Raw genomic sequence first — 144,179 nt, 5'->3', positions numbered from 1 at the left:
TTACAATAGCCAAGAATTGGAAACAACCTAAATGTCCATCGATAGATGAATGGATAAAGAAGATGTGGTACATATACACAATGGAATACTACTCAGCCATAAGAAAAGGGCAAATCCTACCATTTGCAGCAACATGGATGGAGCTGGAGGGTATTATGCTCAGTGAAACAAGCCAAGCGGAGAAAGAGAAATACCAAATGATTTGACTTATCTGTGGAATATAAGAACAAAGGAAAAACTGAAGGAACAAAACAGCAGCAGAATCACAGAACTCAAGAATGGACTAACAGGTACCAAAGGGAAAGGGACTGGGGAGGATGGGTGGGTAGGGAGGGATAAGGGGTGGGGGAGAAGTAGGGGGTTATTAAGATTAGCATGCATGGGGGGGTGGGAGAAAAGGGAGGGCTGTACAACACAGAGAAGGCAAGTAGTGATTCTACAACATTTTGCTATGCTGATGGACAGTGACAGTAAAGGGGTTTATAGGGGAGACCTGGTATAGGGGAGAGCCTAGTAAACATAATATTCATCATGTAAGTGTAGATTAGTGATACCAAAAACAAAACAAAACAAAACAAAAAGGGCAGTTCCTGTGTGGTAACCTCCAATAAGTTCTACACAAGGGTATAAAGGGCATATAAAAGTGTAGGCAAAGGGTCTGTTTGTGTTTATACAGAGGATCAAAGCCTAATTGGGCTACCCCGAAAATGAACTAAGATACGATATGAAAAAGAACTTCCAACATCAGCACTCTCTGGAAGACTCATCCCAGAAGATGATCATAAAAAAACCCCAACAAAGATCCACGCACTGCTACAGCTGTAGATGCACTCATCCCACCAGTTCCTGGACTTGCCATGGGAATGAGGAAGGAGATATCTAAGCTGGCCTGTGCATACAGTAAAACAACAAATTTGACTGGATCTATACTGTTGGAACTCAATCAAGAATTAGGAGAAGTGCAAATTGTAGTGCTCTAAAATCTTACAACTACAGACTATTTACTGTTAAAAGAACATAAGGGATGTGAACATTCCCCAGGAATGGGTTGTTTTAATTTGTCTGATTTCTCTCAGACTGTTCAAGTTCAGTTGGACAATATCCACCATATCATAGATAAGTTTTCACAAATGCCTTAGGTGCCTAACTGGTTTTCTTGGTTTCACTGGAGATGGCTGGTAATTACAGGTATGCTTTGGTTATGTAACTATACTCCTATTATGTTAATGTGTGTGCGCAATTTAAGTAGTAGCTTAAAACCTATTCATGCTGAAGTTACTCTACAAGAAGATATGCCAAAGAAATAATCAATCTTCCCATGTTTTCTGCTGCCTGCTACTTCTATAGCTTTTCTTCTTCCTTCCTAATTACAACCCTTAAATAGAATTCGTGCCTCATATCAAATTTACCGAGTATCATAATTCTTCCAAGTGGTAAAGATACCTCAAAACAAATGCTGGGCATAGAAGCTACAGGGCATAAATATGCAAAGAAATAAAAAGCTAACCATTTCAAACAATAAGGCTTCTCTCTCACTTACCAACTTTACATTTCCCTGTATGGCCCCAGAAGATGACTGGTTAGCCAGAGACGGGTACGATTCCTCAAGGGAGGAACAACCTAAGACAGGCACAGTCGCAGGGGGGCCATCAGGTGAGAAATTGGGGATCAACAGAGGTGAGGCTTAGAACCTCACCCCCCCGTTCTGAGAGAAATCTTCTGCATCCGTGGATGTTTTATTGCCCTTGTCTAGCTTGGATTAACACATAGTCTACAGGCACACACCTGATCATCTACATTTGCTCTCTTACAACACTAAACTATGTTTTCTACCTTTATATTGTATCTATCTACCACTTCAGCATTTTATTAAAAATAATAATAATAAAGAGAGAAATGTGGTATCCACATATAAATCAAGTATAAAAATCAAATGAGTATTCATATTTGAACTGTTTATAGTTCATAGTTCATAATGCATGAGCAAAACCGAAAGTTTCTGTGATGACTGCCCTTGTACTGTTCACTATGTAACTTATTCACTATGTAAGAAATTGTTCTCCATGTAAGAACTTGTTTGTTATGCCTCAGAAGATTGGAGACTGACGAAAATTAGGCTTGGGGTAGATTAATGATTGTGCATTGAGCATTGACTCCCCTATTAAAATTTTATTGTTGTTAAGCATTTGATCAATAAATATGAGAGATGCCCTCACAAAAAAAAAAAAAAAGTACACACTTCCAATGGTAAAATAAATAAGTAACCGGGATGTAATGTATAGCATAAGGAATATAGTCAAGATATTGTAACAGCTTGGTATGGTGATAGCTGGAACCTAGAATTGTCATGTATATAAATGTTGAATCACTATGTTGTACACCTGAAACTAATGTAATGTAATACTGTGTGTCAACTACCCTTCAATAAAAAATAATTATCTACAAAAAAAAAATTGTAAAAGGAGAGTTGAATGTGAAAAATTATCATTATCATTGAAATTACCACAAGTTTCAAGTTTTCTAAAATTTTATTATATAAATTTTTATTACATGTATTACAAACCTCACATCTCTTAAAGAAATATCTGGACCTGTACAATATTCTTATTTTGTTAATAATTTCGTTTTGATTTTATCATTCTAGATAAATTTTGTTCTATTGTTTTTATATTATCTGACATATTCAGACATTCTACCCTCAAATTTCAAAATAATTTCCTCCATATGTAAAATCTATTATTTTCAATAAATATTAGACATTAATGATTAATGTTGAAAAATGAAGTATCATTATGTTTGGCTAAATTGAATATTTTCATTTTCAGAACATCATGCCAATGTGTTATATTAGCTATTACTTCTCTTAAATACTACTAATTTTTTTTTATTTCTTCAGAATTTTTTTTTCAATTCTAGTAATCATTGCATGAATAAATACTTTTCTCTGTAATAATGATTTTTTACATTCTTTTCATAAGGAACCTACGCTCTTCAATCACAAATAACTTCACTGTGAAAAGCTGGCCTTGAAGATTGACTATAAAACATGCAACAGCAGTAACAAAGTATGCATTATCTTTAAATTTAAAATAAAGTTTAATTTCCATATATTTCTTCATCCAATGAAAAATTGCATCATTAACCTGAATCAGATTGTTTTCTAGAAGCAACCCTCCAGACAAGGAGTGAAAGCCATTCTCCAGGACCTGCTTCCAGAAGACGGTAGAGAACTCTGCACATCTTATTTCTCAACCAATCCACCAATTCTGGGAAGGCATTTTTTCCATCATCTCATAGCTGACAGAATTCCATTTGTTGCTCCTGGCTTAGAATTTGATATGAATACCTTTGTCACTATGCTCATTATTTTCATCAGTAATTCAATTTCATTTTTCATGGAATTTATCAGACCTGATAAAAGGGTGGATTTGATGAGAATAATTTCCTTGCATACTTTCATTATTTTCATCAGTAGTAAAAAGCTACACAATTTGCAGTGTTCAATTGGCTTGTTTTAATTTTCTGATTCACAATTAAGTCTGAAAAACGTTAATATATCCTGCAAATTTTACATGGGTATTGCTTAACAGAGACTACTTTTTCATTATTTTGGGATTTAAAATAATTAAGCAGACTGCTTCTAAAATTTTCCATCTTCTGCTGTTTTTTTCTTTTCTCTGCTTCATTTTTGTGTCTTCTTTTCTAGCCCTATCTTCACATGTATTTCTTCTTAGTGATCTAAAGAATTTTTTAAAACAGGATAATAAAATTTGAATATATATTCATAAAAATACAAATTAAGTGTAAAATATGGAATTAATAATTTTTCACATGTATTTTGATAAAAATTTTTCAAAATAACCTAAACTGTGCAAGATTGTACAGTAGGAGATACCAGCCTTTATCTCCCATCAAGCAACAATTAGACAGCTATTAATGAATAAAAATAATCTCAGAAGGGCTCAATTAAGAATCTACAATGACACAGTGGAGCAAAATAGGACAATAATTGCATGGAGAAGACTGCTGGAGAGATCAGTTCAGTGAAGTCCTGAGGAAGCTAGGAACGAAGAAGAAGGTGGGAGCTAACCATTTCATCCACACAGCAGGTGCCACTGTGGCCCCCCCACTGGCCTATTCTGTAGATGGCCCAGGTAACCTTTGCCACTGAGGGCCTCAACAGGCCCTATGGCCGTTTCAGACTTCCCATAACTTTTGTAATGGAGGACCCCTTAGTGATTGTTTGCACAGACCTCTTGACAGAGAGACATTACTGTGCCCCATGCCAAAGGAACCTGTTGCGCTGCCCCAGGACCATTGCTGTCAACAGTCCCCGCAACCCACTGCACATCCCAGATCCTAGAGCTATGACTGATCTGTTTGCACCCTGCTTCAGAATCTTCCTCTGTGCTTACCTGCACTTCAGACAACAGCTCCACACCCATGTCTTCAGCACTAAGTCCAGCACTAATACCATCTAGCCAGCAACCCAGATGCTAGAACTGCTGTCTTTAGGTGTACAACACACTCTGGACCCAGGCTCCATAGCTGCTTGGCATGCACCCACTTCTCAAGCACCAGAGCCACTACCCCAGTTAGCTAGCCAACACTCTGGACACCAGAGCTGCTGTTGGTCTACAAGTGCCAGTGCTCCAGCCCCTGGCTTTGTGGCTACTACATTGACACAGAGAATCAAACATCAGTGTCATTACCACCAGGAGGGCAACCACAAGCTGGACCAAGCACCAAGAGGGAGCCCCTCTGCCACAATACCCCCAATGAAGGGAAAAGATACTGGGTGGTCCCAGCAAACTTTGCCACCAAGGACCACAATAGCTATCACCACCACTGTGGACACCCACAGCCTTGGTCCTTAAGGACCCAACACTGACCTAAGCTGATTGCGCTGCATAGAGACTACACCATGAGCTTTCTCCAGAGCCAGAACCACTACTACCAACCCAGCCAGCAACCTCTCACCCATGCACAAGTGAAGGGCTTTCTGACCAAAAGTAATTTGTAAAGTCTGAAAGATGTGACTGTACCATCAAATATGCAGACATCAATGCAAGGCAAGAAGACACAAAAATCAAGTAAATGTGACACACCAAGGAACAGAATAATTTTCCAATAACTGACCCCAAAGAAATGGAGATATATGAATTGCTATACAATATTTCAAGATAATTGAGGCAGCTCAACAAGCTACAAGAGAACATAGAACTCAGTGAAATTATGCAAAAAAGATACAAGCAAAATGACAAGTACAACATGAATACAGGAATCACAAAAGAAGAACTAAACACAAATTCTGGACCTGAAGAATAAAAAGAATGATATGAAAAATGCAATACAGAACATCAATAATAGACATGATCAAGCAGAAGAAATAGTCTGTGAACTTAAACAATTCCTTTGAAATTATCCAGTCAGAGGAGAAAAAAAGAAAGAATGGAAAACTGTAGAAAGCCTGCATGAGTTATGGAATACCACCAAATGAAACAATACTTGCATTATGGAAGTCTTAGAAGAACAGAAAGAAGGGGCAGAAAGCTTTTTAAAGAAGCAACAACTGAAAACTTCCCAGACTTGTGCAGAGATGTGGACATCCAGGTACATGAACTCATAAATCCCCAGACAGATTCAACCAAGAAATACACTGTAATAAATTCAAAATCAAAGATAAAGAATTTTTGAAGCAGCAAGAGAAAAGAAACCTGTGTCATCCAAGGGAACCCACAGAAGGCTAAAGGAAGATTTCTCAGCAGAAAACTTCCAGGCCAGGAGAGAGTAGGGTAATGTATTCCAAGTGCTGAAAGAAAAACACTGCCAAACAAGTTTTTTTACCTACAAAGCTGAACTTTATCTACAAACTTTATTTACTTTATCTACAAAGCTGAACTTCACAAGTGAATAAGAGAGAAAGGTTCTTCCAGACAACAAAAGTTGAAGGAGTTCATCACTACTAGACTTGCCTTACAAGAAATGCTAAAAATTCTTCACAGTGAAATGGAAGATACTAATTAGTAACAGGAAAAGTTATGAAATATAAAACTCACTGGTAAATATATAGTCAAATTCAGAATACTCTAATACTATAATAGTAGTGACTAAATCACTTAACTCTAATATAAAGGTTCAAAACCAAAAGTATTAAAAATAATTTCTCAATGAAGTTGTAAAAAAATTAAAATAATATAAAGTAATAAAATGAAAAGGCAAATGCAAATTATAATCAATATCAAACTAAGTCAAATTCATTAAATTCAGCTAAAATATTTACTTATTAAATTTTAAATATCATTAAATATTTAAAAATTAATCTATTTGTAATTAATATTCCATATCTATACAGTTACCAGTGTAAAGAATCTGTATAATCCTTCCCATATTATATGGCTAGACATATCTGTATATAAATGTGGAGTACTGTGAGTTTAAGAAAAAGATGAATTGTCTGAGATTTGCTGCCATTTGCTACTATTGCAAATACCATACTAAATTATGAGTATTTCTAGACCATGGGTGGGTTCATGAAGAGAACCAAGGAAATTGGTTTTCAACAATATAAAGAAATGATACTTGATTATATAAGAGTTAGGATGGTTTTCATGCCATTTTGAGTGGAGGGATTTGATGAGTTAATGCATTTGTGTTTTCTCTTAACTATATATTTCCACAGCTCACATCCTCTCTGTGTCCAAAGCAGTGGCTTTCTCAAGTGTTAATACTGATATAAACCACAAATCTTGGGGGCATGCAGAGAGGTAACATCAGCTTTTGTTTTGAGGAATTAGGACAAGATATATGGAGAAACATTTTCCTGGATCAGAGTAGTGTCGGCCGTGAGGGTGGATGTTAGGACTCCAGGTGCTGTGCCAGCACTGAGCGCCAGGTCCTACCACAGAGGCAGCCATGGCTTGGTGTTTGTCCTGGGCTGGTTTAAGGGGGTTCTCCATCCACTCACCTCATCTACTCAATGTCTGGTGATACTCTCCTCTCACCTACTAAGCCCTGCTGTCCTTCTTCCACTTTCTCTTAAGTGCCCAGATCTTCTCTGCCTGAGACTCACACCTTTGCTATGAAGTTCTTCAAATGGCTGCCTCCTCATTGTGTAGGTCTAACTTAAATGCCCCTTTCTCAGGCAGGGCAGCCCCAGTGTTTCTAAATAATCTTCTCCCCACCACTTGTCAATGTTTGATCATCACCCTGTTTTCTATACAGGACATCTCAAAATTTGCATTCTATATATTTAGGTTTTCTTCTTCATTATTTTTGTCCCTGTTTTGAGTATAAGAGCCTCAGAGAAAGGCCATGAAGTGCTCTGAATTGTACAAAATAGGCACCCCATGAATATGGGTGGAAAGCAGAAAGGGAAAGAGACTAGAAAATTCTCCATAGACAAGAATTATTAATAGATCAATTCTCCATTTAAAAATACTTCTAGAAATGCCTATTCATTTGTCATGGTTCATAACTGCAAAAACTAAAAGTGAGAAAAACTAAGCAATAATGCAGAACAAAACTATGTTGTTCTTAAACAAGCCTGAACACTGGACAATCGAACAGCTAAGTTACTTACTCTATAATTTCCTAGCCAGATGTTGGGCATTCAATTTAACTTGGGTTTCCAATTGGACGCACTGTGAAATACCCCGCTTGGTGACAGTGCTGTGACACAGATGACTTGGTTAAAGTACAAGCACTTGTGGGGCCACCTGTGCTTAGTAAATCCTGCTAATTTAGCCTCCTCCAAACACGCCTTGGGTGCTACTTGACAGTCAATTAAGATTCTGTGCGCGTCTTAAATTTCTCTTGCAATTCAGGCTAATTTTTTCCAGAAAAAAGAAAAAAGCTCAGATTTATTAACAATTAGTTTGGAACTCCAACGGCCCTATAGTAATTCATAATTTACAAACGTGTGCTTAAATATATCATTAAAATTAATAAGTCCATCAAACTGACTCCTTGTCAAGACTAATTAAGAAATCTCTCATCCTTAACACGCATAATGCAAGTTAACTTTTCAATTTGATTTTTTAACTCCACATTGTAGCATTGTAGCGGTGGCTTAGTTTAACAAGACGGTAGACCAGTAGGAGGGAGTAAGACAGTGAAATAACTATATAGCTCACATAGTTATGCCGTTTACTGAGCTGCTAACAACAAAAAATACTACTTACAGTAAAGGTTCAATAAAAAGCATTTTGTTCTAAATGTAAATATTCTTTAACTCATACTTCAGTGCACAGAAATATAATGAATCCTCCTTTAAAAATCTGTCACAAAGTACAAGACAAACATATACAATAACATAGACCCAAATGAGATTTTTGCATATAATGAAGTGCTCGAACTTTCCAATTCAATGTACTATTACTGTATGGCAATAAAATTTGAACACCTAGGATTAGAATCACATACCATTTATAAAGTAGTTTTTTATAAAGAGGATACACACATTTGAAAACTTCAGTATGAATAGCTGTGACCTACAGTGTGTGGGTGCAGAGAGCCCTGGGACAGAGCAAGCCAGCTCTAACCAGACAGAGGTCCCAGAGTGGCTTTGAAAGTCTCTTTTCCTCTTAAAATAACAGAAATACTTACGTGTTATAGTTCACTGGGAACCCCTGTCCTCAACCAACTTCCACTGTGATCCTGAAGGAAATCATTTAAACTTTCAGGAGCTCCTGACTATGTAATATGAGAGACGTTGCATGATATTTACAAATGCCAGGGTTCCCAGAGGCCTCAGGACATTTGCTGAGATTATATTATGAAGAACATTTCTAGAAGCGTAAAGCCTATTTATGCCACTTATTAGCTGATGACTTTGGTTGGCCTAAACTGTAAGTGGGGGAGCAACAATCCACATCACAAGGGCTACTCGCTTAGTTCATGTCTAATGCTCAATAAATGCAAGCATCATCTTATTTTTACCTCTGATAAATATTAGCGGTATACTGTACAGTTATTTTATATATTCATATACACACACATATTTTTTTGTATCATTAATGTACAATTACATGAGCAACATTATGGTTACTAGACTTCCCCCATTATCAAATCCCCACCACATACCCCATTACAGTCACTGTCCATCAGCATAGTAAGATGCTATATATAGAATCACTACTTGTCTTCTCTGCACACACACACATACCTACACATAAATGTTTATTTATTATGTATATTTTAAAATAAAAGACTAGGTTTAAAGTACTTAATAGACTTGCCCATTTCAGAGTTAAAATTCAAACTAACATTTTCTGATGTGCCTTTATTAATGCTCATGCTATTATATACAATGATTGTATCTATTTCACCTAAAATATTTTCACCTACTTCCAGTGCTTCCTGAGTTTATTGTTTGATAAGAGGTATTCCAAATATGCTTATTGAAAAAATGATGTTACAGAAAATCTCAATTTAAATTGCTTCTCTTGCTAGACTAAAATGACTTATTTTACGAACATTCATAATGTACTACATGCACACACATACACATTCTATTTTTAAAACCTGCATTCCTAGAGAGCCATGAAATCTTTGCATTTTCTACAGAGCAACTGGGGTGAGAGAATCTGAGAGTACAGGATTAACAAGGAACATGGGAAATAAATTAAAGCATCTCTGAGAATGAAACAATCAGTAAATAGGTTTTTGCTTTAAAAAGTTAAGTTTCCATGTAACTTCCTAGGCATACATGTTTTGAGTAAAATGAGCTGGAAAAAGCTATGTAGATGTAATCACCCAACTCTCTCATTTCTCAAATGAGAAACTGAAGGACAAAAGAAAAAAATTACAATAGCTCTATTGAGATGTAATTTGTGTAGCAAAAAATTTACCTATTTAAAGTGTACAATTCAGTGGTTTTTAGTATACTGACAGAGCTGTACAGCCATCACCACTACCTGATTTTAGAATGTTTCCACCATTTCCAAAAGATCAACCTGTATCATTATTCCCCACTCTCCGTCTCACCATGCCATATGCATTAGCAGTAACTCCCCAGTGATTCTCACCTTCCAGCCCCTGACAATCACTCATCTATGTTTCTGTCTCTATGGATATGTCTATTCTGGACATGTATACAAATAAAATCATACATATGGCAATTTGTAACTGTCTTCTTTCACTTTGCAAAATGTTCTCAAATATCATCCATATTGTAGCATTCCCTTTTATTACTGAATAATATTCCACAGTATGGATGGACCACATTTTCTTTATCCATTCATCAGTTGATGGACACTGGGATTGTTTCCTAATGAATAATGCTACTGTGAACATTTGTGTACAACCTTTAGTATGGAAATGTGTTTTCATTTTTCTTGATTAATTCTAGGATTAGAGTTTCTGAGTTGTATGGTAATTCTTTGTTGAACATTTTTAGGGATTACTAATCTGTTCTAAGAGGCTGTTCCATTTCACAGTTCTATAAGCAATCAATAAGGGTTCCAGTTTCTTCACATGCTTGCTAAAAGTTATATTTTTTATTTCAGCCATGCTAGTATCCATAAAGTTGTATCTCATTGCATTTCCTTGAATACTAATTATGTTGAACATCACTTCATGTTCTTTATTGGCCATTTGTGTATCTTCCTTCAAGAAACAGCTAATATACACTGCCTAATTTTAATCAGGTCGTTTGTCTTTCTGTTGTTGATATGGAAGAGCTCTTTACATATTCTGGATACCAGACCCTTGTTCATATATATGATTTGAAAATATTTCTTCCATTCTTTGAATTGTCTTTCATTTTCTTGATGATGCACTTCCTTTTATTGCAGTGTAAAAGTTGTTAATTTTGATAAGAACAGTTCATCAGTTCATCTTTTTTTGTCATTCTGCTTTGGTGTTGTATCTAAGACTCCACTGTCTAACCCAAGACCATGAATATTTACTCCTATGATTTATTCTACAAGTTTATAGTTTTCATATTTACATTTCTGTCAATGACTTATGTTGAGTTAATTTTATTTGAAACACAGGTTCAGACCTTCATTTATTTTCATGTGAATGTACAGTTATCCATTCCAGCACCATTTGTTGAAGAGTGTTTTATCCACATTGAATTGTCATGGCACCCTTGTCAGAATTCAATTGATCATAAATGTAAGAATTTACTTATAGATTAAATCTATTCCATTCATCTGTATGACTATCTTTATACCATTGCCAGACTGTCTTGATTACTACACCTTTGTACTAAGGTTTGAAATTGAGGGACATGTGTTCTCCAACCCTTTTTCTATTTCAGGATTGCTTATTCAGGGTCTCTTGCATTTCTGTATAAACTTTGGCATCAACTGGTCAATTTCTGAAAAACGAGAAAAGGCAGCTGGTATTTGGATAGGTATTGGTTTGAATGTGTAGACCAATATGGGGAATACTGCCATCTTAACAAACTGTCTTCCAGTGCATGAGCATGGGTATCTTTCCATTTAATTCTTTAATTTCTTTCAAAAATGTTTTAAAGTTTCAGTGTGCTACACACTGAATGTTTGTGTACTCAAACATACAAAATGTTTGTAGGCTTTTGAGAGGTGATTAGTTTATAAGGGTTGAGACCTCATGAATGTCATTAATGCCCTTATAAAAACCCCAAAGAGATCTCTCATTCCCTTCTACCTTCTGAAGGGTAGCTGTCTGTGAGCCAGGAGCACGATTTCACCAGACATCAAATCTGTCCCCCAAACTGTGAGGCATAAACATTTGTTATTTATAAGCCACCTAGTCTATGGCATTTTGTTACAGCAGCCTGAATGGAGTAAGATACAGTGTAAAAGTCTTGTGCTTCTTTTATTAAATTATTCTTGAATACTTTATTCTTTTTGATTCTAGTGTAAAGAGAATGACTTTCTTAATTTCGTTTACAGAATCATTGCTAATGAATTTTTTAAATTGAATTTTTATATTGATAATGCATCCTGCCACCCTGCTGAACTTACTAGTTTTAATTGTGTGTGTGTGTTTGTATTCCTTAGAATTTTGTATTTTTTGTAGATGTCCTTTAGTGGGTGAAGGAAGTCCTTTTTATTCCTAGTTTGTTGGATGTTTCTCACAAGAAAAGGTGTTGGATTTTGTCAGCTGCTTTTTCTGCATATATTGAGATGATCATGGGTGGTTGTCCTTTATTCTTGATATGGTGTGTAAACATTGATTGATTTTAGATGTGAAAACAACCTTGTATTCTTAGGTGAATTCTCACATGCTCACAGTGTATAATCCTTTTGTAAGTTGCTGGGTTTGCTAATATTTTGTTAAGGATAATTGCTTCTCTCATCATAAAAGATGTTCATCTATAGTTTTCTTGTAATCCCTTTGTTTGGTTTTGGTATCAGTAATAGAGACCTCATAAAATGAACTGGAAAGGGTTCCCTCCTCTTTGATTTCTTGGCAAACGTCATGGAGAATTTTTATTAATTATTCTTTAAATGTGTGGTAGAATTCACCAGTGCAGCCACTGGATTCTGAGGCAGAGCTATGAGAATTTTTAAAAATTACTGATTCAATCTTTTTACTTGTTACAGGTCTACTCAGATTTGCTTGGATTCTTCTTGAGTCAATGTTGAGTTTGATTCTTTCCAAGAATTTGTCTATTTCATCAAGATTATCTAATTTGTTCATAGTCTTCCATTATAATTCTTTTTATTTCTATAATTCAGAAGTAATATCCCCTCTTTCATTATGGACTTTAGTAATTTGAAGCTTCTCCCTTTTTTTCTTGCTCAAGCTAGCTAAAGGTTTGTCAATTTTTTGACCATCTTTAAGAATCAATTTTTGATTTTGTTGCTTTCTCTTTTCTTATATTTTCTATTTCATGTGTTTCTGCTCTAAGCTTCATTATTTCTCTCCTTCTGTTCACTTTGGGTTTAGTTTGCTCTTTATGTAGTTTTTTTAAGGTGGAAAATTAGGTTACTCATTTGAAATCTCTATTCTTTTTAATAAAGACATTAAGAACTCCAAATACCCCTCTAAGCTTGGTTGTAGCTGTATCCCATAAGTGTTGCTATGTTGAATTTTCACTTTCATTCACCTCAGTGTATTCTTAATTTCCATTATGATTTCTTCTTTGATTCATTGGTTATTAGGTGTGTTTTGCTTAATTTCCACATATTTGTGGATTTCCCAAATTTCTGTCTTTTATTGATTTCAAATTCCATTCCAGAGAGTTAATGCTTTTTATTATTTGGATTGCTTTATGAAAAGTATTGAAGTATTGAACTATTATTATTAAATTGTCTGTTTTTCACTTCAAAATAGACGATTTTGTTAGTTTTTCTTCATCTATTTTTGGGGCTAAGTTGGTTTATAATTATCATTCTTTATGATGGATTAAAACTTTCATCATTTTTTAAAATCCTCCTTTGTTTCTAGCAAAAATTTGTTTTAAAGTCTATTGTGTCTGCTATTTGTAAGGCTACTATTCTTTTGCTACTGTTTACATATTACATTTTCCATTCTTTTCCTTTTCACCTATTCATGTCTTTGAATCAAAAGAGTGTTTCTTATAGATACTATGTAATTGCATTATCCCTTTTTTTTTCCCATTCACTTTGCCAATCTGCCTTTTGATTAGTTTTTATATTACTTGTAATATAACTATTGATAAGTCAGGACTTCTGCCATTTCACTTTTTGTTTTCTATATGTCTTATGTCTTTTTTGTTCCTTTATTCCTCCATTACTGCCTTTTTGGTTAAATCAAATTTCTGTAGTGTGCCATTTTAATTCCCTTGTTTCTTTTTACATTACTTTTTGGAGCTGTTTTCTTAGTGGTTACCCTGGGTAGTACAGTGAACATCTTAAAGCAATCTAGTTTGCACGACTACTATATTATTGCAAAAATATTTGCTCCTAGAGCTCTGTTCTCTTCCCCATTCTTTGTGCTATTATTGTCATGAAAATTATATCTCTATTACAAGCCCATCAACATTTTTTAAAGTCTTATTTAGCTGTTTTTTTAATAGAATAGAGTCACAAACAAAAATATACTTATACTGTTACTTATGTCATAACCTTTACAGTACTTTTATTTCTTTGTATGTATTTGAGTTAGTGTTCTTTCAATTCAGCCTGAAAAAAACCTCTTTAGTATGTCTGGTAGAGCAGTTCTACTAGTAATGAATCCTCTCAGTATTTGTTGATCTACTAACGTGTTGATTTTTTTCATTTTTAGAGGATTCTTTTGTGGCTTATAGAACTATTGGTTGACAGCCTTCCCCATACTTTGGCTAAGTCATACCACTGCCTTCTAGTTTCATGGTATTTGATGAGAAATTGGCTATTAATCTAATTGACAACCCCTTGTATGTGATAATTCTTTTTTTTTTTACCCTGCTCTTAAGAGTCTTTGTCTGTGACTTTCAGCAATTTTGAGTGTGATGTGTCTAGGTGTGACTTTTTGAATTTATCCTGATTGTAGTTTGCTGAAATTGTTTGATGTATATGTTAGCTATTTTTTAAATCTTGGGAGCTGTCAGCCATTATTTCCTCGGTATTCTTTCTGTTCCTTTTTCCCCGTCCTCTACACATTTAGTACTCCCATTGTGTATATGTCGGCACATTTTACTGTAAGTCAGTTGTGTGTGGGAAGCTTAAAAGACCCATAGTCTTTCATTTTTCTTCATGCTTTTCCCTGTTTCTCAGATTAGATAATTTAGATAATTTCCTTCAACATGCTGCTTTGCCTTACTACTTTGCCTTAGTCTTCACTTCCTGTTCTGCAGGGTCTCAAGTCTACCCAAAGGTAAAATATTAGGGCCTTTTCAAATCTTTCCTGCACATATGGATGACCTTCTAGATCCCCTGGAATATGTCAGAATATTTTGAAGTTTTCTACAGACATCGCATTTCCTAGATCTTCTTTTTAAGTTTCTGTGGTCAGTCTCATTTGCTCTAACTGCCATCACTGCCTAGGGCAACTGTGATATGAAATAATTGTCACTGATTTTTTTCAACCAATGCCCAGAGGACAGGCTTTCCTCACAAAAACAGGTCTGAATCAGATCAAATAAAGACAGGACTGTGAGTATGAGTTCTTCAGGGAGTTTCCATGTAAGTCAAATAGTGATAATTCTCTGGGGACTGGTCTTTTTAAGGAATCTTTAAAATTGTTCTTCCTTCTTAGTTACTTCTAGACAGCTTGTTTTCATGGTTACCTGTGAGTCTATTGGTTTTCAAGGTTACTGTGGTGCTGGAGAGAAAGAGAAGAGAATAGAGCAAGTAAAAATCATCACAAAGCTCACTGTTCTTGCTGAGAGTTACTTATTTTTCTTGCATAAATGTTCCTTGGATTGTTGCAAGACTTTGGTTCATTTCCAGCATTCTGGAAAAAAAAAATTGATTTTGTCAGTTTTTGCCAGTGCTCTTGTGTTTTTATGGAGAAGTGGATTTCGTGACCTTTCTGCCATATTAGGAGTAACTGAATTATAAGAAGCTAATTTTGTTATACTCAAGCTAAAATATGAGTACAACTTCTGGGAAAAAGAGAACTTGTGAGGAAATTAATGATGTCAATAAAAAGTTAGTTCTAAATTTTCAGATAGTTCTGCTTATACGGAACCGAAAGAGCTTTCTCAGCATCTAAAACAAGGCATGAAAAATTTAGAGGAGGTAAGAAAAAGGACTTCTGAGTGGCAAACTGGGTTCAAACTTCCACAAGTGAATATGTACAAACACACTCACATGATAACCTAAAGCACATGAGTGTCCAGCAACCACCATTCTGTATATTATAAATCAGGCCCAAACACAGAATAAACTGTAAAGCACATCTTTGGCAACAAATAAATTATGAAATTAACTGAACATTTCCTAGTTGAGTCACAATGAAGTTCGATTATTATTACCATTCCACCTTTCATTCATCCCACAAACATTTGCTAATGCTTTACTATGTGCCTAACAGATCATACAGGAAGATACATCACTGCTCCTCAGAATTTGTACTTGAGGACAGAAGCAGATGAGGACTCGTAGCCAACCTTACATTCTCTCTGACGAAGCTGGTTAAATATTTGTCTCTCCAAAAAGCAGCTCCAGTACCAGAAAAGCCTGATGACCTCATGCTCTGAGCCAGCTTTGGGCTCCTGCTGACCTTGACTGTCATTCCTACTGAGCAGTGTAGCTACAGATCTGGATTACCTTCAACTAACTCTCCATCCCTGCCTTTGTTACTGAGCGGACTTTATCCAGGTTCAGGGTATTTGATATTTGGTGCTGACCTCACATATCTCAACCATTCTCTTGGTAATCTTAAATAGCCAGATGCGAAAACGTTGCTCCTTCTCATCTCCAGCTATTTAAGAACCACATGTTTTTAAGAATCTAATGATATTCTACTTCTCCAGTCATGTTTCCCTTCTCCTGTGATACACACTCACACTTAATAGTAGAAATTATGTAGAAATTTAGAACCACCATACTTTCATCCTATCAACAAGTTTTAAGTGAATAGCTATTATCAAGGTGAAAACAAAGAGTATCTCCCTCCATGGAGCTAATATTACAAAAGGGAAAACACAGGCTCCAAAAACACTGGCTTACCTGGAGGGGCTCAGCACAGGGGCCCAGGTGTCCTGACTCCTGCTCTGAAGATATTTTTTCCTCTCATTGTTTGCTTTTTGCAAAACATGCATGGCTTTTTTCCTCACTGCTCCCTGAATTTGAGAGGCAGCAACCTCATTATAATCCTCTCTCTTTTTTGTCTCTAGATCAGGATATAGTGGGCCTTCAACGGGCTCTGAAATGCAAACTACATAATCAATTTAACATCGAGGTGGCTACGCTACATCTCCAAACCAGACAAAACACTTCAGTGAGATGCATATTTTCTTAGCAAAAGTAAAGTGGAGCAAATGAAAATGTTAAAGTCAGAAGATGTACTTCAGTTCTCAATGGCAGATGGAGCCACTTAGGCAGCTCTGAGAGAGGGTGGCTCTTCGCATGTAAGTCATAAAACCTCTCTGACAGTGACCACCCCTGCACGCCTGGCCATCTTCCAATAAGGCAAGTACACACTCCCCGGGAACCTTCACAGACATGGGGACGGTGGCAGAAGCAATCTGGGGACCCTAAAGAGGACACCCCCGTGTAGCCTGTACCACCAGTCTCATCTCTAGAGTCCAGAAACAACACCAGAACTAAGAGTGTTTTACAATCATGGGCTTACATGTTGGTTTTCAAAAACACATCTAGCCACATCCATCAACTGACACAGGCACACTCCACCCCGATAAATCTCAGTTCCACTGAGAATGTTAAGGAGAGTTTTAAAACAAACGAAGCCCGTGCACAGCAGTACAGTATGACAGATTCTGGTAAACGCAGGCTACAATAACCCACTCTTCCACAAAGAGTTAAGGGGTTAACATAGTTATAAACAGTACTTTACTAATTACAGTAAGAGCTTATAATCTAATGAGAAAATAAACATGTAAGCAGTGAATAATGAAACCACGTACCTTATCTATGGTAAGCCTTACCGCAAGGCCTGCAGCGGGGACATATGCAAAGGGCTCTAAGACAGCCAGGCCCCAGGAGCTGTCCCCTGGATGCCAAAGGCTATCACTGGGGACATGTACAGGAAGAGAGATCCTGCCAGCATGTCACCTGCCTCAGGACAGTCCTAGAGCACAGAGTAGTGGGGCAAGGGAGAGAAGCAACAGCCCCAGAGTTAGAGAGACTGGAGAAACGGTTGCAGAGGTGAGAAATGGGGGGATCAACAGTGAGAGCAACTGAGCAGGGGGGCAGTCGCAGAATGTGGGGTGGGTTGTGAACACCGAAAGTGCCTCAGGGTCCCCCCTCTGCAGGAGCTACACCCTCTTTTCTGGCTGGATGGTAACCAGCTGGCACCTCGTCTTATTGGGGGAAATCATGCAGTGTCAGGCAACCTAAAGGTTTCTGGGGATCAGATTTGCTTGCTCAGGAAGAAAATTCTGATTTCCACTAGGAGGTGGAGTGGGGGAGCCTGAAGCAAGGTAGCATCAGCGGACCAGGGCAAAACCCAGCAGAGCTGCCCTGTGCACCAGCAAATTGAGGCAGAAGAGGCAAACGGTAGATGCACCTGCCAGAAGCTCAGCCCCTGGGCAAGGAACTCTCCCAGAGGGACTGAGCAGTGGGTGGGAGCTGAGGGGGCAATGGTGCCAACAATCTCATTTCATCTCCAGGCTGAGGCAGCCTGGTGGTGAGACAGGGACCATGGGTGTGGTCAGAGTAGGGAGAGGGCCTCCAGAAAAACCAAGGCAAGATACAGTCAAAGCAATGTATATCTACACACAAGGAAACCCCCTACCAAAATTCTGTGTTAAAATACTAAGCTCTAGAGTAATCCTTCAGTAAGATCAGTTAAAAATCCCTAGATATCTGTACAGCAAAATACACCATCAATAGAACAAAAAGGAACCCTACAGTATGGGAGAATATATTTGAAAATGACACATCCAATAAAGGCTTGACGTCCAGAATATATAAAGAGCTCACACGCCTCAACAAACAAAAAACAAATAACCCAATTAAAAAATGGGCAGAGGAACTGAACAGACAGTTCTCCAAAAAAGAAATACAGATGGCCAACAGACACATGAAAAGATGCTCCACATCGCTAATTATCAGAGAAATGCAAATTAAAACTACAATGAGGTATCACCTCACACCAGTAAGGATGGCTGCCATCCAAAAGACAAACAACAACAAATGTTGGCGAGGCAGTGGAGAAAGGGGAACCCTCCTACACCGCTGGTGGGAATTAGTTCAACCATTAGTGGAAAGCAGTATGGAGGTACATCAAAATGCTCAAAACAGACTTACCATTTGACCCAGGAATTGCACTCCTAGGAATTTACCGTAAGAATGCAGCAATCAAGTATGAGAAAGACCAATGTACCCCTATGTTTATCGCAGCACTATTTACAATAGCCAAGAATTGGAAACAACCTAAATGTCCATCGATAGATGAATGGATAAAGAAGATGTGGTACATATACACAATGGAATACTACTCAGCCATAAGAGAAGGGCAAATCCTACCATTTGCAGCAACATGGATGGAGCTGGAGGGTATTATGCTCAGTGAAACAAGCCAAGCGGAGAAAGAGAAATACCAAATGATTTGACTTATCTGTGGAATATAAGAACAAAGGAAAAACTGAAGGAACAAAACAGCAGCAGAATCACAGAACTCAAGAATGGACTAACAGGTACCAAAGGGAAAGGGACTGGGGAGGATGGGTGGGTAGGGAGGGATAAGGGGTGGGGGAGAAGTAGGGGGTTATTAAGATTAGCATGCATGGGGGGTGGGAGAAAAGGGAGGGCTGTACAAAACAGAGAAGGCAAGTAGTGATTCTACAACATTTGCTATGCTGAAGGACAGTGACTGTAAAGGGGTTTATAGGGGGGACCTGGTATAGGGGAGAGCCTAGTAAACATAATATTCGTCATGTAAGTGTAGATTAATGATAACAAAAAAAAAAAAAAAAGGCAGTTCCTGTGTGGAGACCTTCAATGAGTCCTACACAAGGGTATAAAGGGCATATAAAAGTGTAGGCAAAGAGTCTGTTTGTGTTTATACAGAGGATCAAAGCCTAATTGGGCTACCCCGAAAATGAACTAAGATACGATATGAAAAAGAACTTCCAACATCAGCACTCTCTGGAAGACTCATGCCAGAAGATGATCATCAAAAAACCCCAACAAAGATCCACGCACTGCTACAGCTGTAAATGCACTCATCCCACCAGTTCCTGGACTTGCCATGGGAATGAGGAAGGAGATAGCTAAGCTGGCTTGTGCATACAGTAAGACAACAAATTTGACTGGATCTATACTGTTGAAACTCAAACAAGAATTAGGAGAAGTGCAAAATGTAGTGCTCCAAAATCTTACAACTACAGACTATTTACTGTTAAAAGAACATAAGGGATGTGAACATTCCCCAGGAATGGGTTGTTTTAATTTGTCTGATTTCTCTCAGACTGTTCAAGTTCAGTTGGACAATATCCACCATATCATAGATAAGTTTTCACAAATGCCTAAAGTGCCTAACTGGTTTTCTTGGTTTCACTGGAGATGGCTGGTAATTACAGGTATGCTTTGGTTATGTAACTATACTCCTATTATGTTAATGTGTGTGCGCAATTTAAGTAGTAGCTTAAAACCTATACATGCTGAAGTTACTTTACAAGAAGATATGTCAAAGAAATAATCAATCTTCCCATGTTTTCTTCCGCCTTGTTACTTCCATAGCTTTTCTTCTTCCTTCCTAATTACAACCCTTAAATAGAATTCATGCCTCATATCAAATTTACCGAGTATCGTAATTCTTCCAAGTGGTAAAGATACCTCAAGACAAATGCTGGGGATAGAAGCCACAGGGCATAAATATGCAAAGAAATAAAAAGCTAACCTTTTCAAACAATAAGGCTTCTCTCTCACTTACCAACTTTACATTTCCCTGTATGGCCCCGGAAGATGACTGGTTAGCCAGAGACAGGTAAGATTCCTCAAGGGAGGAACAACCTAAGACAGGCACAGTCGCAGGGGGGCCATCAGGTGAGAAATTGGGGATCAACAGAGGTGAGGCTTAGAACCTCACCCCCCTGTTCTGAGAGAAATCTTCTGCATCCGTGGATGTTTTGTTGCCCTTGTCTAGCTTGGATTAACACATAGTCTACAGGCACACACTTGATCATCTACATTTGCTCTCTTACAACACTAAACTATGTTTTCGACCTTTATCTTGTATCTACCTACCACTTCAGCATTTTATTAAAAATAATAATAATAAAGAGAGAAATGTGGTATCCACATATAAATCAAGTATAAAAATCAAATGAGTATTCATATTTGAACTGACTGTTTATAGTTCATAATGCATGAGCAAAACTGAAAGTTTCTGTGATGAGTGCCCTTGTACTGTTCACCATGTAACTTATTCACTATGTAAGAATTTGTTCTCCATGTAAGAACTTGTTCATTGTGCTTCAGAAGATTGGAGACTGACAAAAATTAGGCTTGGGGTAGATTAATGATTGTGCATTGAGCATTGACTCCCCTATACAGAATTTTATTGTTGTTAACAACCATTTGATCAATAAATATGAGAGATGCCCTCACAACAACAACAAAAAAAGTACACACTTCCAATTGTAAAATAAATAAGTCACCGGGATGTAATGTATAGCATAAGGAATATAGTCAAAATATTGTAACAACTTGGTATGGTGATAGCTGGTACCTAGAATTATCATGTATATAAATGTTGAATCACTGTGTTGTACACCTGAAACTAATGTAATGTAATACTGTGTGTCAACTACCCTTCAATAAAAAATAATTATCTACAAAAAAATAAATCCCTAGATAAAGCAAAGTAGCCCATGTTTTTATTATGCTAATCTTTTGTAATCATGTGTAAGATTCACTTTAGCATGCTAAAAGGCCCAGGCCTATGTGCTGTTTTTCCTCCTTCACACCTGATGAGGTGATTTGCAATCTGGGCAATTAATGGCAAGCAAGCCCAGCCATAAACAACATAGTAAAAGGCAGGAAGGAGTCCATCTTAAAAATAAGATTGCATTTTAATACCCAGGAAGTTAAGAAGTAAGATTCTTAACTTACTCATTAGCAAACAGACAAAAATTCAGCCCACCTTGGGGGCTGGGCAGGTGGTGTTGTTTGATATGCTCCCAGACCAAGACCAGGTATCTCAGGAAGAAATCAGAGCAGGAAGTTCTTTGTGTTAAGTTAATTCTAAATATTCAGGGACAACTTAACAAGTCCATACCCCTAAGCCCTTTATCATGTTCCCAAAATACTCAACTGCCTACAAATCCCCTAGACAATGCACAACTACAGGCTCTCTTGTCCCCTCCTGGCAAGAGTCAGGAGCTCTGTCCTCTCACTTTATTTCTAAATAAAAGCCTCTCCCTGGCTCTCCTCCCTTGAGTGTTTGCTAAACTCATTCTTCGACTCCACAAACAAGAACCCTGGCATTAATGGGAGTCTAAGGAGATGACTCTGGGATCCCTGTGGAGGTGGGGAGCTGAAGGCTGGGGGACTGTGACATGCTGGGGTGGCTCTCTGTCCTGAGAAGAGCAGGGGCCAAGTCAACGAGTTTAGAGCAGGTTATGTGAGGTCACCAGAGGGAACCATGAGTGGCAGGAAGGGTTCCAGCTTGGAAGACTGAGGGGACACTGGCCCCATGAATAGAGACAGTGAACAAAGATGTGACACTGTGTTTAGGCTGTGCTAATGAGCCAGCCATGGTTCTGGGTAAGTCACATATGGAGTGTCTTCTTTACCCCTACCACTCAGCAATGCTCTAGAAAGCCTAAGACAAGAGGAAAACTGGCTATTTAAAAAGAGTGGCCTAAACTGGCCTGGGATAAGGAGGGGCCGAAACAGCAGCATGATGGTAAGTCGGCTGTCCACATAAGCAAACTGGCATATTTCAGAACAAGCAAGAGCCAGCGTTTGGCTCTTCACTCTGTGAGCCTGGTATTAAGCCCTTTATACATGCTCATACCATGGTGAGGTAAGTACTTCTATTGCCCCTTTTCTTTCATATTCAAGGTCAGGGCTGGGATGCAACTGGGACTCGAGCCCTCACATCTGGCTCTAGAGCTGTGGTAGAAGCACACTGCCCTCATCCTTCTGGTGTTGTGTCACCCTGGCCCTGCAGCCCCCTAGGACCTCCTGAGAGGAGGGAGCCTGGCTGGGATTCAGCCTCCATGGGGCCAGTCAGCAGAGAGGCTGCAAAGGAAGGCAGAGAAGCAGACTCGCCAGGCAAACTGGACACCCACAAGGCTGACCAGCTGCCACAGCATTCCATGCGCACGTTCCGGTTTGCTCCCAAGTTCCCATCACAGAAGAGGACACAGACTGCACCGTGCCCTGGGGCCACTCTTGGACATCAGCTTCAACCATGTTACTTCGCTATCGTCTCACAAGATGAGTTACTTTTATTTATCACTTACCAAGGTCAACGTTCTGCTCAGAAATGGAGTATTTGAAACTTTTGAGTTCACTCCATTGAAGCATGTGCGATTTAAGCCATTTTCAGTAACGGTCCATTTTTTATTACTGGTTATTCAAGGTAGCTCCACTGAACTGAATATTTATGTGTAACATGTGAAAAGTGGTTTTCAGTTACCTTTAACAAGTTCTTTTCTTTTTTTATGAAATAGTCACTTAAAAAATAATCATTGCTCTCAGGATTAATATTCAGAAAAATATTAGGGAATGTGTAAATTGGTATATGAAAAGATGGATACTATGTAGAAGATAATTTTAAAAGAGCAACAAATACTAATTGGCATTGTAATTTCAATACAGCACTTTAAATGAATGTCTTCTCTAATCCACTGTAGTATAATTTATAGGAAAATAATTTATAATCTCTGCAACCTATTGTTTAATAGTAATTGAACTAGCAGGATTCTTTCATTTCATACCATTCAAAACAAATTCTCAAACCTGTAGTCTATATTAGCCTACCTAACTGCTACTTTGTTTCAGAAGAATATCAGAATATTCTCCCCACTTAGCAGCAATAATACTGGACCTTATAAAAGGAGCTACATGTCCAATGGTGCACACAAGTTAATTAATAAAAATGTTTTATTAACTATCATTTTTAAAGGTTATTTTTTATTAGCCTTCAGAGAAGTAGCATCAAGGGTACTTTTTCTAAATTATCCACGGTAGAAAGATTAAAATATTAACTTTAGATTGATTAGACTTTGAAAAGAACCATGTAAACCTTCTTGCTACATAAGCTCACAGAAGAGTTTTAAGAAGATAAATTAATACCAAAAAAAAAAAAAAAAAGGGCAGTTCCTGTGTGGTAACCTCCAATGAGTTCTACACAAGAGTATAAAGGGCATATAAAAGTGTAGGCAAAGGGTCTGTTTGTGTTTATACAGAGGATCAAAGCCTAATTGGGCTACCCCGAAAATGAACTAAGATACGATATGAAAAAGAACTTCCAACATCAGCACTCTCTGGAAGACTCATGCCAGAAGATGATCATCAAAAAACCCCAACAAAGATCCACGCACTGCTACAGCTGTAGATGCACTCATCCCACCCGTTCCTGGACTTGCCATGGGAATGAAGAAGGAGATATCTAAGCTGGCCTGTGCATACAGTAAAACAACAAATTTGACTGGATCTATACTGTTGGAACTCAATCAAGAATTAGGAGAAGTGCAAATTGTAGCGCTCCAAAATCTTACAACTACAGACTATTTACTGTTAAAAGAACATAAGGGATGTGAACATTCCCCAGGAATGGGTTGTTTTAATTTGTCTGATTTCTCTCAGACTGTTCAAGTTCAGTTGGACAATATCCACCATATCATAGATAAGTTTTCACAAATACCTAAGGTGCCTAACTGGTTTTCTTGGTTTCACTGGAGATGGCTGGTAATTACAGGTATGCTTTGGTTTTGTAACTATACTCCTATTATGTTAATGTGTGTGCGCAATTTAAGTAGTAGCTTAAAACCTATACATGCTGAAGTTACTCTACAAGAAGATATGTCAAAGAAATAATCAATCTTCCCATGTTTTCTGCCGCCTGCTACTTCTATAACTTTTCTTCTTCTTTCCTAATTACAACCCTTAAATAGAATTCATGCCTCATATCAAATTTACCGAGTATCATAATTCTTCCAAGTGGTAAAGATACCTCAAGACAAATGCTGGGCATAGAAGCTACAGGGCATAAATATGCAAAGAAATAAAAAGCTAACTTTTTCAAACAATAAGGCTTCTCTCTCACTTACCAACTTCACATTTCCCTGTATGGCCCCGGAAGATGACTGGTTAGTCAGAGACGGGTAAGATTCCTCAAGGGAGGAACAACCCAAGACAGGCACAGTCGCAGGGGGGCCATCAGGTGAGAAATTGGGGATCAACAGAGGTGAGGCTTAGAACCTCACCCCCCCCGTTCTGAGAGAAATCTTCTGCATCCCTGGATTTTTTATTGCCCTTGTCTAGCTTGGATTAACACATAGTCTACAGGCACACACCTGATCATCTACATTGGCTCTCTTACAACACTAAACTATGTTTTCTACCTTTATCTTGTATCTACCTACCACTTCAGCATTTTATTAAAAATAATAATAATAAAGAGAGAAATGTGGTATCCACATATAAATCAAGTATAAAAATCAAATGAGTATTCATATGTGAACTGACTGTTTATAGTTCATAATGCATGAGCAAAACCGAAGGTTTCTGTGATGGCTGCCCTTGTACTGTTCACCATGTAAGAACTTATTCACTATGTAAGAATTTGTTCTCCATGTAAGAACTTGTTTGTTATGCCTCAGAAGATTGGAGACTGACAAAAATTAGGCTTGGGGTAGATTAATGATTGTGCATTGAGCATTGACTCCCCTATACAGAATTTTATTGTTGTTAACAACCATTTGATCAATAAATATGAGAGATGCCCTCACAAAAAAAAAAAAAAAAAAAGTATACACTTCCAATGGTAAAATAATAAGTAACCGGGATGTAATGAATATAGTCAAGATATTGTAACAGCTTGGTATGGTGATAGCTGGTACCTAGAATTGTCATGTATATAAATGTTGAATCACTATGTTGTACACCTGAAACTAATGTAATGTAATACTGTGTGTCAACTACCCTTCAATAAAAAAATAATTATCTACAGAAAAAAAAAAAAAAAAAGATAAATTAAGTCTGTGAATAAGATAGATGCAAAAGAATTGACCTTGGTTATTCTTATTAGAACATCATTTTAGCGTTTGATGATTTGGTCTCATTGTTAGGTAGAAACATAGACATGAGCAGCCAGGGAGGGGAAAGATAAGGTTCAAGGAAAAAACTGCCCAAACTCTGCCCAGGTAGGGGTCCCATGTGAAGACAGCAAAGGCTTTGCAGGGAGATACCTTCTTTGTCTATCGGTCCCAACCAGATACCAACATGGGCACAATCAAACAGAACTAAGAACTGCCCAAACCACACCTCATCATAGGAAAGGACATGCGCACTAGAGGGATGACTGTATAGATGAATCTGCCAATCAAATAACCCCCACCTTGTCAGTCAAAGAGGCGCCTCCCAGACAGAAGGTAAGATAAAGGCCTCCCACCTAATGGATCAAGGCCTTTGTCTACCTTGACTCTGGCCTGCTTCTCCCTTGGAGTGCATTCAAGTAAAACTTACACTCTGCTTCACTATTATGTCTCTGTCTTTCAATTCTTTGTTATGGTGGGAACAAGAACTGCGGAGAACATACTCAGCTGGTAACATCATGATTTGGCAAAAATAAAGGCAAATAAACCAAAAAATTACAATATGAAGTAGAAAATATATGCAAGTAATTTCCCGTATTGTTTTATTAGGATTACATAAAAGGTCAAGAGAAATGCACTTAATATCATCATACACGAATAGACTTTCATACCTGAGAATAAGATGTACTCGTAGGTTCAAGTCATTGTGAAATTGTGCTTTGCATGTAATTCAGCTAAGAAGTGCCTAAATGTCTGTGGTTTTAGAGTGATTCATTTGCTTCCAAACTTAAATATGCACATAAGAATAATAGAGCTTTTTATGGGTTTTGTTCTGCTAGTTACGTTGAGAAACAGATATTTACTTAGGTAGCTCACTTACAATTAGTATCTATCCATCCACAAAGGCCATTAGTGCAAATTTACAGGCTGTTTTGATTCCCAAAAAGACAACACTCAGCAATTAGAAAGTAAAATTGAAACTCAGGAAATTTTGTACCCTCAGAAGAGAAGTATGTGAAGGAAAGGTAGAAATCAATGGTTCTGATAATTGTTAACTTTGTCACAAAGTTAATCAATCAAGTAAAATACCAAAGCCAACCTACCCCACTGCTCCACTCAGTGACATTCAGATGGATAGTGGAGTCCTGTTTTCAAGTCGGTGGGTAATACATTTCTCTGATTCTGTAGAGGCCCCTCAGTGTGATCCAGCTCCCTGTGGACCATACTTTAGTCAGGCTCCTCTGAGCCCTCTTCTCCGCTCAGCCTCATCCTCAGTCTGTCCTCTGTCCTCCAACTGTCTAGTCCACTGGATGCAAGAATACTGCTAAGTCAGTTTTGAGAGAATCTCCTACCCTTGCTGTATGATCGTCCTGTTCTGCCTTCAGCAAGAATCCCTTTAAGCTGGTATAGCAGGAATCCCCTTCTCCTCCTGACCCCACCTTGTTCTGCAACCTGGATGTAAGTCCCCAGCTGTCTCTACTATATTCAGAGTTGAACCCAATCTCTCTCCCCTATCATGACAGCCTTAACCTATCACAAGAGTCCTGAACAAAGTCTTTCTTACCTTTTTCACATGTGACAAAATAGTCTTTTCTTTCACCACCCCCTCTTCTCTTTCATGCTGGCTTTAATATTGTTTATTAGCCTGCTAACAAATCCAGGTGTAAATAGTCAACAACATATGGCTATTCCACACCAACCGGTTAGCACCTTATAGTATTTCACTACAGGTTGACACAGGTCCTGATTCAAGCCTTTAATATTTTCCCATTAATGTAAAAGTAAAGTAAATATCTGAGTAAAATGTGTTCATCACTCATATCCTATATGATGTCCTGCAGCCACATGCCCATTATATACATATATATATATGAAGTAATCACCTCTAACACCTGTTAAATATCACTACTTCCTCCCAAGGCAGGAAAATGAGTCCCAATTTTCTACCTGACCTTCTACCCAGGAGGGAGACTGAGCATCATCTAGCCTCTCTCAGCCTGTTTCCACATTCCTAAAACAAGAAGAATATCACTATCTACCAAGTGGAATTTTTGTGAGAATTAGAAGTGTTAATATGAATCAAGTGCTTGGGAGGCGCTTGGAATGCAATGATTCTCAAAAATGTAAACTGCATAAAAATAATTAGAAGGAGAAAACAAATCCATGGCTGCCAAAGAGTACCTTGTGCCAGATAAAATATCAACCATTAACAGAAAAAGAGGGTCAATTTATTTTCCAACTTAATGTTCCATTCTCAAGTTTCTGCTAATTGACTTTGTGACCACAAGTTGAGTCAGTACCACCCACACAGGCTTCCTAAAGTGAGACAGATGCAGTGAATTATTCCTCGGTGTGCACTGGGAAAATGCAAAGGGAACGGAGATAACCAGAAATGAGAGCTGTGGGTATTAGTAAATGTTCACAAACTCAAGACCTGAATTGAACACTCACAATTAATTAACAAATAAATGAATCCAGTGTGGGCTTGCATTCCTTCACAAGAACTGTTTGCTAACCTGAATGGTCCTGGGGTGGGAACTTCAGGAGGGTGGCTGCAGGCCAGTGCCTTGTGCAGATGATAGAACTGTGCCCCGCAATTCTATGTCAACCACACGGCATCATCCATCTAGTCCTGAGTCTCCTGATCAGTCCTCTACACCCAAGGGTTTGCTGCTTGAGTGTTCCTCTGGACCAGGCACTCTGCTCATTTTTGTTTCATACTCACAGTTGTTCCAGTGAGAGATTATTACAGAGGAAGAACAGGCTCCACAAGATGGAACTGTTTGCCCTGGGTCATAGGGCTGGAAATTGGCAGAACCAACATTCCAACTCAAGCTGTTAGACTTCAAAACCCAGTTCTTTTTTTCTGCAGTACAGCCTCCTGAGATTTCACTTTTAAATGAAAGATAATGATAATGCTCAAAATAATTCTTATGTCTTCTTTTTGGCATTCTAATTGCTGCCACAAGCTATACTTCATTCATGATTCAGTTTTTGCAAGTATTCTTTTTTTCCAAAAGTACACTGTCTTGCCAATGGATTTCAGCCCTGGACAAGTTCACTATGGATTCAATGGGACCAAAGAAATGACAGTACAACGTTCTTGGGGTGAAAGGGTTATACCCAACTTTACTTCTACAGTGGCAGGTCAAGCACTAGAATCCCATCCACTCAGAGTGAGTCTGCGTGCAGCAAGCCGGTCTCTGCCTCTGGGACTCTCTGCCCTTGCAGTCATCTCAGTTTCTGTCCTCATCTCTGCTCTCCTGCAGCCTTGCAGCCATGCCACCATGTCACCCAGAGCACTGAGTAGAGCTCTTTATATAGAGTCAGTAACAACATATTGCCCACACTGGGTAGAGCTCTTTATATAGAGTCAGTAACAACATACTGCCCACATGTGTGTAGTGAGCTAGCCAATCAGGACCAGGTGAGAATCCTGGCCATAGGAACCTTCACTTTATCCACATATGCTCTTTGATTTTTAAAGAACATGCAGAATTTTGCTCTTTGCAGTTCTGAGATTTTAAGTTCATGTTGTGGACTAGATTTCATGGAATCCCTACTTTATTCCTATATCAGGGGTATCACCCAGACCTGGCTCTGATATGATTCTAAAATACTAAATCAACTCACAATTGAAAAACAAGGAAATTTTAAAAATAAACTAGCACTAATTTTTAAAAGGGTACAGTAGAAAGAGAAACCTGCAGACGATGAGCATTAATATTTTATGTTTACAGGCTTATAGTTTCTCACTAGCACACAATCTCTATGTAATCAACCATTCCCATATCCTCTCACACACACACACACCATAAACCAAGTGTCCTCTAGGCCAGGCTGAGGAGCAGCTTTGTGAGTTTCTACGGTGTGTGACATGGACCTGCCTATCTAACTCAAACAGCTTATTACAAAATCCCAGGTATATGGAACACTGGATAGTAATGGATAGTAAAAGTGAGGAAAGGAATCAGTCAGTTCCGAGAGAGATGGTACAGTCAGTAATGGGGCTGTAGGGAATCTTAGACTGCCAGGGGCAGCTGCCTCATTACCAGGAGACTGTACCCAGGAAGTCAGGCTGAGTCTGTGGACATGAGACAGGAGCAGAGATGGAGAGTTCTGATGGTGTGAGCCCTCCAGTTCTGTTTCCCCTGGAGCCAGGACCTGTCCTGTATATGTGTACCCATAAATTCCACTTCATTGCTTCTGCTCTGACAAGGGAGCTTGTCAATGGCAAGGAGAGGCTGTTGAATAATAGTTGCCCATCTTAATTCTTGTTTCAGCTGTGACAATTTGAGAGGTGAAACATAGGGCCTGTATGATCACTCTCATAGACACAAGGCAGGCAGTGACATCACTTGGAAGGTGGCATCTCAATCCTTGCCACTCAAAGTGTTGTCCCTGGGCTCATACCACTGTCATTACTGGAGAACTTGCTAGAAATGCAAAAACCCAGGCCCTCCTCCAGCCTCCTGATTCAGAACATGCTTTGTAACAAGATTGCCAGTGACTTGCATGAACAGTGAACTAGGAGGAGCACTAATGTGGGTGGATTCGAATGAAATAAATGCAGCCTTTCTCAAAGGAAGTCTGAGACATCCAAGAATATATGCATAAATCCCCATGATTCCAAGGACCTCAGGTCAAAAAATGTGCCTATGCCCATTTATCCTAAACAAGTATAGCTTTAAAAATTATGTATGTATATTTTAATAAAATATTTATACTATATACATACAGAGTGGAAAGATGATCTCTACAAATCAAAAGGGTATTTCCTTTTGTGGCAAATGTTTTACAATTGAGAAAAGGAGAAAAAGATGGACTTCTTTTATTGTCTTATTTTGTGTAAATGTTTGGGGCACATACATACATGTGACATTGAATTGCTACTTTCACCCACATTTTCTAAATATAACCTGATTGAGCCTCTTCTGATAATGGTTCACTTCAAATTTCTCCTAGTTTTCACTTATTTTCTTGCACCCATCCTTTCCTCTGAGTGGAATCTCTCACTTCCATTAGTGGCAAATAGGCATCTTCACATAAAATGTGTTTCTTAGTATCCTCTCTCCCTCCACAGAAAGGAAAGGTCTGAGGACAGCCTGTCACTGGAGGGAAGAACAGGGTGGTCCTCCAGGCGACATGACAAGGAAACCTGTCATACTCTATTAGATCTCCATTTTCAGATGTCATGCTCTGATATCATCTATTCCAGAGCAAAAACAAAACAAAAAACCATGCCCCTGAACAGAGGTGCCTGCTGTGAGACCGCCCTGCAGTGTGGGCCTTTGATGCTGCTCCGGCCACAGCAGCCTCCCTCACTCCTAGCTTGGGCTTCCAGGGTGTCCTCAGCATCACTGACTCGGAAGACGGGTCTGCTACAAAATCTACCACCACAGAATGCAGTGTTTTAACATCATGATGTTGAGGCTTGAAATTTGGGCAAGACACAGTAGGTTGGCCTATCACTTCATGCTGGTGTCTGGGGCCCAGTGCAAGACAGAAAGCCTGACCCGGTGGGATGACTGCCTGGGGTGCAACACACCTGGGGCAGCTGATTTCAGGAGGGCCCAGCCTTCACAAGGGAGTGTCCAGGCAGCCTGGTGACAGGGCGGGTGTCTTGCCAATGTGTTTCAGCCCTGAGCAAATTCACTATGGATTCAATGTGACCGAAGAAATGACAGTAGAACATTCTTGGGGTGAAAGGGTTTTACCCAACTTTATTTCCAGGTGGCAGGTCAGTCACTAAAATCCTTTTCACTCAGAGTGAGTCTGCATGCAGCAAGCCAGTCTGCCTCTGGGCCTCTGCCTGCACAGCCGTCCCAGTCTCTGTCCTCGGTGCTGCCACCACTCCAGCCTCTGCTCTCCTGCAGCCTTGCAGCCATGCCACTGTGTCACCCAGAGCACTGGGCAGGACTCTTTATATAGAGTCGATAACAATATATTGCCCATATCTGTGCAGTGAGCTAGCCAACCAGGGCCAGGTGAGAATCCTGGCCACGGGTACTTTCATTTTATCCACAGCAGGTGACAGCACACACTCAGAGTCACAGTTTCAGGGAGGCAAAAGCTCCACCTCTCCAGGGCATGAAAGTCAAGATTTAACCATGTGTTTTCAAGCCAGCCCAGGAGAAGAGGGCTGCGACCACAGGCCACCCCGGGCTTTGCACAGCTTTACTTTCATTCTCTCCAGATGCCCAGTTCCTTAAAGAATGTATTCATGTCTTCCTCCCTTCTTCTTATTCTTACTACAGTGCTGGGTCACTCACCCACAATCTGTAGGATAAACCATCACACCTGAGAATATTGATGGGCACTTCTCAATCACTTCTCATATTTATTGAATTAGGCTGACTAATGTATCTAGCATATGCCAATCCTTTACAGAATGTTAAATAAAAGGAAGAATTTCCGCCTATGAGATGGCACATCTAGCCAATAATACAACAAGATTACACAATGATCACCCCAAAGTTAACATAACCTTATACCCTTTAAATCTTCCACACAGGCAGAAAATTCGTTTTAGTGGTTTATGAATGTCCTGAATACATCAAACAGTTTCCCTACCGAGCAGTCCCTCTAACTCTCCATTTAAGAAACAGGACAGTCTCAGATTTTAAGGTCAATAAGGCAAATTGACCTTTAAAAAAGATACAGATTGCATCAAAAAGAATAAAATACCTAGGAATAAACCTAACCAAGGAGGTGAAAGACATATACCCTGAAAACTAAAAGACACTCATGAGAGAAATTAAAGAAGACACAATAAATGGAAATACATCCCATGCTCATGTAAAGGAAGAATTAATATTGTGAAAATGGCCATCCTGCCAAAAGCAATCTACAGATTCAATACAATCCCTATCAAAATACCAACAGCATTCTTCAACAAACTAGAGCAAATCGTTCTAAAATTCATATGGAACCACAAAAGACCCCAAAGAGCCAAAGCAATCCTGAGAAGAAGGTAAAGCTGGGGGGAACTATGCTCCCTGACTTCAAGCTACTACAAAGACACAGTAATCAAGACAATTTGGTACTGGCACAAGAACAGATCCATAGACCAATGGAACAGAACAGAGAGCCCAGATATAAACCCAAGCATATATGGTTGATCAATATATGATAAAGGAGCCATAGATATACAATGGAGAAATGGCAGTCTCTCCAACACTGGTGTTGGCAAAACTGGGCAGCTACATGTAAGAGAATGAAACTGGATTATTGTCTAACTCCATACACAAAAGTAAACTCAAAATGGATCATTTTGACCAAAAAGACCTGGATGTTAGTCATGAAACCATAAACCTCTTAGAAGAAAACATAGGAGAAAATCTCTTGAATACTAACATGAGCAACATTTTCCTGAATCCATCTCCTCCGGCAAGGGAAACAAAAGCAAAAACAAGCAAATGGTGCTACATCAAGCCTAAAGCTTCTGTACAGCAAAGGACACCATCAGTAGAACAAAAACATCCTACAGTATGGGAGAATTTATTTGTAAATGACATATCCAACAAGGGGTTAACATCCAAAAATATATAAAGAACTCACACGCCTCAACACCCAAAAAGCAAATAACCTGGTTAAAAAATGGGCAGAGGATATGAACAGACAATTCTCCAAAGAAGAAATTCAGATGGCCAACAGGCACATGAAAAGATGCTCCACATTGTTAATTATCAGGGAAATGCAAATTAAAACCACAATGAGATATCACCTCACCCCAGTTAGGAATGGCCAACATCCAAAAGACAAGAAACAACAAATGCTGGTGAGGATGCAGAGAATGGGGAATGATCCTATACACTATTGGTGGGAATGTAAATAAATTAGTTCAACCATTGTTGAAAGCAATAAAGAGGTTCCTCAGAAAACTAAAAATAGAAATACCATTTGACCCAGGAACTCCACGCCCAGGAATTTACCCAAAGAAAACAACTTCTCAGATTCAAAAAGACATATGCACCCATATGTTTATCACAGCACTATTTACAATAGCCAGGATATGTAAGCAACCTAAATGTTCATCAGTAGATGAATGGGTAAAGAAGATGTGATACATATACACAATGGAATATTATTCAGCCGTAAGAAGAAAACAAACCCTACCATTTGCAACAACATGGATGGAGCTAGAGGGTATTATGCTCAGTGAAATAAGCCAGGCAAAGAAAGACAAGTACCAAATGATTTCCCTCATTTGTGGAGTATAACAACAAAGCAAAACTGAAGGAAACAAAATAGCAGCAGACTCCCAGACTACAGAAGGGACTAGCAGTTAGCAAAGGGGAGAAGGGTGGGTGGGGAGGCAGGGAGAAGGGGTATTATGATTGGTACACATGATGTGTGTGGGGTCATGGGGAAGACAGTGTAGCACAGAGATGACAAGTAGTGACTCTGTGGCATCTTACTACACTGATGAACGGTGACTGCAATGGGGTATGTGGGGGAATTGATAATATGGGTGAATGTAGTAACCAGAATGTTTTTCATATGAAACCTTCATACGAGTGTATATCAAAACCTTAATAAAAATAAATAAATAAAAGAATCAATATCAATATTGTTCAAATATTTTCACATATTAGGAAAAAGAATATTTTTGACTAGTTTTATGATGCAAGATAATCCTGATGTCTAAAAGGAAAAATTACATCACATTACAAAAAAAGAAAACTATTATACAATATCTTTAATGAACCTAGATATAAATAACCCAACAAACATATTAGCAAATCAAATCCAGCAATACACAAAAAATGTATTACATTAAAAAAATACAGAATATCAGAAGGTCTAGCAACTGCAGTGGCTGACAGCTCAGGCAATGGGCAAGATCCCAACATGTGTGAAGTCTTATAAAATTTGAGTTTAAAAATTCAGTATTGCATACTTATGGGTATAGTCTTCCTTTTGGGGAGAAAGTATCAAGATAGATTTAAAATTAATACAGTTTTAGTTGAAGACCATTTCACTCAGGTTTTTTTTGCCAAAAGAGAGAGTTCTTGGGCCATAAGTAATTGGTGCCCCAGAACTCTTGGGTAGGTGGCCTGTACATTCCCAGCATCTCAATGGGAAGAGCTTGATTATCTTCACTGTGATTTATGCACAACTTGAAATTCCAGTAACTCCTGGCCATGGCAGAAAACCTCTTTGTGTTGTTGAGCCCAATTACACTTAATGCGTTTAGTAATAGAGAACAAAGTGGTTCATAATAGTTGCCCTGAGGTAAGAAATATAGAACAAGAATTGAATAACTTACCCTGGCTAGATGTTTTCACTTGCCTTTCTAGAGTGTTCACATCCCTTTAAAACTAAAGAGTTCACACTGGGAGTCAGTAGTTAAAAAGATCACACAGGATACTCTGAATTTCAATGTTTTCTGGCTCATACATTATGGTAATTAAACCGCATAGAAATAATACTCTATCTCCAATATGGGATGAGCAGAAGATAAATATGGGGGAAAGGCAATCCCATATCTTTTCTCAACAGAGAGAAATTCCATAGGGAACAGGAATTCTGAATTGTGAGGGTTTCTTCAGTCAGATGGTGGGGCCCCTACCCTACCATCACCACAGAACAGATGTTGTATGCTTAATGAGGCTCAGAAGGAGCTTCCTTGGAAAGGAACTGGTCAAGTGGATTTGAGACATTTTAAATCAATAGTGCTAATTACATTTCTTAGATAGATTTGTAGGTTCAAGCTTGAAATTCCAAAGTAGTGACTGTCCATCTCTTCTGGGAGATACATAGTCTGTGATTAAGTATTTTCTCTTTCAAAAAAATAATAAATTTGCGAAAAAACTAATAGGCATTTGTTGATAGAATTGATAATGGCATATTACAACTGCTTGGAAATCTCTGCTAAAGATACTTAGTTTAGCAAACTGTAAAGTCTTATTATACCAAAACCTTTAAAAGTCTTTTTTTGTAGAAAGTGGACATATTTGATAAAACAATTTCCCTTTTCTCTGTTAGCTCTTGAGAAAACATATTGATGAGACATTGCTTTCTGATTTGTTAATGTGTGAAAGGTCCATGTAAAACTGCCAATGCATGAAACAGCATATGATGCCAGTCAAAAACTGAAGATTTCTTCTTGATAAACTATGCTTTTAAAAATTATGTTTGTGGATTATTAATCAAATCAGCACAATGCTCTTATACTATAATCTCATTCATGGATTTTAATGCTTTGTTCACATTTGTTAGAAGTGCATCATAACATCACTTTAAGTAAGAAAGTGACTTAGAGCCTTTAGACAGTTCACATTCTATTAAATAGAAAATAGAACAGTTGGACAGCCTGATGGATGTACTCCTTTTATTTTGTGCAACCTCCATCTTTTTACATGAGCATCACTCCTAATTGCATATTACATGGAAACAAATACAATTAGTTTCTAATAATAAAAGATAGAGGATACCTGAACACACAATAAACAGTGAGCTGGTGCATTGGAGGAACACTTATTAGGCAGCACAGAATTTCTTCCTGCAGTTAAAAACCATGATTCAGCATTACTTTCCTTTATGATGTTGCTGTAAATTTATAGCACAGAATGTAGAAAAAAATTCTATTTCAATGGTGAAACAATTGAAAAACAAAGAGATCCATTTCACCATTCTTTTTAATATGAAAAATTATATTACTATTCAAATTAAAATATTTTCATTTGTATCTTTCACTTACTGAAATAATTGAAATGTTCCAGATGAAAATGTTTCTGTGGTGTGTAAAATCATGAACATCAGGACACATTTCTCTGGACAAATGTTCTCCAGTGGAAGTTCTGGGGACTCTATCAAAATTTTGAGCGGTATTAAATATTTCACTGGAGAAGAACAAGTTTTTCTAATATGCTTTGATCACTGCATGTCACACTCCATAATGTCCTCGCTCTAAGTCCGGGGTTCACTGCTTTGTTTTCATCACAAACAATATGATGCTGGTTATTTCTACCAGTCCAAAGACTTGAATGAACTAACGAGCATGGCTCATTAGATAATACTTGAGGACATGCACACTTAAAGTGTAGTTCAAGGGAACACAATGGGATTTTATAGCTATTTTGATGAATACAATAGCTGTTAGTAATAAATCTATGTACAATGGTTAATCGTTTTTGCAATTCATGGACCTATTGCCCCTCTGGAGCTGGGAATGAAATTATTCTCACCCAAAATGCATGGTTGAGAATGCAGGCATGGGCAAATTCTCCAAAGGGAAGGCCCTGGTTAGGAAAGTGGAGGGACACAGAGGCCACCACTCAATCATTCACAAACAGCCTTTAGAGTGGGAGAGATGACGGAATGGACATGAAATGGAACCAGAAGTAGCAACGTCACAGAGAAGGATGCATTTGCTCCCCATGTCCTTTAGAGTATAACTAGTGCAAACTGTCTTATGAATTTAGTGTATAAAAACAGACCTCAGATGTCTTAATCATAAGGAGTATGGTATCTCTCTCTTGGGGCCCCCTCCCTTCCCTAACACTGTCAAAAATCTGGACCCCAGGAGTTAGTACAACCAGCTTCCCCAAGCCCACCAAGTCACTCCCTGCTGTAGTCCCCCTACCGCTCATGGCTGAGGTGAAGTTGCATTCAGGCCCTCTGCTCAGGAGCTCTCTACAAGTGGCCTCAGTTCTTGGGATTTTCTGCCAAAGATGATCCCATGACCCCATTCTCACATTGCTGGCCCAGCTAAGGGCTTGCCAAGCTCAGGCTCCCAAGGCTGCAGGTTGGGTGCCTTGAGCTTTTACAACACCCTTCAAGGACACCAAACACTCCCGGAGGGCCAGGTCAAGTGAACAACGCTCTCTGCCTTGCAGCCCTAGAATCAGTCTCCCTGTTTTCTCTGTGCAGCGCGCATCACTAGTGCATTTCCTCTTCCTTTTTTATACTCTTATTTCCTTGCACATGATGTTATCTGCCATCCTTTTTAGGGAGCCACACTTAGACCTTCCTACCTTCCCTGTCCTGTAGGACAAATTCCAGGTTCAAAGTAGTCACTGCCCAATGGTATGAAGTTTGGCTTATGGTTTTTCCTGTATGTTCTACGCCCCCACCTTTTTGTGCTGTGTTTTTATGTCACTCATATGGTGATGTGCTGGTTCATCCAAAATCAAACATTTATCCTTGACTGATATATATGTTGATAATTCTAGAAAACATTTATGCTTCAAATAATGCCTGAGCAGAGAGAAAATTTTGAAGAGAAAATTTTCTCTTCCTCAGAAAGGATAAGCATTGAGTTCAGCAAATATAAGTGGTGAACAAAGGTGAGATTGGGCACAACATATGAGCCCTCAGGGATGAGAAATGATCAGTGTCCAATGCAGTTACTGTTTATAGTTTTCATTTTATAGATTGAGCAAAAAGAAAAACCCAGAGGCACGGGCCTTAAATGATGTACCCAAGATCATATACCTTCTTGGGGTCAGACACTGGTATGTGGTTCACAGCCTTCCATGATGTCAGACCAGTGTAATGTAAAGTGCCACGTCAAAATACATAATATCAAAGAAACTATGAGCATTAACTTCTCCTGTTTTGCACTCTTTGTCTTCCATGTTTACCCACAAAACACATGCCCATCTTGAATAGAAAAAGGCTCATCTTTACAAGATAAATGTACCCAAGGAGTATCTTTCAGGAGAAAAAAGCACATAAATAAAGGAGTTTAGACTTTAGAGGTAAGGACAAATATTTGTCTTCAGATTCAGTCATTTTTGAAAAATGAGTTATTGTGTCCATTACTATTGCCCTAAACATAATATACTTACAAAACATTTTTCTAGTAAATGTTTTCCCTATTTTTCAATTCTGGAAAATTTATAGCATTAATCAAAAACGCAACAAGACTCATAATGAACAATGCGATGCTTATTTCTTGCACAGTGCTTCTAGTGTATGGAAATCTACGAGATTATTCAAGGATAATTAAATGTAGTATTTTTTTTTTAAGGTAGGGGGAGAAGGCTGGTGTAACTTTGGACAAAGAAAACAAAATGATTAAATTAGACTCAGGGATAGGAGTTTACTCACAAGGTAAATTTTCTTTCATGTCAATTTTCATTAATAGATTTTTGCACATACCCCAATTTGAAAGAAAAATTAGAGTATCATGTATAGATCCTTCTAGAAGCAAGAGTAAGAGAAAGGATTATCAACCACACTTGCATTCAAATAGCAAGTATGGTACTTTGTCACTCACTGAGTGATTTTTGAGGTGCAACTTGCCTTAGATGCCAAAGAATTACTATTCAAAAAAATTAAATTACTTTTAAATTTGTCTTACATTTTTACCTCATTTGTCATTATTTTGGTGGAAGGCTCCACAACTTTTTTAAGATAAGGGAGAAAGCCTTTCCTAAGGTTATGTATGTCCTTTTCTTATTTTCTCTCCTCGCATCCAGGAGCAACTGAGTGGCACCATTCTTTTTGGCTCTGAGGCAAAGCCTCTGGAGTGCTCTAGTCCTTTATGTGAACAAGGCCTGAGATTCTGCCCTGGCAGCCCTGGGCTCCCAGGTGTGGTGCGGAGGACAACACAGGAGGCTTGGAGACAGGTCCAGAGATGGGGAAAGTCTTGGCTGAAAACAAAACAAAATAAAAACCAGAAGCAAAGCCCCACAAGGACAAAGATGAGAAGCATGCCACCTGGATGCATGGAGGGAGTGCGCAGTGGGTGCTGGGCCAGGACCACCTCTGGGATCCCACAGAGAACATTCTGGAAGGGTACCCTTTCTGCTCTGCTGTGGAGCAGGGCTTCCCAGGGCAGAGGACGGAGCAGCAGGTCAGGAAAGCCCTACATGGTGCCCAGGACTGCTCGCTGCCCTCAAAATCCTCTGTGGTCCGCCTATGTGTGCACTCTCCCCAACCTCGGACACCACCACAGACCATTTCATTGTCTCTGTCCTCTTTCATTTTAAGAACTCTGAAGCTCCAGGCTCCCACAGGTGTGTCTGCATGGGCACACAAACACACACACACACACATACACATTCACACAATAGTCTCCTTCTTCCCCACACCCCTCTCGAGGGAAAGATGAGGACAGCATTTTCCCACAGAATAAATGTCAGAATCCTTATTAATGCACACACTACAATCTAGGAAAAACCTACTGCTTAAAATCTATGGGTTAATTTGGTATAAAGCTTTGTTCAAAGCTTTGAGGTTCACAGCCAGAAAGTAGGAGCTGTGTCTGTCTTATAATCAGCCGGGGCTCTGAAGAGTTTCCACCTTTCTATGGCACAAAGCTGCTTGTTAAAATGGAGTGGTGGCTTCAGGACCAGGAAAAGATCTGGGCAGGATGACCACAAGAGCAAAACAAGGGAGACTACACTGGAACCAAATCTACAAATTCTCGCAAAAGTCTGCATCTACTAAGGCTGCCCTCCAAGCTAATGGTTTGACTGCCTTATGTTTCTTACACCCTGTAAAGACTTTTGTTTCTGGAACAAAGAATATTCTGTGAATATTAAATCTTCATTTCAGACACAACCTTAGTAAAGTTCATGCCTAAGGGTGTTTCTAATTCTTTCTCCACAAAAGTAACACTTCAGTTTCAGAAGACACTAGTTCATCATTTTCGTAATCATTGAGAATAATATTTGTACTCTGCTTTATTTTTATTAAAAGAGACAGAACCTTTTAGAGTTGGCATTTGCACTGGGCTTCAATGGCTATAATAACATTATTGCTAATTACAGCAAGTAACATTTAAATAGTTCCTGGCACAGGACAAGCACCATTTTAGAAAGGAGGAGAATGAAGGCAAAGAACTTGAGTTACTTGCCCAGGGACATACAGCTAATAAATTGCAAAAGGAGAATTGAAGTGCAGGCAGCCTGGCTCAGAAGTCTGTGATCCCAAGTACTGAGCACACACTGCCTCTCAACTACATCTTCATACTTAAACTTACTAAAGTTCTTCCTCTTACACAAAAATACTCAGGTATATCATGCAGCCATATGCCCTCAATGGGATTTTATTCCAAGTGTGACTGGGATCATCTCACAAGAATGCAGTCCAAGTTGGCCAGAACTGGTGCACAAAAGGACTGTGCAAAATCATCGTTCATTATGGCACCCTTTTAGGAACAACTGAACAGGACTTGAAGGTCATAAAAACAAAAAGCCATTCTGCAACAGTAAGAGACTGCCCAAGGACTGGGGTCACCTATACAGCCGTAACAACCCCAGCCAGGTGACTTTCTGCTGCCCTGGCCAGGGGCTTGTTCAAATCTGCAGGAGGAAGAAAAGTACAGAATGGTACTATGGATAAAATGACAGTTCCTGTGGCCAGGATTCTCATCTGGCCCTGGTTAGCTGGCTCACTGTGCACGTGTGGGCAATACATTGCTATTGACTCTATATAAGGAGCTCCACCCAGTGCTCTGGGCTACATGGTGGCACAGCTGCAAGACTGCAGGAGAGCAGAGCAGAGGCTGGAGTGGTGGCAGTGCCAAGAATAGAGGCCCAGAGGACGGCTGTGCGGGACAACTGTGTGGGCAGAGAGGCCCAGAGGCAGAGACTGGCTTGCTACATGCAGAACAGGATTTTAGTGATTGACCTGCCACTTTGGAAATAAAGTTGGGTATAACCCTTTCACCCCAAGAACGTTCTACTGTCATTTCTTTGGTCACATTGAATCCATAGTGAACTTGCCCAGGGCTGTAACCCATTGGCAAGACAGGTACACAGGAAGTTTTGCATAACTTGTTCACCTCTGCCAGTTGGGGCAGTTCTTCAAAAGTTAAGAGCACTAACATAGGCTCCCCTTAGTAAAGTTAGTTAGCTTCCTGCTGTTTTCTAGAAGGTTAATACTGAACTCATCCTACTGTCCTGGATAATGGTAAATGGAAATTCAATATGAATATAAAACCTTTTACATGTTTCATAATGACACAGGGTGTTATTAGATAGGAGGTTTTTTCCATAGGTTCCACTGCCAACATAAGCTGGAGGCCCAGGTGCCTGAGATTCAGCAATAGATTATAACTCTGCAAATGCCACACTTGGGAAAAAAGGGATTCTGATCTTCTGATAGAATCCCACTTTCTCTAATTTTGCATTCAGTAAGTTCAAAGAGATTAATATTAAAAGAAAAACATAACCAGAAATGAAGTACAAAATAAGTACAAAAAGGAATAAGATTTAGAAAAAGTAGATAGGAAACATAGGTTTCTGTCTTCTCCCTTAACTAAAAATACAATTAGCTACTTAAAACCATTTCTGGATAAGTATGAGATATAAGTAAACAAAATAATTATTACTACAACTAATACTGGAAAGTTTTCAAAGTATAATGGATGTCCGTTTTCTGGGGATGGTACTATGGGAGCTGTCAAGGATTCCCATGGGGACTGAGTTAAGCCCTCCTTGGTGGCTGCTTTTAGCTGATTTGGAACATTTTAAAAGTAAATTCTCAACATCACCCCCATTTTCATTTATGCTTGTCCTTAGAGACGGCCAAAGCCCATGGCAGAGTCTGGCTTTCTCCAACAGAGCGGGCAAGCCAGGAAGGGAACAGGAGCCCCAGGGGGGAGGCTCTCTGGAGCAGGGAGTGAGGGGGGCCACCAGCCATTTTTTCTGTGCGCCGACACCCTGTTTAAACCAAGGACACCAACTGCAGAGGTAGAGATCTGCAAATCCCCTGCATATAGCAGTCAGCACTCAGACACACCTGCGGGAATTTGGGGCTTCTCATTCTCTTTCTGCCTTACCTCGTTTCCCCTAGAGACTTCTGTTCAGCTCCAGGTCTGCTGAACACAGAGCAGCCTGAAGCCTGCTCAGAACATGGGGCCTGCATAACATTAAACCACCATGTGGCAATATTTTCGGCGCCCCTCAAGTTTCATTTTACCATTTGGTTCATTCATGCACTCAATGTATTCCATGTTGGCAAGTCCTAAGAATTCTTAGGGAAAAGCTGTCATCTATTTTCTCTGCCCCAGAGGCACTCAGGCTGTCAGGAAGACAAGCTAACAATCCTAACCCTACATGGCATGTTCCCAGTTCACAGACAGAAAAAGCATGTACGCAGACTGGGAGTAAGGGAAAGGAGTTGGAGAAGGCTCCTTCAGGGGAGCTCCCAGCTGACCACTGAAGATTAATAGGAGCAGGCCAAGACAGGAGCAACAGGCCTGAGCATATCCAGGCGGAAAGCCTATCTGGCTTCCTGCGTCTCTGGCCTCTCTGCTGACCCTTCCATGAAACACAGTCCACTCTGTTCTATGGTAGCAGAGGATAGACTTGGGTCAGGTTATGATTTAAAGGACTGATTCAGTGGTTCTATTAAATGGATAAGGGCACAACATCCCGGGAAGGTGCAAAGGACATCTTTCCAGACTCTTAGGGGACCTAAGCCAATGGCAGATTTTAGCAAATGCCAGGAGCTTATAAACTGTTGGGGATTCTATCTGGAAAACCTGTAGGTTTTTTTCGAATCATGTGTGGAGGCAGCTGTCTCATTTGATTACCCATGAATCTCACCCTCCAGGTAACTGCTGGATGAATCTTGAGATCTATGCCCTCATTCCTGGAAATGATTTACCTAAAATATTATGGATATCTATCACATTATATCCAGCCATTAGCACTCTACAGCATTTGAGTTTAAATGAGGGCTGTTTGGTTCTGTTTGTTAAAAACTGAAGTCAGTAGACAGGAAATTTTTTAAAGTATTTTTAGCTGAAATCATGTTCATTCTTTTCTTCATTTTAAAATTCAAACATAAACTAGTCAGAATTGCCCAGATTTTTTTTTCTTTGCTTCCTACTGGATGAAGACTCACTGGAGAAGACTGGTGAAGTCATCCCAAGTGATCAGGAGCAGGAAAACCAGATGATTTACCACAACTCGGTGTTTGACTGCACTGTTTGCAGCTGGACAATGAAACTGGACAATGAAACATGCTGTGGCTACTCTGCTGCCTGAAGGAAAAGCAGGTTTGTTTACACAATGCGAATGGAGAATTACTGCCGTGGACAGCAGGCCGGAGCCCCAGGCATTCCTGTCGGGAGCCACCGTGATGAGATGAGAGCCCTTCTAGGGAGAGATGGGCAGAGAGGCCTTCTCTGTGCCCTGTGGATGCAGTGAGAAGTGCCCAGCCCCTGGACCAGGTGTGGGCTCTCGCCGGACACCAGAAGAACCGGCACCTTGACCTCAGACCCCCCAGCCTCCAGAACTATGAGAAATAAATGTTGTTGAAACAACTCAGTCTACAGCAGCCTGAGCTAACACAGTCGCCTTAAGTCCATTTACCACTTCATTGAATACAAAAATATTTCATCAAAATTATTTGTGAAAGATGCCATGGATACAATGGAAAAAATTAACAGAAATATCTAGTTGCTCAGCATCCATGTCGTCCTTTTAACTGAATTTCTGTTATTTTCAACATTCTGTTATTTTCAACATTCATAATGTTTTTTTCTCCCTTTGGAGCCAGAACCATCCATGTGGGACTCGTGAGCCTGGGTTGGGACACCTCCTGTCACGGTGCTGGCCTCCAGAAAAAAATCAAGGAAATTACCACAGTACTATTAACTGGCATTCGCTAAGCACTTTGACCATTTATAGTGTTAACTATGTTGTTTACATTGTTTCCACTGTTAGGATGACAATACGTATGTTTCAGTGTGGTTTAACAATATTTAAGTGTGGCTGACTCTGCTGTTAGGGAGAAATTTAGCTAGGCCTCTTTGCCTTAGCTGGTGATCAGCCTTTTTCTTTTTCAGAACTTTTTATCTTAATACAGTTAGTTGTGGACCTTCATAATATTGCTTATGTGAAAATGTACATCAAAGTCAAGGACTGTGGGCCCAAAAGAAGTAGAGGACCAGTCTTTATAAATCTGATATATTTCTCAACTTTCATACCATTTCTCCAATAGAGGTCACAACATGAAGGTCCTGGGATGAAAGTAACTTGCACACATGTGTTGTTGAGCCTGTATATTTGCGCTTTTCACTTAAAAAAGAAATGTAGCGATCTGCTGATATTTAAGAGAGAATTTCATTTTTGACTTTCATATTTTCTTGAAAATGTGGCTAGCTTATTAACAACAGGCCCAAATTCCCACAGGGCAGTAATCAGCTCAACAGCCTGCTAGCCCAGGGGCCAAGGCCTCTCAACGACCTGGAGCTCCAGGGCAGGTGCTGTCCATCATTCTGCTCACACCAGAGTTTGTCTTTCATCAGGCCCACTTCCCTCAACTTACCTGACTGGCCTGGTTCCTCTAGGCATTTGAGTGTGCAGCTCCTGTCCTTTACTGCAAACATAATAATAAGAGCAACACCTCCACTGTGATTAGTAGAGCCAGACACTTGCAGTGTCAGGAAAAGCATTATTTCATTTAACCTTCAGAATAACCCCATAAGGTGAACATGACTAGCATCCCCACTGTTTGGAATTCTATTTAAGTCCATGGTACTTGATTAGATAAGCTGCCCCTTCTCTAAGGCTTTGTTGCTATCTGCCAGAAACTGTCGTCACCAAATGACAATAGCATTATTACAAGTCTGGAGCAATCCTGCCCTCTGATTGCCTGCACAATGGAACTGTCCCAGGTCAAGAATCTGTCAGTTTCTAGAGCAAGACTTATTTTGATATTTGCAAGCATATAAAATTAATGAAATGTTTAATAAAAGATTAAGATACATATACCATATATATGTTGTTTTCTATGCAATCACCAACTTCAACATTTCATTGCCAAGCTAAATCCTCATTTCATGATGGTGACCAAAACATATACAGTGGTGCTCTACTTCGCTCATACCTCAAAACTCCAGGAGTCTTGGGCATTTTCCATCTGCCCAAGAATGTACTTGCAACAGGGAAAGCAATTCTTTCCTCCATGGATGTGACATAAGGCACAAAAACTATATCAGAGCAGGGAACCCTTCAAATCAGCAATATGTTTTCAGCATTTTTCCCTTTCTTCTCTTGTGAGACAAAATCAGAAAATTAGGCTAAAATTTTCACTTCACACTTATTATTTAATTTAATCTAAATGTCAATTCAGTGATATGGGTTCATTGTCCCCCATACTGAAGACAAGGAAGTAGAATTTGAACCCAGGCCGGCTGATGCCTAAATTCTGGTTTATACTACCTTCCCATAACGCCTCTGCCGCGCTGGGTAGTTAGTTGCTGCTTGGTAAGGCTTGTAAGCACCCAGGGTTCTACTGGACCATCGGGGGGTCTGCTTTGGAAGCCAGATAGTCCTTCAAGGGCCTGAGGCCCGAAGTTCACCCACCTGGGAGGCACACGCAATACAAGGCCCAATAATGAACAGAAAAAATGCAATTTGCCAGAGCATAATAAATGCAACCACATTCTGAAGCTAAATTAGTTCTTTCCAAATGGGACAGACATATGCTGACTCAGTTAAGAGACCGAAGGATTTGGGAGGGGAGGATGAAAGGCAACAAATTAAGAAACTATTCAGGAAAATTCTTGAAGAATAAAGATGGGATCATGATAAGTTCCGGAAGATGCTGGAGAAGAGAACCGCACCTAGAGCAAACACATTTATTTCACCTCTGAGCTCACATGCTAGTCTAACAAAGCAGAGCCAGGAAGTTGTTTGAAAAGTGAAAACTTCTCCCAGTTACATTAGCGCAGAGGGCACAGGGAATCCTAAATTCACGGGGCGCCCGAGGGCCCTACAGGATCGGGTGGGCGGCGACGCCAGCGTCTCGGGCACAGGAGGGCGCGGGGACGGAACGCAGGCAGGTGGCGAGACTGCTGAGCGGCGGGGAGCTGAGCCGGGCCGGGGGCGGCCCCGTCCGCGCCAGTGCCTCGAGGAGCCGCAGGCGGCGCTAAGGCTGCTTTGAAACAAACGTCCTCTTGAGGCGCAAAGGCAAACTTTGCCAACATCGTCTCCACCGCAGGTCTCATGTAAGCCCCAGCTTCTTAGCCCCTGTTCTTTTGAAGTTCAAGCTGATTAAAATTTATCGAATCCATGCAGAACAGCTTTTCTTTTTACCCGGTATCTCATCTGCCCGGATCCTCGAGGGCAGCAGTTCTAATTAGTTGATCAAGGCGCACATTATTCTTCCCTACTCTGAACTATGTTCTCTATTCTTCCTCCATACATTCTAGTCCGGAAACTCAAGCACGTCACTAATAGGACTCAAACCAGCTACTTATTTCTTCCTTGAATATTTAATGTTTAAAACAAAGGCAATTAACTCATACGCCTACTTGGAGATGGGGCTGATAGGCCATATGGTGACTCTGTCACAGACCACCTCTGGACGCGGGGGCAGTGCCATCGCTGGAGGCGCTCTTTTTTCGTGAGTTTTAACTGGCCGCGTTTCACTGCGTTGAGTGGTCTCTCTTTGGAGACACTCATAACAGCAGGCTTTTCCAATAAATATGCCCTGCAGTTAAACATGTACTTCGGGGTCACTCTGTACTTAGGTGTTTAGGTTTTTGGTTTTATCTTTAAGAATAAAATTTCAAACAAATCTCATCCTTAAACTAACACTTTAAAAAATGTAATAGGAAAACAAAATAAAACTAGGATGGCCCAATTTAGGCAACAATCCCAAATGACCAGACTGGGAGACGAATCTAATGACTCACCAGCTAGTTTTGTCCAATTTTACCAGCCTTATGAGAAAAAATTCATTCACCTGCCTTCTTTCCAGTAATTTTTCAGCCCCTTTACATTTTACTGTAGGTGAAGACTGCCCTCTTTTGGCAAAATGTTCAAACTTAAACATGTGAGGGTTTTATTAAAATAACAAAGATCAGAAGGGAAAAAATCTCTATGAAAAAATTTTAAAGTAAATGAAACTTGAAGTAGGCTTGACATTGTTCATGTGTCTCTCATTGTCCAAGTACAGAAATAAACCAGAAAAGCCAATTTCTTCCTTCAACTCTTCTTATAATTACTGTGCTCTTTCCAGTATTGGTCTGTGATTTGAAGGACCTGTTTGTGCATTGTGTTTTCAGTTCAAAATGTAATGAATATAAGCCTGTGTTCAGAGCATTTTTCCAGAAGGGAAGCCTAAAACCTTTCTATTTTAGAAACCTAAACTGACTATGAATGAGAAAGAGAATCTACTGATTAAACACTGAGTATAGGACAAAGAAATGCGAGCACAGAGAAGAATCACATGAATGACACAGCTGCTGTAGACTGTAGGTTCGTTCCAATAATGCTTTAGGACAGCTCTCTTAGGACACCAGCACACTACTACATATGCTAGATAAAATACATTTTTTAATGCATCAATGTGTTGAGTAAGGAAGTTCCTCAGACATATCCAAGAGTCCATAAATGAAGTGAAAATGAGAAGCCAGCAAGTAAGCACAAAGTAGGTTCAGCTTGGGAGTATTTGCTTATAACAAAGTGAAACCTGACTTTGGGGCCACAGCAGTACAGAGGAAAAGGCCCTTTCCCAAGAGGAGGCAGTCTTAACTGGAAAATCTGCATTTCCATCATATTAAGGATGAAGTAGAAATAATCCATCTTACCCTCTCTCTACATCCACCCAGAGTGAAAGAAAAATTGACTATTTGAAAACATGCTATGCAAAGAGAGTAAAATCTCCCTAGAGATGTAATATCCCCAAATTAGCCTTCACATGAATTTCCAGGCCACCCTACCTAAGTGGTCTGAAACCCTTAATAGAGGATTTAAAGAGGTCACGAGCTAGCAGTACCTCTGGCGAAACAATCCAGGCCTCTAGTGATTCTCACAGATTCTACAAGTCAAGCTCAGTCAAAATCCACAAAATAAACAGTAGGAAAGCTAGCAATCAGAAGCATCATGAGAAGAGCAGCCCACCTTAGAGCCCAGATATTGGAATTAGATATTGAATATAAAATAATTAAGTTCAGTATAACTAGAGAATGGAACACATCAATAAAAAGCAGAAAATTACAAAAACACCCAAGTAGACTTGAAAAGCACAACTAGAAATGAAAATTTAAGACATTAAAACTCAGTATAAGGGCTTATCAGCAGATTTAAAGCATCTGAAGGGAGAACTAGTGATTGGAAGATATGTTTGAATTATTAAGGATTCAAGACTCAGAGGTATAATGAACTAAAGAAAATTCATATAGGCACATTAGGTGAATTCACAGAGATTAAGAAGCCTAGACAAAAATATTAACAATGTCAAGACAACGTCTTTAAAGCAGAGATAAAAGACAGACAATACTCAAAGCAATGGCTATCAGTTGACTTCTCAATAGCTATAATGAAAGACAGAATGAAGAGAAGTTAGCTCCATTGACCTAGAGAAAAATACTCCCAATCTAAAACTGTATGGACTTACTTTTCAAGAACAGAGACAAACTTTTTTCAGACAGACAAAACTAAGTTAGCTACCTACAATCTTCCACTAAAAGAAATGCAGAAGGATGTACTTTAGGCAAAAGGAAATCAGGATGATTTAAAATTCAACAAGTTATAATGGGCAAAAAAGAAAAACTTGGGGAACAAAGCTAATCAGACATTGATTAGAGAACAGCAGTGGTGTAGTAGAGGGGCTTAAAAATTTAGAAATAAAACACATGGTACACTAGCATGTAATTTTGAGGTGAAGACTTCACAGTTAAAATGCTCAAAAGTACCTTGCAACACACAGGAGGAAGACAGTGTAGTAAATAACTTAAGACTTTGGTAAGTTTGGGAAGTGTATTAGATGTCAAGAGTAACAATTAAAAAGAGCGGGAAAAAAAGAGCAATGGGCAAAAAATAGGGAAACAATAATCCTTAAAAAAGGAAAAACAGAAAAATGAGAAAACAAAAACACTAAAAAAAAAGATGTATAGCACAAAATATGTTAAATACCGAATACCTAAAATGAACCTAAGTGGATAGATGCTTCAAGTAAAATTCAAACATTATCAAAATATTTTTAAAGAAACTCAGCTATATGCTGTTGTTAAAAAGCAGCATTAAGGACATATAAAAGATTAAAGTAAAAATTATAAAGATATACTTAACAAGAAGGAAACTGCTATATAAGTATCAAACCAAGTAGACTTTGAAGCAAAGAATATAAAGAGGGTTCATAAAGAATGTTAGAGGTTCAAATCAGCAGATACAGCAAACCTAAAGTGTAGTATCACAAAGTATATCAAAATCTACAAAGCAAAAATTGAAGGAACTACAAGAAGGAACTGACATTTCATCATCAAAGTGACAGATTTTGCCAAAAATTGATACATGGTATGGGCACAAAATTTAGACTATCTTAGATTGGGACAATTAAAAACTTGATTCAACTGACTTTTATAGAACACTACACTGACCTGCAGAATACAGATTCTTTATAAGCACACCAAGCCATTTATTACATTAAAGCTCAACAGAAGGGCTTAACGGCAATAGAGGGGAAATAATGCAAGAGGGCTGCTCTTGTTCATTACTTCTGTTCAGCACTACACTGGAAGCCCAGTCAGGACATCTAGCAAAATAAAAAAAATAAAACCCAAAGGAAAAAACAAGCTGTTTCTAATTTAATGATGTGTCTAAATTTAAAAGAATCATAATAGTGTTAGATTCAAATCATGTACAAAAACCAATAAAGAGCAAGATAAGATTTAACTTTAATAAATACACCAGCATGGAAAAATATGATATGTAAAAGTAAATCTAACAAAAGTACCACATTCATGGATTGGAGGACTCCATATCATACATGCTAATTCTCACCCAAATTAATCTATAAATTCAATGTGATCCCAAAGAAAATCCCAAAAGGACATGTATGTGTGTGTGTAGTCTGAGCTCACTCTAAGATGTATATCACGTCTAATGGTCCAAGAATAGCCAAGAAACTCCTGAAATACAAGTTGGAGGGACTTAACCTTACTAGATCAAGAATTATCATAAATCTATAGTTGTTAGTACAGGGATCTGTAAGTTGACAAATAAAAAAGAAAGCCTAGACACAGAGGACAACATATGAAAGCTTAATTATGACTAAGTTAACACTGCAGATCAGAGGAGGAAAAAGGGATTTTTCAAAAAGTGATGCTGAAACAACTGACAAACTAAGTAAAAAGAAAGAGGAACTAGACTCTTGTATCTCTCACTTTACACAAATATTAAGAGCAGGAGTACTATAGACTAAAGTGTGAAAGACAAAAACCATAGAACTGATAAAAAAAATACAGGCTAATATTGTCTAGATCTTGGGATTAAGGATGTGGGAAGACAAATCTGACACAATTAGAACTGAACATGTCAATTCATCAAAAAACACCATAAATAGAATGAGAACAGAAAACTCAAACTTAGAAAAGATATTTGCAGTACATCATATGATCTACTGACAACGCATCATATCCAGACTAAATAAAGAACTCCTACAAGCAGATTTTTAAAAAGCTACCCATTAAAAAGTTTACAGAAGACTAGTATGGGAACTTCACAAAAAGGAAACCTACAACTGAGAAATACTAGAAAAGACAAAAGACCTTCTTAATAAGTAACAAAGTCACTATATCATTTCACACGACCAAACAGACAAAAATCATTATCAAATGTAGGTGAGGATATGGGTGATTGGAACATTTAAACACTGTTGGAAGGAACATACATTGTTACACTATTTTGGGAAAGAAATTTGCACCGTCTAGTACAAGTGACTATAAACATATTCTATGACCCAGTAATTCTACTCCTCGATGTACACATTAAGGGGACTGGCACACATACAGCCAGAAGACATTTTGAAAAATGTTTACAACTGAACTATCGGGGGGAACAAATGTCCACCAACAGTAGAATGAATAATTAAACCTGTTGTGAATGTAACATAACTGTTTGCCATATGACCCAATCACAGAAAGGTCATGTGGAGTGAAAAGGAGAGCTGGAGAAGAATGTAGGCAGTATGGTTCCCTTTATACAAAGTCAAGCATGTATGAAACAAAATAATGTACTGTTTGGAGATACAAGCATGTGTGGTAAAAGTACAGCCAAATACAAGTTCCCTGTTAAACACACAAGGGTTACCTGAGAAGGGAGGACTGAGATGAGATGGGGAAGGGGCACACAGGAGGAACACCGGACACATGGTCGGTGCGCACACGGTCGGTGTGCACACGTACTTCGCTGTATCCTGAACTGTTATTCCCTATACTTTACACATACCTTACAAATATCCTTCATATTTACTGAGCATTTTATAAAAGTAAATTTTTAAAAAGCTCTTCTCTCGTCAGAGGTGGCAATAGTCAACAGGAACTGAGATGTCCAAATACAGACAGTTGTATACTATAATTCAGCATATATTCCTAGGTAAATGGAGAGTTTCTAAAATAAAAAAGAAGAGGAAAAGAAGCCAGGCCACTGGAGAATGATGCTTAATTATATGCAAGTTTATTTAAAATAATTTTCCAAGTCTTCACATAATTAACAGCTTTTGCTTCATTTTTATCCTCCTGAACAGCTAGAAACCAACATTTACATTTTTTTATTTTAACCATTATGTATACTATTTTAATGACATCTTTCTTTAACACTACAACCAAATATGTTGACCAATAAGCAGTACAGATTTAAAGTATCTTCTTAGTAATTAACGGTGTTAACAGTTTCTTGGGATTTATCATATGCTGGATGCTATTCAAGCTGTCTTCAACTAGCTGACTTATGAAAATCATGCCACCTTCCTAGGCCTATTGTCTCTCTGCAAAATAAAAAGGCTAGATTATTAGATTATTTCTATTTGTTTTATCTGGCTGTAAGACCCCATGAATATATTCCTCATATCAATTTTACCTCATCTTTGTTACTTCTCTACCTATAAATTATGCATACTCAAGTAAACATGAAGCCATTAAATAAAAATACAAACCCAAATATTCTTAATCATTCTAATATACTCCCATTAACAGATGAAAGGGCTTTCACTTGAATTTTCATTTTTATTTCTACTTCATTATTTAAAGTCAATAATAAAGTCACAACTGTAAAATGTATGCATTTAAAAACATAAAAGATACACTTCAATGACAAAAAATATGTAATGATGATGAAAATACACACTTTGCCAAGGTCAACAGCGTGAGTGACAGTATATAAAAGTGAAACTTCAAATATATCCTTAACCAAAACTTATTCCTGATTAGTAAAATTATCATTCAAGAGTATGTATGTGTACACATCTGGACACCAGCTCCAAAACGACAAAGTGTGTGTATAGGGGGAGGGTTAGATAAAAAATATGTAGGTACCAGGAATCCAAGACTAAACTTCTGAAACTAACATTTAATTCAAAATAAAATGAACATTTCTAATAGATGACAACTATATGAAACTTTTTTTTCCTTGATAGAAATTAGATGGGCCATTTCTTAACACCTTAGTACTCATCTAGAAAAATTGTGGAGCTACCCCCCAGCTCCTAACCCTTTGCCATAGCCACTGCTATAAAACAACTACCGTCCATGAAATTACCTTTCACATTACTAAAATATCCTCATTTACTTGGTATGATTCATGCTTAGAATATTTCAAACACTTGTTTTTAGAGGTGTGGAATTTACCAGAGCTTTTTGAAACCATCTATATATTAACAATAATTGAATCTGTGCAGAGAGATAATAATCCTTTCACTATATAGCCACTGGGTTTCCTTAAGCATATCTGATCAGCTATTTTAACAGTGTTGCTGGTGGTAATAAGTAATATCTCAAATTTTTCCTTTTAAAAAATATATAATCCATGTAACACTAAGTAGTAAATATGTCACACTGTATACTTTCTTAATAAGGAATGACTGTTTTCAGGCCCTACTAGGAAGAAACAAAACTAATAATGGCATTTACTACCTGTCTTATCATTGTTAAGCTATGACCTTTCAAATGATGAACAGTTTTAACTATGTGGTATTAAACAAAAAATGAAAATGAAAATGATTTTACAAAAAAAAAAGTACGTTAAATGAGCACAACATAGGTCCCAAGGATTACACTATGATTCTGAACCAGATTTTCAAAGCATAAAGCACCTACATACAATTTTTATGAATGTCTAGCTCAGCTCTACGTTGTCAAAGATGAATATTCAGATGAGCTGAAAGTTCCATTTGCTAAAGTGCGCCTGCTGACCTCATCTGCTCTGGCCCTGCTGCAGCCCCAGAAAGGAGCCGTCACTCACTCACTCACTCACTCACACTGCCTGTGCCATGGACAGTCATATGGGACAATGGATTTTTAAACTGAATACTTTATAGACTATAGGAAAAAAAAAATCCTAAATATACTATCTTCTAAAACTCCAGAGAGTAAGATAACCTCATTATTTTTAAATACTGAAAATGTAAAGGGTCCATACAAATTAAAAATTGTATTAAGTATGTACTTTTAACTTTAATATTCACTGACGTGCTCTTAAAATCTCTATGAGAGAAGCAGATATTTTCCCCATGTCTTTTGGCAATAGAGTCAAAAGCAAAAAATAGCAGTGCTGTTGAATTCCATGAAAAATTCTTTGTTTTCTTTTAAAGCTAAATTATTCAGTATCTGTATTGTTATTGCACTCATATATTGCCCGGAATACATCTATCGCAACTCAGCAACAGTGATTGCAACAAAAGTAAGGTTACTGGGTCTACAAAGTATTCGATTTCCTTATTAGGTAAGAAAGTTTTCAAAGGAAATGCAAACAACAGCAATTCAAATTAGTATATGCTTAACATTATTTAACCGTATATAAAATTAAATCTAACCCTCACCACTACAAATCTGTAAGGAGTCAGAAAAGGATTTACAGTACACAAAGTCTTGACTATTGTTGCATTCCACTCTTGAAGTCACTCTGAGTTAAAACAGCAACTTTTCCAAGATTTAAAGAAAATATATTTTATAAAAGGTTTTAATCACTGAATAATCATTTTTATTACTAAAACAGAAACAAATTATATTTTCCATTATAATTTGTTCTGATGAAAGAAAGAATTCTCTCTCCTTTATCTCCTAGCAAATGCTACATTTTCAAGACTAAAGGAATTATCAGTAGGCATTCTTTCTTGATCTAAGTTATTTTTCTCTAAAATATGTCAAGTAAGCTTTTAAAGATTCGGGGAGAGGGAGCTTCATGATTTTTTCTCTCAGTAAATTCTGAGGGGGCTCCTCTGCTTTCATGGCTTCACTATGGTCTTTCTCCTCCTCTTCTTTGTTATCCTCTTCCATTTTTTCATCCTCTTCACTGTCTAGAGGCTGAGGAATAAGCTGATTACCCACAAATACGTAGGTGTTAATTCTCTGCTTAACTCGCTTTCTTTTCCTTTTGGGTGGAGCCCTCTGAGGAATCCCCTTGGCCTGCATCTCATCATTTATGAAATTTCTAAGTGTGCGTCGAATGTAAATGCGAGCCAAGTCCTGCAGATTCCTGACAGCACAGGGGGCTAAAAAACAAACAAAAAAACACACACATACACATGAAATATAAAAAGTAAAATGTTATATATTATTCATTTCTTCCTAGAACAAAACATGTATTCTTAGTGAATGTTTGGTAACACAAACAGTATAGTATAAAAACTCTAACTTTCATCTTACAAAGTTTCCGGGTGCTTACTCTATATCAAGCACCACTGTAAATGCTGAGGACAGTGGACAGTGGAGAGGTTTTTATGTATAAATGTGTATGTGTGTGTGTGTGTGTGCCCTTGTATATGCATGAAAAGTCTTTGGAAGGATAAATCACAACTTAAAAGCAGAGTATGTGAGAATTAAGCACTAAGGGGACAAAAAATTGCAAGAGATTTTACTCTACATTTTTGTTTATACTTTTTGATATTAAAAACCATTGAAAGACCTATTCAAAAAACTCAAAGGCAACATTTGGAGCTGCCTCAGTGTGAGCTTTTCCATACACATGCACACATGCACACGCATGAACACACACACGTACATGCAGTTTCTTTCTGTAAGTCAACAAGTAGAATTGGTTCACAGGCAAAGGGCCACCAGAAATCATGCTGTAAACAAACTCTTTAATAGCCCAAAGAAACACCACAGATTCCTTTAAGTTACTGATGTTTACTTCTATCAATTAGAGCTGTCACATACCCTGTCAGCCTTCATTCCCAGCTCTCAGATATGTAAATACATAATCCCTAGAACCACATACCTTCCTTCCTAGCCCATCCCAATACTTTACACAGAAACAAATTCTCTAGTCTCCACCTGGAATTCATTTATCCTAGTTTCTATCCCTATCAAAATAAAGCTATTATTAATAATCTTTCTCCAATTCCTAAAGAAAACAAAGCCTAACCCTCTTTAGTTAAACAACATTCAATTTTTTTTAAATTTCATTTCTATTTTATTTTACCCATATTATTGATTTTATTTATGTTTACTTATTTAATACCATTTGTTTTTTATTTCTTTACTTTTGGTATTTTTTTCTGGATACCTCCCTCCAAACTTCTTTCTGTAACATTTAAAATCCTGCCTTCTTATTCATTCATACATGGTGTCTTTGCCCCCAGACTGAGCCTAGGAGGGGAGGGGCTGTGGCACCCAGTCCTTTGCTCCCCATGGGACCCTCAGGCACCTGCCTTGTGCGCAGCACCGTCCAAGTTCACGGCCTTCTGTGGTCTTCCCACCTCCCCTAGTGCCTTGGCTTTGCCCAATCTTAAGCTGGATACACCCTGCAGCAGCAGAATGATTTTTTATATAACCTCAGAGTGGAGACATTTTAGATTGATTCAAAGATCCCTTAGCACATACCTATGAGCTCTACTGAAACCTGAAAAGGAAAACAATTCCAAGAGCCATCCTGGGCAGGTTCAGCTAGAACCTGTTGCACTGTCTGGGCCTGTCCCCAGTGATGCAGAGAGAAACCCAAACAACCTGAGTTTGAGTCCTGCTTCTGCCAGTGAAGCACTTTGTGAACACAGGTAGGAAGAAACATATGTGAGATGTCATCCCTTATATGTTAAAACATATAAAATACCACCTGTTCTGCTACTCCCACAACTGTTCATTAAGTTAACATTTACTCTACAACTGTGTGTTAACTATATGCCAGGTACTGTTTAATAACTCATTTAGATACAGCAGATGATTTAGACCAAGGAAATCCCTACTCCCAGAGCCTGTATGGTTCAGGGAGGGGATAGATTAAACAATAATTATGGAAAAAGAAAACCAGGGGATATGGAAACACCACCAACAGCCCAGAAAGTAACATGAGGCAATGGCTACTTCCAACTGAGTAGTTCACAGGCCTCCCTGAAGAAGTCCTGTCTGAGATGGGATTCACATGACATGAGGAAACAGTCGTGTTAAGTGTCTTGGTGCAGAGGGAATACCAGGGCGTTAAGAAGCAAATGAGCTTAGCTTGCTCAGACTGCTGAAAGGCGACTAACAGAGATGAGTTTGGGACAGGAGGAGAACTGGAAGACAGCTATTGCGCCTGGTCTTGCAGGCCTTGGTAAAGAATGCACATTTTATTTGCCACGCAGCTACTCAAAGGCTTTAAGATGGCAAGGGTTATAATACAACAAAGATGACACTCCAGCTCCTCTGTGGAGCAAAGGTTATAAAGAGAGGGAGCAAGTGGCTGCTGGAACACTCCAGTGAGCCATCTGAGATGTGGCCACACTTTGAGGGAGATGGGAGTAGGGAAGAGTGGCAGTAAAGATGTAGAGAAGTGGACATATTTGAAATGTATTTTGAAGATAAGATGGACAGGGACTGGATGGGAAGTTTTGGCTCAAGCAACCAGATAAATGCTAATGTCAATTTGCTGGAATGGCAAAGAGGAAGAATAGTTTGGGGAGAAGAAAAATAAAAAATTTGCTTTGTGTTAAGTCAAAATGCCAATTACATATCCAAATGGAGATTCTAGGAATAACAACATACCAGTCACGATTTCAATGTTTCTATGAAGTAACTCACAGCTAAACAGGAAGAGTGAGCAGAGAGGTTAAATAACTCACTCAGGTCACAAGAGGCCATAGGTGACATGAGTTGGGACCTGAATGCTAGCCTCTGACTGTGGAGTCTATGCTCCTTTCCCACCACAAGCAGTTAAACCATGATTCTGGGACTCAGGTGAGGATGAGAGCTGGAGACAGAAACCTGGGAGTCATCAGCCTATGTAAGATGCAAAGACCCAGGAGTGCCCAAGAGGGAGTGGAGACGGAGGAGAAGAAAGGTCTAGGCTGAATGAGCTCTGCAAAAGGGGAGGGTGGACAACACATCTGTAAAAGAGTTTAGGAAGTTATAAGGAGCTCAGACACAGAAGCCATAATTAGTCTGCAGCTGGTCTTGGCTTGAGTCGTCACATTACTGATACTCTTTTAACACCTGAACTATGTTCTTCCTCTGCCAACACTGTCTGCTACCCCAGGGACAGACAGAATGAGAGTCAGAAACCTTACAATCCTACACTGTCAGAATATCAGAACTTCATAGAACCAAGAAGACCCGGAGCAGAAAAGGATTCAGACTTGACTTTAGTAGCTTCTCACTCTGAAGTCCTCAAATAGCATCCACATGAGCTTCATCTAAAAGTTCTTCTAAAGGACACAAAAATTTTGAGATAATTCTCAGCTCTACCTATTCAAAAATCCCAATGCCTTCTTTTCTTTAACACTCTTGTTTCCTATTTTTTCAGTTATGAGATAAGGACTAAATAAACCAGACAATACTAATCCTGACTGCTATCAAACCTTACTTTGAATTGAAGTTTTCACTCCAAAATTACAATTAAGGTCATCTCCAGGACATGCATAAGCTCTATTTGTCTCCCACAAGGCAGTCTTGATATAGACTTTACAGGACCCTAGCTGTCAGCACTCTCATTTTTATTTGTTAACGAGATTGAAAAGGTCATTTAGGTCATTTACTTGGGTGTGGATGAAATGAAAGTTCCTGTGGCCAGGATTCTCACCTGGCCCTGGCGGGCTAGCTCACTACACATGTGTGGGCAACACATTGCTACTGACTCTATATAAAGAGTTCTGCCCAGTACTCTGCGCGAGCCAGTGGCACAGCTGCAAGGCTGGAGGAGAGCAGAGCAGAGGATGGAGTGGTGCCAGTGCTGAAGACAGAGGTGCAGAGGACAGCTGTGCAGGTAGAGAGACCCAGAGGCACAGACCAGCTTGCTGCATGCAGACTCGCTCTGAATGAACAGGATTTTAGTGACTGACCTGTCACCTGGAAATAAAGTTGGGTATAAACCTTTCACCCCAAGATCGTTCTACTGCCATGTCTTTGGTCATACTGAATCCATAGTGAACTTGCCCAGAGCTGAAACCCATTAGCAAGACACGGTCAAACCCACAAAACCAATATTTTTTGACAATTTTTAACCTACAAAAACAGTTTCATATAGTTCAGTGTGGTGCAGTGCCAGTTTATGAAGTCTTTTTTGTCCCTTATGATACTGTGACTTGTAATAAGAAACATTTGGCTTCCAGTTCCTGACAGAGCTCCTACACTTGGAATTCCCTAAGCAGGAAGAGCACACAGGTGAAAGGAGTGCCTTTTATTATTCCTAAGAAGTTCCTTTCAACCACTCCTGAGTTTATGTGAATATTGTTGAGGTGTCTTTTTGCTAAGCCCCAGAAGATGCTGGGCTGGCTTCCAAGGACACCACCAGGTGATTAGTGGGCTGGAACTTTCCTACCCACCCCTGTCCAGGTAGAGAGGGTATGGAGGGTGAGCTAACCACCAATGGCCAAAGATTTAATCAATCAAGCCTACATAGAAAACCCTAATCCACGGGTTCTGAGAGGATCTGGAGCAGCAAACCTGTGGTGATGATGGGAGGGTGATGCACCCTGACAGACATGGAGGCCCTGAGTTCTTCCCACAGCCTTGCCCTAAGCATCAACTCCATCTTGGATGTTCCCTAAGTTGGATTCTTTATAATAAACGTTGATCTAGTAAGTAAACTTTTTCTGGGTTCTGTGAGCCTCTGACAACATCAAGTTTTTAAGAGGCTGTCTTGCCAATGGGTTTCAGCCCCAACCAGGTTCGCTATGGATTCAATGTGACCAAAGAAATTGACAGCAAAACGTTCTTTGGGGTGAAAGGGTTTATTACCCAGCTTGTTCTCCCAGCGGTAGGTCGAGCACTACCATCTGTGCCTCTGCCCAGCGCCCTGGGCCAAGCTCTCTATATAGCGCAATAATAGCTTATTGCCTAAAGGTGTGGAAGCGGTAGCCTAGCAAAAGGCCAGTTACATCATCAGGTGGTTTAAGTTCAGTGAGGAATCCTGGCCATAGGAACCCCAACTTCCCCACAGAGGAGGTCACAGGAACCTCTGGTTTATAGCAGGCTGTCAGAAACCCAGGTGACAACCTCACCTTGTGAGTGGTGGCTGAAGCTAGAAGAGGAAGGAGCAGTTACAGGATAGTTACTTAGCCTGTGGGGTCTGTGCTAATATAGGTTAGTGTTAGAACTGAGTCAGATCTTAGGGGACACCCAGTTGGTGTCTACAACAACTGAAGAAGTGCTGGGAGTGGACACCCCACACATCTGCACGACAGGGGTGCTTAGTGGGCAGTATATAGAGCAAACTTTTCTTTAAGATGTGATAATTTTTTCTTCACCCCTTATAAAGGGCCTGCCCTCAACTTTTAAGCAGTTTTTGGAATATCTTACACCAAAAAAAAAGAACTATGATTTTAAGTTGAATAAAAATTAGTGATGAACTTGAGGAAAAGTTACAAATACAATTTAGTAACTATTTATATTAGCAATTTCATAACTACAAAATGTATTTGCTTTTTAGGGTTTTTGTGGTATTAACATTATTTCATATTTTAACTCCCTAGAATTAATGAAATGTTCTCTGAACAGAAAGAACAGAAAAGTTTTATTTTAACAGAAAAGGTAACTTGTTCTTATTCTCCACACACTATTAAATTTTGACCAATAAAACTTTATTCATTCTGTGAACATTACTCTATTAAACTCTTATTACTTTTTAAAAAATCATTATTTCTGACTTGTTTTTACAAATTGCCATTGGTAGCTGATGACTTTTTTCTTTTTATTATAGAAATTTTCAAATCTATGCATACAAAAAGAGTCAATAGTATAATGAACCCAAATAGACACTCAGGTTCAATTATTCCTTATAGCTAATCTTACACTTCATCAACATTCCCATTTCCTCCCCACACCCCACCCCAGATAATTTTGATGGAAAATTTACAAAAGACCATTTCACCTGTAAATATTTCAGAGCTATGATGGGGCATTTTTAAATTTAGACTCTTCCCCCCCATTTTAACCTTTTCCACCAAATTTATTCCTTCTTTACAGTCACAGTTATGTCAATCAATCTAACCAATGATGGTCTTATTAACTACCTGTATCTATTCGTGTTGACAGAAAGTGAGGAAGAACAAAAATTGCTCTTTTTAGCATATCACCATCCATGCCATTCATAGCTCTGTTAGTATAAAATCACATTCACAACTAATACTCTCAAAAGGCAACTACAGGAAAAGTGTCAGATAAAAAGAGGAATGCTGAAGGTTCTAACAGTGGAAGCTACAAAGTAAAATACTTAAATAGCTACTGACCAGAAATGTACAGGGGGCATTATCAGCACCCTTACATTATGGTTTAGGCCACTGCCAAAACCAAACTATACCAGGGAACTTTTTCATGACTTCTTTATGACTCTCCAACCAAAACTGTCATTAATAAATTATAATTCTTGTATTTGGAGAATAGGAGGGAGAAAACAGCTTTAATTTGTTACTCTTATGCTTTTAGCAAGGAGTTTAAAAGTATTCAATAACTGCAAAATACTAGAGTGTCCTATATCATAGAGCATATATAGTTATATATAGAATACATCTCCACATATACACATACACACATGTATATATGTGACGGTGTGTGCACAGTCTCCTAAAAAACAGTTCACTGAAATAACTGTGTAATGCTTATGAGGACAAGTGACAATTACTTAATTCTGGTGCTAGAAAGAAACAAGTCCCATTTGGTCCCAGAGCACACCCAGCATGTGTCTGTCTCTCTTTGACTAGGCTGGAAGGAAATTTAATTAAACATTCCAGCAGAGTAACTTCACATTTCTAAGAGAATGAATGTTTTTTGATATTCCTCTGTATTTTTAACCATTCTTATTTTATTTTTCATTGTCCTTATACTCAAGTTTCCTTACATCATAGTTTTATGTGGATTTGATGTGTACATTGACTCAACTCATTTTTGTAAATAGCATACATTAGTAATAATTATATTTGAAAAAAATGGTCAATAACACTTCCTGATTTATGGAAGTTTCAAATTTTTTTTTTAATTGAATGCCTAATTTCTAAGTGAGACCAAAGTAAGAGCACTGTGTCAGAATGTATGAATCTTACAAATTCGGAAAAGAGGGAGAACAGGCCTCCTGTAGAGAAGGGTGCTAGTTAAGTAAGCCCTTCTCCCGGGGACTGGGGCAGAGACTTCCATACCATGGACCCTCCAAGTGAACCCTATGGCAGAGCCACATGGCTCTCAGTGTCACTACACGCATTCCTACCACAGCAGCAGGAATGGCTTGGAAGGTTTGTGGGTGTGAAAGGAGCAGCTGGCCATGTGGCTCCATCCTTTCCTTCTCTGTTCCTCCAGGATATGTCCACTAACTAACAAGCACTCACATTATGCTCTGCTCACTCATGTACTTTCAGGCAAACTCACATGGTGGAGGGACGGCCAGGAGTTGCCTGCGGATGTATAAGTCTGTCTGACTTAGGGGTGCTGACCTAAAACATATTCTCCTACCTACTTGGTTGGTAAGAAGAGCTCACATGTCAATTACTAACTCTTTGACACCCAAGTCCATCTCTCCATTGATAAGAATATGAGAAAGGAAAAAACAGGTGTAATTTACTATAATTTACTCTCAAAGTCCCAACACTACTCTTTATTAAGCAACTATTATTTGCTAGGCACTTTATAAATAGTGCTTCATATAATTCTCAAAACCACCCTAAGAGACCAAAAATCACATAGCTCAAAAGAGAGTAAAATGAACACTGAAAATAAAATATCTCATAAAGCCAGGATCTCATGAAATAAGTTCATTTAAAATGCAAACTAAAGTATGATACTTCCTAAAGCATGAGTTCATTTTTGGTAAATAACTCCACTTATTAGTATCAAAAGTCATTTAATACCACTCTCATCTCTTTTCCTCGAGGTCTCAGTAGTTCTCTGTAAGCTGACCACGCCCTTCTTCTTGAAATATTTTCTTTCTTGGTTTTCAACACACTGCACACACTGCTGTCCTCCAATGTCTCTTGCCCTTCCTTTGCTTACATGTCTTTGTGCTTTACCTCCGAATTTGGGGGACCCCAGATCCAACCTTGATACCTTGCTCTTTCTCCACCCTCCCCTAAGCGTTCTCATCTATTCTTAGTTCACAATGCATCTCTGTGCAGATGCTTCTCAATTTGCACCTCCCTTGTGCAGCAGGTTCTGACTACCTGACATTTGAATGCTAACAAAACACTCAAATATGGCCAAAATAAAGTATCTGATTGTCCTCTACACTTATTTCCAAACTCTTCCACCCCAATCTTCCACATAGCAGTCAACAGCACTAGCTGCTGTTAGCTAGCTGCTCAAAGCAAAACTTTAGATCTCTCATTTTCCTTTACCACCATCTCCTATGTAGTCCACTATTTTTCTACCTTCCAACAACTCTATCCACATCCACACTGACTCGCTCGCTCAAGTGTAAGAAAGGTCTTGTATGATCTATCCTTATAGTATACCCAGTGAGCTTCAACTACCTTGAAACTTACTCCTGGTCTTGGAATGACCAAGTTCTTTTCAGTCTAAATAAAGGCTTGTGTTTGCTCTCTCCCTATGTATTGAAAATGTTGCCAAATTTACTCTAAGGAATAAATTCACAACTATAATTAATTCAGTTTTTGATTGACATGCCCTTTCTTTTCACATTTCCGTGAAGGCAGCTAACAGGGTTTGGAGCAAGGTAGGGGCTTTATAAGAAAAAAAACAATGTTTTAAAATAGATCCACTGAATAAATTATGGCATATCTATTTAACTCTTCATAATAATATAATCTGTTAAATCCCACACACAAGAGTTGAACAACATTAAGTCACAGCTCAGTCAGAAAGGGCCAGTGGTTACTTACGGAGTCCCACTGAATCAGGTTTGCCATTATCATTCTTACTTGGTTGCACAAGTGGAGCAAATGAAACAGCAAGGATATTCTTACTTTCCCAAGTGTTTTGTCCAGTTCGCATAATTTGTGTTAACTATTTAGAGGGAAAAAAGAAATACAATAGCTTAATCCCAGGAATATGGTCACCTTATAGTCCCAATTTTGTTTTAATGGAATAATTGCCAGTGATTGCTATATAATCACTTGTATTTGAATTCAACCAAATTACTCTCATTTAAATGTTTGACACAAAATAATACAAAAGCCATCACAAATATCCGCAGCTCATGATAGTATTTCAAGGCAAATGGAATATCCAAACATGGCTAGCTGACTCTGCTTGTCTTAAGTGGGCTTTGGTAGCATCCAGGGGTATAATTCCAATTGATACCTGCCCTTGACTCCCAAAATGTCTCACAGAGGTTCAGTTGTTTAATTAAAGCATTACACTAATAAAACCATGTTTTGATCATGTACCAATGAGTCAACTTCATGATTTTCCATGATCATAGTAAAATATAACTTCTGATTCTAATCCCACCTTGATATTTCACAAATAAATGTAATTGGCCACAAATGGATGAGAAGTTTTACCTACTCAGCAAACACCCACTTGGAAAAAGATACCAGTCCAATGCATGGCATGATCAAGTTGAATTAGTATCTTCAATTCATATTATAAAAAACCAGCCCATTATATATTTTGGTAGTATAATAGTATATAATAAATATTTAATAAAATACCAATGGGAAGCCATATCTTTTCTTTTTTTGATATTGTTAATGTACAATTACTTGAACATTATGGTTACTAGACTCCCCCTATTATCAAGTCCCCCCCACATACCCCATTACAGTCACGGTCCATCAGCATAGTAAGATGCTGTAGAATCACTACTTGTCTTCTCTGTGTATACTGCCTTTCCCATGTCCCTGCCCACTACATTATGTGTGTTAATCGTAATGCCCCTTTTTCCCCTTAACCCTTCCTTCCCACCAATCCTCCCCAGTCCCTTTCCCTTTGATAACTTTAGTCCATTCTTCGGTTCTGTGAGTTTCCTGCTCTTTTGTTCCTTCAGTTTTTGCTGTTCTTATACTCCACAGATGAGTGAAATCATTTGATACTTGACTTTCTCTGCCTGGCTTATTTCACTGAGCATAATACCCTCTAGCTCCATCCATGTTGCTGCAAATGGTAGGATTTGTTTGGCCTAATAATCTTCTTACGGCCTAATAATAATTCCATTGTGTATATGCACCACATCTTCTTTATCTATTCATCTATTAATGGACACTTAGGTTGCTTCCATTTCTTGGCTATTGTAAATAGTGCTGTGATAAACACAGGGGTGCATATGTCTTTTTCAAAATGGGCTCCTGCATTCTTAGGGAAAATTCCTAAGAGTGGAATTCCTGGGTCAAATGGTATTTCTATTTTTAGTTTTTTGAGGAACCTCCATACTGCTTTCCACAATGGTTGAACAAGTTTACATTCCCACCAGCAATGTAAGAGTTCGCCTTTCTCCACATCCTTGTCAACATTTGTTGTTGTCTGTCTTTTGGATGTTGGCCATCCTAACTGGTGTGAGGTGATAGCTCATTGTGGTTTTAATTTGCATTTCTCTGATGATTAGCAATGTGGAGCATCTTTTCATGTGCCTGTTGGCCACCTGAATTTCTTCTTTGACGAACTGTCTGTTCAGCTCCTCTGCCCATTTTTTAATTCACTTATTTGCTTTTTGTTTGTTGAGGTGCATGAGCTCTTTATATAATTTGGATGTCAACCCCTTATAGGATATGTCATTTATGAATATATTCTCCCATACTGTAGGATGTCTTTTTGTTCTACTGATGGTGTCCTTTGCTGTACATAAGTTTTTTAGTTTGATATAGTCCCACTTGTTCATTTTTGCTTTTCTTTCCCTTGCCTGGGGAGATATGTTCACGAAGAAGTCACTCATGTTTATGTCCAAGAGATTTTTGCCTATGTTTTTTTCTAAGAGTTTTTGTGGTTCTATGACTTACATTCAGGTCTTTGATCCATTTTGAGTTTACTTTGGTGTATGGAGTTAGACAATGATCCAGTTTCATTCTCTTACATGTAGCTGTCCAGTTTTGCCAACATCAGCTGTTGAAGAGGCTGTCATTTCCCCATTGTACATCCATGGATCCTTTACTGTATATTAATTGACTATATGCTTGGGTTTATGTCTTGGCTCTCTATTCTGTTCCACTGGTCTATGGGTCTGTTCTTGTGCCAGTATCAAACTGTCTTGATTACTGTGGCTTTGTAGTAGATCTTGAAGTCAGGGAGCATAATTCCCCCTGCTTTATTCTTCCTTCCAGGATTGCTTTGGCTATTCAAGGTCTTTTGTCATTCCATATGAATTTTAGAACTATTTGCTCTAATTCATTGAAGAACGCTGTAGGTATTTTGATAGGGATTGCATTGAATCTGCAGATTGCTTTAGGCAGGATGGCCATTTTGACAATATTAATTCTTCCTAGCCAAGAGCATGGGATGAATTTCCGTTTATTAGTGTCCTCTTTCTCTTAAGAGTGTCTTATAGTTTTCAGGGCATAGGTCTTTCACTTCCTTGGTTAGGTTTACTCTTAGGTATTTTATTCTTTTTGATGTAATTGTGAATGGAATTGTTTTCCTGATTTCTCTCTCTGCTAGTTCACCGTTAGTGTATAGGAATGCAACAGATTTCTGTGTATTGATTTTGTATCCTGTAACTTTGCTGAATTCAGATATTATATCTAGTAGCTTTGGAGTGGAGTCTTTAGGGTTTTTTATGTACAATATCATGTCATCTGCAAACAGGGACAGGTTAACTTCTTCCTGGCCAATCTGGATGCCTTTTATTTCTTTGTGTTGTCTGATTGCCGTGGCTAGGACCTCCAGAACTATGTTGGATTAAAGTGGGGAGAGTGGACATTGTTCCCAATCTTAAAGGAAAAGCTTTCAGCTTCCCACTGTTAAGTATAATGTTGGCTGTGGGTTTATCATATATGGCCTTTATTATGTTGAGGTACTTGCCCTCTATACTCATTTTGTTGAGAGTTTTTATCATGAATGCATGTTGAATTTTGTTGAATGCTTTTTCAGCATCTATGGAGATGAGGGGAAGCCATATCTTAAATGTTTGAAAATGTATCATTAAAGGAAAACAGAAAAAGATTGTTTATCTGGGAATCTCAACTCTGGGAAGCATTCAAGTAATATTTTTTTTTTCAATATCATTTTTTAATTAATGTTTTTATATTATGTCTCTTTAATAACTGGCAAAGAATGTGCTACAGAGCACAGTGCATAATAATGGTGAACCACTGGGCTGCAAATAACATGTTTTGAAGTTAAGGGACCCCCTCCTACAAAATACATAAACTCCAAAATGATCATGCCAGGTGCCAGTCATCTTAGACAACAGATTTCCTACAGTACAAACCACAAGGTGTTATAAACATTCTCAGATTTAGGCTAATATTAATATTAAAGATAGTTTTTTAAATGCATTTTTATGAATTTGCAATTTGTGTTTGAAAAAGGTCCACCCATTTTCTGAATAGATTAGTATTTCATACTTTTATTATACCTAATAATTCCAAACAAAAGGCAGGAAAATAGCTGAAAAGTATTTACAAATGAGTCTACGTAGCACTAGATGAAAATTTTTAAATTTACTCATTTCTTTAATGGAATTAAACCGTTCAAACACAACCCCAAATAGCATTTCTTTTGTATATGGTCAAAGAATTAATGAATGGTAGAAACTGCACAGCTAGCAGAGACTATCACACTCAGCTAAGTATCCCAGGTGAGGAAAAGGCAGACAGGAGCAGCTTGGAAACTACCCTACAGGTCATAGCTAAACTCAGGTGAAACCAGCCTCTTAAAATCCTAGTACAGGGCTCTTTCCTCTATCTACTTTGGTTAAATAATTAAAAGTCCATTTCAAGTTGTTTCTATATAAATAGACCTGTGAAGAATTTTTTCTTCATTTAAAAATTACACTGTACCTTTCACTGATGTAACATTTCCCATTTTACACTGACATGTTTTGTGTGTGTGTCACTGCACCAAAGGACAGTAGAAGTTACCTGATCTTCTATAGGCATGACTAGAATGCCTCCAACTTTTAGTAATATTTTCATGTAGTTTTCATGGTCTTTCTGGACTCCAGCTCCACAATAAATTCGATCGTACTGATGACTGTCTGATGCTATCTGGAGGCAATTACCAACCACAAATGCAGGTTCACAGAACTCAAATCTACATGGAAAAAAACAAATGTATTTTAATTCATTTAAACAAAAGATTACATCTAAAAAAATTAATATAATCCAGTTCTTTGAAATACTGAAGTTACCAAAATTAATTATAAGGATAAAATATCGTTATGAAATTTAAGTATCATATTTATAAAGTTTAGCACTGATCAAATGTACTGATTTATTATCAATGATACAATACAGGTTTTGAAAATATTAACCTATTTTTTTGCCACACTTAAACTTAAGGCTTAAAAAATGAATGTAATGAAAAGCCCATCACAACACCAAACTTGTGATACCCCACAAATGATCTATCATAAGGATGAGAATCACAAGGTCAAACAAATGAGAAAGGCTTCACTTTCCACTGCCTTTTCCAAAAAAGTGGAAGGACCAGTAGACATGAGAAGGGATCATGCAGTATTCCTCTGTTTGACATTTCTGCTGTGATTAACAGTGGCAAAGCTTTGTCAGGAAATGACGCCAGTGCCCTGCCCGTACCCTTACAACCACTAAGATTAGGAAGATTTCCCTAATGAGTTTTAGCAGAGTTTTGTTACAGGATTGGGACAGAATAGTGTTTTTCTTTCTCATGCTTTGGCCCTTGTGATCTCCCTATGCAACAAGCGATATGGTTTCAAAGCTAAGACATTTTATCCAGGCCCCCTGTTCCTGGTTACAGTGTTGGTTCATGGTATATATATATAGTTATGCTGTCACAAATTAATCTATTTAGACTTCTACTTTATTCCTACATTCTGAGAAATCTGAAAATAATCTCTAACATATATAATTAAAACCCCAATGCACTAATAAAACATGTAATCCTTTTTAAAATTAATTTAGGGAATATCCTTTCACATTTAAATTGATTAAAGTTAATATGGCACAGTAAAATCAAGGTATCATTTGAGGATGAAATAATTTACATTAAAAGTTTTGGCATGCAGTGAAAAATGACACTGATTGAATCACTTTTACTTTGTAAAACATATTCTCCCCTTTGGTCATTAATAGACTTACTACATGACAAGTTTACATTGAAATTCGCTAAATCACAGACACACTATGATCACTGATATTTAAAGAAGAGTTCTCAATCTCCTAACTTCTCCACAGAGGGGCAGATGGGGTGGGTGAACAGGGTACCCACTGTGCATACCTCCCCACCCCCACCACTAAGCCGTCATGATAAATGTCTACGAACGCTTCAAGCTACAGTTCAAATATTGGCTTTGCAATGAAATTTTATTCAACTTAATAATATCCCATTCTTTCTACTTGCGTAGTACATACAAAATTGTAAACGTACATAGGCACCATTTATAACTTCTCTTTTATCAAGACAACTTAAATATGGCCAAAATATAGTTATAGTTTCTTGGCTTTTAAATAATCTGATATTATGGATCACATGGTTTAATCATTTTATCAAACTCACTGTAAGCATTCTTTAAAAAAGACTATTATTTTCAAGGAAGTCTAAGTCTTCATTCTTCTAAAATATATTTTAAATAATTCAATTTTATAACAATTTAAGTCAGTCTTGTAAATGTCAGTGTAAATGTGAGCAGGGAATTTAAATTAAAAAATCTGAACTGTTAAACCTCTTATCAAGTCTATTAAATCAACTCAAAACTATGTTTATGGTTTTATAAGCTTCCTATTCATTAAAAAAACGTGACAGCTTAGAGAACTATTACCCAGGAAAATACTATTACAAGGAAACAACTTAAAATAAAACCATTTATCGTATTAGTGGTACTTTATACGTTCTCATCCCAGCAAAATAAATTAAAAAGAAGTTAGTGCCTGATTCTAAAATCAAAAGTGTGACTCTAGTCAAGTTACCTAATACTAATAATTAGTACAGTACAGTAAGTCAGACACTATTTATTGAGCACCAGTTGCATGTAGACTGTAAATGCAATGGGAAACACTCCTGCCAACATATAGCAGAAGGAACAAACATCAATCTCACTAATTAACGATTAATTTACAACTCTAATAAATGTTCTAAAGGGAAGGAACACAAATCTGTAAATCTAAGAACGAAAGGAAACTGAACCTGGGGACTCAGGGAAAATTTCCCTGAGAAATGACAAACTGTGGTCTAAAAGGAGACAGGGCAATCAAGAGCCACACTATCTAGGATAATAGCAACTAGCCACATGTGGACATTGGGCCCTAAAAGCGTTGCCAGTCCAAACTGAGATGTACTGTAAAGATAAAATTAACATGGGAATTCAAAGATTTAGTACAGAAAAAAAAGTATTTTTTGTATTTCTGTGTGTGTATATTTCAACAGCCACACAAACTGAAAATAATAACTATCCTTGTACTTATCACCTATAAACAGGAGCTTCAAATATTTTAACACAACCTTCCTTTTGAAACACTCTCCTGGTTTTTCTGTTATCTCTTTGAATATTTTTCCTGAGTTTTAACTGTATCTCCATCACCTACTGTACTTACTAAATAATTGAGTCATATAAGGAAGGAATATAAATGTTTGTCAACTTTTCCACCTACCAACTTTGAATATAAGCTCAGATTTGATAAATATGCTAATCACAAAAATATCAGGACTAGGAGAGAATCTTGCCCAGAAATAGCACATAAAAACATGTACCTATGTATGGCACTCTCTGTATCAGTACAACTGTTCATGTTTTACATTAGGCTACTGTAAAAAAAACTGTAGTATCCTGCTACAAAACACGTGATTTTTTTCTCCCAAAATGCCAAATTCAAATGAAGTAAAAAATAGAACAAACCTTTGGCTTTAATGAATAAATCAACTGTCCTATGACTGAAAGGCATTTTTTGGGGGTCTTTCTGAAGATCTTAAATAAGCCACCCTTATTCTTGGGGAAAAAAACTTACTGTTTTCCCTTCAATGTAAACTGAACAAATATATTTGCTTTTACTTAAGGAATATTACAAAGCATTAGAGAGTAAATAATTTCTACTAATGCAAATGAAACATACGTCTAACAAATGCACATAGGGTCTTTACACTTTCATTTAACATGTTTACATTAATTTCCTTTACAACAAGAATCAGATTTGAAAGTTTAGTTGAACTTGAGACAATATCCCAAGAGAATGAGACTATTTTTAGACAGAAATAGTAAAACTTCAAGAATGTAAGTAAAATCGAGGAGAAAAGTATATTTTTAAATATTGGCATTAAGACATCTAGAACAGTAGAAAATTCATATGTCAAATACATTACAAAAACATTGTAACACCACCAATTTAGTACTTTTAAGAAAAATGTCTACCAGAGATAGTGTCCCATCTGGGAATTATTTACTATAACTATGGCTTGATCTTTTCTACCTATAGTACATGGAGCCTTCATATTAATAAATGAAACAATTCTCAAATTGCATATACTTAAAATATTTTTTAAAAATACATAAATAGGTTATAGGTTATCTTTCCTAATAAAGGACTTTTTGGATGAGCTTTAGTATATCTGACTAGGTACATAGTTAAGGCTTTATACATTTATACTCTAATACTAAAATTATGGTATGATTTTATAATAGTATTTCATGTAAATAAATTCATACAAATTCTACTGCTATCATTTTTTTCAGAAAGCTATCATTAAAATTTTTCAGGCAAATGTTTATGGATATGCTCACGGCCGTTACCACATCAGGCTCAACTCATATATATGAAGAATTCAGTGACTGATAGAAGGCACAGATGACAGCTACCATGTTATTATCAGAATAAATTACAACTCCTATAAATTCCTTCAATGTAGAAAAGAAAATAGAACATATTCTTCCTTAGGCTTTTATTGTCTAAAAGCCGCATCTTATCTAGGTTTCCACAAATCTCTATAGGCAAAGGACATATTTCAATTTTTAATTTTGAAAATGACAAATACAATTTCTATCTAATCTGGAAGACTTCAGCAATAAACTAACCAGAAGTTTTCAGTTTGTTACAAAATAGTACTGTACTATTTATAGATTTACACATAAAATCTAGGTTAAAATTAGTGAAAGAAAAAATAACAATTTTACCTTTTCACATCAACCAAATACTGAATGAAACTTGGGAAGGGGAAAACAACAAAAAACAGCAAGAGGTGTACAACATGATACCTCCTATGTGATTGTAACTGTAGTTATAAAAGTATAGTTTATTGTTCTTTTCCTAATTTTTATAGTTGGCTTAAGGGAGTTCATTAAAATTTCACAGTAGTAAAATGAAAAGTAGGATTCATTTTTATTCTTTGAAGAAAATTTCCAAAACAGAATTTCCTAGAAATAACTCGAACTCCTAATAACACTAAATTATACCTCCTAACAGTATGTTAAACAGTTTTGAAATGTGTGTAATAACTACAAAGTCATTCACTTTAGACTTATAATCATTTATTGATTTGAACCTGAAAAATCTAATGACTGTTTTTAGGCTCTCTTACACAGGGCAGGAAAAATATGTGACACTCTTACTAAAATGTACACTGAAACTCATCTGTGGGAAAATATGGAGCACATATGTATCTTGCTTTACAACATGAATACTTGTCCAAAATAACACCAGGATTCTAAACACTTACCTTAGCAGTGGTTTTCTTTGTAGGTGCATGTTGGAATATCTTCATCTTGAGATGGACAGATGATTTCGTTCACAGCAGGGACCTTGCCAACTTGCCCATATAATTCTTTTGATAAGCTGCTAGGAGATCAGGGTGACCTAGCCTTGCCCTGCAGCTTCCCTCTTAGACGGATAGTCTAGGTCTAGGAGCTGACTGAGAGTAGAAAAAACAATATTCCCCTTCAATACACTGTTGAAGTGGGGGCTGACAATTTGCACACCTAGTTTATCATGTGCCACAGGATGCTGTCATTGAAATTTTAGACAATTATTCCAATGGAATAAAGGATTTCAAGGGCATAGGAAAGAATCCTACCTTGTTCTCCATACCTCATCCAAAACAACTTGCCAAATTAATCAAAGAAACTTATTTTTCTTAAAATACTTTGTCAAATATACATTTTGAGTTTTACAAGCTATGACTGCTTGGTTAAAACAAGATAAAACTTCAGAACTATTCACTGGGAAGAAAACCTAGGGAAATGTTAATCTTTTGATCTCCAAATGAAGTTACACCATTCAAAAACTCTTACAGTCAGTAATTGAAGTATTAAATACAAAAAAAAAAAGATTTTACCTTTTCAAGTGTTTTCCCTTCCAACTGCATCAAACTTATCTCAGAATAATTCAAGCATTATTTAAAGCAAAGTGTTAAGAGAATAAACAGAGTGAGTGGTGTTTCAATAAATGAAGCTCTAAGAAAATCCAAAGGATCAAAAGCCAATCTCTAACCATTTTATAGGCAACATGACAGGTACATCACATAAAAGTGAAACTCCATGTATTTCAACAATTTCTTCTCCTAATCATCTGTTTGAAGCCATCAAACTTTTTGCCATGCTATTTCTAACTGAGGTTAAAATATATAACCAATAGCCCTGATGACTATTTTTAAGCATTTCTCCGTCCCACCATTTGGTATTTGTGCATGATTAAAAGCTGTGTTTACAACCTGTAACAAGTGTTATAAAACTGCCATCTGAACATTAGTGTATCAAAATGTTTAAATATCTGAGAAGTATTCTGAAATGTTGACTATATATTTATACATAGCAAAACTACATCGAGGATGCCATAATTCTTAGATGAAGCAGAACTACTCTAGTGATAAAGCTGACAGAAGACAGAAGTTTAATTCTTCCAATACTTATCATGTGACAAATGAACCTATAAAAATAAAATTAATACTACATCTCGCCATGAATCAATTAAATATTCTAAAATAAACACCACTATACTAACTCTGAATGTAATTTAAAACTGTACTTCAACGAAATTTGAAGAACGCATTGCATCTACTTCTCATCTCTGCTCCAACAGTAATTCACACCCTAGGTATGTCTCATTAAAAAACACGGTAGGTGTGCTCTGTAATAACAATGCTATGATACATTCAACCATGCTAACAGCAGTCTTTAGAATCACCTGAAGGAAACAGATTATGAAAATAAAAGTGTTGCTTCAACTTTTATGTCTGGAGCTAAATTGTGAGTCTGTAATTCATTGGTAGCAGCTTACTGCTAAGAAGGGTATTAGAATAAATCAGTATTTCTATCATCACAGCTAAATCAGACTTAAGAAAAACTGGCCTAGCTGAAGTTACAGCCTATCTAATCCTCAGTTTTCCCATCTGGGAAATGTGGAGAGCAATATTGACTCTAGGACTGTTTGGATAATGAATTTAGAATGGTATGTGGTACTTAATGAATAGATAAAAATTAAGTGCTATTATTTTTTATTAGTTCATTACTGTTTTTAGTACTTACATGATGACTGATATATATATATATAACAAACTGTATAGAAACAATGGTCCTTCATTCAAACAGAATGAAAATTTTCCAATAAATCAGATTACGTTGCACTCATGTGGCTACTAGTATTAGAATATTTCCAAAATCAGCTATAGTACCTTTGTAGAGAAGAGGAGATAGGATCTGTTGATCTGTTATTGTCTTACAAGGAAATGGCACACTGCAAAGCATGCATTCTAGAGAGCCAAGTCAATTACATGCACATGTATACCTATTATACAAATGCATAACTGTAATTATAACAAATGCTACACCAATTACCAACTCATTTGCAAAGTATTTAAAGTGTAAAGGTTTCCCATTCACGCTCCCTTTCACTGACTTTCTCTCCCAGGTAACTACAGCTGGAGAGATTATTTTGCTTACTGTACTGTACATGCACAAATACTGATTCATATAATTTGACTTTCTTCCCCAGCCTTCTCTAGACATTAAGTCAGACACTAAGGGCCTTTAAAGGCTAGGCCCAAAGACTTATCTAGATTGAGTGGGCTAAAATAAAGGTGTTAGGGAGTGTGTGAAGAGCAGCACAGGGATCAGCAAACTGATCAAGACAAATCCAGCCGACCACCTGTTTTTTAAATGGAGGGTGACGCATGCTCCTTTTCATAGTGTCTGTGGCTGCTTTTACACTACGCCGGCAGTCGGCAGTGGCAACAGAAACCACTTAGCTCAGGAAGCCTGGAAAAGTTTTCTAATGTTTTAAAGGACCCTTGAAATCAAATGCCAGTTTTATAATATCAGGGAATTTATGGGAATCTAGGAATATCATAGGGAAAGCAAAGGAATAAAAGAGAACTAGCTCTCTCTTCCCTCCCATCTCCAGGAACAGTAAATTCAGAGCAGCCTCTCCAAATTATTTCATTTGCTGATATAAGACACAGAGAAAAAAGTTTAAAAGTATACACATCATAATAAAGGATACTTTTTTCTAAAAGAAGGAACCTTATTTTCGAGACTCAGGAACCCAGCTTGTTTTATAAAGTACACACAGAAAAACACACAGTTACACAATTTTTTGAAGTTATCTTACATTGTATCTATTCTAATGTTTAGTAGCAGTTTACAAATTTATTCCCACCTACTACACTTGGGAATTCACTATGATCTTCAGTAGATGTACTTAAGAAAACTTTAAGATGCAATTTAAACCATAACAAGACAATGCTTTTGAAAAAGGAATTGATAAAAAAGGTTCTAAACCAACAGGATTAATAAGGTTGCATTCTCTCCATGTTACACCGAAGTATAATCTTGTACACTAAGAAATATATGAATAGCAATTAATTTTCCTGAATTATTTTATATCTTGTGATTAAAATATGTATTTTGATGACTTGTACACAATTCAATAGAGGGAAACTGCTTGGAAATGGAATTTAAGAAATCACTCTGTAGGCAAGTTTCTCAAATTAAAAAAATTGAAAATAAGTAAATGTTATTCACAAACCAGAAAAGTTACAAAGAAAGCATCAAAACACAAGATAGGAAGAAAACTACATCTTTATAAGTTCTGTCACGCAAACCAAATGATATAAAGACCAGAAAAGGAGCCCACTAAATGACTTACCAACTTTGATTACTAACTTCCAACCATTTACAACTTAATGCAAAAAGAAACATATATCCAGTACCTACTATTCTTTGTGTGCAAGATACTTTTATAACCTGAAATACAGAATATTTTAGAAAGCTACTTTAAAATCAGAATAGATAACATTTCCAGAGCTGATTTTTCAGACTAATTTAATTTGAGAATGTTTTAAAAATAAGTTGCAACACTTCAGAATCAACTACATTATAAAGTCTGATTATTTTAACTAAAATAACAAGACCATTAAAAATTACAAAGAAATGTTTAGATCAGTCATATCACCATATTGTGAATCATCATTTTATGAGTAAAAAATATGTATAACACATTAACAAAACTCAAAAATGCAAGCCAAGGAAATGTGATCATTTTACAATTACATGAAAACAATTTTAGAAAATTTTATAAATTTTAGAAAAATTTATAAAACTGAGACAAATATACAAGGTCTTCGAATTTACATGTTAGTAGATATTTAAGACTTACATTACATCAACATAGAAATGCTTCAAAGAATGTTGTATTTTACTATTTCCCAGGATCACGCACCCACCTGTCAGCAAAACACTTGAGCACAATAGATACAAGTGTAGAGATGCTTCAGTGATTCAAGGTTCTTGAGTTCATTCTGCCTGAATAACCCTAAACTGGATTATCTGAGCCTTCATGTAATAATACATGAAATGCATTACCATCTAATATGTAACAGACCTTAAACATCTGCTTCTACTAACATGATTTTTATATTTTCTAAGTTCCACTTTATTCAAAAGTCCTTATGTGTATATTAAATTTCAACCTCAAACAAGTGCGTAAAAGGAGTTCAATAAATTCACCAAAATTCTATCGTTTTTTTATAAATAATATTCATATCCACATCTTGAGTAGCTTCCATGCTATTAATCGTAAGACAGACAGAAATGATGTGAGATAAAAGGAGCTAAAATTCAATCCCAATTTCTTGTAACATAACTTGGGCTAAAAACTATTTTATTTCTGTTATTTTTAGAATATGAACCAACACGGTAAGCACTTGAAAAATGATTCAAAATGAGAATTAAATGGCAATTTTTAAATAAAGACAAGTTATAAATAAGATAAAGGATGGTATTCAGCAAATTGATGCTGAAAATTCAAGCGGCTTATTAAAATCCATTGAGTTAGTAGTAGAACAGAGTAAAACCTGAGCATTACCCAACTTGCTCAAGCTCACCTCAGGTCTTTAATAACCCATAATGCTCTCACCTAGACAGACACAAGACCTCCCCTTCCCTCTACAACTGAGGATTCTGCTGCAGTTCATCAGTTTTCTCTTGTTCAACCAATCAGGTCTCACAAGCAAGAGGTTAGATACAAACTAGCAATTGCAAAGGAGAATGTACACAAAGGTCAAAGTGCATGGAAGCAGTGAAGGAAGGGACATTCACAAGGCCCTCTGGGCCTCCTTGTTGGCAATTCCCCCTAGCCTAAACTCCAGACAGAAGCCCTCAGCTCTGATCCAGACTCCCCCAAGTTTCTCAACTCCAAGGTCATGGACAGGACAGAGCAGTGAGTTAGGAAAGCCCACTGCCAACAAGCCCAGATGGAAATCTGAATGATTTTACACTGTAACTTTTTTATAGAAAGTAACTAAGTAGTAAGCTTGTGATTCCTATCCTTTTTCTGTTTGAAAATATGACTAGGTGAAAGATATAAATGCCCTCTAAATTCTATATAGTTTCACAGAGTTCCTGAACTTTAGCAGAAGGAGCCCTTGGTCCTTAACACTACTGAACTTTAGGTACATTACACACCAAGCAGATTCCCTGCCAGCTAAAGGACCAAAGCCATGCAGTATTTCTTCTAAGAGAAAATATGAGTTCAAAACAATGGTTTTATTTAAAAAATCTCTCAAACACAACCCTACCACAAGTTACATCAATATTTCTATGCTTATTTCCTTTAAATGTATTACAAAATAATTCACTGTTTTTATTAAATCATTCCTATATGCTAACAGGTATCTTATGTAACCCTTATGTCACAGATAAAGAGGGCAGAACTATTAAATTACTATCCCAAAGGTATAAAACCAGCACTAGAAAAGCATTCGAATGCCAAACATCTTTACCTTGTATCTTCAGAAATAGTATTTGTACAATGTTTAATGAATGGAACATTACCCTATTAATAAAGTGGTAACATAATATGTAAAAGTAAGTTATTTATAATTACAGACTTATACAGAGTAACAATTATAGCATAGAATAATTTCTCTGGCTTAATTTTTCTCTCATTTTATATGATTTTTGCTTCATTCAATTGAGAAATTCAGTATCAATAAACTAATAGTTTTGAGGGTCAGACACATTACACATCTATTTGTCAAGTGCTCTCAAACCAGAACTATAGATATAAATACTTACTTATCAAAGCTATCACTATTTTTGATGAAGCTCTCCAGTTTTTCCTTGGCATATTCCACCACATCTGAATGAAGCTCAATCCCATGATTTATTCCAAAAGGACCTGCAATTGTAGCAGCAGCATTTTTGTAAAAAAATATTAATAATGCCTTTATAGAGCTCTTTTCTGTTCACTTATTATCAGGAGAATTTAAAGAGCTTGAAATATGCAAATATATGCTAGCCCCAGATTTTAAAAACTGAATGGAAATACCACTATTTACATTGCTTTAATTAAAAAGAAAAAAGCTATATAAAAATCCTCTCAAGGGAGTAGCTTATCTTTCAGTATAATGCTGCCAAAGAAGTAACTGTATTTCTATACAAAATTTAAGTTCTTTACCATTATATTTTCATTTATCATTTGTTTAAAAATTAGCAGTTCTAAGCTGCCTGAAGCCATGGGCTGACAAAGGTATTATATAACTCTCTCACACCACCCAGTAAAACCTAAATTCCTTGAAGGCTAAGACCACATTCTCTGCCTTTTGGAGCTCCCATCAGACACATTCACTGCAGAGTCGACTTTACTTTCCCATCCAGCATACTTCACTTCTCAGTTGGTATTTCTTTTTTTACAGCCAAGGATGAGTGACATTCCAGAAATGAGGAATAGAGGAAAGGTTTCTCAGCCCCACATGATGATCTTGGGATGACTTCTTTCCCCACGATGGTACCAACTCACTGAGAATATGACAAACATGTACACTGAATATGACTACTGAGTATACTGCTTGCCTTGTGACCCATATGAAAGGAACACACAATCTCATGTAGTTATAATTCCTTATGAACTTTGGAATTGGGGCAACCACATTTTCCATTCCACATTTTGTTATATTAGTGAGATTGGTCTCCTTGGAAAAAGTGTTGTGTATGTGTATTCATTTTCTGTATCTTACAATACTTATTTTCCATATCTTGTATGTATTTAGGAACTACTTAATTGGATGCACCCCTACTGAAATATTATTGAAAGTACAGTATATACTGGAGTTCTATCAACCTCTAGGAATTTTTAAATAACAAAAAATTTAGTCACCAGTTATTCTGTTTGAAAGTTCAGAGGGCACATGAAAAAAAACGGTTTGTGATGCAGGAACGACCTAAACTATAAAAACTAAACCAAAATGCTCAGATACTATCTTCAAGCCAAAATCAGATAAATACTTTAACCTACTATATTTCTACATATTGCACTTGATTAGTATAATTTAAGAAACTGATTCTACTTGAAAAATGTATTCAGATAAAAAGATTAAATAAAAAGGTACTTGATCCATCAAACTACCACAGATAGAATTAGCTTCCTTTGCAATGTTTTCATACTTTTAAAATAAATTTTTCCAACTGATGCAGTCTTAAATGCTGTGCTTCTCTTATTTTGTTTCCTTACTGTTGAATTGTAGGTCTTCATCTGAAAACTGGAACCTATGAAATATCATTTAAGAACTCTTATAATTCTTTAATATCACCATAGATAAATCAACTAAAACGAAAATTTCTTTTCAAAAAATGAAAGGCAAAACAATTAAACTTAGAAATGCACATCACTTTTTAATACTGAATCTGAATATTTTGAAAACTTCAACTTCCATAAGGAAACAAAGAATGTTAAGAAACACTAGTTTTCCTCATTTAAAAAACTCAAACTACAGTTACTTAACATTATTTACATACTAAGGAAAATATTGTTCTATGAAATGAATCTAATTTTCCTTTTTACCTTTTTAAAGTGATCCACTGAGGGTAAAATAGATTTTCATGGCTTCCATTCAATATTTCAAACTGCCTTACTAGCAGAGGGAGTTTGGACTTTAGAGTTCTAGGCCAAAAGGGAACACCTAGGATATTTGTCATTTAAAGACACCATTGATCTCTTTTTCCTTTTCTTTCTGCTTGTTGTCTAAAAGCAAAGTGGCAACTTTTGGAAATAAAGTTTAAAGTTTGTTAAGAAAATTTCACAAGAATGTTTTTTCACATAACTTGTTTTTCCTCATACCTTGACACAAGATAAAGACAATTTAACATACAAAGAATCTATTTGACAGTATCATAAACACACATGTAGAATATACTACGCATTGCTTTCTTGCACAAACACCATTTTTTTTCTAAGGGATGGAATTAACTTTAAAACAACATATTTTTAATTATCACCGATAAACTGCACAGTAATTAACACTGAAAATAAGGAATTTAAAAGAATGCATTAATAAAAGGCATAATTTAAATAGCCATGTCACCAACATTGCATTTATTTAGAATGTGATAATACAACTAGAACACATCAAGTGTGTGATGCTCTTTATTACAACTCTTATTTGTCATCTGGATTAAACAGACAGAAAAAATAAAAATAGAAAACTAAAAATGTTTACATAGCTGCTTCCAAGGAAGTGGACTAAGAGGGCTGGATTGGGAAGGTGATATTTCCATCATCACACTCTTCTGTCTAATGTGTGTTTATCTATATGCATGTATAGCTTTTTCAATGAAAAAATAATGGGCTAATCAAAGAGAAGACAAAATAATAATGGTCTGGGAAGAAAAAATAATAATGGTCTGAGATTTTCAGATAAGTAAAATGAACAGTATAAAACAATTCTAATAGAAAGGTACAAGCTGTCAAAGGTATAGCAGTATCCAGAAGAAAGTGTTAACACTTTGTAACACCATCTAACAGATGATGAAATGTAAATTTGACTTTGTATTCAATAAACCCAATGGTATTTTGTGTTTGCCAGTGTGAAAAGATTTTTCTATAAAATAATAAAGGCTTAATTTTTGTAATACCTTTAAAAAAAAAGGAAGTACTCTCAGTTGACCACTATTTTTAACAGCAAAACATAAAAGAGAAAATAGAAACATATACAGAAGTCAAAGTTTATTAGGACAAATGCAGTTATTAGAAAAACCTAGGTATCTTGTATATTAGAAATGATTTTTAAGGCTGGCAAAAGCCCATTTATTAAGAGTAATAACAAGTAAAATAAAGTTCCAATGTAACAAAATTTAGAGACTGTTTTTCTTTTGTAGTAGTTGGACCTAATCTGGTTCAATTATTGTCTACCAATTAATCAATAATCAAAGCTTATATACAATGTTCAGTAATTACTAGGTTTAGATAGCTAGGTCTCTGCAATATCTACATTTCTTATTAATGTCTATGATGACCCGCATGTGACACCCAACACTCCAGCCACCCTCCTCTGAAGTACCCTAGAAGACCACCCGAGTGTGGCATGTAGGCTAGAAGCCTGCCTGAGGCTGGCCAGGGAAATCAAGGCCTTAACACCATGTACGAACAGAGTTCTCAATGCCTTAGTATTTCCTGTAAAGCTAATTTTATGGAGCCCAGCCACAAACAAACAGTACTTAATAATACATAACCAGAAGACCTCTGAAAATGAACCAATTCAAGATCCATCATCACAACAGAGGACTGTGATCTACTGAGTTGAGAGAGTGAGGACTTAAGGTCGATATCTTCATTTCCCATCCTGGCTCCCTCTCTTAACAGCTGTATAATCTGAGACCAGTTTTTCCTACTGTATAAAATGGGTCCCTGGGAAAATCATGTAAATTATGTAAAAGTGCATCACATACTACAAAGTACAGAATGGGTACAAATTGTTAGAAATTTACAGCATGCCCTCTCCTTGTATACAGAACTAGTTATAGAAGTTTTATAGTGGTCATAACCTATATAAGCGGTTCTCAAACTTGACTTCATATTATTATAACCCATGAATTTTTTTGATTAAATTAAATTAAACTGTAAATGATGAGTGCCACTCCAAACTGGAGGAGGGAACTCAAGGTGCGGCCCAGGCTCTGCAGGTAACCCTAAAGGCAGCTCAGCTGGAGTGCACTAGCCACATGCTCCTAATTGTTACAAAACCTAATCTAAATGATTTTTAAAATCTTGTTGGCCTATCCCAATTGCTGTTCTCATTGGTAAAGTGATATCCACAGTAACTGTAAATAAAAGCACTTTGGATAAAACTACCTTTTTACCACAAGAGGGAGTAGGTGAATCAGTTATTTGGTTTCTATGAAAACTAGTATCAAGTTTCTTAATGAGAACTAGAATGTATATTAAAAACATCTTTCAGTAACTTACAATGCTATTTTATTACTAATTTTAATTGTATGAAATAATACATCTTTGGAAAGATTCGTAAGTAGCTTTGTAAGAATTCAGAGACAAGAAAACAAACTCCAAATAAACGTTTACCCTTTTGTTTAAAAAAAAGAAAGAATTCAGAGACAGTAAAAGGTGAAAAGTACTGACAAGTACAGGTTTCCTTCTCCCTTTCTGTGAACACCCTGGGGTGAATAATACAGACTTAAAATAGTGCAAAGGTAGATAAAGGAAAGGGGAGAAGGAATCAGCAAAAGATTAATTAAGTACTCATTAACTTGATAAAAAGAAAATGATGTTATGTATTGCCCCTTTTTAAGATGTAAGTAATTTCTTACGGTTTCTCCATCCTACTGTATCACACTAAAAAGGCATACTGAAGCAAGACAGTATCAAAAATCTTGCCATGCTAGTTTAACCATTCTGAAGCTAACTGGATATATCTAAGATTACAGACTTGTTCTCTGCTCCCTAGGTTTAGGAAAGACCTCATGAAGCAAGTCTTGGAATTCACCAGAAAGTTCCAGTTCCAGTCTCTCAGCCTCCTCTCAGCCTGTGGGTATCAAAATGCTGCTTTCTCTTATTACAACTGAATCTCAGAAAAATGTTTACACAAAATCTCAAAGTGTTGGTTTAAACAGTTACAAAGAATGGACCCAAGTCCCTAAGTAAACTACACGTCTAAAATGTCAAAATATCAAGGACATCACAATCAATTCACTTACACATTTCTACCTAGTGGGTTGATAATACTCGTCTAATATGTCCAGAGCAACTTATGACTGTATCTCACACATCTATAGCAGAGATTAAGTTTCTACCAAAGCAAATTCAATAAACGGAGAAAAAATATGTTCAATTACAGCAGAGAGTAGTTTAAAAAGGTAATGTCAACACCTTTAGATCTTGATCCAAATTCTTTTTAATGTAATCATTTTCCCTGAAAGTCATTTTCAGCAGCTCTTTCATTTCACTGTATATTTATTTGTGACAATACTCTGAAGATATTCTGGTGCCAGTGTAGTGATCAAGTCACATAAATACTCAGTAAATATTTACTGAACTAAATTAAGAACGCCTAATAAAACTGAAACAATGCTTCTACTGCTTTCAGAAATGACATGCACAATCTCAAGGCTATAAGATGCATCTTGTGCACTGTTGTGTCCTCAGCAGCTGACACAGTATCATTAAGTAAATACTTTTTGAAAGAATAATAAAGTACATACACGCAGCTATGGTCCCAAATTTAAAAGGTGTACAACTAACACTGAGGTAGGTATGTACAAAGCATAAAAATGTGTATTTTTCATATTTTGATTTAAAAATAAAGTATACTGGCAAAAATTCATGCCGAATATATTTTATCTGATAGTGATCACAATGAGGTAGTCCACAGAAGTCTTACAGATAAGTACATTCAAAATAAATTTCTTACTCATTTTAAAAAGCTGTTTGATATAACATTTTTAAAATACAATACATATTTTCTTTTACAGACCTAAGAAAATTCTGACTTCAAGTCAACTACCATCCCTGTGCAATCATGTGGGTTATTATGCAAAAAAATGGAGGTGTCCTCAGGACTATATTCTTGAAGTGGCTCTAAAAAGTATTCTTAAGGCAACCAGTTAAAATGCAGAAGGAATATCTTTCAGAGCATGCTTTTAATTCTTTTGGGTTTTCTAACCCTATGAATAGATTACCAATTCTGGACAATATAATTAAGCAGACAAAAGAGGCTGATATTCAGGATTCTGCCTTGGGTAATTTTTGACAGACGAAAGTACCTTTCATCAAAATGGGAAGCATGGAAGAAGAAAATCTGAACTACTTCGTGTTGTGTGAGACAGAGTCAAAAAGGATAACTTGAGTTGGTGACAGGTTGAATTCTGGAATCTTGTGTATCCTGAAGAAGATATACAAACACAGTCTACACACATATTTAAATCTCCAGTCTATCAGCACAGCTTGGGAGATGAAGAGCATCTACAGCTCACCAGACAGACCTCCCCACTGGGAACCTGCAGGTGCTCCACACATGGGTGTTACAGAAGACCGACCCACCATTTACCTCAGACTAAAACCAAATAAGCTCCCATAAAAGGACAGGGAATCTGTTTATCAAAGCAAAGCAGTTTTAAAATCCAAGGAAAGAATCTTTGAAGGCCAAGGTGTGAGGAGATGGATGGACTGACACTATTAGAGCCACTTCAGCAAGAATATGCAGGTGGCTCCAGAAGGGACCAAAAGCATCAGCAGGACAAGCAGCTCTGCTGACTCTAGTCAACCTCTGGCTAGCTGAGATGCTCAGTCCAACATCCAACTCAGCCTAGGGAAGACTGTATGAAAGACAATTCCATAGGCACTGGCACCTACACGTAGAGATTGATATTCACAAGCTTTTTTACATATAAAGAGACAAATTCAGAAAGGTTTAGTAATTTTCTTAAATATATAGTCGAAACTCATTATTTGTAGTATGTTATATGCATAAAGTCCAGCAAACAATTAACAAATGCTGAACCACTGCTACTGGGGAGGTATGTATATACACACTTCAAGTAGACCATAATCTTAAATCCTGAGAACTCATCCTGGTAGAGTCTACAAGAGAAAATGAGCTTCAAAGTATTAAGTGAAATTTTCCCAAGGCTGCCCCACTGAAGGGGCCAGCAATGGGAGAGACGCTTGGTTCTCTGAACAACTCTGTATGACAGCTGACATAAGAACACAGCTTCACTTTGTTCCACCCCAGCTCAGAATGACCTCACAGAGCAACTCAAACTGTTCACTCCTATGTATGTGTGCATGAATGACCTTGAAAGCTCTCTGAGTATTTGATGGTTACAAATAAATTTTAGCAAGTAGGAAAATTTGCAAATAATACAGACTGACTGTATTTGGTATACAGACAATCTAACGAGGTTGGGGAGAGTTAATCCTGAAGGCAAAATCTCAAGGTGCACAGAGATCTTAGGTGCACCTAAGACTTTTAATGCAGAAAATGTAATCTCCCTTAAGAGAAAACCTTGAAAACCTGCAGACTGTGTTTTGTCTTACCAAGAAGAAGGGGTGGGAGCATAAGACCACTGGATCTCCCTGGCTCTCTGGCCTGAAGTGAACCAGGCAAGTTTTCTAAGAGATGCTTAAAGGAGCATGAAAAAATATTCGAAAATCTTATTTCTGATAAAGGGCTTATATCCAAAATATATTAAAAATATTTACAACTCAATAATAAACACCAACAACTTAAATAAAAAATTGGAGACATATTTGAATAAACATTTTACCAAAGAAGATATAGAAATGAGCAAAAAGCATATAGATGCCCCACATCATTGGACATCAGGGAAGTACAGGTTCAAATCACAAGATACCCTTATATATCAACTAACACGGTTATTAAAAAAAAGCAACAGTGAGGACGTGGAGAAACTGGAACCTCATACATTGTTGGAGGGAATATAAAATGGTGAGGCCACTTTAGAAAATAATTTGGCAACTGCTGAAAAAGTTAAACTTACCATACAGTTTAGCAATCCTCGTCCTAGGAATCCACCCAAGAGAAATGAAAAGAGGTGTACACCCAAAGATTTGTATGTGAATATTCATACAGCATCACTTCTAATAGCCAAAGAGTGGGTAACCCAAATGTCCATTAAGTGGTGAATGGACAAACAAAATGTGGTATGCCCATGTGATGGAATACTATTCAGCCATAAAAAGAAATGAGGTACTAATACATGCTACAACATGGGCAAACTTTGAAAACATCATGCTAAGTGAAAGAAACCATAAACAAAACCATACATTGTATGATTCCATTTTTATGCGCCATACAGAAAAGGCAAATCTAAAGAAACATAAAGTAACAGTTGCTAGGGGCTGGGGGTAGGGACAGGAAGTGCATACAACTGGGCATGGGGGATCTTTTTGGGGTGACAGAGGTGTTCTTGAAGTGGATTATGGCCCAATATGAATAATGTTTGCACTATTCTGCAAATTTACTACACCCCACTGAATTGTACACTTAAAATGGGTGAACTTTATGGTATGTGAATTACACCTCATTAAAGGGCAGAGGGGAGCTAAAATGAAAGAGAAAACATGACTATCTGAGGTCAAAGGCAATGTAAGTAAGGGTAACTGAATGAGAACCACTTAATGTCCTGCAATGAAGAAAGTAAAAAAACCAAACATGATGGCAACATGAAGCTTAACTAATCATCCTTTCTGGACAATACAGCAGTTGTAGGTATTTACCTATGTCGGTAGTAAGTTTCTAAGCACACAAGCTTCCTTTAGGAACTAATGTTGTAGTGCTGGAATGATTCTGGCAGTCTCTCCACAACCACTCCTATTAACTGAGGAACTAGACAAGAGACTAAGAAAGTCATTAAATTGGATGAATCTTGATATTATAGGTTTTATAAGAAACCTGTAATTTTTATATTATGAGCTATATAAGAAAATGGGAGTGAATCCTTTAGCAAAAAGGATGAATCAAAAAATGTATCAGAGTAACTTGCCCTTGTAGTTTTGATGTTTTACTCAACTCTGGGAAATCAAGGATTTGGTAGGCCTCTTTTCTTGCCCCATACTTTTCAATGGGATTCCCTAGCTATGAGAAGACAGTACTGGGAGGAGAATCAATAAAGTACTAGATTCTTTGTGAAACTCCTTAGTTCCAGGAAGACTGATGGAGAATCAAGTGAACAAGAGTTTATCTTAAATTTGAAGCAAAACAAATTGTCTAAATGGGGCATATGAGGAGTTAGAGTAATCCATTCTCCAGGGGCAAAAACAAATTCCACTTATGAGCAACTCTTTCCAGTGTACTTTAATCAAAAGAAACTTCCTGCAGTTAAGATAACTTCCTCTCACTGAATAACAAAAGCTCTCAAGATTGCAGCCTATGTTTGTCAGGCATTTCTGAATTGTGGAAAATCCTCAAGGGGCACTTTCCATTACCAAACCACAGATGCCCTGTTCTCCCTGCTGCAGCCGGGGTTCCTCTAAACTATGCTGAGCATGTCCTCAGCTGAGAATTACTGCCAATGGTGAACACACGTCCTCCCATCTTGTGACCAGGAAAGAAACATGGCTAACAGCCATGGTGTTATAGAGAACTTCTGTTAACAAGGTCACTGTGAAGCAATGGAGCCCAACTGGATTCACTAAACTCAGGTAATTAGGGAGCATGTAAGTATCCAACCTTCTTTGGATCTGTATCTAAGTGATTTTTATGGATGTACTCTCCCCTCCTTCACTTAAATGCTCATGAAACACAAACAAAAAAGGAGGGCAAGGGGAAAAAAGACTAAGCTTCCTCAGAAGCTGGACAGATCCAAGATTTATTAGCTACAATCACAGTTTTATAGACTCTTTCTGCCTTTCCTTTTTTAAGGTGTTTTTATTTTCTTTCTCATCCAGTAAGTATTTCCCATCAAAAAAAAAAGGAACTCTATCTTGGTCTTGACCACAAGACCACAAACAGATAAATCCTGGAATAATGTCCAGATACCATAGTCCTACATGTAACTAAAGATCCACAGCTCCCTGGAGCTTCTAACAGGAGGAAATGTCTAGTGCATTGTGTGATCATTTATATGAGGGTCTGTTTCCCTACACTGCCCTCTGATGTGGATTAAAAGACATTTAAGATACAGTGATGTTTGAGGCCGGCCTACAAATGCATCTGGCCACAGGAATCTAATCTCTTGGAGACTATGACTAAGGAACTGAGTTTAAAGAAGGCAAACTCACTGCAACCAAGGTTGTTAATTATGACCCCTCTCTCCTCACACTAGGCCATTGGCCAGGCTGACCTCCCTCAACAGGAGCCAGCTGATGAGGCTGGAGAAGGAGATGTTATCCTGTGCTGAGGCTAGCCAGACATGATGTGATGCCTGGGCTCCAGGCTAAAGCTACCAGAGATGGTCAAGAAATGTACTGTTCATTTTTGAAAAGAAGCTTCCCCTACTCTCCCAATTAAGTTTGTTTGATTTGGAAAATGTATCTAACTCTGGAGATTCCTTTCCAAAGAGGCTCTAGTGAAGAAGTCTGGGGTTCCCAAACTGCTGAGAAATTCCTATTTCAGGATGACCAGGAGCACCAAATTTGTGTGTAAGCTGCTAAACTTGTTTCTTGGTAAAAAATAATTTGCTACCATTTTTGAGCACATGTTATATACCAAGAAATGGCTCAGTTATTTTTATGAAATCAACTGCAGAACCATAACTAGGAAAGAAAGTAAGGAGCTGGCCAGTATGTAGGAAAGGGGGACTTAGGGCCTAAAAATGCTTTCAGTCATATAATGTGACTACATGATATTGCTCAAACTGTGACATTTTGTGAAATAAAGTATATTATTAATACTGATGCTAGGACAAACAAGGACTGTTCAAGCATACTGGGACACAGCCACTCTAATATGGTTGAGTCATTTTTCTATTTAAAATCCTTCAGTGATTCCCTGACACTTCAGAGTGAATTTTAAACCACACAGTGTCATCCATTACTTGGGCATACACCTCAACCCTAGCACATATCACACTGGATCAACACTTGATTTTAAGGCTCCCCACCCCCACCTATCTGTGAACTCGAGTGCAGGAGTGTGTTATGTTGTGGGCGTTAATGCTTGTCACCAAAGGTAGTCAGAAAATATGAAATGGCTTAGTAAAACTCATGGTTATTCATCTTCCATTCATAACATCCTAAAGCAGATTTGCCTCCACTCATCTTCTTGCCACCCACACTCCACATTCCCCGGCTGTCACTTCCTAACTACATGACTTCAGGAAAGTTAAAGTTATTTAGCCCCTCTGTACCTCAGTTTACTACCCATACATACAGGTATCGCAATAGTATATACTTGACAGGATTGCTAGGAACATCAAATAGGTTACTGTATGTGAAGTGCAATGCCTACTCCTCATAGTAAGCACCCAGGAAGCTTCTCAAAGCAGATATTTGTCACTTTTGGTCACTGCTGTATTCTCACACCAGGAGTAACACCTGGCAGAACAGACAGTAAGTGTACTGAAAGCTTAATGAAATATATTTCTCTCATATTTTTCTCCAATCCCCTACTTTGTTCCACCAGGGCCACACCCTCTATATACTGTATATGCCCATATCTCTCACAAAACCTGGTACTATTCCCTTTAAAATGGAACACCAATAACTTTACACCAGGAGTCAGAATGCTTTACCTGAAACAGAGTATATGATACTCCTGAGCCCCCTGCCTACCAGCTGTGCAGTTTTAAGTACAATGACTGAGAATTGGAAAATAGTTCCAAGAGCTTTTCAAGTCCAGGGCTGAACACAGAAGCTAACAATCGGGGTTAGGGCTACGAACAAGAAAGGATTACTATTACCTTGTGTTTCCATATTCAAGAAGATAACTATTTTGAGTATATATATTCCAGCATATAATAGGCACAAAGTTACAAACTCTGTATTTACACATAAACAGTGATGAAAACTCAGTTTACTTTTTAAAATAAAATTTTACAAAAATAAAATTACCTAAAATTAAGCCCACCATTGTACTTAAATATCCGGTTCCACTTCCCAGGTTAAGAAAAGACAATCCTGGTTGAAGTTTCAATGCTTCCATAACTTCAGAGTAAATGCAAGGTGCTGACAAGTGTATGTTCCCATGCTTCCAGGCTAAGTCTTTGTAAGCATTGTCTCGGTAGCCTTCCAAATAGTAATCTCCACGATCAATAGCTCTGAAGGCTTGCTCCACTTTTTCAGTGCGGATATACTGAGCTTCTTTTAAGTTATCAATTAAGTCATCATTATCTTCCCCAGCACTCACAGCTCCTCCCATGACAGTATTCAAATCAAATCATAAATTTTAAAAAATAATAAAATTAGCAGAAATGGCTTCCAATAATGTAATGTGGTTTGTTTTCCTTTTAATATTGCACTTGATTTCCAAAAATAAATTAATCCTGAAAGGGAAGAATAAAAATAAATAGGTTTAAATTAATGCTCAAAAGGAGAATTATTCCAGTTTATTAAATACATAAAAATAATTATAACTATCATTTCTCAAGGACATACTCTGTTCCACACATAGTGTTATGCTCCTTTAATGTATTTATTTATTCTTATAACCACCACAAAAGGTAGCTTAAGTATGCTCTCATCTGTAGAGATGGGAAACTGGGACACAGAAAAGTTAAGTCATCTTACACTGTGAGGCCCAATATGGTAGCCACTAGTCACATGTGGCTGGAACTAAATTAACCAAAATTAAATACAACTTAAAAGTCAGTCAGTCACTCACACTAGCAACATTTCTTCATGTGCTTAACAGCTATACATGACCAGGAGCTGCCACAGTGGCCAGTGTCGCTCTAGAAAGTGACAGTGATGGGTCACAGTCAAAGGTCTTTCAGACTCCAGAAACCATGCTCTTTATCATTAAGTCATGTGGCCTTCTTTAGAGCATGGAAAGTTTGTTTAATATGCCTGAATTACGTGAGTGATTTAAAATTCCAAAAATTAAAAATCTGCTAACAATTCCTGAATGCACCACACAAATCCAAAATGTTAAATGCATTTAGAACGAAAAACATATTACCCAAACACTGAATACAAAATGTACAAAAGAACAGACCAGACCCACATGCTTAATCCACTTATGTATCTACATGGAGACTGTTTTGTTTGGTAACCTTTGCTATAATAAATAAGATGACCATAAATTTTATTAACAACTTTAATAGCTTAAGCACTAGAACATGTGTAACATACATACGTACAATGAACTGCTTTAACAAATCAAACTCAGTATCTTTGAATGGGAACGTAAGTGCATCTTGATAAACTAAAAAATTCCAATACATAATACTAACACACAAGCTTTAATTATAGTTAATAAGTAACTCATATAGCAATTAATTTCTGAATAAATCAGGAGAGAGGGAAGCAAGAAATGAAATACCCAGGGCCAAAAACAAATAGAGTTTTGAAAGCCATCTCTGATAAGGCTGTAGCCTCACTCTTGTAGAGAAGAAAAGCAATCAGGGCCTCGAGTTTCCTCAGGATCCTCAGAGCCCTGGCACCAAGCTGCTCCAGCACTACTGGGGCAGCTTCCTCACCAGAGTCTGTTGTACTGTTTGTCTGTATCCATTTGTCTTTTCCTATGATCTCCTTTAACTTTTCTGAGTAGAGGAAATACTGGGAACTCATGTCATACTACTTAACTTATTCAAGCCACTTACACAAACCTGGCTGGCTCCAATACCCAACAGCCCAGAAAAGTAATTTAGAAAGTGCTAGGCTTACAGCACCATTCCCCTCAAAGAGGGTATTCTGCAGCTTGTAGCACAATGGGAGATGTCAACCTGCTGTTCCTCTGACAGGTCCTAGTTTGCGCATCAGTTTACAGCTCAAGCTTCTCAACTTGCTGAGTGCAAGTCCAGCATTTAAACATTTTTCTTCAATGACAAGGCCTCCAAGTACAGACTAAATTTTCATCTGCCAGTCAAAGACAGACTGTCTTCCTAAAATGAAAAAGTAGCAGCTACCCTAGGAGATAGTTTCTGCTAGTCTCCAGCGTGGCACCTGCCTAAGGACTGCAGAAGAGTAACTCTAACCAAGCAGACATTTAATAAACGGCTCTATTTGGAAGGCCACAGTTCATTAGTTTGAAATATTATTCCCCTTCTGCTTGTTTGTAGGGCTGAAGAATGACCCAACCCTTCTCAGGTCCTTCTCAACTTTAACCTACCCAAAGTTACCACAGCAAAACAAATGTTGACTTTACTACACAGACATTCACATTCTTGGTAAGTAAGGCAAAAGGAAAAATCAAGCCACCAAGAACTATTACCATTTTCTGACAGACACTATATGAAGCATCATCTGTATATTACCTCATTAGAAACTACAATAAGCCTCTGAGGAAGACATTTACATGCCCACTCTCCAATGAGAGGCCTCTGTAAAGGGATGGAGGGCGAGTATTCACATGACCATTCTAGAGGAGCCCAGAGGTGACCAAAGAGCGAACTGTATTCAGGCATCAAAAAAAAAACTTTCCTAAAGGTATAAGCTGTGTAATATGATTAAATCTATTATAGGCTGAGGCAACAGCTGTTATCAAAGTAAGACAGCACATGATACTTTTGAGAAATCACATGCATTTAGGTACTTTTGAGCACCATAAGACCTTTATACTGAAGGCCAGTGATTTTTTTTTTTTAAGTCTGGACCCTTTTGAGAGTCTGATCATACTTATGGGCCCTCCCTTTATTAGAAATTAACAAATCAAAAGTTTCACATATAATTTCACAAGGCTCCTGAGTTCCTTGAGATCCTGAGTCCACTCTAATTTAAGAACATCAACTATAGGTAATAGAATAAGTCACAGATAATTAACAAAGGAAAAACAATTACATTTCCTATTTAGAAAGTGCACTGCAACAAACCTGAGATCATGTACTCAGAAGTATGGAAAAAACATCACCTTGTCAACAAGATGCAGTGCAAAACTGTGAAACCAGATTTCCCAGACTCCTTTCTCTGTGGTCTGGTAGGAAAGACAAGCAGATCTGAACCGAAAGCTGTAAGGGATCCAGAAGGGAGCTGTCAGGAAAGGCATCCTGGAATAGGAGGTACAATATGCTACAGCGCATGTTACTTTAACACAAATTAGCTCATACATTTCGTATACAGGGTAATAAGATAATGAGGACGTTGTGGCACTTCGCAATAACTGATCATGTTTTGGAATGATACAAGCTTCCACATATTAAAAAGATAACTTGGCAGCTTATGAAGACTTTAAGCAAAAGCTGAAAATAAAGAGTACCTCCCTCCAAAGCAATTAGATTCTGTCACAGTGTCTTCAAGTGATCTGGGAAGCTGGAAATGCAAATGAAACAAGGCTAAAACACTTTCTTTGAATTAAAACAGATTAATGAAAACCATATAAGGTTCAGGTTTGTAATTTTGATAAAATGATATTGATATGCAAATAAAATTAAAGCCACAAGTAAATTATCTTCCAGAGCCTTAATCTCAAAGGAGGAAGATGAACCCTAGGGTTTAAGGCTGGGAAGGATTAAATGACCAGGATGCTAGATGGTGCACATCCCAATTGAGATTTAGCTGTGCTAGAAATCTCTTAAGAATTGTTATTGTTTTTGTTGGTAAACTGGTTACACAGTTGCACAGGTGTTCAATGGTATGCCCCAAGGCTATTTTTTCCAACAAGCCCTAATGTTTTAAAAATATTAGGGGTTTTCAGATGCTGCAGGAGAAAAGCCCAGTACTTGACCTCTCAGACCCCTTGAAAGGATCTTAGGAGACCTCAGGGACTCCAAATCACATGTGGAGAACAGCTGGCATAAACAATTTCAGAACTAGATGAACAGAGTCGTGGCAGAGCAACATGTTGGGGGCACGTGGCCCAGGCATGCTGGGTGTGGGACAAGGGTCAGAGTGAGAATGGAAAGATCTTCCTAGAGAAGGTGAAGGCTTGCTAATAAGCACAGAAGGCTCAAGGAAGGGTTCAGAGATGTAGAAAAAGGAGGCAAGAGGAAGAAACTCTCTAAAGGTACTCTATACTGTCTAGCATACAAGTAGTGCTGTAAAAACTGTAATGCAGTACAGTAACTAGTGCTGCAGAGGTGAAGCACATGGACAGAAACGTGAGGATAGAGGATGAAGATCAGCTGGATAAGCTTGCAGGACACACACACACACTGAGGGTGGACCTCCTCCTGAAGACAATAGGAGCCAGGGAAGGCTTTCAGAGAATGAGAGGCATACTATATAACTAATTTTAAAATAAGATGAAGAAAAAACAAAACTGTTAAGAAAAGGGAGTATAATTACATTATTTGGCCTGCAGAGGACAATGTTTACGTAGCTGTAAAAGTGAACACACAGTTGCTGACTTAATTTGGGTAGTAAGTGAGCCACACTGGGGAGGATGAGAGGAAAGAGGAGTATGGGAGTTAACACTCCATCTATTGGTGACACAAAGTAAATGTCTAAAATTAATGAGTGAAAAAAGAACAGTAGAGGCATCTAGTTAGTAATGTGGAGGTAACTTCCGTACTAAAGAGTTAGACTTTGTATAAAGTTCCCTCTAGAGTGTGAGCCTGGGTGGAAATGGGCGAAGCCAGGAACCGCTATGCTTTGTCTCCAAGCTTGTGCTTTCACTTGACTTTGTAAACTATGTTACACGCATTATTTGAACAAAACTGACGAATAAAGGGAAAATAAAGGGTGTGTGTGTGTGTGTGTGTGTATAACTATTTAGACCAGATTTTAAAAAGACACATGGAGAATAATTTTCTAAGGAATAAAAACACATTTAACAAATAAAATATAGTAGAATAAGCAAGGAATAAAAGGATCATAACATAATAATTGACACTACATAACTTCAAAGATATTATTGCTTTACAATATATATTGTTTCTGCTGTTGGGTGGAATGAATTATTATAAGTTGAATTACATCAGGTTTTATAATATTCACTGATTATGTATGTACCTTTGCAGAAAATTTGAAAACCAAGTGAAATAAAAATTCACAAACCTACCATTCAAAGAGCCACTGTTATTATTTGCTTTCTAAGCATCTATGCTTTTTTAAACATGATATTGGAATAAATATTGTATATATGATTTCAGATGTTCATTTAATATGTCTTAAGTATGTCTTCATGCCATCAAAATTCTTCTACGATCCAGAATCCACCACATGGATGCCCCAAGATGTAACCAGTCTCTTGACTGCTAGACAACAGGATTTTGCATTGATTATGATCAATGTACATATGAGCAGTTTGCAAGCTAACATTTGTAGTGAATATTTTGATAATTCAATAATAATATTCTAACTTGAAATACACCTTATTTTGTATGAGAGTAAAGACAACAGTATTTAAAAAGCCATCACAGCGTTAGGTATGGAGGTGTTGGTAATCTGTTAATTTTGAGAAAATTCCATCTCAATCATGAAAAAGGGCCAAATACAAGTTAAGAAGCCAAGGTCTAGCCTTGTTCCCACTGATAACTTCACTGTTTGGCCGGGGCAACTCTCTAGAATTTAATTTCCTCACCTGTGAAATGAAGAGACAAAATTCTAGATGCCTCAGTTTCCCCAGAGACCTAATTTCCCTGCTATTACAGCATTAAGTCAAAGCTGCATTGAATACAGCTGCGTTTTAGTTCTCTAGGACGTGCTGGCCATGCCTCAGCATTTGTTACTTCAGTCAAAAATTTTTTGGCCCACTCCTGCCATTTTCTCTAACAGAAAAGAAAAAGACTTTAATAGTGTTCAAGTCCTGCATTAAACAATAAAAGCAAAATAAGAAAGCTGAGAAAAAGAAGAAAAGGTTAACAGAATAAAGGACTGAACAGTTTGAGCAGTTATATCTGCTTAAAAAGGAAGTCTTCATGTTTACTCACAGAACACAATTTCCACTCCTTATCATCATCTCTCTACAATATGTTTGGGGTTGGAGGCGACCCAAAGGGCACATTCACATAGGCTCACCTGAAATGATTTGCAAAGCGTTCTGTAAGTTGCTTACTACTCTTTGAGGAGATGTATGGCTTGAATGTACCAGGTTTAAGGGGAGAACCACGGAGGGCCCAGTTCAATATTATGGTGTCTTTCAGGCAGCTTAGGGATGTCTCATGCAAGGTTAAAGACAAGTCAAAGGAGGTGGGAAGCAAACAGATGGCAGACAGATGTCACAGAGTGGGAGAACAGAATGCATGCGGACTCACTTTCCTTCCCTCCTAGCAACCGGTGGCAGGCGGCCAATTGCTCCTTGCTGTTCCTTCTTCTAAGAAGGTGAGGGCAGAACTCACAGCTTTGGGGGTAAGGAGACTAGTGATCCAAAGGAGAACACTCTATCTGAGGGCATGAACAAAGGATCTTTCTTTCTCATGTCTTCAAAGATTGTGTCATGGGAGTTACAGACCACAGCTGCTTTGAGTGTAGAGGCAACTACCCAGGGGAAAATTTCTTCTCAATGATGACAACTGATATGATGAAATATAAAGAGAGAATTATCAAAGAAAGAAATGAAAGGCACAGGCTAATGAAGGGATTAGAACAAATCTTTCCAAAATGTGCCACTTTGGCATGTACACTATTCTGAGGTGAAAGCAGGAAGACCCAGCTAACAGAAAAAAATCTTGCCTCTCCCTTAAGTACCTGAAGAAGTTTAGATAAGGGGCCTGGCCCAGAAAGAGAGCTACTAGCGGAGAATGTTTTTACCTAGATGACCTATTTACTGCAGGACAAACATCTATTCCCAAACATCTGCTCTTCTTATCTTCCTTTGGCTCACCCTGCTGCCCTCTGAAGCCTGCACCCCTTCCTCATTCCTTAGATCAAGGTGACGTGAGCCTCAACTGCCCTACTTGTTCTTGGGGTCTCATTATCTTTGTGGGGCTCCAATACATATGTTACTAAATTTTTCTCCTATTAACCTGTCTTATGTGAATTTTATTATTATAACTGCCAAAGAACCCAGAAGGGTAGAAGGAATTTCTTTTCCTCCCCAACACGAAGCTATTCACATTCCAAAAGCTACTAAGAACATATAATTAACTCTATATCCAAAGATAAACACAGACCTTTTTTTTTCTGTAGTGGTAACATATATGCGATTTCCTGTGTACCCACCACCTACCGGTAGGCCGTGCTCTACTTCTTCACCACACCCCTAAAAACAGGTACTAACCTCATTTTACTGATGAGATCAAAGTTCAAAAAGACCGTTAGACTAGCTCACAGCCCGAGTAGCTGAGCCACACCTCAAATCCAGTCTGTCAAGCCATGAAACCCTTCCAAAGCAACAATTTGCACAGAAGCTCCTGACCCCATAATTTTAAGTAAACTTTTCATCCTCTTAGCTGAAAAGATGTTCAATTCAATCTCTCAACCTCTCAATTCCTCCCTCTCATTTCCTTTTTTTCCCTTCTTAGTACTCAGTTCCAAAAGAAAAACAGAACAGTAGGGAAATAAAGCACCTGATGTCATTTACTGACTCTGTAGCCTCAGGCAAATTATTTAACCTGTGATCTTCAGTTTCCTTGTCTATAAAATGGAAAAAGTAACAACCATGCCATAAATTTGTGAAGAGTAAATAGTGTACTGCATATAAAGCTCCTAACATACATACATCCAATAAATACTGCACTTAATTTTTCTATGACAAAAAAGGCACATTCAAAAACTTCCATTTTTAAACACAAAAGATCAAAAAGGGAAAACAAAAGACTGCCAGTTCTTAAGTCTAGTGAAGCTATTACCTAGTGACCTAAGACAGAACTACAGAGTGAAAATGAAAATCCTGAAGTTTGAGATGGCAAGAGAAGCCAAGGAACAGATACATACATATACAGAAGCAAAAGGATACACACACTTATATGAGTTGACTGAAAAAGAGAGATGAATGTTTAAAAAAAAAAAAAAAAGAACAATGCAGTGCCTTCTGTCATGCTCTTGGCTACAGACTGGACAGAGAGGCCTAATTTGGGCCCAGCTGTCCTGCTGTGCTCAGGCAACAGACAGCCACTCAACCTCTGTTTGGTAGCTGACTAGCTAACTTTCACTGTGCTTATTTTCTTTAATGGAGCACTTGCTGTATAATTTAGCAAAAATTACCTGTCTTGTCCTAGTTTACATTGGTTCAACACACATCTTTCTGTCCAGATTGTAAACTCAATAACAACAAAGATAAAATAGTAAAGATAAAATGTCCTATATTTAAAATATTTATCAAAGTTGTAAACATCTTTAGCAAGCATTTTTTAAAGGTTGGCTAAACATAAAACAACATGAGGGTAACTTCTAGCTTTCTACTTTAGAAAATCCTTCTAATTTAAACACACCTAATCTAGTGGCTACAGCAAAGTGAAGGTACTATTTTTTCCTCTATATTCCCTTGAACTCTAGAATCTTCATCTGATCAGACAACTATAAGCCACTGTCTCAAAATACTTAAAGAGTGTCTCCTCCCCAACCCTTAACTACTACAAATAGTTTAAAACAACAAAAAGTTTTGTTGCAAGTGTCCACATTATATATTTTGATATTTGGCAAGTTTTAAGATTCTTATATTCATGGGCTAGACTCTTCAGTTATATTCTCAATTCCACTATTCCAATGTTGCTTTCTATGTTTTGTTTTCTCCCTCTCAACTTCCCCCTCATCCTTTTACCTTTCCTATTCTCCTCGCCTGAGGCAGTGAAGAGCAACATGAACTCAAAGATGGTGAAACAGAGAAGGTGGTAGCTCTGTGAGAGTTCAAGGTATAGGAAACAAGGTGATAAAGGAATATAAAAAAAACTTTAAAGGACAAAATATGAAGCACCTCAGTCTGAAATTTTATTATTTTGAAAGTTACAGGATTTCATTTACCTCCAAAAAGTCTCTCCTCCTCTCCTATAACCTCTTCAAATCTCTATCCCTATGCAATGCCAAACGTGCAAATTTCTGAACACAACCCTGATCACATTTTATAAACATCGTTAGTAAACAAAGTTCCCTACATGTAGAGCTAACAAAAACAATCCTCAGAGAATAAATGCTTCAGATTTGGGATTATTGCTTAACATTTTTCAATTTGTCAGGAATTTAATAGGTGCTATACGAGCCACACTTAACACTTTTTAAAAAAATCCTTATAGGAGCCACAACATAGAAAACCTTTCCAAGAGAAAAGTTGTTTAGGTCCTTTAACTCTGCAAATGTCTGAACCAGAACACTGAAATGGTGCTGAACTTTCTGATTTCAGTCTGTTAAGTGATAATGTTCTCACCATATAATGAGATCAACAGGAATAGGAAGCAGGGGAGTAAAGTATATACATTTTCAGTTCCCCTTGAGTCAGGCTTTCAAAGTAGGCTTATTCTATTTGAAAAATAATGAATTCACACAGAACATTCAAATTTTTTTAACAAGCATATTCCAAAGCAAAATTATACAATTTGGGAGCTACTCATCAGTTCAGATGATCTGTATCTGTTCCTTTCTAATAGTATGTCATAAAACCAAAACGTGAGCTTGCACCAAAGATATTATTTTCATGTATTATCATACTGTAGAATGCAAAAACTGGCCTTGTCATACTACATGATTTTGGGCAAGTCATTATAGTTTCAGGCTTGTTTTTTTTCACCTGGAAGATAGTCACTAAATCAAATAACCTATATGGAACTTCCAAAAACTTTTTAAGAAGTCTATTCACTATACATAGATAAAAAATTTAAGTAAGCTAACTAAAAAGTTTTTGGCCTTATAAAATAGCATCTTTCTGAAGTCCAAGGTGATTATTTTATCTATGAACAGACACTGGAAAAACTGCATAAAACAAAATACCTAGTTTCACGTCAATCTAAATTTTTCAAAGTGTTTCAATATTAACTCACATAATTCCATAACTACCCAAGGATATTTACACAGGATTGGTGATATTATCTGTACCATGCAAATGAAGAAAACTGATTAAGAGTAAATTATTTGTTCTTGATTTCCCATATAATACAGAGATACTTTGGTCTTATTCATAGATCTTATGTCATGCACTACTAACATTATTAGAAGAAAACACAACTAGAAATGTAGGTCTGAAACCCTTGAGAAATGTTTATACATACACACACCCCACATTGATACTAAAGCTTCATTTCATTTACTGGGATAACTAATTCTTGTCTGTATTTTTACCAATGACCCAGACAAAAGTTTCAGAAATTTTTTTAAATGAACTGTCATCATAAGATCATCATAATAATGCTATAAGCTCTAAAGTAAGTACTAGGAGGCTCACCTTAAGTTTAAGTGATTAATTTGTCACATCAGTGGTTCCCTGAGTCAAGAAACCCATTTGGAGAAAACTGTCCAAACTGAACCAAAATGCTTGTGAAAGCTTTTTGAACTATAGCTCAGTATGTCCCTCTCAGGCTGCATTTAGCAATTTCACCACTGGTTCAGCAGTTGAGTAGGATTCAGGGACACTGAGGAGAAGGTCAAAGAATGGCTTCAGTTCACACAGTCTTAGTTAAGGAAATCAGTCTCCTAAATGGATAGTGTACTTTCAGGAAAATGTTTAAAAATTACTTTCAACTTGGCTAAAATGAATTCTTACAAATAAAGATCTTTAATAACATAAGGAATTATTTCATATTAATTAGATTGGTCTTCAAACTATAAATAAGAGTCAAACTGTATGAGTAAAATTATGCTTAATAGTATATTTTAAAACATTAAATGTTCTCTCAACAAAAAGTTACTCAAAGCATTTAATATTACCTTACATTTGGATATTTTAATTGTTAAGTGTTTTGCACAAGACTTCATTTCATGGTTTCCTCACTCAATAAACAAAAACTGATCACTTGTTATGCCTCAGAAACTATGACAGGCATGGAAGATTCAAAGACCATACTCCAGAAGCTGAACTCAACTGAAAAAGCTTTTTTAGAAGGTAAGAATTGCAGAAGAGCTCCCTCCATTTCACGGATAAGGAGCTGAACCCCTGCAGCTGCCCTATCTGAGATCACACAAGGTAAAAGAAAATCCCAAGTTTTGCAAGTTATTAAATAATAACAACAGAAAATCTATTCAAATACTGGAACATATGAATGTAAAGTCAAAAATACTTTTTTAAAAATTTCTTTTTGGAAAAGGTGTAGGAAGACATCTTTTGCATTTTTATTTATTAGATTTTCCTATCAATTGTTAATAACCTCCCCACTCCCCATACTGAGGGCACTGAAGTACCAACTCTTCATCTTGAGTGGGGACTCTAGCATCTCAACTGCCATCTGCTCTGCTCAATCCCCAACCCTGACAGCCATCCTGAGCATCCTCAGCAACTATTCAAGCTCCAAAGATAACAACAACCGCAACTCCTTAAACTCTGGGGACCTACTCACCCAACAGTCTAACCTCTGACCCCGTACTTTTCTCTGTAACATCTTACATTTAGTTTGCACATTCTTTTCCTAGCACTACCTAATTTACTCCTCTGTTTAGATTTCTTAAAACTAAATGAGCATAACCCTTCTTTCATAAGTAACTGAAATTTTTCTTTATTTAATTTGGGTATTTTAGTTATTGATAGTAAATAAGATTGCTGAAACCTGACTTATGGCAGCTTATTGGAGATTTTAAGGAAAAAAAATCCCAAAAAATGAACTATTACAGACACACAGTAATAAGTCAGATAGCTAAAATTACTGTTTTCCTACTTAACTGTTTTATTTTTATTCTTGTTAAGTTGTTCATGTTCACAGGCAAGTTCTTTAATTATCACCAATCTCCAGACAAAAATTATATAACAATATATTAAATACATCTAAACTGAATCTACACAGGTTATGGTGAGTCTCAACACTCAGCAATGTAATGTTTTGGTCAGATTTATATCAATAGGAATATAACAATTTTATTTTATTCATTTCCTACCCTTATAAGGATCATCTGTAACAAATTAGTATATCAAATATCATATATCAAAAGCTTCATATCAAACTGCATGTCACTGAGTCATATTCTAAAAAAGTGCTCTTTTCAACATAAATAAAAAACTGAAAGGATCATATAATACAGTGTGAGTGTGGGTTCTAGATTGAACCCTAATTCTACCACTTCCTAGCTATGTGACCTCAGGAAACATAATTCACCTCTCTAGGCCTCAGCTGCTACATGGTAAAAATAATTTAGCAACAATAATTACTTCACAGGATTAGTGTGAGACACATATGAGATAATCTGTGTAAACTGTCTATAACAGTCCCTCATATATATCTGACACATACTCAACAGACTTGCCTGTTTTTATTAACACAAACCTACTTCTTCCTCTCACAAAATAACATGTCCCCAGTTCAAGAAACATTTATGAAATGTATATATCTAGTAATAATAAATAATATATATCAAACACTTTGGATTTTAGATGCCAATTTTCATAAGATCTCAATAGCTCTATGGTGTTTTCAAGGGAAACCAAAGCATGGAAAGACTGGGGAAAGACCTTGGGGATATACCTTGTGATGTTAGATGGACTGGAGGAATCAGTGTGAACCCATATGTGTTAAACAATATAATGTGTATCTATACATACATGCACATAAATACACATACACATATGAACATACATATAAAATAGAAAGCTATAGAAAACATACATACTTTTCCTTGTTTATGAAAGCCTAAAAGATTGATAATGATTTTTTTTTATTTCTTTTTGGAAAAGATGTAGGAAGACATCTTTTGCATTTTTATTTATTAGATTTTCCTATCAACTGTTAATAACCTCCCCACTCCCCATACTGAGGGCACTGAAGTACCAACTCTTCATCTTGAGTGGGGACTCTAGCATCTCAACTGCCATCTGCTCTGCTCAATCCCCAACCCTGACAGCCATCCTGAGCATCCTCAGCAACTATTCAAGCTCCAAAGATAACAACAACCGCAACTCCTTAAACTCTGGGGACCTACTCACCCAACAGTCTAATCCTTACTTTACTGTATAACATCTTACATATAGTTTGCACATTCTTTTCCTAGCACTACATTTAACCTTCAGTGTCACTAGTCCTCTAGCAACTTGTTCCACAGAAGGCCAGAAGGTAAATATTTTAGGATCTTCAGGCCCTAGTGTCTGTTGTAACTGCTGAATTCTGGGCTTATAGAACAAAAACAGCTACAAACATGTAAATTAAAGAGTACAGCCGTGTTCCCCAATTTTTTTTTGTTTATGGACACTGAAACCTGAATTACATATAATTTTCATATCATAGTATTACTTTTTTTTTTCCAACCATTTAAACTGTGAACACCATTCTCAGTTTGTAGAACTAAAACAGACAGTGGGCCAGGTTTGGAGTAGGAGTTATCATTTGCTGACACCTACAGTATCACTTTCTTTCCAAACCAAACAGGACTTGTGTACATGCTTCACTCACTGCCTCTCCATTTCTCTAAACCCCTCAGCCTTTCTGCCTCATTCCTCTTGCAAACTCCTGACCTTGGACCAATCCAAAATTCCTCTTTTCTGTGGAATGTCTTATACTGTGGAGTGTTACCAAGGAAAGAAATCCATTACTTGGACTGGTACCACGACCAACCTCCACTGGACTTCCAGCAGCATCAGCAATAATCCTGTCTGTCCTTACTCACCTCTGGCTCTCACTGCCACAGCAAGCACATCCCACTTCCACCATCCTCACAAGATGCATCTTCTTCATCTAACAAATGGTCAAACTTCCTCTTCCACAGTATAACAGGTCATGAGACAAAAGCCTCAACTTCCCATTCTGTCACCTGAACCCCACCCACTTAACAGTGCTACAAATACACCTGCATGAGTACAGGTATCCACAGGCAGGCAGAGTGTAATGAGCTCAACCTTTGAAACTCAACAGACCTGACTTTGTCCACTTTATTACGAGAACTGTGGTACATACTAAGTAGCTACTACATTTAGTAGACAACAGGTATCCACTAGGTGTTTTGCAATTCTCTCAATCGCTCTAGAAAAAGGAAGCTCTTCCTCCTAGCAATTTTCTCTAAGCCCACCTCCAGAACCCTTGGGTGCCTATCTTAGACTGCCACAACAAAATACCATAGATTGGGCAGCTTTAACAAGAGAAATTAATTTTCTCACAGCTCTGGAGGCTAGGAATCCAAGATCAAGGTGTCAACCTGGTCAGTTTCTGGTGAGGCCTCTCTTCCTGTCTTATAGACAGCACCTTCTCCCTCTGTCCTCACATAGCCTTTCCCTGGTGTGTGTACTCAGAGAAAAAACTCTATGATGTCTCTTCTTAAAGATACTAAACCTACAGGATCAGAGCCCCACCCTTTACCCTCACTTTACTTTAATTACTTCCTTAGAGACCCCATCTCCAAATGCAGCCACACTGGGCGTTAGGGCTTCAACACATAAATTTTCCAAGGACACCAACACTCAACCTGTAACAGTGCCTTTCTCCAATGCTCTCAAAACACTTGGAATGCATCTCTGTATCATCTCTCCACAGGTTATTATTCTGTTTCCCACCCACTTGACTGTGGCCTCTTCAAAGGAAGGCACTTGCTATTCACCTGTTTATTTCTAGTACTTGGCAGAGGGTCTAAAATCCTGGAAGCAATCAGTAAATGATGAAAAGAGAGTAAATGAATGAATAAAATACCTTTGGCAAGACAAACCATTTAACAAAAATGAATGATAAACCAATATTTGAGCTACAGACCCCATAGGCTGGTTTGCCTCTGAGATTGGTATGCCTTATAACAAAGAAGAAATAACTCAAGACCCCCCACTAATTAATAATTTAGTTTCCCAGTTATTTAAGTTATGGAAAGAACCGCAGACTTATCTACGCACCAGAAAAGTTATATATTCCACTGCAGATAAATATAGCTTGTTTTGGGGAAGAGACAAAAGTCTTAGAAGAGCTTACAATTTAGTTGGTGATACTATAAGTTAAAAATTAAAATTAAAAAAGACATAATAAATGCTTAAGGAGTTGAAGATAAAAGCAAATCAACAAGGAATGTAATAACCAGAGTCAGATAAACCTTCGATACCAAAGGTGTTACTACAAAGTATTTACACATACAAGTACTTTTCAAGTTTGAATTAATAATAATACTATAGGTAAGTTGGGGGACAGAGAACAATGCAGTAGAGACACCGGAGTCCCCAACAAAGGTGAAGCATTAAAACCTGGGTATCCTCAGGATGGGAAATGAGGAGATTATTAGGAAAATACAGACAGCTAGACACAAAAACACACAGGGGAAGGAAAGAAATTCAACAGAATTTCTTCTGAATTATTAATACAATATTAAACCAAAGTAAATTTCACACAAGAACAAATATTTTAAACAGTTTTGCAAATACCATATAAAGAGGTGCACAAAGTTAGTAAGATACCCAAGAGATTTAATGGGTTCAGAAACTCAACTTGAAAACAACCTGGCATGTATACTACATTTTCTCAATCATTCTCTTGAGCTATAGACCTACCTAGCATAATTTACAAGAGCTTTTTGGCATCTTAGTTCTCTATAGGTGAAGTACTCTGGCAATAGCAATACAATGAGGTCTTGTCAAAAGACAAACTACAGATTTCCCTGGCTATCCAAAAGTAGGGCATTCCTATGAAACCTTTCATAAGCTGAAGGGAGGAATATCCCCACTTTCCCAAAGTTCAAATGATACCTCTTTGCTTATAGTAAAGACCTACATTAGTGCCTGTTATCACAAACAAAAAGAAATTCAAAGAGAAGTTTTCACTTTTACATAAAAACATCATTACCACACCAATGTAGGTTTTTCATAAAGTGGCATAACATGAACTTTCAGAAAGCATGGGATAGCTGTATACTGTTAATATTTGAAATATCATTCTAGAACTTTAAATATAAAACAATTCATATGAATGACAGTAAAGGCATAAAGAGTAGTTATCTGTGCATCTATGAACCCAAACAAAATACAGCACTTTAATATTTGTGAAAAGCCAGTCAAGAAAATAAAATTATAAAGAAGAAAAAACCTTAAAATTCTCTAGTTCACACTGTCATGCAAAGGGCAAAACTACTCGTTCAAGGTCATAAAAGCTTCAAATTATCTGAGATAAAATGCCCTTAGTCTGCTGTTTTTACAACAAAACCTTCACACTATTAAAGTAAACCAGGGACATGTCGAGTACCGCCTGAAGTTGTAGACAGAGTCACTAATCTGAGTCAGTGTAGTAAACAGAAAGGAGTGGTGCTCAAACATTTGGTCTAGGGACAATGACTCCTTTTCACATTTAATATGAAAGGACATAGGAGGCAAGCAAGAAATAGCCAATACCAGCTGCTTGGGAACAGAATACAGAGGAACTGGCCTCTGGGTCAAAGAGAGACTACATCATTTTAGTTAGAAGAAAAGCTTATGATTGGCAAAGGGAGCCAAAGCAATGGAGATGTTTTTAAGAACAGCATAGAGCAAGCAGTAAGTTACCCTGATTTCACCAGAGATACCAATCAAAACTATTTTACTTCCAGAGAGTAGAACAGTGGTTATCAGGGGATGGTGGGTAGGATGATGATGAAACTGATGTTTAAGGGTAAAAACCTGCAAAAAGTAGTTACTAAGCAGCAGAGATCTGATGCACAGTATAATGAACACAGACAATATTGTACTGTAATCATATACTAGAGGCAATTACAGTATAAAAATATATTGAACACTCTGTACACCTTAAATCTGTATAATGTTATATATCAAATTTATCCAATAAAAAGGAAGAAAAACCCTCCTGTATCAATTCCAACTGATGAGTAATGTCTGGCCAGCGTGTGAGCAGATGGCGCCAGACAGACTGCAAGAGGAAAAGGGCTTTGCTTCCTGGTTTGGGGCACTGCTTGGCAGACCCTACAATGCCTAAGGGCTCTCCATCAACAGGCTCCTGCTCCTAAAGGGCCCGACAGCAGCTTCTCCCCTCTGTCCAGGCTGTGCAGTTTGTAGAAGGCAGCCCCTAGTGAGACACCTGTGTGAACACCTCTCTCATGCCCCAGAGAGCGATCTCTGGCAAAGCCCACCAAGGAGGCAGTACAGCAGGTTCTCTGCCGTCCGAGGAGCCACACACCCTCTCACAAGGCCTGGATGTCAGTCCTGGGTGGGCCTCTTCCTTAGGTACTCAATGATAGCCTTAGGATAATGGCTGTTCCTTACAGCTAGCTGTGTATTCTTTAGAGCTCTGGTTACTTATTATTAGCCAATCCCATTACAATTAATAACTCTTTCCATTAAACCATTAAAAAAAAAAAAGAGCTCTGGTTACTTATTATTAGCCAATCCCATTACAATTAATAACTCTTTCCATTAAACCATTAAAAAAAAAAGTTCAAATTACTGTATGGTTTTTCTCTCCTGTTTGGAATAGACTGACATCATCCCAAAAAGCAGAAAGACTACACTTAGATCAATCAGCGAATGAAGGACAAGCAGTTAGGCAATAAAATGAACTAAGAATACAACAGATACTGATACTCTGCAAGTGAAAACACACATAATCCCTTGGACTGGACTTAAATTGCCATATCCTGCAAACACTCCCCTCAACTTTTATATAACTTTTAAGTATTTGAGTGTGCTTTATCTTAGTTTCTCGGCAAAATGTTAAAATACTTGTCACCAGCTTTTGCATGCAATGAGAGCTGTCCATCCTGATCAGAGGCAAGTCTGACAGCCAAGTGACTAAGAGCACTGAGGGTAGCAGCTGCTAATGCTGCCATCTTACTAAATTCCAAATCAGGAAATCCATCATAGTCAAACTCTTAGGAGGGTGTCTTAGGGCATAGTCTAGAGGGAGTCAGCTTAAACAAGCTTGTTCACTGAAACACAGGAGCTTTCTGGTGCCCTTATCTCCCCTGGATAGATTATTAGCACACCTGGAAAAGGACAAAATAAAACCATTGAAGAACTCATAGAATTCCATATATACATAGTAGACAGGCTAAAAACAGAAATCCACAAAGGAATAAAAGAGGAAGTAAACTAAATAGCAAAGCCAAAGCCAAATTCTTCAAACAAATGCCAGAAATAAGCAACATTAAAGGTTACTTTTTTTGTTAGTGGCATTTCAAATTGAAAAAAGATCATCAAAAAATATTTACTGGAAAAAAGCAGTCCCACAGTTGTACAGACACACAGAGATATACATATATAAACAGGCACTAAGAATTCAGTAATAGATTTTATCAGCCATGTAGCAGAAAACAATTCTGGAAAAAAGCAACATTAAGTGACACTAAATAAGGCACACATACTTTATTATTGTACCAAAAATGCAATACACTGCATGTCAAAGAGGGATAACTGCCAAAAAGCAAGCCCTGTTTCTATAGGGCATTTGTTTTATTATAATGTGGGTTGCCTAGGGAGGTATATGTGCTTTGGAAGGACAAAAATACTTTCAAAGTTGGTACTTGTTGGTTGTTTGTCTTACCCAACTACCTTGTGCAATTTCTCCAAACATTTTTTTACAGCTGGTAAGCCTAAGGTGGGGATTTATCTACGTGTATGAACAGTGAGTACACACAGGAACAGTCTTTCTTTTCTACTGAGAACAGTTTGCACAACTTCAAGACTCTTTCCCCAAACTGGAAAGACTCAATGTAGCAAATTCACAAGGACCCCAGTTTCTGTCTGCCAGAAAAGCAATTTGAACAGCTATTTAATTTTGTCCCTGCCTTCCTTCAAAACACTTCCTCTGGGATTCTAGGGCAGGTGTGTATTTCTCCTTTCTTCTGCTCTGTTGATTTAAAGACATCTTTCTCTTTAGCACAAACTGTCCAGTGCACTTAATAAGTTTCTAGATTTCACAGGGGATGAAAGGAGTTCATCCCCTGTGATTAAAATTGTCCAAAACCAAAACCTTCTACATAGCCCCTCACCTTCCAAACTAGCTACTCTCTTCAATTACTCCTGTTCCTCTTAGTGACAATCTTTTTGTCACTATCCTTATCAATTTTAGATTACTATAACTAACTCCAAGATGGTCTTCATACTTGCAGTTTGCCCAACTCCAATAGCATCCTGCACATCATTTTGATTCACCTGCCCAATATACCACTTTTGTCTTTAACGAAAGGAAAAACTTCAGTTATTCAGATTACTCCAGGATGCTGAAAAAAATGAGAGGAAACCCCACTGCACAGGGCTAAAGGCTCCCCCATTTAAACAGCATAGCACTAGTTTTATCTAGTTATACAAATGTTTAGTTTTATGACCAATTTTACAAATGTCACCTTAATATTTTGTTGGGGGAAGGGGTTGCTTAGCAGTCATTTCCCCGAGGAATCAAATGGTCACAATACACTAACCTACATTAGTTTTCTATCATGCCATAACAAATGACTACACACGCAGGGCCTTGGAACAAAACAAGTGTATTGTATTAGAGCCCCAGAGGTCATCAGTCTGACACAGGCCACCCTGGGCTAAGATGAAAGCAGGGTTGCCTTCCTTTCTGCAGGCTCTAGAGCAGTTTGTTCTCCTGCATTTTCAAGCATCTAGTACCCATCGGCTTTCTCTGGCTCATGACCCTCTCCTCCATCTTCAAAGCCAGCAACATCAGACCTAGTCCTTCTCACTCTGCCTCTTTCTCCCACTTTTAAGGAACCTTGTGATTACACTGGGCCATCAGGAAAATCCATGACAGTCATCCTAACTTAAAGTCAACTGGTTAGAAACCTTAATCCTCCTCTGCCATATGAGGTAACATATTTACATGTTCCAGGGAGTATAACATGAACATGGGGGAAAAGGGGCCTGAGCATTATTTGTCTACTACACGACCCAAACTTAACTTGCCCTCCACTCTTAGCAGAATACAGCTCTGTAGGGAATCAGGCAAATCCAAGAATGTGTATCTCCTATTTTTCACCCAGGTAAAGGAAAGGAAAGAAGGTATCACGAGAACAGTCAGTTGCAAGACTTATGCTCTTATTTCTTGATAGAACTTGAAATTCATTTTCTCGCATATATAACGGTCATATTCTTAAAACAGCCCAAGTCCTCTAACTTAAACAATAGCTATACCAGAAACTGACTGCACAAGAACTTTATGAAGGCCCTGAAACTCAATTTGAAGTACCAACTGAAAATACTGCAACAAATAAAACCATCAATCTTTTGACTTATTATTAAGCCATGTAATCATTCTTTCTTATAAAAGAAATTATGCCTAGTCCTAAATCCCAAACACAAAAAATGTTCAGCATTTCTAATACCTTACACCATCAGGAGAAACCATGCCTAATTATAAACTTTAAGCTTAAAAGAGCTTAGGTCTCAACAGACACATGAAAAGATGCTCCACATCACTAATCATCAGGGAATTGAAAATTAAAACCACAAAGAGATATCACCTCACACCAGTAAGGATGGCCAGCATCGAAAAAACTAACAACAACAAATGCTGGCAAGGATGCGGAGAAAGGGGAACCCTCCTACACTGCTGGTGGGAATGTAAGCGAGTTCAACCATTGTGGAAAGCAATATGGAGGTTCCTCAAAAAGCTCAAAATAGAAATACCATTTGACCCGGGAATCCCACTCCTTGGAATTTACCCAAAGAATACAATTTCTCAGATTCAAAAAGACATATACACCCCTATGTTTATTGCAGCACTTTTTACAATAGCCAAGATATGGAAGCAACCTAAGTGTCCATCAGTAGATGAACGGATAAAGATGTGGTATATATACACAATGTAATACTATTCAGCCATAAGAAAGAAACAAATCCTACCATTTGCAACAACATGGATGAAGCTGGAGGACATTATACTCAGTGAAATAAGCCAGGCGGACAGAGACAAATGCCAAATGACTTCCCTCATTTGTGGAGTATAACAATGAAGCAAAACTGAAGAAACAAAATGGCAGCAGACAACAAGAATGAACTAGCGGTTACCAAAGGGGAGGGGTGTGGAAGGGTGGGTGGGGAGGGAGGGAGAAGGGGATTGAAGGGTATTATGTTTAGTACACATGGTGTGGGGGATCACAGGGAGAACAGTGTAGCACAGAGAAGGCACATAGTGAATCTGTGGCATCTTACTACACTGATGGACAGTGACTGCATTGGGGCATGGGTGGGGACTTGATAATATGGGTAAATGTTGTAACCACATTGTTTTTTCATGTGAAACCTTCATAAGAGTGTATATCAATCGTACCTTAATAAAAAATTAAATAAAAATAAAAATAAAAAGAGCTTAGGGCTCAGTACTGCCTTATTCCTGACCTTACTTTTAAGATAGTGGAAAGTTACCATACAAATTCATTCTGAGTGCTTTCAAAAATTCAGTTCAGCATAATTAAGACCACGTACATGATAGTCCATACATTTATTTTACCTACTAGTACCCACCAGGATATTTTGTAGCAGATTCAATATGGTCCAAACTTTAATGTAGTATGATTCCAGGTTGGCCTGAAGAGGGAGCACTCCCTTTTGAAAACAGACTGCCCTGCAGGTAAAAAAATACCTTTGGTGTATCACTATAAATGCGTGCACGGGAAGACACACTAGCCAGAATATGAAGATGTTTAGGAGCAGGACTTGCTTTTAATAATGCTCTACACAACAGAAGGCACTGACAGACATAAAAGACACTTAACTTTATAAGTTCTGGGCTAACACTGAGACAAAGATCCAGAATCAAACCTATATATGAAGGTCTGAACTCCATCCTGTCCTCTCCCTTAACAATGATAATGAATCTTACCATTGGCCATTAATCTTATAATTGACTACACCTCAGTTTTAAGAATCAAAAGAAATAATGTACATGTTAAAACTCTGCAAAATACTTTTTTTTCTAGCACTGCTGAGAGTAAAAAGAATTAATGTTAAAGGGAAGATAGCTCTAAGTTTCAGATTAAAAACAAAGTAACAAGTCTTTACATAGTGTAATTGTTCCATAGTCTTAGAGAATATTCAGTATAAGTCGACCATTTCTTGGCCAATCCAAATCATGAGAAAATAATAATGGTATGTCAAGAATACCTCAGGGGCCTGGGTGCAGTATAAATACTCCATAATTTAAAATTTCATAATTCCCTTTCACAGAAGTAATTTTTCACTTCTTATTGTGTATCCTGATGACTCAAGTCTCCAGCTTTATTTTACACACAACTGATTGGGTCTAATGTAGTTCTCAGCCTGTCCTTGACTGTAAAGCAGTCACTGTCCTTGCTTTCCCTAGACTTTTTCCCCCCGCTCTGGGCTCTATGCCTACAATATTAATAGTGAGGTTGCTCCCAAGTTTGGCCTCCAGTTACAGCGACACTACTGCTGTTAGGTCCCTCACTCTGACAAGTATTGGCTAATCTCAAAATCTCTGAGAAGTAGTATATGACTCATAAAATAGTATTTCTTTTATTATTAGTGCAACCATGATTGGTTGAGTACTTACTGCATATAAAGCTTTGGCCTATCTTAAGTACATTAACTCATGTAATCTTAACAAAACTGTGTAATAGTATTATTTTCAAGGATGGGAAACCAAGGAGAGCAATTAAATAACTTGCATAGGAGGCAGAACTGGGCTTGAATTCTCAGACTATCTCACATCAAAACTATGTCCTCACACACTGTAGATCATCATTTTATAGGAAAGGAAGCAGATTCAGGAAAAAGAAGGCTCAGTTCATACATCTATAAAATGGGAATAATGATACCAGTGTCTTTGAAAAGACTGTTGTGAAGATTAAATAAATGGAAAGTTATATGAACACATGGAAATGTTAAGACACCAAAGACATTAGCATCTCATATTGCACAGTTCCAGGAAGAACATTCACACAAGAATGGTGTGCATCTCCCTGAAGCAGTGCAGGGAATCTAACTGCACTGCACTCTATGTGAGCAGTGCTCCTGGACTGTACATGACAAACGTCCATATGTGCATACATACATGTGTGTATCCATATGTATATGAAATTCACTTATTAATGTGAGCTGCATTCATCTTACTGTTATCTAGGTACAATAAAAAACCAGTGATTATTAAAACAGACAGTGATAACAGAACAAGTCCTTAACCAGAAAAAGAAAGCTTCCATAAAGTTTTGCCATTAACAGTAAGGTATAGCTCAACTGCTTTAAGGCCATGGTGATTTCCCCCCTTTTCCTTCAGAACCAAATCAGTTTCATGAGTGATTGCAATACACAGATACTTATATAAATCACTGTTAAAAGCCTAATTCTTTCAGTTTTCATACCTAATTTCTCTGGTTCACAAAAGGAAAGTTCAAATTACTGTACTTGCAGAAAAAAGGTCAAGTCCATTAAAACGGCTTAAAAGTATTTGAAGTAATTTTTCAGGATGAGATTTACAATACATGTGAAGTCACTTTAGGCCACTGGCAGGCTTTTTCTTGAAACAAATCGTAGTGACTATCTTCATGCATTCCCAAATTTGCTCTTCTGTTGGGGAGTATAAAAGTGACTAAGAACTTAAAAATCCACTCTTAGTCACCAAGAGACTACAGTGAAAACAAGAGAACTGAGAGTACCAGTACTTACAGGAGTCACAGGGATAACATACTTAGAAAAAGTGGGGTTTTTTTGCTTGCTTTTTAAGCTATAACATTTCTAAATACTTCTTTTTAACAACTTTAAGGTCCTGTATTTTTTTAAAGATGGACTGTAAACACAATGATACATAATCAAAACAAAGGCTCTGAATATATAATGCTCTTATATAAACCCTTAAGTGCAGCAATAAAGGTACACTGATCTATCCACTGATACACTTACAGGGGTAGCACAAATCACCACCATCTGTCAAGCAAAGTCGAGGCCCTGAAAACTCACTCACATTTTCCTTACTTCCAACACCAAATCTATCTGCCTGATATGGCAGAAGGATTTTTAAAGCTGAGCTTTTCTAGGTGGTGTTCTTATTTACACAGAAGTTTCTCAAAACTTAACTATTTAACACCCCAGATGGTAACATTCCTGATGATCTTTTTTTTACTTATCCATACTTTATGAGTCTTCCTACAATGAATTCCTAATGCGTTTATAAGGAAGAAAAAAGCAAAAACAAACGACATCTTATTTGTTATTTCTACAATGACTAGTAAGTGACCAAATATGTCTAAGTGACCAGATCAGAATCAGAGGTGTTCAGAAATGAGTCAATGGAAATGAATCACTGTTTAAAAAATCTATAAACCATATAGACCTAGGGAGCACACAATACCATTTTAAAAAGAAATGATGTACCTATCAAATACCTAAAAACTATTTTTTTGTCTATTAGAAAAACATTCAAATTCCATATTTAGGATAGAATGACTAGAAAATGACAAAGAAAATATATCACTAGTCATTAAGCCAATGCTTCTACAACCAAAAAAAAGAAAAAGCTTGGGAAAGTTTTAAATGCCTTGTTAGGAGTATCCTGATAGACCAGCTACAGACTTAAGTAGCTGTTACACGTTATACAATAATACTCTGTATTTATAGCACCCTTGGTCTAAAGGAATCAATGGGCAGTCATATTTTCTTTGTATCCCAAATATCACCTTATTCACTTGTTATTCCATACAATTCTTTGACCATTCTTATCATTTACTTTTTATTCAATAGGATTCTGAAATTCTTAAGATGCAAAGATAAGTTATTTTTGTTTACATGTAAGTCTGAAAGGATTCACACCACACTGTGAAAATAACATCACCCAAGCAACCCATGAGGAACAGATGTGGATGGGGGAGATTTGCTGAAAAAAAGGAATTTAACCTCATTTATTTAAATGTTTAAATCTCATCTTGAACATATAATAGAACTACAATTTAAAAATGGACAACATAAAACTTATTGCATTATGGGCTATGACATCTTTCTAGATGATACACAGGGATTTGAGTTCATCCCCTGAACAGGTTTTCCTATGTTAAATATACTGTTATAGGCCACAGTCCCAGAGACCAGTTTACAGATATCAAGTATCATTTTTAAGAACTGAACTTCTAAACACTTGCAGAACTGACCTTTACCCAGTGCAGACAACTGGTCAGGAGAGCTGCTACCAGTCACCACTGCCATCCCTACTCTACAGATTCTAGCAATCACCCTTGTATGATTCCATCCTTCTCTCCAATCACTTGCCTATTAATCATCAAGCCAGGAAAGGAATACATTTCATTCCCCACCAAGAAACATCTATTTCAGCTCTCAAACTTTATTTTCCTCTACAGGGAAATACCTTCTACTTTTTACTTCTCTTCCTTCAAAGTGTTGCCTCAATGGCTATAAAAGTAAAAAATTAGAAACAATCTAAATGCCCATCAGCAGGGAATATGGTTAAGTTATAATATATATAACCTATATATGTAGCTACAAACATATAGCATATACTTTAAGGTTGCAAAAAAAGTTTTAAGTGAACAAGTTTTTTATATACTGATATGATATGGAATATTAGAGATATAATGAGTGAAAAACTGTATTTGTATACAAATAAATTAATAGTTTCTTGTATATCATCCCAGAGATGAGTGCTATCTCCCAGGAGGAAAAGTGGGAGGCTGAGGAGACATTTTCAATTTATAAAACTTTTTGTACCACTGAAAATTTGAACCATGTGATTATATTACTACTGTTTTTTAAATCAATGAATTATTTTAACCTTGCTTAAAACTTTTACCTTCAGAGAAGTATTTGTGATTACTTAAATAATTTATAAAGTTGAGAGCAGGTAGACTGACAAATTCATTACTTTGAGAATCAGTCTCACTCTTTTATAATCATTTCAAAAAGAAACCCCAAATCTCCTCCATCACCACAACCAAAATATCCTACATCCTCAACAACCTAACAGCAAGGATTATATTTTCACTTAATAAAGCAAGGATTACTTACTTATTAAGTGGCTGATTGTATTACAATATAAGTTGCAAGGCAAGAAATACAAAGTTTTTCCACAAGGTAACCATTAACCTTGAAAGACTCAATTAATCAAGTCTGAAATTTCACATGAACTCTTTAGGAAGCAGACTTATATGTAATCTGAAAGAGGGCTTTTCAACCTATCACATAGTTGGACCTTCCTGGTATCACCAAAAGGACAGGAGAGGACCCTGAAATTTATCCTAACTTTCACGTCCACAGTATCTTAAGACAATATTGTAATTCATTTGAAAATGTGTCTCAGTCAACAGCATGGAAAATAATTCAAATGTCAATTACAGGAATATTTATATACAATATCAGCTGTATACACCAAATGAAACAATTGTAAAAAATATCAACTGTAAACAAAAATGAATTTTTAAAACTGTTGTAATCACCCAGTACTCAACCTAAAAATAAAGAACACATTTATTTAATAGCCTGGAATGAGAAAATCTGGTTTTGTTGTACACACACACAATTTAAAATTCCAATGAACTACTGTGTGTACCATATAGCAACTACAACCAAATAGCACTTAAATGCCATTAAATGGGAAACTGACCAGTGAGCATTTTCATATTCACTCATACATATTTCCTGACCATACATTGGAAAATACAAGAATAAGACATGGTTTCTATTTTCAGCATTTTTTAATCACATCACAACTGTTTGAATACTCAAAAATGAATTTACAGCAGAAAGTTACTGTCAAGAGGTTAACAACTATATGAATAGAGAGGAGACTTGCTACCCTACAGAGAAGAGGGGGGCTCTAGGGAAATATGGTGTATGAGCTGGTCTTTGACATGGGGGACTTCAACAGGCACAGATGATGAGAAAATTCCAGTAAGTGGAAATACATGAGAAACCAAGAGTTTACATTCTTTCTGAAACAACCAAGTCTGCACAGAAACTTGAAATAAAACAAGAAACAAATTGAGGAGCACTGGTGCCAAACACTGCAGTTTTGAAAGGCAACACTGAGGAACAAGGACTTAATTCCACAATCAGGAGCCACTCAGCAGAGCCGTAGCAGTGAAGAACACTAACTTGGAAAACATGCTTGGAATTTGTATGCCAGTTATTCTACCTACTAGCAACTCCTACAGGCCCATGAAATCTCCATTTCTTCATCTGTATGATGGATAACAGTATCTACAACATAAAACTATTATGAAGATAAATGAAAACAAAGCATTCAGCATAGTGACTAACCTAAGAAACAGTGTTTTGGGGTTTTTTGTTTTGTTTTGTTCTGTCAGGTAGGGAAAACAGCATGATCAGGTCTGCATTTAGAACCATTATTTTGATAGCAGGATGCACAATGAATACAAAACCTGGAGATTAGGGATGTCTCCTGTTCCTGGTAGTTGAGGCAAATGGATAAAAAGTACTGGGCTGGAAAAACAGAAAAAGGCAGAATGAGGAACAATAGTGTAAAGAAATGACAAAAATTATTTCTGTGGAAAGAGAAAGAAGGATCAAAAGTGACCTTTGATTTCTGAGCCTCAATAAACAAGAAAATGTTCAGGCTGTTAATATAAAATGAGAAAATGAGGCAAGGATTAAATCTGCAATGTATAAGAGTTTAATTCTGAACCTCCTGATTCCAGATAACAAAATGAAGCTACTTAAAAGTTTACCAAGGAGAACAACAAAAGGCAAGTCTGAAGCATAAGAAAAATTGGTGAGGCTAGTGATGGAGACCTGGATCCCCAACAGACAGAATGAGCAATGGGACCATGGGTCTGTGTGAGACAAGAAAGGAGAAAAATACAGCTCAAAAAAGGAAGTGAAGCGCTCAGTCTAAGGTAGCACTTGTGTGTGAGAAGCAAGATGAGAAAATGAAAGGGCTGCAAAAAGGACAAGTGTGAGGTGCTGGCCCACAGAAGAAACAGGGAAGACAAGGACGTCATATGCCACAGCCCTGCAGACACTCTTTGTAACTTTAGACCATAAACTGAACTGACTTATGAGAACATGCCTGTTACAGGTTTGTAAGAGTGTGCAAGTAACTTAAAAGTGTTAATTATTCCAACTCAAGCCCCAGCAGGACATGGCTAATACAGAACAACAATTAAATATTTGTTCAGTATCTCAAAGAAACGTAACTCTTAAGTTCTCATCTTCCCTAGTATCTATCCACACGTTTGACTATACTGATGACCCACTCTTCGAAGAAACCCCCCTTCTCCCTTTGTCTACTTTGATGGGCCAATTCTCAGGTTTTCTCCACTATTTTGGCTTCTCTTTCATCTTAACCAATTTCTCCCTAGAAAAAGACCAAGCAGGGATAAAATCCTTTATGCTAAATCCCACAATAGTTTTATACAACTAGTTTTTAAACCCCAACTAGATTTTAAACTCCAGATCATACCTCATGCTTCTTTTGTTATCATTCATAAGACCTAAATAAGTTTATTGATTTCTGGCTACTCATGAACATATGTCCCAAAATGATTTTTCAGGCCGAATTGAAAATAAACTTTCTATTTCTTCCTGTCAGCAATAAAATCTCATTAATTTTTGAGAATACACACACACAGCATTGGATTCCCTGCCCTCCACTAGTCCAAAGTCCATAGATCTTAACAAACTCTAAAGACATCTTTCTGGTGCTGAAACGTTTTGGTTCCACATCTATAATACCTACTTACATCCAGTGTAAGTTGTCCAAGAGAGAATCAATGACAGATATGCCATTTAAATGTGAATCCAATTTCTATCTGTAACACTTGCCAAGAATACAAACTCAAATATTTTCTTATATGTGGGTTTCTTTTCAAATACATTTTACAAATTACAATTCAAATACAAATTACAAATTCAAATACAAATTACAACTGATACTAACTTCAGCATTTGCCATTATTTCTTTAAACTACACAGTTGTCACATCTGCTAGAAAACCGAAACATTAATATACCAAAATTATTACGACACATACTCTATTAAATTGTCATGATGCATACTAATAATTAAATAAGTAAGTTTTAATGTTTTTAGGTCTCTCTTTATATTCTTCTCATCCTATCAGTTTACAAAGAGCATAACTGGGTTTATAAAATTAATGTTAAGTGAAATGAGATTATCCATCCAAGTTTGGTGAGGAATTAAAGCACCTGGAAGAGCTACAATTTATTATGATATCCAGCAGGGCATCAAGCAGTGCCTAACATAACACAATCCCCTTCTTTGTGGTTAATTACATTAATTCAAGGAATTTAGTATTTAAATAATACACCACCAGAAATCTCATCTAAATAGACAACGTTGGAGTTTCACACTTTAGATATTTCAATGGATATGATTATATTCATGTCTCCATTTAAGAAACAATTCCAACACACAAAAAAAGGAAACTCTACGATCAATAATTTTGTCAGGTGGTTTTCATTAATGGGAGGCAGCATGGCAGAGCAAAAACCAGGTTCTTGGATTAAGCCTAAGTCTAATGCAGTCACCACCAATAAGAGGAAAATGATTTTGAGCAGCTGAGCTCTCTCTCAAGGTCCCTGTTCATTAATCTACAGATTGGAGAGAAAGCCACCTATGTAGTAATATATAAAAAAGGGCATATTATTACGAGAGATGGTAAGTAAAATGCCATGGATGTGTTTCATTCATTTTAAACGCAGTTCCCCAAGTAATAAAATACTACACAATTGGGCCTAAAATTTCAGGCTATATGCGTTTAGAACCTGCGTTTAGATTGCGTTAGATTGTTCTTTGAGATTATTTTACTCAGTTCCCTGGAAGCTAGCACCAACATGAACACACAAAGTACATTTTTAGTAACTACAAGTGATTAAATCAACAAAGCCTCCAGCTCTGCTGCACAATAGATGTAACAGGAATTTCCCAGTTTTCTGTCTTATTTAATAGTAAGTGGTGTATTATCATCCTTTCACTTACAGTTTACTCCCAATGGTTTACTACGGAAATATTTAATCCCTGGCTGTTTCTATGTGTGTGTGTTTTAACCTGTCTGAAATACAAACTTCTGGGCCCATTGGCCTTCTATCTACCCTTTCCTTCACACGGGAGCCAGTTCATATTTAAGGAGTTGAATTTGTTTTCAATTGACCGTGTGGAATTTAAATTTACTTTGAAAGCTTCACTTAAAAAAATAATAATAATAACCTATTTTAGTAATCTGTTTATGAAGTCATCCAAGCCTCATGTAAGCTACTTAAACTCCGTGTAAACATATTACTCAACTTGCCTAATAAGTAAGTATCCCCAGCTGGCCTTAGACATTCTGAAAGTTTCACATTACGTTTCAAAATATTAGTTTGTAGCCCTTTTTGAAAGCTAAAAGAATATGGAAAAATTGGAGGCAATGTTCAGCAATAAAAAGTACATAGCTATGTAACTTTTTAAAAGAACGAAGTATGTAACAAACTGAAGGAAAATTCGCAGATAATGTTGGCCAATAAAATCTGTAGACTATATATGATCCCCATTTTTTAAAAAAACATACTTTTTACACGCACAGATAAGTCCTGAGTGGCTGAACACCCACTCCATCTGAAAACTGGCGACCCTTTCCGGTGACTGGTAAAAGAAGGAAAAATGAGGGGGGCGGGGAGGATAGCAGCAGTCCTCATTGTTTGGCCGCGTAATTTTGTCTTATAGAGCACGTAGTACTTTTGTAATTTAAAAAAAAAATTAACTGGAAGGAAACAACTATTGGCAAAGCCATACTTTCTGGGAGAAAATAACTATTGGCAAAGCCATACTTTCTCCTCGTACCCCAATTCTTCTCATTTGTAATTTGAAAAATATAACTATGATTCCTCAATTGTAAAAAAAAGAACACACAAATACACAGTACTGGAAGTTAAAAAAAAAATCTTGGATATGCAAAACTACTCCCCAAATTACTTTTCAACAGGAGTACACCCTCCGACAAAGCACGAAGAAAGCAAGCGTGAGCACCCGCTCCGGCCCCCGGCACCGCTCGCCCGACGCAGCCCGCAGGCTCCCTCGAGCCACGTCCTCCTCCAGAATCAACCCCCAAGTCACAGGGCGGCCGAAGACCTCGAAGCGCCCGCGGGTATCTGCGGGGCGCGGCCCCGCGGCTCTGCGGCCCAGAGCCCAGGTGAGAGCCCACGGCCCGCCCGCCCCGGCCCGCACACCCCCGAACCCTGCAGCCTCCCTAGCCTCGGACCCCGACCTCCCGGATACCTTCCAGGCCCAGTCGCCCGCCCAACCCCAGCCCGCGGGTGGCGGCGTTACCTGCGGCGAGGGTCTGTGCGGCTTGCCGCAGCGACGCGCGACCAGGCGCTAGGACTCAGAGCTCCGCGGCAGCTTGCCCTCCGCTACCGCCACAACAACAAGGCCGTCCCAGCCACCGCCCCCAGGAGGGGCGGTACCGACCCGCAGCAGGGGAGACCTGTCCGTCACGGCCGGCGGCGTAGTCGGAAGCCCAGGCATGCGCGGTAAGCCGCGGGTGCGGGGCCCGCTCCGCGAGAACGCCCCCGCCGCCCCGCCCCCAGCCCGGAATCTCTCCGCCCCCAGCCCGGAATCTCTCCGCCCCCACGCCAAACAACGCGAGGTCTTGACCGCGCCTGGGGATGGCCGCGGTTGGGAAGGATCCCTGAAGGCGGGGTCTCCACATCCCGCCCGCTCCCGGGGGTGGGACTCTCGGTGCGTAGGCGTGCTTGGGCGGTCGGGCGGTTGCCGGTGGCCAAGTGGGGTTGAAGGATGGAGACTGGCGCGTGGAGGCTGCTCTGCCGAGCCGCGCTCCACCTGGGGCCTCAGCGTCGGGGTCATGCGGGGTCGCTACCCAGAGGGGTAACTGCACAGAAGCCTTTGTGGAGAGCGCACGCGGGATTAGCTGAGTAGCTGCGTATTGTTCTGGAGGTTGTGTCACTTCGAGGTGTCAGTTCCGTCGGGGCGGCGCGCGGGGCGTTGGGCCGGTTGCTTCCTGGGTTGACAGTTTTCCATCCAGCGAATCGAGTGCTGAACGGCTGAGACCGTGGGCTGGCGAGCCAGCGTCTCGTGGCTGGCATAAACAGCTCCCTCGCATTGCCAGCACGATCCGGGGAAGAGGGGTTAAAAGTTAAGGAGAGGACGGGGTACAGAGCCCTCAAAGCTCGGGAAAACTCCACCCCAGGAGCCTGATTGGTAAACGAGCTCTTCCCGCCTTTGGGGGTTTACTGCGTCAGAGGCGGTGAGCCCACCGAGAGGGTCGGACGCCCCACTTCCCTGTAAACTGTGCCCCCACGACCTATTCAATAGTGATTTTTTAGAGGCGTTTGCAGTGATTGTGGCCTACCTACCTTTATAGGGTCCCTACGGTAAATTAGGGTTAGGTAGAACATCGGGCCCAGGTGGTGCTACCCACCATAGTAATTGTGTGCAAAAATGGCTAATACGTTCATGAAAGGAGAATGCAAGCCAGGTCAAAGCTGAAATCACGAAATAACCTGTAAGCGAACAAAGCTGCTGCTAAGGTGGTCTGCCATTCAATTCACCAACTTCATTTGGGTTTAAAATGTGAATTCAAATTCAGTGGACATTTCAGCTTCTAACTGCAAAATCTTTATTCATGGGCACTCTGAATTTGAGCCCCCGGTCACAGATTCTTTGGCCTGCTTCCAGGGCACTCCTAACTTACGAGATCATGGAGGAGTCTTGCAGGATTGGCTTTCTGCTATTCCAAAATAAATTTTTTTGTTACTTTTTTTTTTTCCGGTATTAATATACAACTGCATGAAAACATTGTGGTTACTAGATTCCCCCCATTATCAAGTCCCCACCACATACCCCATTACAGTCACTGTCCGTCAGCGTAGTAAGATGCTGTAGAGTCTTCTCTGTATATACTGCCCTGTGAACCCCCTACATTATGTGTGCTAATCATAATGCCTCTTATGCCCCTTATTCCCCTTATCCCTCCCTTCCAAACCATCCTCCCCAGTCCCTTTCCCTTTGGTAACTGTTAGTCCATTCTTGGGTTCTGTGAGTCTGCTGCTGTTTTGTTCCCTCAGTTTTTTTTCTTTGTTCTTATACTTCACAGATGATGGAAATCATTTGGTACTTCTCTTTCTCTGCCTGCCTTATTTCACTGAGCATAATACCCATCCAAGCAGAAATTTTAGCACATGAAAATAACAAGCAAATTAAGTAGAAATGGTTAAGTTAGAAAATAGTCAAATCACTAAACTGCTATAGCCTTTACCCTGTCTTTTCTAATACATTTTTTATGTATTCATTATGGTGTAAGAATTTTTCATAGTTCCAGACCTTTTTTTTCTCTTCCTCTACTGCATTAAAGTTGACCACAGGTCATTTTTAAGACTACTAGTAAGCACTCTGTTAGTAAACAGGACCAATTGCTATTCTTATGGGTGAGCAGATAAACAGCAAATCATAAACCCTGTTTCTTCTTGTGTGTGGTACACACCTCATGCTACCATCCCATCTCCATTTTCAGACCGTTTCTGATTATGCCTCCAGTTGGCACATTCCATTTATAACTTAATTTTGGTGAATGTGTGTCTCCCTACTAACCTGTAATTCCACGAAGTCTGGGCATGTGCTGATTGTGTTCACTATTGCTTTTGATGCCTAGTCCAGTGTCTGCTACAATGTTGGTACTCTGAAATTGTCAAATGGACACTAAAAATATTAAAGTTTTCCATCATCTAAAGTTATTTAGAGTTTGATTTAGGCTTTGATTAATTTAGATAGCCCACAAACAGCTTATTCCTAAACTTCTTGATCCGTTGTTGCATCAAGTTTGGTTCTGGCAACAGCAAAGTAACACTTGTAAAAACTTAATTCTTCATACTAGGTTGCTTCAATTTTAATATTAAGCAGAAAATACCCAAAGTGAATACTTTGAGAACACAGATTACTGTGTAGGCAGGAGCCTTGTAATAAAAAAATGCATAAGGCGTTGAACAAATGCTTATTAAACTAAATCAAATTCAACATACAAACTACTGTCACCCTCCTAGGAGTTCACATTTCCCCTAGGCATGACAGAGTTGTTGCATGTTTTCTTCAGACTCAGAATGGGAAGTTTCCGTGTGTTGCCCAGATTAACTTTAAATGATCTAGTAATTTGCAAACACCTGTGTTGCAATGATAGGCCGTGGTTTTGGCTTATGGTGCTAAGTCTGGTCTTTAAGACCTGAAAGAAATTCTTTATATCTTTCACTTGACCAGCACTGTCTGTAGAAAACCCAAAACTAAATCCTACTAAATATGGAGCTGTTTTGTTATTTCCTTGTACTATTTTCAGTACAGTTATAAGTCTATCACCTACGACCCCTCCCCACAAAAACAATAAATATTTCCTCTCTTAAAAAAGAATTACATTAACTGTACTTATTTTTCTCTATTTAAAAGACAAGAACAACACATGAGTATTTCTTTATTGATTTTAAGAAACATAAATTTGGTTTGTTCAGAAGATGGTAATGTTTTCCAAAGGAGAACTAGAATTCGAAAATGAAGGAGAAAGCTTAAGACCCTACATTCTAGAGAAGTGATACCTATATAATTTATAAGTTAAGGAAATAAAGCAGTCTTAGAGCTGACAGATGAAAGGGAATCTTCTAATTTATCAACAATCTTTGTCTATAGCCATTAGTATTTCTCTTATTACAACATCTCCCTGGTACTGTGTTCTACTGTTGTCACAATTACTTGACATATTGAGAATCATTATAGTCAAAATTTAGGATCAAGAGTTCTATGACAAATAGCTCTAAAAATAGCTTTCCTCTAGAGAAAAGTGAAAAAGACTTTGTATAAACCAGTGGTTCTCAAAATGTTCTTTGGACCAGAGGCATCCCATCAAAAGTTGTAAGTGCAAATTCTTGGTGCCTCATGCCGACATAGTCCTCTGAGTGCTCCTGATGAATTCTTGTTTCAGAACCATTGTAATTCAAAGATAGGAAATTAGGTAGAAAGTAGGCTTCCTGTGGTGAAAATACTCCATTGCTGGTATCCCCAATGTCTAGTATCTCCTGTCTAAGGAAATTGTCCTCATTGTTCATGGATCTACCCCAATATTTGTTCTTATATGAGCCTTACTCAATCCTTTGAGCCACAATAGGATGTTAGTGTGTTCACATTCAAAGACATTATTTGTGATTGTGGATATGACTAGAAAGACTGCTCAGACGATCCTTTCTACATCAGAAAATTACCTGGAATTGTGCACCACTACTGCTTAAGTGGGCCTTAACCTTTAGTAGCTGTTCTTATTTTCCCCTCAGAAACTACCAAGCCAGAATGCCAAGTCGATCAGCAGACTCCAGGAGTTTTCAGAATTTCAAAGCTATTCTATATCTTCTGAAACTTCCTAATATGTAACAAACCCTGACAAGGCTTATGTAAAGTTATTTGATAATAGTCTTTTTTTAAAAAAAGCAAACAACCCAAAACATCAAAGAATTCAACTCTTAAATGACCAAACAGCAAATGTAAATAACACATACGTTGCTGTCCAGCCACCTCCCTACACCAAAATTATTCATAGCAATATAGGCTGAAAAGCAGAAAAGTTGCCTTTAGCTTCTCAAATTCAGTAACTGTTGAATTATAACTAGTAAAGAGAATTATGTACAATGAAAATTGGACTTTCCCAGTTATTCAGCCCTTTAAGTGGGCACTTCACAAATTCCTGCCTATTTTATATTAAAAATGAAACCTGTTTGCAGTCCATATTCAATTAGAAATTAATTTTAATTTTAGACCATAATATATGTACATATCTGTTAATACTGGTTTTATATAGATATCACTTATCTGACAAAACAGAAATATCAAAGACAAATAGTTGTCTGTTTTAGGCCTCATTTCTCACTTTCTAAGGATTTACTTAAAAATAGCTTATCTGATGATGGAGTACTGATTCCCTCATTAACTCTTTTCTGCTGGCTGAAGAGAATTCATTATACTCAATGGAAGCTATGCAAATAGCCCCTTTGATCACCTAAATTGAGAAATCTTGAGGTTACTTGTTGAGCTTACCTAACATAATAGTTGTATACTAATATAAAGTTGTCCAAGTGATACTTAAAGTGATATATAATATCACTCCATTAATAAGTAAATTGATAGAGATTCAGCCAGTCTTATTTAAGAGAAAATTTCATTTAGTCTATGTAAGAGATTGAGCTAACTGCTGTGTTTATGTTTATGTTTTTATGTCATGAGTCTTAAGAAGTTGATGAATTAGATTATTTATTGCTATATACATTTAAATATGTGAAATAACTATTTGGAAGTAATGACATGAGAACTTTTATTTTTTCAGTTTTTTTAAACTAAAAACAAGAACTATTTACCCTTTTCTCCCACCCCCAGCCCTCACCTCTGGCAATCACTACTATGTTCTACCTATGAACTTGGTTTTTTTGTTTGTTTGTTTTTTTCATTATCTTTTATAGATGCCACACATAAGAGAGATCATACAGTATTTGCCTTTCTTTGTATGGCTTATTTCCTTAGCACAGTGTCCTTGAGGTCCATCCATGTTGTCCTAAATGGCAAAATTTCATTCATTTTTATGGCATATCTTACCCATTCTTCCATTGATAGACACTTAAGTTGTTTACATACCTTGGCTTTTGTAAATAATGCTGCAATGAATATGGGGGTACAGATATCTTTTCACGTTAGGTTTTGCTTTCTTTGGATAAACACCCAGAAGTGGAATTGCTGGATCATACGGTACTTATATTTTTAATTTCTTCAGGAACCTCCATCCTGCTTTCCGTAGTGGCTGCACCAATTTACATTCCAACATCATTATAGGAGGGTTCCCTTTTCTCCACATCCTTGCTAACACTTTTTATTTCTAGTCATTTTAATAGTAGCCATTCTAATGTGTGAGGTGATATTGTGATTTAATTTGTATTTTTCTAATAATAATGTAAAACAGCTTTTCCTGTACCGGTGGGTAATCTATATGTCTTCTTTGGAATGTCTTTTGAGATCTTTTGCCCATTTTTTAATCAGACTTGTTTTTTGTTTTTTGCTCTTGAGTTGTATGCGTTTTTCATATACTTTGATATTAGCCCCTTATCAGATATGTGATTTGCAAATATTTTCTCCCTTTCAGTAGGTTGCCTTTTCATTTTGTTGATGGTTTCCTTTGTTGTGCAAATGATTTTTAGCTGCTTGATATAGTCCTACTTATTTTTGCTTATGTTGTGTTTGCTTTTGGTGTCAGATTCAATCACCAAAAACTATGTCAAGGAGCTTACTACCTGTTTTCTTCTAGGAGTTTTATGGTTTCAGTTCTATGTTCAAGTCTTTAACCCATTTTGAGTTCATTTTTATGTATGGCATAAGATAGTGGTCCAGTTTCATTTTTTTGCATGCAGCTGTCCAGTTTTCTCAACACCATGTTTTGAAGAGACTGTCCTTTTCCCATTGTATATTCTTGGCTCCTTTGTAATAAATTAATTGACCATATCCATGGTTTTATTTCTGGCCTCTCTGTTTTGTTCCATTGATTTATGGGTCTGTTCTTGCACCAATACCATACTTTTTTGATTACTATAGCTTTCTAGTATAGCTTGAAGTAAGGGCATGTAATACCCCCAGCTTTGTTCTTCTTTCTCAAGATTGCTTTGGCTATTCAAGTATGTTATATTTTCATTTTAATTTGTCTCAAGGTATTTTTAATTTCTTCTTTGATTTCTTCTTTAAACCATTGGTTGTTCAGTAGCATGTTGTTTAATCTTAACATGTTTGTGAATCTTCCTGTTTTCCGCTTGTAACTTATTTCTAGTTTCATACCATTGTGGTTGGAAATGTGCTTGATGTGATTTCAGTCCTCTTAAATTTATTAAGACTGGTTTTGTGGCCTAACATATAATCTATCTTAGAAAATATTCCATGCACTCTTGAGAAGAATGTATTTTTTTCCTGCTTTTGGATAGAACATGAGGGCTTTAATTGCTTCATCCTGAACAATTGAAAAAATTGCATAATGGGTGTATAGTTATCTTACCTACTTTTTCACTTGCCCTGTAATCTTTCATCCAGACATCAAATTTTGCCTCCCTCTATAATAGCCTAAAAGTACAAGTTAAAATATTTCCCTGTGATGAATATTTATATTAAAACTTTTAAATTTTACAAAAAGGCTGTTTTATGAAACTTAATTATGATAATGTGATTTTATATTCATTAGAATAACAATTTAGGGAGGGTTTTGCCCCAATTAACTATATATCTATCATAGATATTATATACTTTAAGCTAATAAAATAATAGACATAATAAGGATGTTATTTTGACAAAAATAGCATTTAAGTTTTCTATTTCCATGAAAACTTTCTGCCTCTTTCTCTCCTTTTCCAAGTTTTCATTACCTCTGTTCTCATAGGTATTCAGGCACTAATAAGTAGAAAAAGTAATTCCATTTTCAGAAATCATTAATATTTAAAAAAAGAAAAATATAACTTTATCTTGCATCTAGATTCAGATCCATTTTTAGACTTCTTTTTTATACCAAAGTTCATTCCAGAAAACTGCATATAAGCATACTTCTATTAAAAACTTGAAAAGTAATGGCATATAACCTTCAAATTTGGTAGTTTGTCTTTTACTAAGGAATTAGAGGGGAAAAGTCCTGGAAGTTTACTCATTTTCTATTCCCTGGTACCGTGGGAATTATTTTCTAGAAATAAAATAATTACGTTTCTGCTAAGAAGAAGGAGAAGAGGGAACAGAGGAGGAGGGAGAAAAGAGAAGAGAGGGAACAAAGGGCGAGTCGAAAGAAAACTTAAAATTGATTGTACCTCCCATTCTCCATTTAATAAAGTTCACATAGGCCAAATTAATTGATCATTCTTATCCTTTTGTATTACCTTTTCCATATTACCTTCTTTTTAACTCCTTTCCAATTGTATTTACATTTAATTTGTGTTGTTCACAGGCCTCTCCTAGTAGATTACAAGAAGCTTAAAAGGTGCTAGGACCTTGCACAGTGACCTGCTTGTGATAGTTGCTCACAAAAAGTATTGAGTAGAATTTCCATAATATGTAAACCTCTGGGGAAGGGAGGACAAGCGCTACAGTCGATTGATTTGACTCATTCATGCAACAATTATTGGATATAAGTAACACCGGGCATGGGAGATACAGCAGGGAGTAAGTCAGAAAAGGCCTTTTACTCCTTGGAGCCCATATTTTAGTGCAGCTATATGTAAAAAAAGAAGATGAAATGTAATACTAGTATACTTAAAAGTTATTTGGTGAGCTCCTCATGTTTTACTGATGAATTGAGAATTATAACTTGGTAATTATGGTAGATTTAATATTAATAGGATACTGGAAATTCTTCCAACAAAAGAAATATTAAATTATCAACAAAAATAATTTTTTTATGAAAATAAGCATTTGTAAGTTATTGTCTGCAGTAAATAGTGACTTTAAATTTAATAGTTTTTAACCTATGTAGATGCTTTTCCTTCATTAGAAGTTCTGCTTATAAACTAGATGCACCAAAACTGAAGATTAAAAATATTTTAAAATGTGTATGTAACTAGATTTTAAATTAATTTTTAAAGAATCTATTAAAAATTCAATGAACATTTCCTGGATAACTGTGATAGATGCTGAAGATAAAACAGCAATATGTGACATAATTGCTTTCTTCATAAACTTGTATTCAAATAATACAAGAAAGAAAATGACCCATGATATGATAAAAAGGGTACAAATAAGATACTATTGCTTCCTAGAAGTGCTCCATAGCAGAAGTCAAATTTGAGACAAGATATGAAATTTAGATAGAATTCTTACATTACAAAGATGATGGGAATGATCATTTTAGGATAAGGAATAGCATAAATAACATTGAACTATATAATTCATGGTGTGTTTTCAAAGAGCAGAGGTTAGTCTCTCTCTTTTAGCTAGAACATAGCTTACAAGGTAAACTAAGACCAGGTATTGGTGGTCATTAGATTTCATGAAGTAGGCGATGTGAAGCCATGTTCATTTTATTTATGTGTCATTGATTCTAGTGCCCTATTTTAGAACTTAAAGTTATACTGTACATAACTATTCCTATTAGGTAAAACCATTTGAGAGTTTGCCTCAGTGATTCATAGTATATATCAAGTTCCTGTGTTTATGTATATGTGTATGTATATACATATACATACATATTTAAGCTATGGTATTTGAATTCTGAAATGAAAATGGTAAATTACTTGGTCAATAAAACTGTCTTTCTTGATCAGATACTGAACCACAGTAATGAGTCCAGGGACTGAAGTGGTAACTAGTATTTATGGATGCTTCCTGCTCTAAATAGGTCGATAATCTTGAACACTGTAATTATGAGGAATTGGCTAGAACCAACTGGTCTTCAAATAGAGTATTTTTAAAAATCCCACTAAGTGGAATAGTTTGCTAAAAATAATATTAAAAATAGGGTTTGTGACACAAATCCATTCTTGGGGCAGGACAGAATCTTCTAAATGAAAAATACTAAAGCAAAGCCTTGACCTAAATAATCAATGCCAGTCCTTTTAGATGCTGGGTAAATGCTGGATAAATCAAAATGTGATTTAAATTCTGTGTCCTTTCAAGGGAATATTTAAGAGAGTCTTGTCCACACCAAAAACTTTGGAAAAGTGTTCAGTGTTGCCCAATTTGAAGTTCATGGCTAAGTGATAAAGGTAGTGCAAAAAGCACAGTGGTTGGATCACACTTCTCCCTGCCCCTGCAAGCCAGCACTAGCTGTCAATCAGCATGGAGCAGGAGCTGAGTGGATCACAGCCACCCTCCTTTTTGTGGTAACCTCATGCTGCCTGAGGCTGTGGGTACCCTGCCATAGTCTCATCCACACCTTCCCCATCAGTAATATCCTGTGACCCAGCCTTTCCTCTGCTTCTCTGCAGTGTGTCCAGTTGGAACCAGGATTCAGCTAGAACCATGTTGGAAAGACCATATGACAAAATAAAGGAATTCACACCAAGAGGCTTCCTATATAAAGTCAGCCTCATTTCCCTCCAGGAATATTTTGTAAACAGCTCTTAAAAACTCAATCTAGAATTCTTAACAAAGGAAGGAAATAATTGTGTTCTACTAATTATAGAGAATGTTTTGGCCTCAGTAGTGAGCTAGTGCCAGATTGTTATAGGCAGGAAGATTTTTGTTTCTTAGCTTCCTTCAGTTTCTAATTAAAAGGCTGAAAAATGAAGTATATCTCTGAGATGCTAGTTTATATTGTTATTCTACATCTTTTCCTTTACCCTTAATCTGTTTTAGAAGGTAACCAAGTCATGCGGTTCTTTGCCTTGTTGAAGAGATGAAATTATTGGAAAGCAGAAAGCAGACTTTGCTTGCCAGAAAATAACACCCCAAGCCTTTCCCGAAATGGAAATGAAAGAGATGACTGTGGGTCCAATGAACAGCAAACAAAACAAAAACCTGTTTACCACTCAGTGCCGCATGCAGGCAGCAGAGGAAATAATAGATGCATAGTATGTCTAGGAAGGCTGGATTTTCAGGTGGGAAGTTTCCAGCTTCACCACATTTTCTCATGCCCCAAAGGTAGAATGGAATCAGTAGAACCTTAGAAGTGAGGGGTCCATGCTAGTTGGGACAGTGGGCATTTCCACAGTAACCACTGTAAACTGATGGGTGGCTTAAGGCTATCAGAGCCTCCTCAGTGATTTGACATATCACAATTTTTAACCATCCTGGAGATTGGAGACCTGAAACTAAAATTCAAATTCAGATATCTGATTAGTTCCATAGAATATGAGATCGAACTCAAACTTAATTTGACTAGAAAAAATTGACTGTATTAATCTTGTGATCGAAAGCTTACACAATCTGCTGTTGTTTAAACTATATTCCAACATGCCACTGAAGAATATCCTTGGAGAGTGCTGATGGTCTGATATTCTCAGCATCTCTGCTTTTATTTACCACACATTTAACGTGCCCGTGCATCCTAACTTGCTCAGGACAGCCCCACTTTATGACTATTGTCCTATTGTAATTTTTAATAGTGTTTCCTTTTCTTCTCAAAAGTGTCCACTTTTGGATGACAAATTATATGGCTTCCTGACAGATAATTGATTCAACTATATCAGTCTGAATAGGCTAGATTATGCTGTTCTAACAAATAATACAAACTGCAGTAGCTTAGTGTGCAGCGAAAGTTTATCAAGTGATATTTAGGCAGCTGTTTTCTATGGACTGGCTCAGCATTCCGGGCACCACCGTATTTTTTTTCATTGAAGTGTAGTATATACAATATTATATTGGCTTTAGGTGCACACCATGGTGATTGGACAGTTATCTACATTATTAAATACTCACCCTAATAGGTGAAGTTACCATCTGTCAACATACAAAGATATTACAATGTTATTGACTATATTTCCTATGCTGTATTTTCATGCCTGTTACTGATTTATATTATAACTGAGATATTGTACCTTTATCCCCTTCACCTATTTCACCTGTCCCCTTATTTTCTTCCCCCATGGCTACTACCAGTCTCTTCTCTGTGTCTATGAATCTATTTCTGTTTTATTTTTTAGAGTCTACATATAAGTGTAATCATACTGTGTTTGTCTTTCTCCATCTGGTTTATTTCACTTAGCCTAATACCCTCAAAGTCCATCCATGTAGTTGCAAATGGCAAGATTTCATTCTCTTTTTATGGCTGAGTAATATTGCATTGTAAATTTGTACCACATCTTCTTTATCCATTCATCTATTGGTTGACAGTTGGCTTACTTCCATATCTTGCCTATTAAATAATGTGACAGTAAACACAGGGGGACATATGTCTTTTCGAATCATTGATCTTGTTTTCTTCAGGTAGATTTCCAGAAGTGGCATTGCTTACTGTATGGTATTCCCATAGGTTTTTAACTATTTTATCTGTTTTCATTTGTCTCTGCGTATTGTTTGATTTCCTCAACATTCCATTGATTATTCAGAAGCATGTTTAACTTCGACATGCTTGCGTCTTCTAATTTTTTTTTTTCCTTGATTTCTAGTTTTGTACCATTGTGATCAGAAAAGATACTTGATATGTCAATCTTCTTAAATTCACTGAGCCTTGTTTTTTGACCTAACATGTGATCTGTCCTGGAGAATACTCCGTTGCACTTGAGAAGAATGTATAGTCTGCTGATTTTGGGTGAAATGTTCTGTATGTAAATCTTAGGTCCATCTGTTCTAATGTGTCATTCAATGCCACTGTTTCCTTATTGATTTTCTGTCTGGATGATCTATCCATTGCTATAACAGGGGTATTAAAGTCCCCTACTATTAATATATTACTGTCAATTTTTCCTTTTAGGTCTGTTAGTATTTGCTTTATATAGTTAGGTGCCCCTGTGTTTGGTGCATAGATATTAGCAATTGTATCCTTTTGCTGGACTGACCCCTTGTCATTGTGTAAGGTCCTTGCCTCTTGTTACTTTCTTTGTTTTGAAGTCTATTTGGTCTGATACAAGTATTGCTACTCCTGCTTTTTTCTCACTTTCGTTTTTGTGGAGTATTTTTTTTTCATTCCTTCACTATCAGTCTATGTGTGTCTTTACATCTGAAATGACTCTTGTCAGCAGCATATAGACGAGTCTTCTTTCTTTATCCATTCAGCCAACCTATGCCCATTGATTGGAGCATTCAATCCATTTACATTTTAGATAATTATTGATAGGTATGTACTTAATGCCATTTTGGTAATTGTTTTCTTGATTTTGTAGTCGTTCTCTGTTCCTTTCTTCCTCCTTGCTCTCTTCCCTTGTGATTTGATGACTTTTTTTAGTATTATGCTTGTATTCCTTTCTCTTTATCTTTTGTGTATCTATTATAGACTTTTGGTTTGTGGTTACAATAAGGTTCATAGATAGTACCCTGTACATTTAACAGTCTATGTTAGGTTGATGATTGCTTAATTTTGAACACATTCTAAAAGTACTACTCTTTATTATTGTTACCCCCTCCACACTTTATGTGATGTCCTAATTTACATTTTTGTATTTTGCAGACACCATCATATAAACATGTGCTTTTCACAATTGTTTCAACAGGAAAATAGAGAGCTCTTAGAGCAAATAAGTGTCAGCAAATAAATGATCCAGACTGGAAAAGGCACATATCATTTCTGATCACAACCCATTGACCAGAATTATTCAGAGGGCTCAGTCTGTCTGCAAGGGAATGGGTAATTTTCCCATTATCTGAGAAGAGAGGAACAGAATACAAGCACACAAAGTCTCATTGTTAAATACTTAAAGAAGCCAAGTACTGAGGGTCCAATTTATTATTGATATTTGAATTGAAAAATATATTCCTAAATGGGCAGATAAGTTCCTTTTACCCTTATGCTTAATCACAATCTTAGAGTTCTTGACACACTATAGATAGATGAGTCCTTTGTCAAATTTGCAGTTTGCAAATCTTTCCTCCCAGTCTATTATTTCTCTTTTTGTCTTTTAGCAGGGTGTTTCACAGGGCAGAAGTTTTTATTTTGTGTAGTACAGTATACAATTTTGTCCTTTACAAATCAGTATTTGGGGATCATGTCTAAAAATTCCTCACAAAACCCTTATGTTATCTTCTGAAAGTTCTATAGTTTTACATTTTACATTTAAATCTATGACTCATTTTGAGTTAATGTTTTATATGAGGTATGAATTTTAGGTTGAGGTTCATTTTTTTCCTGTAATACTTAATTGCTCCAGTACCATTTATTGAAAAGACTGTTCTCCCTCCATTAAACTGCTTTTGCACCTTTATCAAAAGTTGGTTGGCACTATGCATATGGAGCTATTTCTGGTTCTCTATTCTGTTCCACTGAATCTAACCCTCTGCCAGTGCCACAGTCTTTATGATGCTGGCTCTACAGCAAGTTCTGAAAACAGAGTGATTCTGCTCACTTTGCTGTTCTTCAGAATTATTTTAGCTATTCTAATTCTTTTACCTTTCCATATAAATTTTAGAATAATTGTGTCTATATCTACAAAATATATTTCTGGCCTTTAGATAAGAATTATGTTAAACCTGTATCTCAGAATTTGGAGATAATTACCATACTATGATGTATTTTCCTATTCATGAACCCAGAATGTCTGTTTATAATACTGTTGGTTCTTTCATTAGTGTTTTATGGTTTTCAGCATACAATTCCTATACATACTTAGATGTATTTCTAAGTATTTGTTTCACTTTTTTGAGTGTTTATAAATGGTATCAAATGTTAAATTTTGATTTCCACATACTCACTGCTAATATATGAAATACAATTGATGTTTGTATGTTAACCCTGTATCCTGTGACCCTTCTGACCTCATTTATTAGTTCTAGAAGTTTTGTGCATCTGTGAGTAGATTTCATGGGTTTTATGTAGAGTATCATGCCATCTGCAAACAGGCAGTGTATTTCTTCTTTTCCAATGTGTATGTCTTTATTTCCTTTCTTGTCTTTTCTGCTGCCTAAAACATCCAGTATTATGTTGATTATAAGTGGTTAGAGAATATTTACTTCCTTGTTCCTGATCTTAGGAAAAAGAATCCAGTCTTTCATCATTAAGCATAATGTTATCTATAGGACTTTTGTAGATGATCCTTATTGAAAGATGCTCCAAGTTGAAGATGTTCCTCCTTTAATCTACATTGCTGAGAGTTTTTACTATTAACGGATGTTGAATTTTGTCAAAGGCTTTTTCTGTATTTATTGATATAATCAAGTGGTTTTTTCTTCTGTATCCCATGAATATAGTAGATTACCTTAATTGATTTTCAAATATTAATTTTGTATCTTTTGCAATGTGGACAAGATGAGAATTGCCCAACCACTAAGCCCTGATTCCTTTTTGCATAACAGTTCTTCAGTAAATCTCTTTCTTCTCTCATTTTACTTCTAAGCAGCAAGAAGAAATCTTTATCATCAACATCACCTTCAATACTCTGCTCTAGTCCTTGCCCTTGGGCTCTGTCCTTGGCCTATTTAGTCTAGTTTTCACAAGAGCCCTACAGTCAGTTTAGTGAAAATCCCTACCTTTGATAATCTGATCAAATGCCTGTTCCCAATCTTTGCTAGCCTGTCTTCAGCAAAAATCCTGTCAAGTAGGTTTAGCCAGAACCTCCTACTCCTGATTTTCCCTCTTAATAATTTCCCATCCATTGAACCCTCCACCCCTTAGCTATAATTCTCCACTTGTCCTCATAAACAGAGTTGAGCTCAGCCTCTCTGCTCATTGTAGTGGTACCCCTGAATGAAGTTGACCTTACCATCTTTAACAAGTCATGCAAATTTTTTCTTTAGCAATGGCCAAGTCCATCACTTCCAAGTTCTGCTTTCCACATGACAATAGAAAACAATTCAGCTGTTACAACCACTCTGTAATAAGGATTCCTTTTCTCCAATATCCAGTAATATTTTCCTCATTTCCTTCTGAGCCTGCATGTCTTTGTTTCTATTAATAGTCTGTTTATGATGATTTAAGATTTCTCTAAGACAATATTTTAGGCAATACCTTAGATAATATCTTAGTATTTTAGACTACATGTAAGACAATGTCTACCATACTCTCCACTTCCTTCTGACACCTTGCTAACAGAGCTATCAACATCCATATTTCAACTAGTGTCTGTTTGTAACTCTGGGGACAAACCCAGGGCAAAATACCTCTGAACCAAAATCAGTCAAAGGGAGAAATAAAGTTAAGAAACCCATTTATTTCTTACAAGCAGTCATCCCATCTCTCTTGACCAGGCTGCAGCAGCAGAGAGCTCCACCAAACCTCTCCAGTCCAGATAAAGCCTTGATGCCCTTGTAATTATGTATTGATATGTAAAGGGACTAATTGCTCTCCACCCCTTGGAAACACCTACTGATATGCAGATGCACTAAAGCCCCTGTGACAGAGTCTGGAAATATTACAAATTTACCCACACTGTTAAAACAATTTAAGGTTTTACATCATCCTCTTCAAAATTCTTCTAGCCTCTAGCCTTTACCCAATCCCAAGGCCACTTTCACATTTTTAATGTATTTTTTTACAGCAGCACCCCACTGCTTGGTACCAAAATCTGTACTGGTTTCTTATAGATGATGTAAAACATCACCACAATCTTAGTGTCTTAAAACAACATGAATGTGTTATCATATAGTTCTGGAGGATGGAAGCCTGAAAATGGAACTTACTGGACTAAAATGAAGGTGTCATCAGGACATTTTTTTCTTGGGACTCTGTCTTGTTAATGGGTTTCAGCCCGGGCAAGTTCACTATGGATTCAGTGTGACCAAAGAAATTGACCGCAAAACACTCTTTGGGGTAAAAGCGTCTTACAAAACTGCCCTCCCACCCACCTCTCTCTCTTCTGCTCAGGCAGCAACCACCGGCCCCCTCTCTCACTTCTCTGGTACAGATAAGCCCTCTGTTGCCCAGGTAATTACCCATTGATATGGAGATGAAGATGCAAATGCACTAAACCTACTTCTTTACACCTCTGAATGCTTGTTGATATGCAGATGTACCAAAGCCAGGCGAGATATTCTGGAAATATTACAATTTTACCCACAGACTCTATGGGAGAGCCCTTTCTCAGCCTTTTCTAGACTCTAGAGGTTTCCTGATTCCTTGGTCATATGGCAGTTATTATCTAAAGAATTGTCTAAAAGTTTTCTGTTATTACTAGACTATCCCTTTCCTCATCTTTTGACTTGGGATAGCTGGCTTGGGTTGGGATTTTTATTATTATTATTTTTTGGCATCCATTTGTGATTCTAGGTTGCCATTTTCTCCAGTACCCAATTTGGGATAATGAGGCTGTGGGTAAAATTGCAGTATTTCCAGAATCTCTTGCCTGGTCTTAGTTCATCTCCATATCAATAGGTAATTACAAGGGCCAGTGAGAGCAAATGTGGACTGGAGAGATTAGGTGGGGTTCCTTCTGCAGCCAGTTTGCAGAGACATGGGAGATCAGAACTGGACTACTTGTAAGAAATAAATGGGTTTCTCCCACTTTATTTCTCCCTTTGACTGATTTCGGTTTCAAAGGTATTTTGCTCCATGATTTTCCTCCCTTTGTTACAAGGCAAAAGGAAAACCCAAGAAATTCACCATTGGATCATTTCTTAGGTCCCAACGTCGCTAGTCTGTCTGGCTTCCCTTCCACTTTCAGAGTCTTCTTATGTTTATTTTATGTGTAAGGACCAGGGATTTTTAGTTGTAATTAGCAGGAGTAGAGAAAAGAAACTACTCTAAACCTTTGAGACAATAGTGTCTCTTTTCAGGCTGTCTCTTCAGAGGCCTTTCACATGTGGCTGTGGTGTCAAGTACTTGAGAGTTCTTGTTACTCTGTTTCTCTCTTCTGTGCTGCCCTTGCTGAGGCAGCCTTCTTGAATTGCGGCTATCCTTCCCAGGATTGAATGTATCCAGAGTCATTCTTGCTCTTTCCTTCCCTCCCTGCCACCTGTTGTTCTGTTGATTTCTGGGACTTAGAGCCTCACAATGATTGTAGAAAGACAAGTATTAAGACAGAAGTCTAGATGCCTAGTATAAAGTAAAGGACCTAGAAGCCCCCAGCTTCAGAGTCACAAGTGAAGTGGTAGGGGAGGGAATATATTCTACTTTGTTTTGGTGCCAAAACATTTTTTGTTTACAATTCTGTGCCTTAAATGTCTAGTTTTTAGAAATTCCTTTTAAATTATCATGAGGTATGCTGTCAATTTTAATTTATTGTTGGTGTTACCTTGTCTTTTTATGAATCTCATATGCATTGGAGAGGTTATGTAGTGGAAAGCCAATCAGCACCCCTATGAACAGGACTTACCTAGATGAGTATTTTTGACTGCCTGTGGATAAAGTAAAGGTTCCTGTGGCCAGGATTCTCACCTGGCCCTGGTTGGCTAGCTCACTACATACATGTGGGCAATACATTGTTATTGACTCCATATAAAGAACTCCACCCAGTGCTCTGGAGGACATGGTGGTACAGCTGCAAGGCTGCAGGAGAGCAGAGCAGAGGCTGGAGTGATGACAGTGCCAAGAACAGAGAATGAGATGGCTGCGGGGGCAGAGAGGCCCAGAGGCAGAGACCGGCTTGCTGCATGCAGACTTGCTGTGAGTGGACGGGATTCTAGTGGTTGACCTGCCATCATGGAAATAAAGTTGGGTATAAACCCTTTCACCACAAGAATATTCTACTTGGTCACACTGAATTTCTTTGGTCACACTGAATCCATAGTGAACTTGCCTGGGGCTGAGACCCATTGGCAAGACATTGCCCATTGTGTGGCTTGAGCACATTACCTCAAGCTCCATATATCCCAAACTAAGGCAGACCTGGTATTCAGCATTTCTTCTTACCTCCATCTCCCCAGATTTATTTTCAGTTAATGACAGCACTAATTACTCAATTGCCCAGAGCAGAAAGCTGCAGGTCAAAGCTATCCTTGTGCTCATCCTCCCTATATTTTATTTCTTGAATCTTCTCAGTCTTTATTGGCTATGCCTATGGTAGGCCTAATAATCTCTTTCCCTTCAATCTCCCTGATTCCAGACTAAGCTCCCTTCAATTTATCTTCATCTATTCAATCTGTTAAGATTTTTTAAATCTTAAAAGGCATATGTTGTCATGGTGTTCTATTTATGATTCTTTAATGACATCCTTTTCTCTAAGTATAAAAAATAAATTTCAAACAAAGCATTCACAAAAGGCAAATTCTTCACATACCACCCAGCAGTTTTCAATTCTGGATGTTCCTTAGAATCACCTGGGCAGCTGCAATATAATGGGTTGTAAGAAATGCATATTTTGTTCAGATGACCAATATATATATATATATATATATATATTTCCCAGGCATATTTGGTCTTCATCCACAGGTCCTGAAAACCCTTCAGAACCTTAAAGATGAGATGGATGTCTTGTTATGTTAATGAGAGACTCTTGGACTCCACCAAAGGGCAGGGGCTGCAGGCTGAATCAGACAATGGCCAGTGATTTAGTCAATAGTGACTATTCAATGAAGCCCCCACAAAAACCCCTGAGAGGAATGTAACTCTGGTAGGAAAATCCCAGGCAAAATACCTTTGAAACCAAAATCAGTCAAAGGGAGAAATAAGTGGGAGAAACCAACTTATTTCTTACAAACAGTCCAGTTCTGCTCTCCTCTGTCTCTCATGACCAGGCTGCAGAAAAAGGCCCCACCCAGCCTCTCCAGTCCAGATAAGCCCTGCTAGCCCTTGTAATTACCTGTTGATATGGAGATGGTTACTTCTCTCCACCCCTTGGAAACATCTATGGTGTGGAGATACACTAAAGCCAGCAAGAAATTCTGGAAATAATTGCAATTTTACCCACAGGAGCACATTGCTCTCTCAGATCCTGCTTCTCTGTCAGAAAGCTCGAGCTTCTACGCTTGGGGAGCCAGAACGCTTCCACATGTCACCAAGCCAGGCCCCAAACTCCATAAGGATTAAAGCTCCTCTTTTGGGGACCTTGCCTAACATATCTCTTCATCTGGCTGTTACTTGTATCCTTTACAGCATCCTTTGTTAAACTGGTAAATGATTTTTCCTGAGTTCTGTGAGCCACTATAGCAAATTGAACCTAAGGGGGAGGTCGTGGGAACCTCTAATCTGTAGCCTTAGAAGCACAGGTAACTGCTGGGGCTTGTGACTCCTGTCAGGAGTAGGGGTTGTGGAGGGCAACCCTATAGGATGGAGCTCTTAACCTGGGGAATCTGGGGCTGTCTCCAGGCAGATAGCATCAGAATTGAGTTGAGTTCTTGGACATTCTGCTGGTGTTCAAGAATTGCTTGGTGTTTTGTCTGGGAAGACCCCTTCACACATACACACACTAGAATTGGGTCCAGGAACCCAAAAGGAGCTATACTGCTATATGTTTAGTACTGTGTATAATAAAGCTATTATTGTGTATAATAAAAGTAACAGCTTTTAAAAGTTTGTGGGCCTCACACTAGGAAATTTGATGTAAATATAGTGGGATGATATCCTGGGCTTTATTATTATTGCTAACATTATTATTACCATTTTCCATTTTTGTTTAGGTGAAATTACAATAACACAAAACTAACCTTTCAAAAGTGAACACTTCAGGGACATTTAATGTAGTCACATTGCAATGCAACTGTCACATCTATTTAGTTCTAAAATGTCATCACCTCACAAGAAAGCCATTTTCTCATCAAGCAGTTACTTCCCATTCCCCTCCTTCCAGGGACCCAGCCCCTGGAAACCACTGATTTTTGTTCTCTATGTATTCAGTTATTCTGGGTATTTCATTTAAATGTAACCATGCTATATGTAACCCTTTGTGTCTGGATTCTAATGTAATGTTTCCATGGTTCTTCCATGTTGCAGCATGTTTCAATATTTAGTTACTTTTTATGACGGAATAATATTCCATTGTATGTATATACAAGTTTGTTCATCCTTCATCTATTGATGGCCATTTGGCTATTTCCACTTTTTGGCTATTGCGAATACTGCTGCTGTGAACACGTATATAAATATATTTGTTTGAATACCTGCTTTCAATCCTTTTGAAACATTTAGGAGTGAAACTATTGAGAAGGGAACTATTACATGATAATTCTGAGTTAAGCTTTTTGGGGAACTACCACACTGTTTTCCATAGCAAGCAAACCATTTCCATTCTCACCAGCAATGTATAAGGGTTCCAATTTATCTATGCCCCCACCAATATCTGTTATTTCCATTTATTATAACATCCTAATAGATGAGGAGGGGGACCTAATTTTAGTTTTGATTTTCATTTCCCTGGTGACAGATTAGTTGGACATCTTTTCATGTGCTTGTTGGCCATTTGTTTATTTCTTTGAAGAAATGTCCAGTAAAGACCTTTACCTATTTTTCTTCTTTTTATTTATTTATTTTTATTTTGGAATCATCAATCTACAATTACATGAGAAACATTATCTTTACTAGACTCCCCCAATCACCAAGTCTGCCCCACATACCCCATTACAGTCACTGTCCATCAGCGTGGTAAAATGCTGTAGAATCACTACTTGTCTTCTCTGTGTTGCACAGCCCTCCCCATGCACAACCCCCACATTACACATGCTAATCGTAATGCCTCCTTGCTTTCCCCCCAACCCTTATCCCTCTCTACCCACCCATCCTCCCCAGTCCCTTTCCCGTTCGTAACTGTTAGTCGATTCTTTGGTTCTGAGATTCTGCTGCTGTTTTGTTCCTTCCGTTTTTCCTTTGTTCTTATACTCCACAGATGAGTGAAATCATTTGGTACTTGTCTTTCCCTGCCTGGCTTATTTCACTGAGCATAATTCCCTCTAGTTCCATCCATGATGTTGCAAATGGTAGGATTTGTTTTCTTCTTATGGCTGAATAATATTCCATTGTGTATATATACCACGTCTTCTTTACCCATTCATCTACTGATGGATACTTAGGTTGCTTCCATTTCTTAGCTATTATAAATAGTGCTGTGATAAACATAGTGGTGCATCAATCTTTTTCAAACTGGAGTGCTGCATTCTTAGGGTAAATTCCTAGAAGTGGAATTCCTGGGTCAAATGGTATTTCTATTTTGAGGAACCTCCATACTGCTTTCCACAATGGTTGAACTAATTTACATTCCCACCAGCAGTATAGGAGGGTTCCCCTTTCTACACAACCTCGCCAACATTTGTTGTTGTTTGTCTTTTAGATGGTAGCAATCCTTACTAGTATGAGAAGATATACCTCATTGTGGTTTTAATTTGCATATCTCTGATGACTAGCAATGTGGAACATCTTTTCATGTGTCTGTTGGCCATCTGAATTTCTTCTTTGGAGAACTGTCTGTTCAGCTCCTCTGCCCATTTTTTAATTGGATTATTTGCTTTTTTGTTTGTTGAGGTGCTTGAGCTCTATATATTTTGGATGTCAACCCTTTATTGGATCTGTCATTTATGAATATATTCTCCCATACTGTAGGATGCCTTTTTGTTCTATTGATGGTTTCCTTTGCTCTACAGAAGCTTTTCAGCTTGATATAGTCCCACTTGTTCATTTTTCCTTTTCTTTCCCTTCCCCGGGGAGATATGTTCATGAAGAAGTCGCTCATGTTTATGTTGAAGAGATTTTTGCCTATGTTTTTTTCTAAGAGTTTTATGGTTTCATGACTTACATTCAGGTCTTTGATCCATTTTGAATTTACTTTTGTGTAATGGGTTAGACAATGATCCATTTCATTCTCTTACATGTAGCTGTCCAGTTTTGCCAACACCAACTGTTGAAGAGGCTGTCATTTCCCCATTGTATGTCCATGGCTCCTTTATTGTATATTAATTGACCATATATGTTTGGGTTAATGTCTGGAGTCTCTATTCTGTTCCACTGGTCTGTGACTCTGTTCTTGTGCCAGTACCAAATTGTCTTGATAACTGTGGCTTTGTAGTAGAGCTTGAAGTTGGGGAGTGAGATCCCCCCCACTTTATTCTTCCTTCTCAGGATTGCTTTGGCTATTCAGGGTCTTTGATGGTTCCATTTGAATTTTTGAACTATTTGTTCCAGTTCATTGAAGAATGCTGTTGGTAATTTGATAGGGATTGCTTTGAATCTGTAGATTGCTTTAGGCAGGATGGCCATTTTGACAATATTAAATCTTCCTAGCCAAGAGCATGGGATGAGTTTCCATTTGTTAGTGTCCTCTTTAATTTCTCTTAAGAGTGTCTCGTAGTATTCAGGGTATAGGTCTTTCACTTTCTTGGTATTCCTAGGTATTTTATTCTTTTTGATGCAATTGTGAATGGAATTGTTCTCCTGATTTCTCTTTCTGTTAGTTCATTGTTAGTGTA

The 144,179-nt window shown here is 37.6% G+C and overlaps 1 protein-coding gene across 7 annotated transcripts; it reads right to left on the bottom strand.

Moving 5' to 3' along the window:
- Nucleotides 1–52,144: 52,144 nt before the first annotated feature.
- PCMTD1 (protein-L-isoaspartate (D-aspartate) O-methyltransferase domain containing 1) lies at nt 52,145–121,806 on the bottom strand. 7 transcript variants are annotated; one of them, XM_036878888.2, is made up of 7 exons: nt 121,602–121,806; nt 93,366–93,462; nt 90,410–90,840; nt 78,685–78,787; nt 68,072–68,243; nt 63,938–64,061; nt 52,145–55,192 (listed from the first exon to the last, which is right to left on the bottom strand). In XM_036878888.2, exons 3-7 carry the CDS (start codon nt 90,714–90,716, stop codon nt 54,825–54,827), a joined length of 1,074 nt encoding a protein of 357 aa, XP_036734783.1. In that variant the 5' UTR covers nt 90,717–90,840; nt 93,366–93,462; nt 121,602–121,806; the 3' UTR covers nt 52,145–54,824. The 7 variants fall into 7 exon arrangements, with proteins under 7 accessions (XP_036734783.1, XP_036734782.1, XP_036734785.1 ...); XM_036878887.2 differs by lacking the exon at nt 93,366–93,462 and having other exon boundaries at nt 121,602–121,805; XM_036878890.2 differs by lacking the exons at nt 90,410–90,840; nt 93,366–93,462 and adding an exon at nt 72,834–73,025 and having other exon boundaries at nt 121,602–121,805.
- Between the last annotated feature and the right edge of the window lie 22,373 nt (nt 121,807–144,179).

This window comes from Manis pentadactyla, chromosome 3 (genome assembly GCF_030020395.1).
Source record: "Manis pentadactyla isolate mManPen7 chromosome 3, mManPen7.hap1, whole genome shotgun sequence".
NCBI classification, from domain to species: Eukaryota; Metazoa; Chordata; class Mammalia; order Pholidota; family Manidae; genus Manis; species Manis pentadactyla.
Note: the sequence above shows the minus strand (reverse complement) of the source record. Positions and strands in the feature narration are given on the sequence as shown.

Excerpts from the sequence above, each read along its gene's own strand:
- PCMTD1 (XM_036878888.2), bottom strand. The coding sequence starts at position 90,716 with ATGGGAGGAGCTGTGAGTGCTGGGGAAGATAATGATGACTTAATTGAT. Across the intron at positions 78,788-90,409 it reads AATGGTGGGCTTAATTTTAG|GTCCTTTTGGAATAAATCAT; the intron begins GTAATTTTATTT and ends CTACAATTGCAG. Across the intron at positions 64,062-68,071 it reads TCATGCCTATAGAAGATCAG|TTAACACAAATTATGCGAAC; the intron begins GTAACTTCTACT and ends CCCTCTAAATAG.